Source organism: Amblyomma maculatum, chromosome 6 (genome assembly GCF_055883805.1).
Source record: "Amblyomma maculatum isolate TAMU_Amacu chromosome 6, ASM5588380v1, whole genome shotgun sequence".
Lineage (NCBI taxonomy): Eukaryota > Metazoa > Arthropoda > Arachnida > Ixodida > Ixodidae > Amblyomma > Amblyomma maculatum.
Window position 1 is genome coordinate 136,550,534 of NC_139349.1, and position 144,179 is coordinate 136,694,712.

The 144,179-nt window shown below is 47.8% G+C and overlaps 2 protein-coding genes across 3 annotated transcripts; one reads left to right on the forward strand and one right to left on the reverse strand.

Annotated features, from left to right (window-relative positions):
* Positions 1-10,675: 10,675 nt before the first annotated feature.
* LOC146186840 (sperm-specific sodium:proton exchanger-like) lies at positions 10,676-43,724 on the forward strand. Of its 2 annotated transcripts, XM_084605740.1 has the most exons (21): positions 10,676-10,724; positions 13,552-13,653; positions 13,978-14,248; positions 14,904-15,047; positions 16,034-16,205; positions 16,845-16,926; positions 16,986-17,179; positions 17,454-17,537; positions 18,114-18,208; positions 23,126-23,186; positions 23,301-23,570; positions 23,886-24,089; positions 30,074-30,286; positions 33,232-33,369; positions 34,134-34,259; positions 34,963-35,058; positions 36,140-36,319; positions 36,716-36,853; positions 38,445-38,642; positions 43,315-43,488; positions 43,569-43,724. In XM_084605740.1, the coding sequence occupies exons 1-21, from the start codon at positions 10,676-10,678 to the stop codon at positions 43,629-43,631; spliced, it is 3,054 nt and encodes a 1,017-aa protein (XP_084461866.1). In that variant the 3' UTR covers positions 43,632-43,724. The 2 variants fall into 2 exon arrangements, with proteins under 2 accessions (XP_084461866.1, XP_084461867.1); XM_084605741.1 differs by lacking the exons at positions 10,676-10,724; positions 13,552-13,653; positions 23,886-24,089 and having other exon boundaries at positions 13,990-14,248; positions 43,336-43,488.
* A 19,526-nt stretch (positions 43,725-63,250) lies between these two features.
* Positions 63,251-113,761, reverse strand: LOC146186841 (uncharacterized). Its single transcript, XM_084608123.1, has 7 exons — positions 113,533-113,761; positions 108,795-109,085; positions 107,927-108,160; positions 106,487-106,548; positions 100,688-100,766; positions 83,196-83,450; positions 63,251-63,717 (listed from the first exon to the last, which is right to left on the reverse strand). Exons 1-7 carry the CDS (start codon positions 113,759-113,761, stop codon positions 63,251-63,253), a joined length of 1,617 nt encoding a protein of 538 aa, XP_084464249.1.
* Positions 113,762-144,179: the final 30,418 nt, after the last annotated feature.

Genomic DNA, 144,179 nt, shown 5'->3' on the forward strand with positions numbered 1-144,179 from the left:
ATGCTTGACTTTGGGAAGGCCGAAGATTCCGTAGGACCCACTCAATACGTACTAACTGCGGGATGCGCGCCGCAAGCTGGTGAATCTCGACATAATTTTGGGCAACGGCTTATACGTCGGAGCAAACGTACCGCTTGAAGTGCGTCAGTGCGGATGACAACGTGGGCCGTAGGGAGCACAGTAATGGTGGCCATGGAGCAGAGTGCCTTCATGAGCTCAGCGTAAAAAGATGTAGATTGTTCCGAAAGTTGAAACGCGCAGAGTTCTTATTCAGGTTAGGTCTCCACAGATAGTAGATTGCTGCTTTTGCTTCGCAGTCTTGTATTCTTGCATCCACGTACAGTATACTGTAATGGACGCTTGAAACAGGTGATCATCTTGGTCTTCAAATCTCTGGATAAACGACGATGCTGAATTGGCAGGCGGTGGTCTATTTTGAAGAGACTTTATATGTGAAACAATACCCGCAGAGTTTTGCGCACTCCTGCACAGAAGTTCCACATTATTCCTATAATCTAGCGCTATTTTACTCACAAATTCTCCACGTAAGCTCAGTGAATTTACTTTTACAAAGAACGGAGCGACATCCGAAGTATGGCTCGCACTGCGCTATTTTCACTGAGTACATGCACAAACGCCCGCAAGCTCAACGCGAATGATTATTAACGATGCGCACCGTTAAGGGCGCATCGTTAATAAGCCTCATAATTATTAACGGTTGACACTTGGACTCACTCCAACACCACACGTTATAGCTCCCGTTGCGAGACCATGATTTCTATATGTTTTGACGGCTGACGATAACTAGTGCACTGTTTGGCTTGACTGTTGTATTGCGAAAGCAATACTACGCCAGGTTTCTAGCTTTCAGCGTAGCGTGGTCCGGTAGTTACGCTTTACACCACGTGACTACTGACGGCATACCAGCGCGAGAGCTGGGCTACCAAGTCGGCTCCAGCGTAGCGTGGCTCATTCATTCATTCATTCATAAACCTTTATTGATGAGGATGACCTGAGGCCTAGAGGGGGAGGGGGTGGGTTAGGTGAGGTTGAGGGCGCCAGACTCCGACATGAAGTCTAGCAGGGCACTAAGCTTGCGCTTGGCGTTGGTATTGGGGGCTGTCCAGTCTTCGTAGCTCTGAATGTGGTGGGCAGATGTGTAGCGTGCGCGGAGGCCAGCCGTGCCAGGACAGGTCCAGACCAAGTGCTGCAGGTCAACGGAGTCAGCAGGGCAGTTGGGGCAGCTGATCTTGGTTCGGCGCCATTGACTCAGGATGTCCGGTGTGTACGCTGCACCGGCTCGCGCCTTGTGAGTTAGAACTTGGGCTGGACGAGAGAGGCCGGAAGGGATCGGAGGATTAATACCGGGGACAAGGTCCCGCAACAAACCCCTCCGCTCATGTTTAAGCCGCGTGATGACAGAGTCCGGTATGATGAAGGAGACGGGAGAACAGTAAGGGTGGTCCGAGTTGGACGGGCCCACATCAAGGCTATGCCGGCGGTCTTCCTCTAGCTGCGCGCCAGCGGCCTCGTGGACCATTCTGTTCCCGGTTCCTTGTGCGTGATGTCCAGGTGTCCAATGTATTCGTACCGAGACTTGTGAGGTCTCTCGCAGGTATCGGCAGCGCTCTTTGATGCTGTGTTGTACCGAGGTCTTGTAAGAACGGGCTTTCAGGGTTTTTATAGCCTCTTGACTGTCGGTGTAGATGTGGATGAAACGATCTGTTCCTTTGGTGCAGTGTTGAAGGGCCTCGTCGATGGCTGTTAATTCGAGTTCAGTTGCGGACCAGTACCTGCGACCACTGTGGCTAGTGGCGTGCAGCTGTGAACCCTCTTGGTAGTAAGCAGTGGTTGCAAACGTGATGCCGATGTCATCGTCATGATATAGGGCGGCGTCGGTATAAATGCGGAGACCGATGTGCTGGTCTTGTGTATCAATTATGTGGCGTTGTCGGTGATCTCTTCCTGGTCCTTTGGTGTTGGTTGGAATTGGTTTTGGATCTGTTACCAATGTTTCTGTCCATGGTGCTGTAAGGTGGTCCAATATGGGCAAGTGTAGGTTAGCTTCGTCAAAGATTCGAGTGAGGAGGCGATGCCCGTTGGGTGTGTGACGCAGGCGAGTTTCATGATTGGCTCGGTGCGTAGCAATAAGTGCATCCACTGGTGGGAGCTGAGCGAATCTGTGGAGCTCCGTAATGCGCGTGTGTACGGGTAGACCAGTTATAACCCTCAAGGCAGAGTTATAAAGTAAGCCAAGTGTCTTGTAATTGGCTGCGGTCAAGTCAAAGTAAGGGGCACCGTAGCGGAGCTTAGCGAGCAGAATAGCGACGGTGAGGCGACGCGCTACCTCCGTCCCTGCGCCCCCGCTCTTGCTGCTGAGCCGTTTGATTAAGTGGAGCGTTGGCCTCCATTGAGATTTTAGCTGAAGGATCCAATCCTTAGCAGTACCATACTGATTAATGGGAACGCCAAGTATCCGGAGATAACCTTCGGGGGGTTGTGCGATGTTTTGACCGCCGAAGTGAAGGTTGACGTCCACGCCGCCAGGCGGTGGATGTATGACCAGAAATTTAGTTTTTTCTGGGGATGGACGCATGCCTGTAGAATGAAGTTCAATCTCGATTGTATCTAGTGCTCGTTGCAGCGTCTCCGTTTGTTCTCGAGCCGTATTACGGTACGTGGTCCAGAGCGTGATGTCGTCCGCATATATTGTGAACCATAGGCCATCGATTTTGTCTAGTTGCCATGCGATTTTCGCCATGACGATGTTAAATAAGGTGGGGGAAATGACTGAGCCCTGAGGCACACCCGTGCGGTTTGTAAAATGTTGTGCCGTGTGATTGGTATCGATTTGAATTTCATAGGTTCTATTACTCAGGAAGGACTTCACAAAGTTGATGACGCGGGCTCCAACTCCAGTGTGGATTAGCGCGTCGACAATGGCTTGATGGCTGATGGTATCGAACGCCTTGTGTAAATCGACAGCTACGAGTATGTCAGGACGGCCTTTGCACCATCGGCGTGCTCTGTTCAGGTTGGTGTGTAGAAGATAAAGGCTGTCCTGTGTTCCTAGCTGAGGGCGGAAGCCAGTCTGGAACGGGTGAAAGTAATTTGAGGTCTCAAGGTAATGTGTAAGTCGATTGGTGACCATGCGTTCCATTAGCTTACAGACGGTTGATGTTAGAGAGATCGGTCGCAAGTTGGCAAGTTGCGTGGGGTGTTTCCCAGGCTTGGGAATGGGGACGACTACCGAGTGTTTCCAATGTGGTGGTAGGCAGCCCGTATCCCAGTGCTGGTTGATGAGGTCAAGCAATTTTTCCTTAGTAGGTGTGCTGGATTTCCGGAGCATGCTCCAAGTGATGCCATCTTTGCCGGGAGCGCTGTTCTTTTTAACTTGTGAAAGAGCATATTCGAATTCAAATGTGTTAAAGGGGGCGTTAATGCCAGTAGAGTCTGTGGATGGAACAGGTGCATAGATGTCAGGTCGGGGTGGTGAGGCGGGTTGCGGAAAGAAAGTGCGGGCTGCCTCCTGTTCAAGCTCGGTAGCAGTCTGACTAGTGCGGAGGAGAAGGGTTTCTCCGGTATTTGCGGATTTGCTCTTGCCGTTCATGGCCCGGAATACTCTCCACAGCTTGCTGGTGTTGGTCCTATAGGATAAAGTGCTACAAAAGTCAAGCCATCGACTTCTGCTAAGGCGTTTGCTATAGCGGCGTGCCTCAGCAGTGAGGCGACGAAGTTTTAGAAGCTTTTTGTATTCTCTTCCAGATTGGAGATAATCGAGTTCGGCTTGTTTTCTGCTTTCCCATAGATTAAGCAGGTGAGGGTCGGGCACAGGAACGTCTTCTGTTACTTGTGTGATTGCAGTGGCTGAATCACGGGCGCGTTGAAGGAGTGTTTCGACTGGCAGTTCGGCGAGATGATCGTCTAAAGCCTGTCGGAAGTGTTTCCAATTCATGGTACGAGTATTTCGTTTGCGGCGGCGTAGATTGGACTGGAGCTGTATCCATATAGGGTAATGATCACTGCCCATTGTTTCAGGGCCACATCGCCAATCTTGGATAATGTTGTTGGAGTGCCAGGTCAGATCCGGAGACGTATCATGTTGACCAGGATGCATGCCTCGTCGTGTCGGATAATCGGTGTCATTGCCAAGGTATAGTCCCGCTACCTCTGTGGATGCGATGTGCAGACGCGTTCCGAGAAGACTGGAGCGTCTGTAACCCCATGTTTGATGCTGCGCGTTGAAGTCCCCGCCAATGAGCATCTCGTCTTTAGGATGAGCGTCGCGAAGTTTCCGTATCCAGTCAAAACTGACTTCGTGAGGCTTTGCGTGGGGTCTGACGTATGCGCTGACAACTACAAGATGTTTGCGGTTGTATCGCACTCGCGCTGCTACGATTTCTTGGTGCGGTGAGCAGAACGCGGATGTGTCAAGTTGGGCATGGGGAGTATTTTTATGAATAAATATAGCAGCCTGAGCGCGGATTACAGGGGCATTTTGATAACGAGGCGTATGCATAATACTTGGAGAATAAAGTGCCTTGTAGTGACGGATTCCAGGGGATGTTCCGTTTGTTTCTTGAAGAAGGAGAATTGGGGGGCAGCCTATGCGCTCAAACAAGAGATTGAGTTCGTGCGCACAGGTTGCTAGGCTTCGGCAGTTCCACTGAAGGACATAAGGTACGGTTTCGATTGAGGCGGTAGCCATGTTAATCGGTGGGGCGAGGCGGATGTTTATCGACCGCAGCTATGTTGGGACGCTTTGGAGCGGGAGGGCCGTTTTCTAGAGCGTCTAGGCGTTGTGCGAGGTGAGCCTGGTCATTCCGTATAAGCTGTTGTGCGGCTGTGAGTTGCGTTTGAGCGTTATTCAGTTGCTTAAGTTGGCTGCTAATAGTGTCGAGGACGGTAAGCTGCGTCATGACAGTTGCAAGTTGTGCTAAAATCTTTTCTTGTGCGGCTTGCTGTGCTTCGTAAGCATCAACTCGCTTCGTGAGAGCGGCCAGTGCTGCAGATACTGTGTCGACTGATGTGGTGGTGGGCGAATCACAATTGATCTGCGTTGCGGAAAGAGGTGCTGCCTGGTTTTGCGGTGCGCTAGGAGGCGCTGTCTGATTTTTTGGGGCGTCTGGCACTGGAGAGGCTGTTGAAGAAAACTGAGAAGGTGGGGATGTGCCAGTCAAAGGGGCAGATTTTTTAAACCATACTGAGGCTTGACGAAGTTTCGCCTCATTGTCTTTGACCTGTTTGGCCTCGAGGAGCTGTTGGAACGCTAACTGCTTGTCCAGCATGAGGGAACGCGCGCGTTCGAGATCAGCTTGTGCTTTGGCGAGTGCCTTGTCTAGATCAGACGCGACCTGTAGATCCAATGGTTGTAATTTCTGTTGCGATTTGCTTGAGGCGGATTCTTCGCTGTTTTTTTTGACTGTTATGTGACTCTTTGAGAGTTTTTTGGGTGAGTTGTAGTTGTGATGTAGAACAGGTAATCTCAGATGAGCCGGTGTCATTGCCGAGGTTATTGCTGTGTGACCGGGCCTGCGTCGGCGGCGGGACTGACGATTTCTTAGAGGGGCATGTTGTGCTGGTAGCAAGATGACCCTGTACTTTACACCTAACACAGTATGGCAAGGTGCAGGCCGCGTCTCCAGTATGTGCAGTTCCACAACGGCCGCATACAGCGGCGTTCGGACAGAACGCTTGCATGTGTCCTGCTTCGTGACAATGAAGGCACACAACAGGTCGATGTTCGAACGGGTATGCCTTTACAGGACAGTTGTAATAATAAACACGTTTCGGTATGCTCGGGGCTTCCATTGTAATTAGGGCGGTGTTCGATTTCCCAAGCATGCGTGCGGCAAGTATGGTTCCATGCGGCGAAAAAATATTGGCAATCAAATCTTTGCTTGAGCTGCCTGGCTCGATGGAATGCAACACAAAGCGTACAGTGTTTTTAGGCGGTGCCATGTAGCTGGTAACTCCAACTGAGCCCCATGTGGGGTCGCAAAGCGTCCGAAGATGGCGGGTTATGTTTACAGCATGCTCCGATTCTTTCACGATTGCCGTTATTGTATTGTTGCGACTGTCAGGTCGGTACACTGCAAGTTTGGCAAGGCTGGGGTCTATGGCGTGCTGGTTGAGTAATGCTGCTAGTCGGGCACGTGGGAACGATGAGATGTCTCGGCGTTCCGCGGGTTTAATAACTACCACATGGTAAGGCATGTCTCTCAACATTTGAAAATTGGCTTGCTTACGTTGCTGCAGAAGACGTTTCTTGCCGGGCACAGTCTGCCATGGTGCGGGTTGTTGGCCTGTGTGTCGTCATCCACGTAGGAGCTCCATTTCGCCTGTAGATCGGTGCGGTAGGTGGTAACTGTTTGCAGGTTCTCGGGCGTCAAGTAGCTGGCGTTCGTACTGGCACAGGGGGGTTGCTGGGCGTCAGTGTCCATCGGGTCAGTGAACTCGGCATCAGCCGAGACATCCGGCATAGCGTTGTAGCGAGGGCTGCTAGGCCTAACAGGCCTAGCGTCGTATTTTTCGAGCGTGTGGCTGTATATTTAAAAAGCCGTCTAAAACATACCCGGGATTGCTGCCGATGTCAGTTGAGCACAAGAACTCTGTTATAAGTTCCGGGTTAAGAATTAGAGATAGCGGGCGGCTAAAGAAGCATCCGTCAGCTATGAGGGCCAAGCGGGTAGCGTGGCTCGTAGCCACACCGGGCGTTTCGCGCTTCTCTCACTAGGTGCGCTGTAGTCTAGCAGGTGGTGTGACGTCATAAGCGAGGCGAAGATGGGCTACCGAGTCGGCTCTTCAGCGTTGCGTGGCTCGTAGCCACGCCGGGCATTTTGCGCTTCTCCCACTAATGGCGCTGTTGTCTAACAGGTGGTGTCGTCTTCCATTGGAGACACTTCGCCTCTCTTATCTCTTCGGTAAGTAGAGGGGAGGCTGCGCTGTATAAAGCATGCCATTTCAGCGCTTGTAAGACAGTTCGTCATGCTGTCTGAGAAGCAGAGGGAGAAGGCGGCTCGACAATGGGAAGCCAGGAAGCGACAGCGAGTTACGGAGACGAACAAACAACGCGAAGAGCGTCGAGCCAGACGTCGTGCTCAAGATGCGGCTCAGCGAATGCGTGCTTCTCAAGCCACCGAAGCAGAACAAGGCTTACCGGGGCGGGACTTAATGTCTGCTCTGAATGGTGAGGACTGTATCTACATGCTTATCAAGGTCCTCTCTAACCAGTGTAGAGCGCAAGAATGCAACTAGACGTTACAACGTGCTCAAGAAAGTGAAGAGGAACGGCAAAAGCGACTTGAAAAGGCGTGTGCGTCTAGGGTGAAAAGTAACGAGGCCAAGATAAAACGGCGTGCGGAAGAATCGCCTCAAGAGAAAGCTGAAAGTCGTAAGAAGAGGCGGGAAGGGATATTGCTTTTGCAACCTCCTACGCTTAACTACAGCTAAGCCACTGTGAATTTTTTGTGCCTGTGATATAGCCACGACTAATGCAGTGTGCATTCTTCTGCCTTTTGCTAGCAGTTGCAGCCTCACGCGTCCAGGCTACACATTCCAGCTCGTCTTATAGTGAAAAAGACGCAACTTTCAAGAGCGCTTTGTCTTCGTGGCGACCAGGCATAGAAAAAAAAAAGCAGTAAAATTAAACTGGGCATGCAACAACTTTGGTCTACCGCCGCAAATAATGAAAGCATCGTCTTGCACCCGGCGTTCAAAGTTTCGTGGCGCTGGCGCTAGTCGAATCCAGGCCAGAGGCAGGCATCTCTCGCTAGTTTCGATTTTAAGTACTCAGCGCACCTGGCGACTGAAGGAAACTAATGCTTATAAAGGAATGCGCACTGTGCACGCATGTGGCCCGATAAGATGCTGAGGTGGCGTTGTTGTCGCAACGGGAAGTACTCTTTTCGCTGGGGTTGGCTCGATTCGCTCGCGACAAGAAAATTCTTTTCACAGCGATTCACTAGACCTCCTTTCAGCCGCTTAGAAAGGAACGGGCGCTAGCGTCTTAAATGGAGGACAATGGACTTCTATGGAGAGGTTTACTTCCCTTGGTCGCGCTCTGAATCGTTCAGGCGGCTGTACTCTTTAATTTAAATATCTATGTCTAAAATCCAGTATAGCAAGTAGCCAAAATGTACGCCTTTGTGTTTCTGCATGAGTGGGATGAGCACTCGTTCATCAATGCATGCCGAATTTTTCTTCAATATTAAAATAAGAGTACGAGCAAAGTTACATTGTGCTTACGTCTCCTCCTTTATTCATTTAAAGAAGCGTAGCTGCATTTTGCGTACGCTTTGCGTACAAAGAGCCTGCGTGAAAACAATAGTAAAAGATTAGGTTCACAGTACGCCTAACAAAACTAATAAATCCAATTGTTTCGGAAGACGACTTCGAATCCTTATTATTTATGTCAGGCTACATTACCGGCAGTCTTGTCGCCCGTAAATGGTACAGTTTGCTCAGTGCACGAGTTTGAGCTCCTAATAATGTCGATAAAATTTATTTGAATTGGAAGCAATGCGGTAGAAGAAAAGCAAACTCTCGGCCTAGAACACCCAAGAAGCGTTCCAATGTTCCTTGCAAAGTTGTTACTCACACCTCTCTTTGAGCAAATCTTCATCAAACATAACCAATCTGTGGTACCTTGCTTTTCAATAATTTACACATGTAGCCCTAAAGACGAGACCAGAATAATCATTACCAGACAGAAATTCTATAAGATTCTGTTAGCGAGGATGGCAGTCGACGTCCATCGTCAACCGTTGTTGCGTATGGGAGAAATCTTATATCACTGCGTTTTTGAAGCCCAGGATAGGTGTGAAAAATGCTCCTACTCATACGAGTCTTGCTGGCGCCGCCCCCTTGACAGCGGTGGTGAAGACCATGCAGAGGCACATCCGCATACCGTACACGCTCGTGGTATTCCTGACAGCGACGGTCAGCATCATGGCCTTTTTGTCGACCGAGACTACGAAGCCGACGGACTTCTTCTTCGGCTCCCTGGGTCTGCATGCCATAGCAGTCTTCATGCCGGCCTTCGTAGTTCACACCACGCAGGGCATCAACAGCTACATCTTTCGGAGATGCCAAATCGAGATCATGATCTTCTGCCTTGGAGTATTTGGTACGACGCCCTCAATGAGCAGGCATAGTACAAAAAGAACTAACCTAATTAATATGGCAGTTCGGCTTGTTGGCACATGTTTTGAACAGATTTCAGCGCAAAAGAGGCAGGTAGTATTTAGACGAGGCAAGGAAGATGCTGAACTTCCAACTTTTATTTGGAATGGCTCAGGTATACATTATACACTCTGCACTATTCGGTGTTATTGTCAATACAAGCGCAGAAAGGTCAGCTTTTTTTTTTTCGAATGTAGTGATAGATGTGGAACTGACGCATCCTTTCCCTAGATTACATGTCAGTACTGATTGCACGATTTTTCGGGTTACACGTTCTTTGTTCTTTTTTTTTTCTAATAAAAGTGGTCCCAAGGTCAGGGTAACGGTCCTTACAAGTCAGGCATTCAGTGGCCAGACAACATCCAAATTCTTTTCCTTCACGGCCATTTATTTTTTGCGTTCTTGAGGTTTTCTCTTAATCTGTCATTCACGCATCTCCTAGTTTGGCCGAGATATGCTTTTCCTCGGCTTAATAAAGTTTTTTAATGATATACTCCGCCTTCTGCAAATTTAGCGAAAGGCCATATTGTGTAGAGTGTTTTTATGTATGCATGAATTATTCGCCATAAAAGTTGTTGGTAGTTCAGAGTCATCCTTGTCGCCGAAGTCCCTGCCGTTTCTGCTCTGCCATCCGTTTAGGTACCTAACCTGAGGTTTTGGTGCAACCGAGTCATGTGCATAATTCAATAATTAACTAATAGAACGTAACATTGACCGGAAGTGAAGTGAATAAGCTTCACTTAACAAAATAGAACATCAAGGACGAAAATCTAATGGTATGACTTGATTACTGCAATGCGGAATGTATTTCGCAAGAAAAGCAAATCAACATGCAATGTTCGAGTGCGGCCCTTATCCTCTCTTTATATTTCATTCGGGAAATGAGGGCGGTTCTTCAACGTGTTCATACGGTATTTACGTCCAATAGTACGCCTTTAATTGTAAGTGGAGGTGTCATCACAGAAGTAAGACAGATGCTGCGTTTTTTCATTTCCCCCAAAACCAAATCAACTTGAGGTGTTCAGCACTTTGCCAAATTCTGTGCAGGCTTTCTATGGCTTAGCCGTCAAGTAAAACCATGCCAAACCATACCTAACATTGTTTTGCGCATCTTAATTAGTTAAAGACGAAGTTCACTGCGGCTATGTTTACCTTTGCGGCACAGCGCAAAAGCATCTCATTTCGTTCGTGATGCAGTCACGCTGTCTGGTCAAAGCGCCTGCAAGATGTGTGACCCTCGCACTACTCAGTATAGCTTCACACCATCTCTAAATCGGCTGATATAACACTATACGAAACCTTTCTGCCCAAGGACAACAGACCTGAGCTGTGTTGATCGCTAAGTGACAAAGCCGAAGGGTGTATCTTGAGGGTCGAGTATGTGCTTTTTTTTTGCGCAGGCATCACGCTGGCCGTTTCCCTCATGTACGTAACGAACAAAGTCGCCGACGACACGTGGTCATTCCGCGAGACCTTGCTGTTCAGTCTATACATGGCCTGCGTCGAGCGACTGCCCATGACCGATGAACTCTTCGAAGAAGGTTAGCAGTCACCAACACCCACTCTCTCCTCTCACGAAATAGATATTTCTTTAATCACGACTACACTCTTTAAAAAGTTAAAGCACGACTATGTAGACGCGCTAAATGGGAGAATTAGCTCAGGATCTCTGAGGACCGTCCAATCAAATCTTTGTTCTCATTAAAATTTCCCTGCCACTTCCTATGTACACTCTTTTCCTGTAGCAAAAGACGCATTGGTGTTTGGTTGGTTTGGTTTGTGGGGTTTAACGTCCCAAAGCGACTCGGGCTATAAGAGACGCCGTAGTGGAGGACACCGGAAACTTCGACCATCTGGGGTTCTTTATCGTGCACTGACATCGTGGCTAATAAAAAAGATTTCAATATTTTCTTCGCCACTCGGTTTAAACTCATGTCGTTTAAAATGCCGACGCCATATTGAACTGAATGGTGTTGTTACATGGCCTCCGAGATCCGTCTGAGAGGCTCGGCGTCGACCATATCATTTACTTTAGAAATCCCCACGTCTGGCGACACGCGTATTTCGAAATGTTTTCCTTCTCTAGCTTAGAGAAACATCGTTTTCAATTGGAGAGCTTAACTTCACTTCGTCTTCAAAGTCCTTCTATGTCCGTCTACGCCAATGCGTGAGGTTTCTCAGAACACAAACAATGCAAGAATAATGTGGTCAATGCGTTTGAACCCTGAACCAAAATATGTGGGTTCGATCCCCACCGCGGCGGCCAGTTTTACATGGAGGCAAAACATTAGGCGTCCACGTACTGTGCGATGCAAGTGCAAGCTATTGAACTCCCTGGTGGTCTAAATTACCCTGAGCCCTCCAATGCGGCCACTCTCATAGCCTTAGTTGCTATGGTCCGCTATACCCTATAAACAAAACCAAAACGCGTAACGATTACAGATAAGGCAAAAGTTGCAAGGGTTCACTGCATGACACGTATTCTAAACGTCACTGAGCAAGTTTTCAGAACGTTTAGGGGTGGTTTGAAATCCTTCCGGAAAAAGTGGGAAGAAACGTGAAGGGGTGTACAGGTATGGCAGAGGCAAGGTTCTGGGGGGAAAAGCTGCCATGCAGCCTAATTGTGGCCACCTAAGGCAAAACATCAACTATTGAAATGGGGCAAGATTATGACTCTATGTAGACAGTGAAGCCTAATTTCTACGTTATCACTGACGAGGAACAGCAGAAGTTAGAGGAGGAACTAGGACTTTTCGTACACAGGTAAAATCTGAGCCAAAATACAAAGACCTCGAATTAATAATCTCCTGATAAACAAGCAAATGAAGCTCAAAGCGCGCAGCTTGAAGCAATTAATTGAACGATAGGAAAATTATACGCAGTTACTGGGTGGATTGTAGCAAAAGTCTGCTCTACAGTAAGCAAGACGAGAGGTCGTACAATCTTTTAGATGCCTTTAGTAGTCACCTAAGGTTTCTGTCGATAGATATGCAAGCTATGAAGAACATACGGCGAGGTTGTGAGGAGTAGCCTGAAGTACTAGGGAACTGGCATCTACGTGAAATTAAGTAATAGGTTAAAGTTTCTCCTACTTGTTTTCAGTCATAGCTGAAATCGTTAGGGAGGAGAGGGTGCATTTGTAGACAATAAAAGGGATGTGACAACGCTAAAAGCTCACTGCAATGCCAAATTTTGGTTGGTTGGTTCACAGGAAGGGAAAGGCGCAGTGTCTGTCACACTTGTTTCTGTGGACACCTGAACCGCGCCGTAAGGGAAGGGAGGAGGGTGGGAGCGAAAGTGGATAGAAAGAAAGAGGAGTCGTAGTGGAGGGCTACGGAGTAATTTCGACCACCTGGGGATCTTTAACGTGCGCTGACATCGCACAGCACACGAAATTTTCCCAGAAAGCATTCATGCGTTTCGCGGCGTCGGCGTAGTCTCTCGTAACTAGGTTCTGCACTGCGCATGCGTGCTCGCTTTCTGCTGCGGAGGGCGACCGAGTGGAGCAGGAAAGAGAGACAGACAAGCGTCGCAACTATAGTGTACTAGAATTCTAGTGCACTGTAGTCGCAACAGCCGTCGTCCGCCACCGCAGTTGTGGCAGGTCCAAAGACAGCCTACAACAGGTACAAGTGCCGAGAGAAGGCGACCCCCCCCCCCCCCCCCCCCCCGCCCTGTTGGGACAGGAGCCGGAATAAAAGTGGATTCAGCCTAGAACGCGGGTGAACTTGGATTCGTTCAACTGAACGCTAGTTTTGTTCGATGCAACAATCGGTAGCACGCACCGCCCGAGCAAAATGCGTAGTTGCCGCCGTTCGCCACAGCGAACAGCCTGCGTATATAGTTTATTTTCTGTCTGTTTTTTGTAAGCCATGAGCGAGGCAGCCGGTGGAAGTCCTTCATCTGTCACGGCGTGCACTGTTACTTCGCCTAGTGCCATCGCCGCCTTTCCTGTTGTAGCGTAGGCCACACAAGCGTTTAGATCAAGAATTTTTAGTGGAGTGATTCTTGCAGAACGAATACGTGTGAAAAATAAAAACTTATCTGTAATTGTACATACATGTATTGCTCGAATTCTTTGCTTCAATATATCGAAAAGCTGAAAAAGGTCATGAGCTGCGCTCAAATTTCGCATTATAAAGTAACGTAATCGTGGGCAATTTGTTTACGCGTTACGACTAGATATTTGATCAAAACAGAATGTCGCTACGGACAGTGTTCTGTAATTCTGTAAAGACATCACTTGAATAAATGAATGTATAACTTCTCGGGGATGCAGTTCGGAACTTTTTCTTTTGTGAATTTTATGACGAATAAGGTGTAATCTGCAGTTGGCTGCTCCTCCAACAGCTGATGGTATGCTCGCAGGTCGATACCCCGTGATGACCACCATGGTGCAATCCGAGTCGCTTATCAACGCGGTCTTGACATGGGGCATATTCGGCTACTACCGCTGTCACGAAGGTGCGGGTAAAGTATAGGATTACTTTATTCAAGAAGCGCTAACCATGTAAAGATCGATCGCCTGCGCTATGGCTTGCTCGTAACGAGGAAATAATGGTGTTTGATAATGGAGTGCAATTCGTTGATCTTTAACGCTCGTTTTGTTGCCGCTTTCTCGAAGCGTCGAAGTGCGTGAATTCTATTCGTGTGCATCAGATTGTTTGGGGGTAATGCAGTCGGCATTGTAAAGAACTATATTTTGTTATATCTGTCGGTAGAGTGTCAGAAGATATAACAAGAAAACTGTCCGCGGTGTTCAAATTGTGCCTTGCGTTTTTCTGACTTCAGGAGGTGATATCGACCTGATGTTTCCCTTGCACAACCAATGCTCGGCGATAGCCGTGGGTTTCTTCACGGGCGCGGTCACCATCTTCCTCCTGAACAACATGTCGGTCATCGGTGGAAACTCTGCTGTCACCGTAGTCGTAGCAGGCACCTACCTTACCTACTACATGCTGGAGAACATGAGCAGCTCTGGTGTTACCGGCGTTGTCGTCTACACCATGGCGGTCAACTTACACCGTTCCGTCGCCTGTACCGAACTTGCCCGTGCCCTGGAGGAGTGAGCATCCGTGTTCTTTCCGCTTAAACTTGCATTTCAGTTGTCCTCTGTTCAGCTCAGAACTGGCCGCGAATATTCGCTTGAAAAATACTTACATCGCAAAATCTTCTGATATGTTGGGGTCATGATTGCGGATGCAGCTCACGCGCCCTTACCTGCTTACCGAAGGGAGACGCACTATGACGTGGAATAAACTCTGCATGCTTGAGGGCACTAGATAAAAGGCACACTGTTGTGTTGGTCAAAAATATATTGTCCTCTCTTGCTGTCATTACCAGAATCCACGCACCGATAGATTAATATTGGACAGAAGGGAGTGCGGGGTTAGCTACATGGTCGCACCGATAAACTAAGCTTCTGATAGGGGCAGCAGAACCAATAAATATTTTTTATCAAGCACAGTCATTGAAGCAACGAAACTTTATCAAGACCATGAACGAATGGTCTCTTGTAGAACGTCGTGAACAGCGCGACATTTGCCAGCGTAATTTATCTTCAAACAACAAATGCTTCCTGGTATCTTTCTCTGTCTTTCGCTGCTTGGAACTATTAATATGTCATCTTAATATTACAAACCACAGTAGGCTATCCCGATAAAGCACTGTCCTTGCAGCTGACCGCCCTATTGGGTTTCTTATTTCCCTTCGTTTCGCAGGTACTGGGACTTGATGTACGACGTGACGGAAACCTTGGCTTCTTGCCTGTCGGCCGCGTACACTGCTTTCCTCCTCATCCAGTACGCTTCCACCCTTGACTGGAATCTCTTGTGGAACTGCTTCGTCGTCGAATGCGCCATAAGGTAAATGCATTTTGTTTGCTGTCGCGCCGCTGAAACGCGTTTGCAATTTCGTATCGCTCATGCTGTGTCACTGCCAAAACAAACGACAAACTCCTTACCTGTATAAGAACGTAGCTAATGCTTCAAGGTATCTTACTAAATTGGGGTTCATTTTCCCTATATACGGGCCTGCTGCAAACATAACTATGCTTAAAACCCTCTCTGTGCGGGATGCGAGTGCTCCTTGTTAAGTACACATTTCGAAGACGCATTCCACGGCGTTATTCATATGGCATCATAAACCATCGGTCCAGTAACTGTATTTTGTTGGCAATCTCTGGCCCTATATAGGTCAAAACACTTCAAATTACATAAAATGTCTACAACTTAGCTTGGCTAAGACCAGTTATGCTTGGTAATGCTGCATTAAGCGAGGTTAGGCTCATATAGAAATGAACCTAGTTTACAGAGTGAAAGCCCTATTAAGCATGGTCAGGTACTGTTTGGTGAGGTTTATACTGCTCCACGATGGTTTGCGAAGCTGAAGGGCACCACAGCGGGATCCAGATGACACAAAGCTGTCGAGGGCATTTCGAAGGGTTAGGTCACAGGAGGTGAGCCAGATGGGCAGCGGTGACGGTGGAGCGTAAGGGTAGGCAGAAGACTGGAAGGCTGTTGGCCACTGCGTCAGTCATGGTTCTGTAATTGTGAAGATATGTGCCGGTACGAAAAGCGTTGGCCAGGTGTGTGAAGAATTACCAGCGTGCCTGCGATGTAGAAGGGACGCAGAAGAAAAAGACGCCAAAACCGCCAATGACCTTGACTCGACGAAACTATAGTCAAGATTTCGGTTTTGATTGGGATGGTGTTTTCTTATGTCAGGGTAACTTTTCGTTCAGGCGCCTATTAAAAAGCGGTAGCTTCAAAGCTCTGTACGAAGTGCTGTATTGATTTTTAGTTTTTCAGCTTGGTCACTTTTGAACTTCTTCTCTGTTCTCCGACCACAGGTGTATGGCTGTGGTGCTTCTATACCCGGCGATTGGGCATTTCGGCTACCAGGTCACTGTGCGCCAGGCAATGGTGCTCTCTTGGGCGGGCATTAAGGGAACCTACCTGAGTTCTCTCGCCACTGCTCAGTTCCTGAGGAACGAGAACGTCTACACGGAGAGCATAACGAAGGTGTCCTTCTCGACTACTGAAGTGCTTAAAAAATTCATGGGTTCCGAATTACTTTTTTTTTGCTACTGAAGCCTGTATTGAATCGCTTCCTCTAAGAACTCGTAGATATTACGTGGGCAACTTTTGTATTAAGATACAACTTAAAAAAAGAAACAGCAGTTGGTAACGAGACGCTCTTGCCCCCATAGTGTTGTATTGGTTGAACAAAGCAGTGGCAATGTTTCATCCTCGTAAACAAGTTAAAATAACTCTTATCTTGAGCCTAATAATTTGTGCTTGTGTCGAGCACATTCGATAACAAGCTTTTCGATAAAGAGAAAGGCTTTGAAGGTATGATTTTTCTTGGTCGGCTAAAAGTAAGCGGCAGTCATGAATGTAGTCAGAGCTTCAAGGGAACGGAAGTTGTATTCGACAAATAATTTGTAGTGCGGCTTGCAGAATATAATTCCCAAGACAACGCTCATTTCACGTAACGAAGACGAAGCTCGAAATACACATACGCATCGCATACAGGGAAGCCGAAGGCTTGTCTAAATGTGTAATAATGGTGTCGATCACGTATGTATAAACACCAGTCATCCTATAATATCAGCCTATAATACCGAAAAATTGACGCTTATTTTTTTTTTTTTATTTCAGTCGTACCTGTACGTTGTCGGCGACATGGTTCTCACGCAGCTCATCAACGTCACCCTCTTGCAGGTGGTCCTTGGCAGCCTAGGTGCGCCCAGCAGAAGGCCTTCCCTTGTTAGCTCCTCCTAACCCTCACCCTGTGCGCAGGCATGCTCGAGGTGTCGGACGTGGAGCTACGCGCCATGCGTGACGCGGTGCATCACCTCAAGGAGGCTGCGGACTCGGCTCGTGCCCTCTACATGAGGGATGACTCATTCTTGCTGGCAGACTGGCACTGGGTGGCGCGGAACACGCTCATTCGGAACCCGCTCGAGGCCAACTTCCGACTACAGACAGCCTTCGTGAGCCCCTTCCTTTCCCGCCAGACAATTCTGGTTTTGAATTTGCTGCCATAAATGTAAATCATTCCGTTTCTAGACGCCTTTTGTGGTTCAGGTTATACCGAAAACGCGCAAACGTACTATCGTAAATGCCGTTCTGCTTCCTACAGTAGCCTTTTCACAGCATTGAAAGGAGCTATAATCACGTATTCGCGCTTTTACCTGGTTTGGTATGTTATTACGCGCTTCAGCTTACGCCAGCGCCACCTTGATGGTAGCTTCTTTCTTTCTGCAGAGAGCTGGATGTATTGTGCGACTACGAAAGGTTCCGAAGCATATCGGCACATTGGCAGTCGAAAACGTCCTCAGAATTGAGCAGGTACGTTACCGGGTCACAAGCCAATTGACTGCCGGTTTACAGGAACACAGTCATGAAAAGTAGCTTTCCTACTTACAATTACGAAAGAAATCAAGATCTATAAAGAGACAATAGTGAATTGTATTAGCACTGAATATTGACTATTTTCTGACTGTTATAACTAAAGTGGCAGTTTCGTTCATGTTCTCGGCCTTACTGCTGACTCAGTAGGACGCAGAAAAGTCACTTTGTCTCTCAGTCACGAAGTCCCTCTGATAAAAAACCTAATATCCTGATAATTATGGTTATACACGAGAACTATATCCCTCGTGTGCTCTCCCGTACGATCGGTGGTCCTTAAAAAGCAAATTATGTCACGATATAATAGAACGAGTAAATACACATCTCGGAGTTATGCTAAACACGCCATAACAATATCAGTAATAGACTACGCTGAGAGCTACGTCTCCCCCACACTTTTTCTTTACTATTACTCTATGGAGGGAGCTTTTAGTCCTTTGTAAAACCACGATAGAGCTCTTTGTTAATATCACAAGAACCCTATAAGAATCTTTCAAAAATCTTCTTTTTTTGAAGGTCAGCTATGCTCGTCAGTACCGCCAAGGAATAATTCAGCAAAGGACCAAAATGACGTTAATTGCTGCTCTTCAGTACCCATTTGACAAGAAAGTGTAAGTGGAACTTTGCCCTCCTTCACATGCACGCTGTATATGTTTAAAAGACACTAAAGGGGAATGCGAAGTCTAGCTAGAAAATCACATTTATGCCCAAATGTTGTAAATGCGGCATTTCGTCTGACAACGCTGCTTTTGGGAGCCAAAACTATATGCACATGTTTAAGGCACACAGCTACGCCCCCGCGTATTTCGAGTAACTGACTTTGACACAACTTGCTATCGGTAAAATACCGGTTAAAGGTAAATGAAAAAAGGAATAATTGCTATTATACAGCTTGAGCTTAAGCATGCTTAGGGTACCCGTAATCCTCAGGAGAAAGCGCCTGTTTCGTGTGAGGAACCGATTTTGGAAGTTCGAGGTGCTTCTTCGTTCTTTCAATTAACTTGCGCTGAAGTGGCTCACCCGGTTGGATAAAAGCCAGCTCCTTTGTCAGTGCTTCTATGCCGTAGATTGTTCCTTCCGGTCCACCGGGAGAGTCTTGTTTGGTACTCTCTCATGTTTCGGAAGCTCGTGGATACAGGCCAAAGCTCTGCAACACAATGCGTTTTACTGATTCGCCAGCGCCTCCGTAAAGTTTGCACTTCATGTCGTATTAGGTTATCTCCATCTTCTGCAATTCTATTTCGCCTGGCAGCTACCGCCTATATTGACGAAGGCTGCGCGGCCAATCCCGACTGTTTGCGAAGCAATGCTCCCTCCGCATGCAATCCGCTTTGTCTGTTCAAAGGCGACATGAGCAGCAATTCAGGTGCATTACAAAGCGTCAACTGTCAGTTCAGGCCGAAAAATATGTGAAAAACAAAAATACACGAACTATTAAACAGTAGCTCCATCTTTCCGAAATAGACGCACCTGACATAGTGCCATTTGATCAGCGGTCAGGGGCGGTTTCTTTCCCTCACGACCCGCCTAATCTGCCTCGACCTTCCTGTAAGAGCAGTAAAGACCATGCTGTAAAACCCATACGCAAATGGGAAAACAAAGACATCTATTCCGCTTTTTCAGAAGCGCGGTCATGATTTCAGCGTTGAAACAGACAAAATTGTTAACAGTCCCTGGAGGTGTAATTTTCCTCTCAGATAGCCTTGCATTACAGTTTCTCTTTAGATCATTGTGTAATCACTTGACAATATCAGGTTCTAGATCCCAACCTCATCATAAGATATTCCTTAATCTTCAAAGTCACATTCCAGCCTGCACAGCGGAACATCAGGAGCTAATTCGTTTATTATTTTTTTCATACCACGCAACTTGTGTTTCATATGTAGGCAAGAAATTGCAGACAGACGTACTCAGACCGCTGACGAGGTTCGTTTTAGAACATAATTACCACCTAAGGGCTGCTTCGGTGGTACCAAAAAAAAATACACCAGGCCGGCCAAGCTAGAAGCACATATTTTATGTGCACGTATTTTTCAGACGATAGTGAGACTAAAAAATAAGATGAAGATAAATTGTGAGCAGTGCCCATGTGCTAGAGGATGAGAGAGGAGTCGGTGCAGACGCTCGCGGTCTGGTGGACAAGATCGGCGAGGTAAGCCCATGTCGATGTGAACCTGGATAAGTCCAGCATGCGGCTAAAGCGCTGGAGGGGGCCCGGTTCAGGCGAGAGGCCTCAAGCTGCCGTCCAACGGCAGAAGAGCTAGGCTTCCTGGGCGTCTCAGTCCAGCACGGCGCCGAATGCGTGCGTTGACTACATGCCCCAGTCAAGGAGCAATGCACGAGTCGGCCACTCGCAGGCCTGGTCACCCGGGTCTGCAACAGGTCCAGGGCTGGAGAGAGCAGGCAGGCCCCAGATCTGGTCACTCGGGTCTGGTGGAACACAATTTGCCGGAGCTATGTGGCCGTCCGTCCTCCAGCTACGCTGCTCCCTCGTTCTGATTTCCTCGTTTCTCGCTCCTAGCGCAGTTCGAGCAGCCGGCCTGCACGTTCTCTTGCAATTCTTCTTTTAGAGCGCAGCTCTTTGGCATCCGTTCCTGGGTTTCGCGTCGGCGTCGGCCTCGTAACCAGCTCCGCCACCCTTTCATCCCCCCCAGCGCTAGCAGCGACCGACTGATACCGCTGGATGCCGCTGACGCCGCTAGAGAGTCAAGATAACGTGACTGCATAAACACCGTCGTCGCCATGCAGAAAGAGGAGGGGAGGGTCCCCCCCCCCTGTTCCTGTGTGGCGGATAGGGTGCTCTTCAGTTGCCGACGCGCCGGTTATTTCACGTAGGCCCCGGCACGTCGACGAATACGTGACCACCTTCCCACGGCTAGACCTGGTTCTTGGCGCTGCGGAAGCGAGGGTATCATATTGTTTGCGTCGGCATCGGCGGCGTTGTCCCTGAAACCAACTCCGCAGCTGGGGTTGACTAACTATCGGAGTCAGCAGCATCACTTCCCTCCTCCCTTTATCGCGTTGTCCGCTTGCTGCGCGCGCTTCTGCCCCCATCGTTTGCCGCTGGGTGTACACGCCGCCCCCCTCCCCCCTCTTCCTGCGAGTCTCCGGTTGTCAAAGCGCCGGCTCGAACTTAATTCCTTTCTTCGCGCGCTCTAAAAAATTCTGTGATAGCGCATACATGTGTTGCTCGATTTCTTTGCCTCAATCTATCGAAAAGGTGAAACAGCTTATTTGCTGCGCTCAAATTTCGCATTAGGAAATAACGTAATCGTCGGTAATTTTTTTCAAACGTTTTTTCTTTCTGGTTTCTTGGATAGTGGTTCTTGCACGCACTGGGTTTTCAATCACGCCTTTGAACTGTGTTTTCGAGAGGCACCTTGCTGAAGATGATCCCAAATGGAAACGTATTTCGAGTTTCAACTGGTCACCTAGAGCAAGGGATTTTGATCAACAAACCGAGGAGCTGTTTCAATGCGTGATTTGAATTCGTATCTTGAATTCTGATTGGAGCACGCCGGTATGGTCCTTATACTTCCAAGGCTATTGCTGATACGTGGATGTGGAGAGCCCTCAGTATCGCCGACAGAAGTAAGCATGATTACGTTAGGTAGGTGCAAGCAATCTCAACCAGTTCAATCGGCGACCCAGAGCGCTCTCCCAATACGCAATAGTGCGAAATATTGAGGAATTCTAGGGATCGACTCGGAGGAGAGAAATAGCTCACGATGCGATACAACTCATACATTGAAGTAGTTCTCCGGTGTCGTGAAAGAACTAAGGTTGGTACAAGCCACCGATTGTGGTCGCCCTTTAGTAGTATAATAGTGCTACCGAGCAAAGCAGGAAGCCGCCACCATTACCACCGTTCACCACGTGAATGGTCTTCAGAACAGATGAGAGTACGTGGAGTCAAAGTGAGAAGCAAAGAGCATAAACTTTGCACTAGTATTGGCTGCATGGATTTTGGCTGCTAAAAGACATCTCGGTACCTGTTGCCCATGGCCAGTCATCTAAGAGACGCGACTTTTGTTTTTATACCCCAAGAGAAGAAAGACTTCTTTTCAAAATTTTGGTTATAGGACTGAGGTTTCCCTTCAACCCCTACTTGTTTTGCTGTTTGAAATAGCTGAAATCGGTTCTATGCCACCCAATACTTGAAAAGGAAGAAAATTTAATTTTATCTCTCCGAAGCAGTCGTGCTAGATTGACGCCATCTGTGCAATAATTGTTTTCTACAAATGTTTATTCTTGAAAAAGCAGCGGACTATAAATGACCTTGGATGAAAAGCTACCATTCGCCCAATATTTACTCAACACTAATCGTAGTGCAGTTAAAAATAAATCAAATGACAAAATAAAACGCAAAAGTAGACTGTGGAGTGCCTCTAAAACATTGGTCTAAATAAGCCACAGAATACATCTGAAGGGAATTCAACGTGTGCCTTGTAAAACACACACACAAAAAAAATAGGTAGAGACATTTAAGACTTCTTATATGTGAAAACGCGTAAGCACGATTAATACCGTAAAAGCCACAGGAGTCTCATCGCAGTGAAAGGCACTGCGCCGCTGCCGCTACTCTCGTATTCATGCAAGCGCTCATGCTCTGGAATCCATTCAAACCCGTCGCGGTCGCGCAGATGTTAGAGCGCTCGACTACTGTGCCCAAGGATGCGGGATTGAATTCTGACCAAAGCGGCCGCTTTTCCATGGATGTGATAAGCAAGGTATCAGTAGGCTGTGTGTGCGATTGGTGGAAGTTAAAGAACCTCAGGTGGTCGAAATTCCGGTGGTCGAATTTCCGAAGCTCTCCACTACTGCGTATCTCATAGTCTGAGTCGCTTTGGGACCAAACCAATCCACTCACAAAGCTTGTTCGCCGGTGCGTAACTCTGGCGTCACGTACTGCGAGCTGCCTCTAACTGAACACCCGCGGTTGCTGTCGCGTTGCCGACGGAATTCAGACTTCCTCTAAGAACGGACACGTTTCTTTAAAACATCACACGTGTCGACCCGGCGTTGAGGCCTTAGAGGACGCGTGCTCCGCTCTTGAAGAAACGCCACGACCTGCAGAGAACGCGAGGGAAAGACGTCCGTCCGCAAGCCAAGCAAATATGAGTGTACCATTATCCATTTATGTGCTGAAGGGTGAATGCGAGGGAAAACTAGTAAGCGCGTAAAGGGTTCCTTGGCGCAAACTCTGAACAATGACCTTACAAGGCGCTAGTCCCCTTGCACGCATGTTTTGCATGGCCGCATTTCTCCCTTTCTGCCTGCTTCTGCTCTGTTCATACTGATGCCGACAAACATGTGGGTATTGGTGCCGATCAATATGGCTGGTAATAACAATTTAGAATTATATTCCAGCCCTCCTTATCTGTACTTGGCGTGTAATACTCGCCTGCATTCTGTCCGTTCTAGTCAACTTAATTTGATTCTACGCAGCGCCTGTAGGGAGGTGCAGCGGCGAAGTAAACGCGTGTCCCTACGTTATCATTACTAACGCCCACATTTGACATTTTCAGATACTTGGACATGGACACCATTGGGTCGATACTGGCAATACCACAGTGGGTAATTTGGCTGGTGAGTTATACCTTTTGACCCTTTAACACACTCTAAAATACAAGCGGTGTATATAAAACGGCCGATTCGGAACCAGTGAAGAAGTTAGTAACTCTGCTTCCACGTCCTCTCCAGAAGGAGAACATAAGCAGCGCTCACGCGGAAGGCCTCACGGAGGACAGCGCCATGGACGTGATCCAGAGGCCTTTACGCGAGCGTGTGGTCGAGCTGTTCGAGCACTCCTACTACGAGGCGGTCGTCACAAGCTCTACTCTAGCCATAGTATTCGTGCTGGCCGGGCTCTTGCGCATCTTGTTGGTAACGGCTCGCAGCAGCGCCTTCGTTGCCGCAATCAGCGTCGAAGCCATCTACCTCACCATGTTCACCATAGAAGTTACCGTCATGGTAAGTCAAGTTTCTTTGATTTACCTCAGCTGTCGCAGGTAGGCGTTCTTCAACGTAATACTGTGAACTTTAATCAATGTTCAACGGTACACTACAGTGCCGCTTTTTTCTAAATAAAACATACTATACGAATTCGCGCATACATTAGCCTGATAGAATGCATTTGTACATATGCGCATACATAACCAAATATACGTCTACTAAACTTCATATTCTGTTCTGAAAATTGGTGCTGTTCACTAAACCTTCCATACACCCAAGCGGCTGTCTGAATTTCTTACAGAACGAACACCGCCGTTTTCATTTCAATTTCAGATATCGGCGTACGGCCAGCGCATCGTGAATATGGACAACTACAACCGCCTAGACCTGGTGCTAGTGGCCGTGTGTATGCTAATATTCACCCTGCAGTGCGGCCTCTTCCTTATGCAGCAGAACGACCTGGCCAACAGCGCGCTCATCGTGTGCTTCATCGCCGCCATCTCGCTGCGCTTCCTGCACGCCGCAAAGTACGCCGAGGTGGGCTTCCCCTTTCTTTATTCGCAGCCATGTCGTGTGCATAGTACGATCAACACCAGATGTAGGATAGGTAGCATCCTTGGTTACTATTAAGGTACAGGAGGTATCCTGAACCGCATTTGAAAAGCAATTTAACTGGTGACAGCCTGCCCTAGGTACATTGGTTGAAGGAGAATATATCGTCACTGTCATCATAGTCGTAAGTACGCCGGAGCACACTCATGGGCACGACCACCGCATGGTGAGATTTTTGCCCGTGCAGAAATTAGAGCATAGAGTGAGGCATAAAGAGAAAATCCCACACCACTGATGTATGTCTACCAGAGGTGCAGGCAAACCCGATTTGTTTTAACGAACATTTTAGCGGCTTTGTGTAAATATTGACATTCTCCATAAAGGTTAGCGAGCTTCGCTGCTATGTTGGAATCCACTATCCCAATTTTCGGATGCACGCTGACTGCTCAAGATAGCCCAGTGATACTAAATGCCGAAGTGGCGTGACAATGCGTAGCACTCCGAAGTAATACGGTGGACAAGTACTGCATGCAGACTGCCAAAGTGTCTTAGTGTGAAACTGAGCAAGCTGCGAATGGGCGCTTTAATTGCCCAGACACCACTAAAAATCTAGGATTTTATCTAAACTGAACAGCCTCGTAAAACTTATCAGAACGGTTTCCACTTTTGCAGCTATAAAGTTATTTCTATGTATACATCTGGCATTAACTTCTGTTAGTCGTCGTCACTACATATTGTTGTGGGACGCTGTGCTCGCCTAGAAATAGACACAGAAGAACGGAGGGCACCAGGCAAACACCACTTGCCCCGGCGCGCGCCGTAACATCATTCCACCGGGGGGGGGGGGGGGGGGGGGGGGGAGAGTCGGTGATCTGCTGCAGGCGCTCCACTTATGGGGCGGCATTTCGTGGGGAAGGCAATGAGGCAGCAGGCGACGACAGTAGTGGTGATGACTCGGTATCTAAGTCGGAGTCAATGCTGGCGCCGTTGACATATCACTTCATGTTTGACACATGCTCCGGGAAAATCTAGTGCACACCGCATGGTCGATGCTCGGGGAGGTCTTCGAGGCGGTATGTCACGGGGCCGAGCCGTTCAACGACACGGTATGGGGCACGGTATCTGAGCTTCGTGGCACGGCCAGTCGCGCGGTTAGTGCTGCGAACGAGGACCGAGTCACCGGACCGGAAGGAGGGAAGTGGTGGTGCTGCCGCATTGGCCACTTGCACACGTGCATGAGCCGTGAGAAGGTTGCGCTGAGCGTCGAGGCGGGCGTAACGAAGTCGTTGGGCGGAGTCAGTTGGTGACGGAGTCTGATGGGGAAGGCCCAACTGCGCGTCGATAGGGATGAAGGGTGTTCTGCCATAGACGACTGAGAACGGCGTGAGATATGCGTTGTATCTTGCCTCGCAGTGTTGAGTGCAAAAGCTGCCGCAGAAACAAAACGATCCTAGTTTCTGTGGGACGGAGCCACGTAGGAAGCGAGTATATCCGTGAGGGTGCGGTTAACACGCTCCACGAGGCCATTACACTGGGGATGATTGGCGGATGTAGTGGAATGCGCAATGCCGAAGGAGCGGAGGGCTCGCTCAAATTCATGGGACATAAAGCAGCTCCCAAGGTCCGTGATGAGGCGTCGGGGCTCACCATGCCGAAGAACGAGACGTTGTTCCACAAACAAGACGGCATGAGCGGAAGAGGTGTCTGGAACGAGCAGTGCTTCGACCCACTTGGGAAAGTAGTCGCTCGCAACCATAATATACCTGTTTCCGGCGGGCGTCTTCGGGAATGGGCCCAAATGGTCCAGTCCAGCCAGTTCGAAAGGTGAACTCGGCGGCGAAAAAGCCTGCGGGGGTGGCTTTGTTATTCGTGTGGAAGATGTCCGGTATTGATATGTCTGGTAGGACGCAACGTGTTCCTTGACGTCTCTGGACATATTAGGCCACCAAAAGCGCTCCGCCACTCGTGCGTAGGTCTTGCCGTGACCAATGTGACCAGCTGTGGGAGCATCGTGTAGGCCGCACGAGACTTGCGACCGCAGTGTTGCTCGCACCACTGGCAACCACACGGGTGGTCGACCACGGAGCCGCCTAACATGACACAAGAGATTATCTTTAATTCGATAGACCCGGTGCAGTTTACAGAGACCTGCGCCGGCGGCGGTGCCAAAGGATTGGACTATGTCTGCAATGTCGGGATCTTGCGTTTGTGCAGTCCTGAAATCCGTCTAAGCCGTCACGGGACAAGGGTGGCGAAAAAGGAAATTGGCATCTTGATGGACAGAACCTCGCCGATGCACTATGATGAAATCGTACTCTTGAAGTTGCAGTGACCAGCGTGCGATCTTGGCATCTAAGTGTTTGGCAGACTGCAGCCAAGTTAGAGCGCTATTGTCCATGACTCTGGTAAAATGACGGCTGTACAGGTAGGGATGGAACTTCTCGACGGCCCAGACAACGGCGAGGCACTCGAGTTCCGAAGGGTGGTGGCGGCGCTCTACGTCGGAAAGCTGGCGGCTGGCATAAGCTAGAACTTTGTGGTCACCAGCCTCGTCTTCCTGCAGAATTGGACAGCTGGCATCCGTGTGGAGGACGATGGGGGCCGATTCGTCGTAGTGCGCCAATGTGAGAGGCTTGAGGAGGGCGTGCTTGTCGTCAAAGAACGCTAGCTGTTGGACCGGCCTCCAACTCCACGCTGCATTCTTCTTCAGCAGGGCGGCCAACGGAGCGCTTCGCGTGGCAAAGTCCGGAATGAAACGACAGAAATACGAAGCAAATCCAAGGAAACTTTTCAGCTCCTTGGCGGTGGTGGCAGCTTCGTAAGCCGTAAGCGCTTTTAGCTTTTCAGGGTCGGGACGGATGCCATGCCGGCTCACAACCAAGTACGTCACCTCTGCAAAACCGAAGAAACATTTCTTTGGTTTTAAGCGAAGCCCAGAAGAGGTAAGGGTTTCAAGGTCCAGCTTCAGTCGCGTTTGGTGTTCTTCAAACGTAGCCGCGTAGACAATTACGTCGTCCAGGTAGACCAACGCCATAGTCCACTTCATATTGCCTAAGACGCGGTCCATGAGGCGCTGAAAGGTAGCTGGAGCATTCGAGAGACCGAAGGGCATACGGTTGAACTGGTAAAGGCCGTCGGGAGTCACGAAAGCCGTCTTTTCCTCATCATCGGGGTGAACAGGCACCTGCCAGTAGCCCGAGAGCAGATCTAGGGGGGAACAATAACGGGCCCCCTTCAGGCGATCAAGTGCATCGTCGAGGCGGGGAAGAGGGTACATGTCGAGGTGAGTAATAGCATTTAACTTGCGATAATCAACGCAGAAGCGGAGTGTTCCATCCTTCTTGCGCAGGACTACAGGGGAGGACCAAGGGCTACAAGACGGGGCAATTATTCCCTGGTCAAGCATGTCGCACACGTGCTGCTGGATGACTCTCCGTTCGGCTGGCGCTACACGGCCAGGTTGGTGATGAATGGGCCCGCGGTTTTCGGTGTTGATCCGGTGTGGGGCCAGGAAGTGCACCCGAGTTCACCGGCGCTTAGGGCAAAGCAACGGCGATGTTCGAGCAGCAAGGCCTTTAGAGAGGCAAGCTCCGCGTCGGTGAGGGTGGGGCCAAAGTTAAATGTTTCCCATGGTAGGACCACCGGCGCTGGAGGGTGCTGAGGCGGTGCTTCAGGTTGCAGAGACGCAACTGGTGATCCGGAGTTAAGGATTGAGACTGTACCCAATTGAGTGCGAAGAGTCAGTACGAGAGGTGCGCGGCTGATGTTAAGCATAAATACGTGGGCCTCTCCTTTGAGCACAGGCAGAAACCTTCGAGGGGAGGTCATCTCACAGGCTGGAGCTGAACTACGGATGGGTTCGAAAAGCACGTCCGCTGTGATCGGACTGTCAAGCTTGGCACACACCCACATTGCCGCACCCGGTGGCAGAGTCACGGCGGACGCTACAGTCACGGTAGTGACGTCGATCGGCTTGACTCGACGTGGCCACTTCGTTGCGAGGTAACGCGCAGATTCTGAGGCACGCTTAGTCGCCGACACCAGGGACTGCCACAGGGCGACACCGAGACTGGAAATCCGGCTATGCCAACCCGGCCCACGCAGAGTTCGGCTCGCCCGTGGTTCTGTTGTGGTAAAATTAAGGACGACTTCGGCTTGCTGGCACCCCCCGCACCCGAGGACTCACTGGCCAAATAGGGCTGGTCTGCTACAACAAACTCGGTGGAGAAGGTCTTTCCGAGCGCTGTCAGATTGACGATGACACGTCCGACTTGCTCTACCGGGGCGCCGTTAAAAGCTAAGAGCCGGGTTTTGGCGGCTGGAAGAAGCCGGTGGGGCTCGGTAACAATAAACGATTTGTCCAGCACATTGACAGCCACTCCGGTGTCGACCGAGACCTCTACGTGCCGGTCAAGCAGAGTGACGTCGACAAGTACGTAGAGAGCTTCAGTTGTTATCGAAGCCGACGAAAGGAGGGGACAAGGAGAACGGAGTGTGGGGACGGACTTTATTCGGCGCAACGGTGCCCCCTGAGTTCCGCCAAATCGTTTTCCGACGTCGGAAGGCTAGAACAGTCCCTCGCGTAGTGCCCCCGCAGGCCGCAGCGGAAGCAGGTCGTGCGGGTGTCGCTACGCCCGCGTCGGTTAGATGCCAGTGTAGGGACTGCCAATCGAGGAGTCTGCACCGAGACGGTGCGCGCGGCAGACGGTGGCGACCACCGCGTGGCCAACAAACTCAATTCCGCCTCGATGGCGAGCGCCATGGCGGCGCGGACGGACTCAGGAAGCCCAAAACGGACCAAGCGCTGCACCTCAGGGAGTCGGATGGCGTCGACAAACGCCTCGGGGCCGACCAGGGCCACGACGTTCTGAGGTGCCCCCGGCAGTGACTGCAGAACAAGGCGATCAATGGCGGCGGCGAGGTCCTGGTATGTGTCCCCGGGCTCGCAGGCGGTGGCACTGCGTACGGGGTTGACCTGAAGCACTGTAGTGGTCGGACAGGTAGCCCACCAGGTCGGTGTAAGAGCCCAGCTGGTCAGGCGGCACGTTCTGCAGCAGCTCAGTCGCGCGGCCTGTCAGTTTGGAGACGAGCATCTATGTCTTCATTTGCTCGTCCCAGCCTCTCGACGTCGCAATACCTTCCAGTTGGATGCGGTAAGCATCCCACGAGATAGTACCATCAAACGTGGGTAATTCCACTACGTCCAATGATGTACCCGCGCCGAGCACGTTATTGGCAGCTACGACAGCAGGCCCAGCGACGGCAGGGCTGGAGGCAGCGGTGGCGGTGACGCCTAAAGACTCATGATCTGTGTTCGGCTCGGCTGGCACAAGGCGACGGAAGTCGCGCCGGAGAGCTTCCATCTCCACAGCCTGGGCAGTCAGACGGGCCTCCCATGCGTCCCACCGCTGAGTAACTATATCCAGGAGGCGCTCAATACCGCCATCCAGCTGCTGCGAAGGACCGAGCCCCTCCGAGCATCTAGGTCTAGCTGCACCAACCGTTGCGTCGTCGGCGTTATCGCCTGGTGGAAGAGTCCTGTCGTTTGGCACATCGGGTCCTTGACTTTGGGAGCGGGTGAGCGGCATGATCCCACCGCTGCCACCAAAATGTTGTGGGACGCTGTGCCCGTCTAGAGATATAACACAGAAAAACGGAGGACACCAGGCAAACACCACTTGCCCCGGCGCTCTTCTTTTTTTCCCCTCGGCGCGCCGTAACAATATGTGCTGTATATTTGCGTTTTCTCCTCCAGTAATCATTTCTGCGACTGTGATAACTGTTACAAATAACTACCTCTTTTCCCATTCTGTCTCCTGGTTTATGTTGTCACAGGCCATCAGAACGAACTCCATTGCGAATTAAAAATTTTAGTGAAGGAAAACATTCAACTTAGCCAGAAACCGTCTTTTCTAAGATTCTCCTCTGATCGTAGCCTCACGCTCTTCATACTTCTCGCATTTTTACAGCATGTACTGGAACGGGTGGCCGCATACGTGCATCGCTACCTGGACGCTAAGATTTACGACGCTTACCAGATCGGCCATGCCATCGTTACCGGCGAGGAAGAAGTTCAGCAGAATGTCTGGAAGTTCGTCAGCAACAGCAACACCATTGCAGAGATCCGTGGTCGAGCCACGCTGAACCGCCTGCTCGTGTTGCGACGACTCGTCGAGATTCAGGTGTGCCTGGGCTGCCTCCTTGAAACGCGGCATTACGTTATCTTCCCAGAAGGGCAGATGAGTGGCGGGTCGGGCTGGTTGGTGCTGGTCTGATATTTTTCGAAAGCGCTAAAACAACATGAACGGAGAATAAACAGACAAGGATGAGCGCTCGTCCCTGTATGGTTCTTCTCCGTCACTGCTGTTTTAGCGAATTAGAAAAATGTCAACCCAGAAGTGCATGTCGGTGACAGCAGTAATTTTCCTACACACGCCCTAGGGAGGGAGGGGGAGTTTACACATCACCTTGTTTTTCCTGAGTGCACTTCATTTATAACGAACATTTCATTTGTTGCTCATTGCCAGGAGTTTTGCTTAATAGCGCAGGAAGACAGGCATGTACGCGAAGGGACACATTGTCCATAGCTTGCTTGTGGTTTGAACATGACCCTGAAATCCACTTCAATGTACCAATTCTTGTGTGGCAGCCGTAAGTACACATCGAGATGTGTCAGTGTCATGCAAATCGTATGGCTGATATCAAGGCTTTAATATACACGTTCCAAGGGCGTACACACTGTTGAACGTGGATTCGAATTTCTCTCTTTATCTCTGTGTATGTGTTTCCAATTAGTTTGTTTTATTATGCCATTGTGCAAAGGCGCACGTGTTTTACAGCGTTTTTGTTTCAACTCTACGTAGACATGGGGTGTTCAACAGCAACTTTTTGCTAGTAGTCTGTTATTGCTGTTGGGTTATTGCAAGTAGTCTGAAGTGTCATGTAGTTTGCCGACATTTTATATATCCTAGTTGTTTTTTGCTCATAATTGCGCATTTTGCCCTTGTGAAAAGTGAAGAACTGTTCACAATATTTCTCATGAGTGCTAGTCCTAGGCATCACTTGCATATTACTTGCTCTCATTATCATTATCAACTAAATGCACCATCAATACCATTATTACTGTCATCATTGTCATCTTCACTAACTGCAGAGTCATTGTCATCGCTACTATCATTCGCGACGTAGACAAGGGGTATTGTGATGTCCATTTCACAATCCCGGGCGTGGCGCAGTAGGCTAAAGGTATACGGAACAAATATCTAAGAATATTACGAAAGTACCACAATTTCATTCTTAAGACACAATTACACTAGTACAGACACATATTTCGGCTTAGTTTTCAGCGGATGGCTGTATTTTTGACGTTTTCTGAGCGGCCGCCGGGTCACAGACAGCGCGCTCCCGACTGTTAACCGCCGGGTGTGACGTCACAACTTCACTCAGCAATGTCTGGCCCCGCGATCAAGCCGCCGCCGCCGCCCCCGCCGCCCTTGCACCTGAAGTTGGTTGACGACCGTCTACACGCAGTGTCGGTTCCCCTGCGTCGCGCCGTGAACAATGATGCAAAGTGTGGAATGCTTAACATGAGGGAGATCGAAGGGGGCGTGTACGGAGGGCGCGTATTGCGGACAATTGTTTGCGCGCAGGGAGGGAACGATGAATTGTGCGCAGGGACACCATCAGGCAAAAAAGAGCACGTCCGTCCCTGAGCTTTGTGAGTGCCACGGGGGAAAGGAAAAATAAACAGGTGCCACTGGCCGCGATGGGGATGTTGTGACGTGATATCCGGTTTTGTCAGAGCTTTCATAGAAGCCCACTAGGTGCGGCGATTTGAGAAATATACATTAAAATACTTACTTTCCGCTCATTTCTGTTCATAAAGTGGATTGTTTTGGTCACTTCCCATGCGATAGCTACCATCTGCGCTGGAAATCTCGGCAGCAATTTTTTTATATAGTATACCTTTAAAGCGGTCGCCTGGTGATCCGAGGGATGGAGATTCGATTCCCGATGGAGAGAGGATTTTTATTTTTGTGCTGACGTCATCGGGATAATTGATAAGTGACACATCAGCGCAACGATCCGATGCACAGATTTAACGCACAGATGCCGCACATGGCATTTCGTTCTGTGAGCCTAGAAAGCTTTCCACGCTAAAAAAATATGGATGACAACCACTTCTCGTCTACTGTCCATGCCTCACCCCCCCGCGTCCCCTAAAAATTAAGGCATCCCATGCTAATTTGATTTCCCGAGGAAACCCCTTTTGGGTCGCATTTCGTGAAATTGTCCACGTATACGGTTATAGCAGTTTTATATGAAAGTCACATCGGCTTTCTTCCTAAACCGCACGGGCCTAAGTAGCAGAGTGTTCGATTCATGATGTTTTCAAGGGAAGCAATTTTTGTCCTGAGGGCGCATAAAGCTTGGTTTAGCTATGTTCGTCTTAAACGGAGAGTGCAGACTTCATAATAAAAGGACAAGTCTTCAAACAACCTCAAATTTGCTATAGCAAGTTGTAATCATGCCGCACGGGGTTATACTCTGCATTTGTTATATCCTGCCGCCATTCTGGGCTGGGCATAGAGGCAAACGCCCCCAGATTACAAGTAATATGGCTGCATACTTGTATTGTGCACGAAAAAACAGTGTGCAACGTTTCTTTTTTTTTTTTTTGACAAGCCAAGCTAAAAAGCAATAGATATTTGTAGCTAAATAAGCGAGCAATATTTGGACGCCTTTCTGCTGCTTGGTCTTATGAGCGAGGCAAATTTGAAAACACTGCTGCCATTGGAGCTAACGAAATTCAGCACGGTCAATGAGATGAAAGCAGCGGTACCTATGTTGCTCCAAGGTCAGCATGAAAAATTTATTTTCCGCATGCGGGCTCAGTTGAAAAGTTTGAGCTTCCACGTCAGACGTATTTCTTATGCTGAATAATACAAAATTACATTTTTATTTGCCTTAAATTTTTGTCAAACATTATAAAGTCAATTGTCTCACTAATATTACATATGACTTTCATCTTACGGAGATTGCTGACATGGCATTTAACGCTCGATATCTTGATGCTTGAAAATTGCTCCATCTTGATTTCATTGCGACGCAACTCTGTTTATTTCAGTCTCGGTTCCCGGGAGTGATGGTAGCCTTTCGTAGTCGCCAGGCCAGCACTACTATCTTGGACGACGTCGCCAGGAACATCGGCGACCACCAGTCCGAAGGACTACTGGACGCGGAATCTGCTCAGGAGCTCTGCGTGGTGAGACCACGGTTGGAGGCGATAACATTTAAAGGCGCGTTATCCGCACTGCCGCTGTTTGCTCTGAAAGAACCCAGAGTTCAAAACCTATTCATTATTCTGGGAAAAAAGTGTGCCATAGACGCATGCAATGGGGTAGAGGAAGATTTGCTATGGACAGGATTGTCTAGTTTGCCAAAACATGGAGAGCACTACAGACATCTGCATAGGAGAAACGAGAAAGCATGTCCGTTGGCTGTTCATTGGTATCTCCTAGAGTGTCATGACTCAGCACCTTTAGCGCTCTTCAGTGTCATTAATCAGCAGTTCTGAGTGTCATGACTGACCACGTGAGGTCATGCGCATGACCTTTATTGACTTACACAAGTCATGGACTTCACTGGATCTCCGATCTAACAGAATCATGACAACTATGATTGATGACTGAACTATGACTCACAAGACACAGCTAGGCATGAGATGACACTTATAAAACACTGGTCACTGCATACATGTTCATGGCTACCAGTTTCATCCTAATGCGACATCATATCACATGTTGCATTTTGCTTCCATGTTTTGTTTTCATGTTTTGCGGGAACCTTTTCGCAAACGTAGTCAAATAAGGCTTTCGCCTTAATAAATATGCATAGGGACGGGTAAGTATAAATCCCTGGGCGTCATTTGTCCGAAGGGCAACTAGCAACTACGCTTAACATGAGACGCGACCATAGCGCCTAGCCTACTAGCAGGGAGTTTACATTGTTCACTTCCGTGACTCGCAGACGCTGAAGGCTCGCCGCATGCGTGTCATCGGCGGACCCTGCAGCCTTCCGACGAGCTACAAGCCCATCGCCATGCTGCGCGTCATCCCCTGGATCGACTCCGACAGTGTGCGGCAGTTCCTCGCTGTACGTTAGCTTCTGTTTATACTCGGACAAACGAAAAGCACGACAAACGCACCATACAAACGTCTTAGCGATTTAGGTATCCTGGTAAGCGCAGGTTGGTGAAGAGAATGTTGTGTACTAAATCTGTAGAGAGTCCGGTGGGCTCTGCCTGCAATCTGTATGCCAAGTTGATTTAGACAGCGGTCTACTCTTTTCATTCGGTACCAAATGGTAATCATCGGTGTACTGCATATCTCTTGCACCCAGAAAAACAGCTTTAATGTATATTGCTCTAGATATCCACATGAACAGTCCTATTAGCCTACTGCCTAAATATAAGTGTTGCAAGAATGATTTGGCTCAGTTATTCCTATTATGCAACCGCACTAGGCTAATTCAGCGTAGTTTTCTTTCACATACAGTGCTGATCCGCCGCACGTTTGTGCTGTTAGCACCATGAGAACAAAACATACGTATTTATAATAGCAACAGTACTTCGAATTCTCGAAGTCACTATAGGCCACGACGTGTACAGGCACGCATGCGTGTCCCGAACAGCCACACGTGTTCATTGTTAGGCGACGAGCATAACCACGATGTCAGGTTTCAAAGGCATATTTGCGATGCTTGTACCCACTTCACGTCCTGAATGACTGAGGATATTCTCAGACGCTCTAGGCAGTCTCGACCAGAGGACTAATCACAGAACTCGTCTTTTTATTAGATACAAATCCGTCCCATCGTCTTCTCGCCCGAGGACGTCATCGTGGAGCGAGGGCAAGAAAATCCGATCTTGCTCACATACTCCGGAATTTTGAAGGTAGGTGCCATGTTAGCGTGGGTCGCTGACGTCAGCAGCCTTGATACCCTGAGCCCAAGTTGCGAGAACACACTGCACTGCATGGAACGAAGGGTAGGGCTCCGCATTACTGATTTGGTTCTTTATGTTAAAGCAGCGCTAGAAACGCGGACAGGCTGGAAAACAGAGCAATTATCAAGCTATGTTTTCAAAACGCTCTGGAAAAATCGTCCCCAAAAATGGTCTATGATAGCTTTAAGCAGCAAGTGGATAGGCTCATGAACGCACGGTACTTATATAAGGTATCGATCTCGGTGGCAAAAGGCCTGCTCAGAAACCTTCGCGCCATAAGAATAGTAAGCAGCCAGGCAGCTAGCAGAAGAAAGCGAAAGACAGTCATGATTTCATACATCCACAAGCTTCCGCATAACTTGAAGAGAATTGGCACTCGGGTGAAAACAAATGTAGTTTTTCCGCTTGAGGCAAGTTGCAAACGTTGTGCAAAATAATAACTTTCAAAGGAAGGAACGTCAGTGGGTGTAAAAAGAAACAAAGCCCCTGCTGTGGCATGCGAAAAAGCAGTTGTGTATATGATTCCGTTGACATGTGGAAGGACATACGTTGGTCAAATGGGGCGCTTTTTAAATGATAGGATCCGTGAGCAGAAGAACAGTTTAGAGCAGAAAGGGGACAGGAAGCTTGTTAACAATTGCCAGGACTGCAAGTGAGAACCATGCTTCCAAAGGAAGGAGTAATAGACCGAAACCGCGACCAAACAGCAAGAGAAATTATTGAGGCAGTAAACATCGCAGATCGTAACGAAACATGTGTAAGCAGCACTTCCCTAACACTTCATGCGAAAGAAGGGCCTTTTTGGAAAGAGGGTGACATTTTGTGTCACGCAACGAATCTGTTGTCCACTTTCTATCACTCTCTCTGTAAATAAAGACATGATTCATGAATTACGCTTCAGTTGTCAGTTCAGCACAATGTGTGTTTGTCTTTCTGTCTGTCCCTGTTTCTAGCGCTGTTTTAACACAATGTCCAACCAACTCGCCCAACAAGCTACTTTGCTTGAATTTGGTCTATTGGCTTCGTGCAGATCGAAGGCGAGTTTGAGAATCCTGGCGACGGATCACTTCCCAACTCTGCCTCTCATCTGTTCTTCTACAACGAGGGCTATTTCCTGGACTACGTGAGCGCACCCGCCTGCCTTGGAGTGTTGGGACTCGTCACCGACGAGCCTTCCATCACTCGAGTGGTCGCCGAGACGCAGATAAATGTAAGACCTGCACGTAGCGCTTCGGTCGCGTTCACCTCAAGGTTGTTTTTTTTTAGAGTGAAAACAAGAAAAGGGGGGGGGGGGGGGGAGGCGTCAGAAGCACAGCCTAGCATGTTCATGCCTTGGGACTAATCCTTGTGGAGAGCTCGTGCAAATTATTGGCTCTCGGGGTCTTTGTCGAAATAGTGTCAGATGGTAGGCTATAGTCGTTAATCATTCTTTCCGTGGACTGCGCAGGCGTACGTGGTTCCGTCAGAAGCACAGCCTAGCATGTTCATGCCTTGGGACCAATCCTTGTGGAGAGCTCGTGCAAATTATTGGCTCTCGGAGTCTTTGTCGAAATAGTGTCAGATGGTAGGATATAGTCGTTAATCATTCTTTCCGTGGACTGCGCAGGCGTACGTGGTTCCAAGGGAACGCGTCATGGACGCCATTCAAATATTCACTCGGCCGCCAAGCCTTCTTTACCAGATTTGGTCCTACATCGCCAAGATCATTGGCTTCATGGTACTACAGACCCACCCGAAATATCAGGTGAGAGGTTATACGGTATAGCTAATCAGGAAAAGGCACTTCGCGGACCTGCAAATTGATTTGCAGTTGCATTGAAATACCACATAAAAATTTCAAGACGCTTCAAGAAATGTGTTCTTACTTGAAAGGTCGCTCTATATAGATTGGCATGCACCCACTGAAGTTAATGAACTGGGGCAAATTTCAAGCGTCCGAATGGTTCAATAAAGAAATCGCTTTGAAACATTGAAATCTTCGAGCCATATTAGTCTAAGCATATTCCAGAACACTGCACATTCCACAAAGATCCGTAAATTTGGGCTGAAAGCTTGGGCTGAAATTTTTGGCTCACTTTTGTCAACATTTTAAACCAGAAGTTTAATTCGTTTGTAATTTATGTCATATTTTGATGTAAATATCTGATTGGAGGCAAAATGTCAAAAGAATTAAACAGTTATAGAAACATGACCACCCACGTTGTGGAAGCGATTTTGTTCATTTATTCCCAAGACATTCTTCTTAAATTAGAAGTGATCTAGACAATATTTTCGATTAGTGCAAAAGAGAGAAGCCGGCAGCACAGTCATTCAAATATCAGACTAAAGCAGATATAGAATTTCGAAATTTCGAGACTGATAGCACGGCTCTTTCGATGGAGGCGAAACGAAGAGGCGTCCGTGTGCTGTGCGATGTAAGCGCACGTTAACGATCCCCAGGTGGTCAAAATTACTCAGTAGCCCTCCGCTACGGCACCTATTTCTCTCTTTCCACTTTCACTCCCACCTTTCTCCCTTCCCTTACGGTGCGGCCCATGTGTCCACAGAAACAAGTGTGGGAGATACTGCGCCTTTCCCTTCATGTGAACCAATAAAAATAGCACTTCTCCAAAACCTACAGAACTTGAAACAGAAACTTCGGGGCCAAAATATCTGTTTATCTCAAATTTACTTCAAATTAAATTCCCTTTCACTGCCTTCAAAAATGTTTCGGTCAGGGATCTGCCTAAAAGCTGGTTAACAAAACGCACCTCCGAAGTAACGTTTGTGGCCGATTCCTCTGCCCAAGGTAGACGCAAGACACACGCACACAGCGGGCCGTGGACGAAACACCTTTATCTCACTGTCCGTCCATGCAGATACGGGGGGTCAGGGGTCGTCATCGGGAGAGCAGCGAGCGAGGGGGAAGCTAGAACCAGAAGAGAACGAAGAGCGAGACGCCCGCGCGCCTCGCTTTATGGGGTCCGAGCGGGGACCGGCTTCCCTCATCGGCGGGAGACGAGGGGCAGTGGGCAGTGCTGGGAAGGGGCGCTTCCTTCAAATGTGGCTGGCGAGCTGCGCTGCCTCGTGCGCGGAGTAGGGCCCCACACGTTTTATTTGAAGATATTTAAGATTTAAGAAGAAGATTTAAGTGTGTTTCATGTGATGTGAGTGTTCACGAATGCACGTGTCTGTCTTAAAAACTACTGAGCAGTTTATTATACCTGCCATTCAAAGTTCATACGTCCCATTCTCACGTTGCTAGCCGTACCGAGGATCAGCAGCTGCAAAAGTGAAACTGTACTTTCTACAACTGAGCCGAATTGTATTTCCTATTTGCTTGCATTGCTCATCAGACGTGGCCGCTGGATAAAATCAACCGACGGCTTGAATCCTTCCTACTTCCCGACTTATCGCGCTGCTCGAAATTCAACCTGACAGCGGACATAGAAGACGCCATTCTGATACATGGCACCGCCTTGGATCCGGAAACTCAAGAATACTTCGTCGCTCCAGCCTACCTGCCGCCAAAGACGATGAAGATCGCCTTTCCGGTAAAATAATTCCTCCACATCTTCAGACATATATCTATTCTCTAAGTTTGGCTTACAACAGAAGATCTATAGATCTATACGACGTGTTTTAACGAGAAAACCTACAAAGCGGGAAGAGGAAACGGCAAATTTACACTACGGTGAGCAACTGTGAGGTCGTGGAGAAACTGTAAAGGTACGCCATGAGCAACCGTGGTAAGATCGGAAAAGCCTCCTGGTAGTTGTGCTTCGCCGGGAGCAATGGTAGTCTCCAGCGTCCATTCCGTATGTGCTTCGAATGTAGCGCCACATTTAGTGTGTCATCGTTGACAGCGCGGAACTTCAGAACAGACCAGATTTATTTAAAAAAGAACACGCACAGCACAAGACGGCGAAAGCGAGAGGAAGAGAAGGGACTTCTCAGAAACATAACCCATGAACCCGAAAGCTAAATAGGGTCTGCGCCGGTCGCAACGCTTTAAGGATGAGAGGCGCTTACTGGAATCCGTGTTGAATCGCACAAAAATGCGGTGCGCACGTGGAGTGTCCGTTCGGTTCTATGCCCTGAGAATTTCTCGCTACAAGTATGCAGTACCAAATAGGTTCTTTCCTGGCTTTAAAATAACTAGGTCTTGAGGTTGTCGACAGGGCATCATTGTCAAGTCGTTATAACAGGAAACTTTATTAGAGAAATTCTTGCTGGTGGTAATTCGCTTGTTTCCTTCTGTTGGTGCCAGAGAAAAGCAGCATAATCTTACCATACTTTCTTCGTCGAGAACGACCAGAAAAGTTGCGTGAGAATGGGATATCGATCGATGCATGCGGTACACGTTCACCCCGACTCCCATTTCCGTCTCTTGTTCTTTTGTTTTCGAACACACGGTTGGTCTTCGTAGGCCTGGCTATTTATGCGCTCATTGCTCTTATCTTTTTTGTTTTTTTAAAGCTCGACTGCATCAAATTTCGGAGTTGCACCGTTTCTACAATTTTCTCGGCATTTGTGATGCGTGTGTTGCTGTATTATATGTGTACCGCAGTCAGCACGGGCTTTAAAGGAACACTCACCAACGTGACTCGGACTTACGCTAGTGCCCATCAGCCTCGTCCGCTGGAGTTCTGGCAGTGTCGCAGCGTGTTTTGTGTTTTGAGTGCAGTTCAATTTCATTCGTTCCGTCTGCGTCTATTCGGTTGGGGGAGCGCGTGCCTTGGGCGGCCTTGTTTCCCCGCATTTCGATCGTGTGTGCGATCTCATACGCGCACAGAAAGCACATTCCAGTTTGCTTTTCGGGGGGACCCGACATGACTTGCGCCCGATTAGAAAATGCAGCGCGTACGCCGGCTTGGGATTTTCGCATGGCAAAAAAAATTAGTCCCGGTTCTTGGTTTCGGCAATGACTGACAGTGCGCATTTGAGTGTCCTCCAGAGTTGTGTACAATGTCTTGCTTAGTCCGCGCTGCTCTAAATTTCATGCACTTTGGCGGGCCCAGGACGAAAAGCTGCGCTTGTGTTAAACAAGAAACGCGCGTGGATTCGATTTGAAATTCCAACCAAGTTTTTAATATCTTGTTAACATGTAGAAGCGCTATATATGTGTTTTGTAGAATAAGAAACTGGCTTCTGGAGTCTGGCCTTTCATCCAAACTATGAGGAGTTAGCTGCTGAAGAGGCCATAGGTTAACTACTCGACACTTCCTTAGACTCTTGGTGACTTAAGCATCGAGTTGCTGATTTCATTCTCAATAGAATATTTGAGACTTGAGAGCGGCAAGGCGAAGAGGGCGAAGATACATGCGCACACTGCAAAAATGTTGTCCGATATGCAAGTGTACATTGAGAATACAATGCATACATCGCGAGTACAGCGCGGACCGTCTTCAGTCTAGAAGAATGTGTCTCCACGATGAAACGTGTGAAAAATTGGGCGCGAAAACTTCGAACACCAACTCGCTTTAGCGTTTAAAATTATTCAAAATATCAAGAAATTCGCACAGCTCCTTGTAGCCTATACAGATTCTGTTTCTTTCCAGCTTTCTTGCAATTTGTTCTGTTTCGTTATCATTTATACAGTTACTTTTCAGTGTTTGTAACTGACCATTGTAACATGCAGCATTTTGTATAGGAGAATTAAAATTGTTGTCCGGTACTTATATTCCGTAACGTGTAAAAGGCTGCCAAGAAACAGGCGAATGACAAGTCAAGTGGAACTGCGATACAGCTATACATGCCGCGGTAATTATCTCGGTTCCAGAGGCAAACGCTTCACTGGCGTCAGTCCAATAGAGGCTGACCAGCGTTGGCACTAAGCGCGCACGGTGAATGCCAGGCTTACGGTCGCCATGTGACTTCTGTCAGTTTTCCTGTAACGCCATGTGGAATTCACAGTGCTGAACGCTGATAAGAGAACTACATTAAGAGCAGCTCAACTTTGGTGATACGCTAGGTTTTAACACACGTTTTTAAGAAGCAGCGCACCAAGAAAACACACAGACAGTAAGAAACAGTAAGGTATGTATATTGGTTCGTGTTTAGCGCCTGTATTGATTTATTTGTGTTTGGGAGAGTATGATAATTGGTTGTCTACACGTCAGGAGGGTCGCAATGTTATAAGGGTCGTAAGATGTGTAGAGTTTCTGATCATACTTGAAAGGACAACGCGACCATGTGGCGAAACTATCGGTTCTGTTCTAGAAAGTTTTGAGGAATGCTTGGGCCCTTTTATTATGACTCATTAAGTGCTTCTCGGTAATAGTACACGGTTCCTTGACTTAAGCCTCAGCTTCTTTCATAAACACACGTGCTGCGCACTAAAGAACCAAGGAGGAAAAAACACTTTTTTCGTTCTATTTGGCACATGCTAAAATTAGGGCAAATAGGCGTTGTCAGGCTTTGTTTTCGTAATGCATTAAATAAGTCCTGCTGTCACATAATTAAAAAGAGACTCATAAAACAGCCAGACAGTCTATGTGCTGCCGGCAGCCCTATTTGTTAGTTTCAGTGGTGGCAGGCATTCTAAAGGACAAAAAGGCGCAGTGTACTGTATTGGGCACCTATGAGGAAAGGGGAGGCAGACACACTTGAAAGCAAAATGTGGCAATACCCTACTTTCATAAGTATCGCCAAAAGGCCAAAGTCAAGGCGGTCTTTTCAACCCCGGCAAAACTATGAAGTTGTGTCAAGTGAGTAATACAATGAGAAAGCCGATCGAGCGCCGGATGCAAAATAAAACATTAAAACTCATATGTAGCATGCGAGCATTCCGTTGTGTACGCGATAAAGTTGCCCTGTGGAAAACCAGCGGATGTCTCAATCAAAGACTGTACGACCACATTTATTATGCGTGTTACGCCACGTACATCAGGCTTTCTGGCGAAGCAGTGCCACGAATGCAAACACAAACCTGCCTGGAAATCCGACTTTTCCGGTTAAATAATACTCTCCAAACATGAATGAAAAATAACAAGAGAGGTTACCGAGGCGAAGGTAATGCGGGGACATGTGTGAGCGTACCATCCATTCGCTATCTGTAAAGGAGTCGCAATTCCTTGATGTGCGACGGTAAGCGTGACTTAGGATGGCTGGAGGTCTACACCTTATCTAACCTTGTTTGTGTTTGTTATGTTGAATTGTTTCGTATTTATTTATGTAAGCTCTTCACTTGTCTCTTCTTCCTATCTGTGTTTTCCTGGTGCGCTGCTTATTTCATGGCAAGCCAACTAGTCCAAATATCCGCTTTACTTTAACATACGTAGTGAAACAGCGCCTAGCCATGGGCCCGTCACGCAGGGATACGCTACTTGAACCTAAAGAAGCTGAACCTCTTGTGAACAGCGAAACTGCTGGACGGACAGTTGTCTCGTTTCATCTTTATTTTGATTGCTGTTTTAGGCTCATGAATTGCCCTGCACAACATTACCTGTATGCAGTCGGCGATTTCTGAAATTAAAGCATTATAGTGTCAAGATCTCCTCTGTGATGCTGCGGGCTGAAATTGTCCCAGTTTTGCTTCATAGCGGCAGCGAAAGAAGGAAGCTGCCGTCATGAATCAACAGTGTGACCAACGTAGCCAAAAAACTTGTTTTGCTCAAAGATGTCCCACTTCCTTCAAGAAACAACGTACAACATGCACCTACGTACCATATCTTTACATGTTCAATACTACAGCACTATCGAACAGACCGTTCTATTTTTTTCATGTTTCACTGCTGGAACTTTCACACGATGTGGGGTCGCCTTTACATACATTGGGGCGCAGTGTGACGAGATTCATTTCGGCCCGAAAAATTGGTTTTAACTATTGAGCTTGTGAAATTTTTCAGCAACGTAGCTGCCTCTTAATACTTCTCAAAGTAATATAATTCCAATTCAAATTTTAGATCACATACAAGTCACTGATTATGCATTTTACCAAGAAGTTGGCCCAAATCTGTAAACCTTTTTCTACAAATTCATACACCTAAATGACTCAAAAATGTTACATTCAGCTTTTAGAGGCAGTCTGAGTGCAATTCTACATTTTTACGCATGTACACACACAGTGAGAGAGAGATGCGCCTCATAAAGGTAAGAAGTGTTGGTAAACGACGCACCTCACTACAATACGCTGCGTCCGCTGCAATATGTAGGGGACGTTCGTCTCATTCTCTCATTAAAATATTTTCTCTAAATATCAACGCTAGGCATTGAGTCAACCAGATACGTTTTCCATCCGTGCAGTTTCACCAGAACCGACTCCGTCCGGTCATGGTGATAATCGCCAGCAAGACGTACAGGCTTCCACCGGATGTCGACTGGCTACAGACAAGTGTGGACGACGAGAAACAGGCCGAATACGAGGATAATTTCAAAATGGTGGGCAGCCGCGGCCTTGCCAGCAACAGAATTCTAGATTGGCAGTTTCTAGCTCGCATTGTGTGCTCAGTAGTTCCGTTGTTTTTTTTTTTTTTCAGGAACGAGTTGACGATTTAACCGAGAGGGTCATGTCGCATCGTCAGAGTGTGGATCTGTACTGAGAGCGGCCTTGGTCCGTACAAGCTAGCGCTCCGTTCTCTTCGCTGTGAGCGCCAAATACCGTCCGCTCATGGACTTTAAATAAACCAGATTGTTTCGCCATCGGCGTGGGTTTTTGTTTTATATGGCAGCATCGCGCGCTCTTGATGGAGCGGTGCACCCTAACAACGTCATGCCATTGTCGCTCGCACGTCGGATGACACTAAGAAAAAGTTGATACGCGGCACCAATGGGGCGTATGGACTGAAGCAAACAACCCGGGAGGACGTGTATTAGGAGTCTCAGCTTTAGCGTTCTCTGCAAACTTCACTGCTGGAACTTTCTCTGCGATTTTCTGCATGGCTTTATGCTAATTGCATCTTTTGGCTACAAGGCGATGCCGTGAGGCACTATTACTTTCCAGTCTAACAGCATGCTCACTGACAACAAAGCTGACAACAATGAACTGCTGCGAACGAATACAAACTGAACAATACGTGAAAAATGTCACCATTCCTTTTTAAATTAGCACTCTATTGGACCAGCTAATAGATGTTGCCCCGAAGTGTCGACACGAATGTGACGCGTGTCGCATCACAGTCTACTACTGAACGCAAGGACTCTGCTAAGGTTTTTGTAATCTTTGCAACAAGAGCACCAAAGTGTTGTTTGCCGAAGCACGATCTTGTGTTCTGCGTATGGGTAATGCTACAGCGCACACCTTTCAGTTTCGGCTCCCAGCTCACCTGAAAACTTTTATGTTCACGAAGCTTCCTCAAAGGTATGTGAAAACGAAACCTAAAAACTAGTTTACACCACGAGGAGAATGATAACTATTTGTGTAGAAGCAATCCTTGCATTTCAGCTAAGTCAGTGCAGATACATTTTCACACCTACTTATTCACGGATGAAGTAACACCCACGGTAATGTCATAATTCGTGACAACAGAGCAGTTACCGCTTGCTACTGCTACAAACGAGGCATTACTAAATGGAGTAGAATACATCACAAAGGGTGGACTCGGGTAAAGACCTTGCCACCTGAAGTACTTCCCTACTGCAACACGCGCGAGAAACTCTCCGATGCTTATGTCTGCTACGCCATCATTCGCACCTTTGCAGCCCATGACATTTTCAGAAGAACCATGGCAAAATTTCGCAGTGGGCATTGCATGCATAGGACGTCTTGAATGGGCACCTTCCAACTACAAATACATAATACCCTTTATTGACTGCCATTTGAGTGGCCTAAAGTTTCCTTTTCATTATCAGTCGCGCCGCATACTGTCGTCGATTTTCTGCAACTGGTATTGAACCGCGAAGTTTTTCCGGACGATATTGTAAAGAGACGGACCGTAATTAAGGTCCCAAATGTAATTAATGTCCCAAAAGGAATTCTTGCGTGCGTGTACTCCTATACTGTTTTGTGTCTTCAGTACACTACCCGCATAGAATCGGTGTAATCAAATATTCAAAAGCATACACAAATATAAGCGAAATTGTAAAAATGCCCCTTAGAGACTTCCTTGGTTGTCGACCTCGGCACGTATATATCGACGCCATAAGCAACAAGTGGCCTACCTACTGCAAGACTCCTACTCTCTCGTTATCCCACAGCAAAACTCGGTATTACTTGAATCCTTCTGAGGACAACGTACACTTTACGGCAATGCAGAAACCAGTTCGCGAGCGGGTCTAGGCCAAGTAGTCATACACCGAAGGGTACGTGAATAATAGGCAAGGTGCTATGTCGCCAATATTTCGAAAAGGTGACCTCGTTCGGGTAAGAATTCTCACAGCTAGATAAAATTGTCTTCGTACATAGGCCGTTTAAAAATAGTCAGAAAGAGAGACTGGAACTCCTTAGTTCGAAGTGAAGGCCACTGATGAAATTCTTTCAAATTATTTCGCTTACCAGAAAAGAGGTCCTACAACGCTCCGCTCTTGGCACTGCCTCCAAGCAATAGGCCATAACCAGCTGAACTCCACCTCAGTGCAAGACGCGGGTTAAACGCTGCATCGATGTGCCAGAGAACGTGACCCCCCTGACAGACGTCGATACTGACCGTTCTATGTCCGTTCGTGTGGATAATACTGTGCCCATACGCAAGTTTCGTTTGTTTTTTAACGAACACTAATTTTATCAGCTAAAATTTCAATTTTGCTTTCCTGGTGGCCGCACATCAGCAGCTGTTCTCTCTATACCCTTCAGCACACACCATTGCATACACCATTGCAAATTAGCAGTCCACCCTGGGCTGCTGTCTGCGCCTGTTCTTCCCTCCGTCCCGGTACCGGACAGTAGGATCCCCTGAGGTGAATGATAATTTGCGTGCCATTAATGCTGCGATAATAAAAGAAAAATTGAGTAGTGGGGTTGAAAAGCCCACACTAATCCATTGGTACATGGGAACAGCGCAAAAGCCTCTTTAATTGTTGCATCTAAACCGTTCACATAAATATGCATGTATTTTCGCGCGGAGATGTTTGCTTCAAAAACATGTCCATATACAACATAAAAGGTAACGCACATTGAGATGGAAATCGTAATGGTTTCAAAGTGTGGAAACAATGTCCGGCAAAACGATTTTGAATTCGCGGTTTAAACATCATTTGCAGCTCCAAAGCGTCACCGAATGAACACAAACGAAATTCGCCTCCACCCGACCCCCATCAAATCATAAACAATTGTCTTGCTGCTAATGCTTATTTAAAAGACGAGAAATAATTAGGCGATAAGCATTTACGAGCCATTGTTTTCGTCGTTCAAAAACAGCGGGCTAATTCATCATCCTAATCCTTACAAAAATTATCTCTAGACCCTCTAGAAGCTCTTTATATACTCTAAAGCCATCCTATAGATACATTGCTGTATGTTATAGCCTATCTGTAAATATATGCTCTATGAAACACTCTTCCGTATAGACAAATTAGAGATTATTCATAGATTAAAGTTAAAATAGCTTTAATTTCCTTTCGTGTATAGACAGTTTATAATCTTTCTATAGTAATATAGTTTTAAATGTGATAAGAAGCAGTCTATAAAGAAAAGTCTAAAAGTGGTGTAGGTCTATAAATCCATAAAGACGGTATCTCATTGACAGAAGTCATTAGAGAGTCCATAAACCGTCCAAAAATTCAAGGCATGGGATATTTACTATTACTACTCTTGCGCAGAATCGTTGTCTTCTCAAATCTGGTCCTACAAATGCTGTCAAACGAAACAAGACGCCGCACGAGAATTCCAGTGCTGTCATTGTTTTCTACATTTTTGGCATGCCCCCGTAGCCGGAAATGAATGAAGCGCATCCCTGATCCCTCTCATCCCCGCAAATAATATACCAGCGTATCACATCTTTCGCCCTCGCGACGCCAAAGCAGTTTACCTGCCTCACGCACGTACAACTGTGCACTGCATTCTTTTCTACTCAAGCAGCAATCGAATGGAATGGCCTGCCTGCTGAACCCGCACTTCACACCAGTAACATTTATTTTAAAAACCTAATTGAAAATATTGTTCCTTAAACCAAAGTGCCATTTATTGTACTAATATCTTTCATTTCTTTGTATTTCCCCTCATGTAATACCCCTATTTGAAGCATTTGAGGTGTAGAATAAACAAACAAATAAATAAATAAAAGCAGCCAGGTTGGCCAATATCACTACGCCTTGGTTTACTGTGATGTAGAAATAACATACTGCATCCAGGTCTCATGTGGGGCTTCATATGTTGGCCAAACTGGTCACGACATTAATGACCGGCTATAGGAGCATGCCAATAATGTAGAAAATAATCACACCACTGGCAATCTCGTGCAGCGTCTAGTTTCCTTTGACGGCACGTGTAGGACAGGATTTGAGAAGACGACGATTCTGCTATTTTTTTAAGATTTCCAGTGGTGTCATTATTTTCTACATTTTTAGCATGCTCTCATAGCCGGTCAATAATGTCGTGACCAGTTTGGCCAACATATTGTGACATATATGCCCTGCATCGCTGGAAGTTGAAGATGAAAACGATCAGAAACAGTGACACAGACGAAGACAAAGTGGTAGCAACGATTGATGCTAGAATAAGGTCGACGCTGCTGTGTTTCTGTGTTCTGTGTGCGGTGCCAGCCTGGACTAACCTTCGTGGACTAGCCTTGCCACGTATCATCTTGGTGGAGGTCAATCAAGATCCCCGTACGCGCCGATTAGTCCATTTACGCTGCCAAAAGCTGGATTTATGAAGCGGCCGCCACCTACCTGAGATCACAACCACGTCTCAAACAGCCACGATGACCTCCGAAACAGCTCCTACCACCGCGGGAACATTGGCTCAGCCAGTTGTTCTAACGAAAATACGCCACCCTCCCGTCTTCAATGGCGACGACAATCCAGACGTTGACGATTGGCTTGATGAGTATGAGCGCTGCAGCCGCAACAGCCACTGGGACGCCACCATCATGCTCACTAACATTATATTTTATTTGGAGGGAACAGCTCGAACATGGTTTCAAAACCACGAACAAGAGCTCGTTACCTGGGATACCTGCAAGCGCAAGCTTAAGGACTTGTTCGGGAAACCAATTGGACGCGCTCTGGCTGCAAAAACGGAACTTTCTTCTCATGTTCAATCCCCCACGGAGTCCTACCTCGCCTACATTCAGGATGTGCTTGCGTTGTGTCGCAAGATTAACACCTCCATGCCGGAAAGTGACAAGGTAGGGCATATCCTCAAGGGTATCGCGGATAATGCATTCCACATCCTGTTCTGCATGGATTGCTCTACCGTCGACTCGGTGCTCCAAGTCTGCCGAAAATTCGAGCAGGCTAAACAAAGACGTCTCGTACATCGCTTTGACCGCCTTCCGAACACGGCGGCTACCTCATCCTGCGATGACCTGGCCCCTTTGCACCAACCCTCCCATCCCACGACAGTGACTCGGATCGTCCGCAGAGAACTTGAGGCCCTAACTCCTGCACCACTCTCGTCTCCGCTGCCCGACACCGTTGCCATGATACAGGCCGTTGTCCGCCAGGAACTTGCAAACGTCGGCCTCTCCTCTAGCTCCGCGCCACCCCCGCCACCATCGCACCCTGTTCCTTTAGTGGCTGCTACAACCGCCAGCACAGCCTCCCCACGTCGCTACCTTGGTCACAACCCTGCAGAGTGGCGCACCTCAGACGACAGGCCAATCTGCTTCATTTGCTGTCGAGCCGGCCACACTTCGCGGTATTGCCGTAGCCGTACTTTCCCCACCCCTCGCTTTTATTCCAACGCTGACTGTCGGTATTACTATCGACCTCGACGCTTTGTCGCCCCACCAGAGGAGCCCCGCTCCGCCTATGATCGACCTACACACTCTTCTCCTCAACCAGATGAACCTCACACTGAAACCGTCCCAACTGCTCGTCGCTACAGCCGATATCCATCTCCCCGGGCTCATCGATCCCGTTCACCGCTACCTGGTCGCGGCTCCTCTCAATCATACGCCGGCATCTACTCGGGAAACTAGCGAATGCAGCGCCCGGAAGTGACGCTGCATTACCGACCCGGACTGTCAACTCGGAACTGACCCTCGCACCCAGACGTAATCTCATTGACATTCTTGTGGACGGAGTCTCAGTTTGTGCCCTTATTGACACTGGCGCCCACATTTCCGTCCTCAGTTCCTCACTCCGTCAACGCCTCAACAAAGTCCTCACACCCGCTCCCTCATCTACCGTTCGTGTTGCTGATGGCAACACAGCTACTGTGATTGGTATGTGTACTGCGAGAATCACCACTGCCGACCGCCATATCCCTCTGCTATTTACAGTCCTCACCAGTTGCCCTCACAACGTTATATTAGGACTCGACTTTTTAACTGCACATTCCGCGCTCATTGACTGTTCTTCTGGACTGCTTCATCTGGACCTGCCACTCTGTCCTGACAAACAGGCCTCTGATACTTCAACGCTCCGTCTCCGCTCCTCTACATTTACTCGTCTGCCACCAGAAGCTGCAGTGTATGTGCTCATGACGCCTTTCTCCTCCGTTCCTGATGGCGACTACGTTGTTTGCCCCATAACCGACGTGACACTGCAGCATAGAATCGCTCTCCCTCATAACATCGTGCACGTAGAAAATAACAACGCTTATGTTCCAGTCTTGAACTTCGGCCTTTTTGTGCACGTTCTTCCTGAGGGCATTACTCTCGCCGAACTGACCCCACTGTCTGATGTCACAGTTGCCGCTCTTTTGCCTGACCATACTGCTAAAGTGTCGACACGACCTGCACCGTCCCCATCTCCGGAGGCTCGCATATCAGGAATGGTTGCACCTAATTTGCGCCCTGACCGTGCTACAGCACTTACGAGACTTCTGAATTCGTACAGCGATATTTTTTATTTTGGTGACCGCCCCTTAGGACAAACGTCCCTCGTTACACATCGTATCGACACCGGAGACGCCCGCCCAATTCACAGAAGACCTTATCGAGTCGCCATTTCAGAACGATGCGTCATACAAGATGAAGTGGACAAGATGTTAGCAAAAAACATTATAGAGCCTTCGAGCAGTCCCTGGGCGTCGCCTGTCGTGCTTGTCAAAAAGAAGGACAATACCTGGAGATTCTGCGTTGATTACCGACACCTCAACAAAATTACAAAGACGTTTACCCGCTCCCCAGGATACATGATGCCCTCGACTGCTTGCACGGTGCCAGCTATTTCTCTTCCATTGTTCTTCGTTCCGGTTATTGGCAGATCGCAGTCGACGAACGGGACCGGGAGAAGACCGCCTTCGTCACTCCGGATGGCCTGTATCAATTCAAGGTGATGCCTTTCGGCTTGTGTAATGCGCCCGCAACATTCGAGCGCATGATGGACTCTCTCCTGAGCGGCTTGAAATGGACGACGTGCTTGTGCTATCCGATGACGTCATTGTATTTTCCTCTACATTCGAGAGCCATCTCCATCGCCTTGATGCCATTCTTGGCGTCTTCCGAAGAGCTGGCCTTCAGCTGAACTCGAAGAAATGTAGCTTCGGCCGACGTGAACTCAAGGTGCTCGGTCACGTGGTCGACGCCCGTGGCGTTCAACCCGACCCAGACAAAATACGTGCTGCAAGTGCATTTCCTACACCCCGTTGTACCAGTGACGTACGTAGTTTTCTTGGGCTTTGCTCCAATTTTCGGCGGTTTGTACCCAACTTCGCGGAGACGGCTCGACCACTCACCAATCTTTTGAAGAACGACACTCCATTTTGCTGGGACCAAGAACAATCTCAAGCCTTTTCTGCGCTCATTGCAGCCCTCACCAACCCGCCAGTAAAGTTTTTCTGTTTGGAGGTGGTGGGTGACTGAATGGTGGAGCAAGCCAGTAAGTTGGTGGAGCAACTTAATAAACAACCGGAGAACTTTATACAAAAGAATAAGAGGTACAAGAGTTATATTCACAAAGGAAAACTAGCCGTGGTCGGCCGCGCCGACCGCTAAACAGAGCGACAAGGGACTCCGCGTCCCCGCAGTCGAGCTGGCGCCTCTTGCCCCAGCTCCAAAGCAACTCTTAGCTACTCCCGGCGCTCGCCAGCGCGAGCGTCCTAACGCAAGGAGTAGCTCCAGCCAAAAGACACTCGGGGCCCGTCCCGCGCTCCAGAGGTGAGCCGAGAGCGCGCCCCTTTCCACACGTAAAAATATAAAAACACAGTAACTGTAGCTCTTCCCCGCGTATGTGGGCCACTCGTCGCAGCCTGTCCGACCGTTTCGCTTACTGACAGTCGTGTACTAGCAAGCTACACGTTATGCAGCGGGACGAAAGCCAGACCCCTCTCGCGGGATTTATGGCCCCCGGCCGTTCTCACTCGGGCGACGGGACCACGGGGGGCCGCGTTAATGAGGTCCGGCTCGAGGGAAGCGGAGGGTCTCTCCCGTCTCCCGTAACAAAGGGACACGTGTGGCGGGGGTCCGAACGAGGAGCCTGCGCTCTTGATTCTTGAACTAATGGTCTCCTTCTAGGAAGTGTTTGAAAACAGACCAGACGCGCAGTTCGCACCACGGCACCCCGCCGAGACATTCCTTCCAAGTCAAGGATGCCCAAAAATACAAACGGCAACGCGCCGGACCTTACACCTTCCCCCCAAGACTTGGGTTATCTATTGAAAGATAAGCCGAGACAAAACAACAAAAAAAAGGTTCGGCAAGTGGCGGTTGAGTCCTGCAGCTCACGCCAGCTATGGAAGCCGGTGAGCATGGCTGCGCGACCCTTCATCACATACATCCACAAACACATGATGCGAAAAAAAATACACACACACAGATGGTCCACAGGATTACTGAGTTTGGCTTTGGCGTGCACAATTCGAATCCAATGATTCCAGTTTGTTGCTCGCGCACCATTCCCTGGCCCACTGTCCCCAGCGGTCACTGCGGGATGTCAGCCGGTGGCCTGTTCCAACAAGCGTTGGGGGTTTCAGACAAGGCATCTGCGAGTAAGCTTCGCGCTTTGGGGCATACTACTAGCAAGGAATGAGAGAGGATGCTATCGGTGACAACGGTTACGGTGGTAGCAAACACCCACGTCTCAAATTTCTTTACCGCCCATATTACGGCGTAAACCTCCCTTTTGATTGCAGCCCATCGCATTAGAACTGACGTGTGTCTGGCGAAGGCTATGGGCGCCTCCGTGTCGTCGTCAGAAAGCTGCGCCAAACAGGCACCGGCAGCCACTGCCGACGCGTCCGTTAAAAGCAGATACGGCTTTCGCGGTTCCGGAGTAGTCAACAAAACAGCCTCGCATAGGGCCCTCTTTAAGGCGCTGAAGCCTTTGTCCGCATCATCTAGCCACGGTATCTTATTCGGTGAGCCTTTCCCCGTTAGGCGTGTCAGGGCAGAGCGATATCTGCAAAATTGAGAACATACCCCTGCGGAGTATACTCGACTTCACCAAAGTCGCTGTCATCCTGAAATATGACTCTCAATGAGTCTACCCTGCCGATGTAGGGACATAACTTATTTGCCTGCACTAGCATGCGGCGACCGTCACTCATTTGTACATAGTACGAGTGCTCGCGGTATCTCTTTTTCAATACCGCCGACTCGAGCCACTTCGGGTACAATTTCCTTGGTCTCTTGTCATCAAAGACGAGAACCGCCTCACCTTCACGAAAGGTTTTCACCATCGCGTGCCTGTTGTAGTGAAACGCGTGCGCCTCTTGCTGTTTGCTGCTCCTTAGCTCCGCGATGTCGGCCGTGATCTCGAGCTGCGGTTTAAGGTTTTTCAAGTAGTCATAGGGGGCCTCCGCTAGCTCCCCAGGTTCCCCAATATCTCCTGTCCAGGTCTGTTTGCGTGGGGGAGGCGCTATCGGTACCCTGTCGGTTTGCCGGCCGTCGGACCGAACTTTACAACTGTGGCAGCTGTCGCAGTGTTTGCGGATGTCCGCCTCCATGCCCGGCCAATAAAAACTTAACTTTAGGCGAGCTTCAGTTTTCCGAAAGCCAATGTGTCCGTCCCAATAGGAATCAACTGCCAGGCTCAGTGCGGCCTCGCGTCGTGATTTTGGCAGTACTAACTGCTGCACCCCCTGGCCTAACACCTGGTCTCTATGATACAAGACTCCCTCTACAATTGACATGCCAGCCTTCTCTTGCCTAGCATCCTGCCAGGCCTGATGCAGAGTCTCATCCTCGTGCTGCTCCTCCCGAAACCTCTGCACACCGCTACGCTCAGTAATCACGTTGTCATCTTGTGATTTCTCCACCGCATTAATGACGACTGTCTGATCCGGCAGCATTTCATTCTCTGACACCAAGACGGGCTCCACGCCAGCATCTAGCCCAGATTCATCTGGTATTTCATCCGGTGTCGGCACCGTTACCACTGCCTGCACGCGACTCTCGCTGCCAATTTCGCCCGAGTCCTGCAGCTGTTCCCAGGCATCTGCGGAGATTAGGCAATCTGTATGCTTGAGCTTGTCGGTGAGCGCGCACTTCACCGGTGTCGAATATTCCCCGGCTTCGATTAACGAATTACCACGATACAAACTCAACGGGACGATGGCCAGCTTCGCCTCTACCTTCTCTCCGAAAGCAGAAATGAGATCGATTGTCCCCTGTGCGGTTACAAACTCCTCAGGCACCATGCTCTCACGCAAGACAGTGATGTCAGCGCCAGTGTCTACCATGGCGCTGATAACAGCTTCCCGACAGCTGAATTTATTGTCCCTGAGTGCAGGACGCGTGGTTTGCTTATCGTGGGTCGACACGCGTGCCGTTAACTTATCCTCGCGTGGCGGATCATCTCGCTTGTCGGCTGGGTTCTCGCCACTGTATGGACAATTCGCAACAAAATGTCTCCTGCTCCCGCATCGGAAACAGCCACTCGATCGCGATGGCCTTTTCCTTTCTCCTACTGTCCTGCCTCCAGTTCTCTCTGCTCGCTCCGACCCTGAATTCTGCAAAGGTGCGGAATCGGTTCTGGCCCTTGGACGCGTGTCAGGGGCTTTAAAGCTGTCGTCTTTCCTCTGAGCGCTGCCCTTTCCAGCGGCTTCCTCATATGTTTGTAGCAGCGCGGCTATCTCGTCCGCCTTCAGCCACTTCTCTCCTTCGCGCAGCTTAACATATTTGTTGGCTCCCTCTGACAGCCCCGCCTTCAGCTGATCGGCTACCAATAGCCTTACAAGCTCATCGAATGATGACATGCATCGAGACTTTAAATAAAAATTTAGATAACTCTGGAGGCGGGTGACAAATGCCTTCTAGGTTTCTTCGCGGCGCTTGGTGGCCCCAGAAAACCGCCTTTTGTACTCTGCGGCTGAAAGTTTTAGCTCCTCTAGGACCACCGCCTTCAGCTTGTCGTAGTCCCGGTGCTGCTCGGCGATGAACCGAGTTGACAAGTAGGTCACTCGCTCGGCCAGCATCGGGAACACGAGCTGCGCCCAGTGTTCCTTCGGAACGCTGTAAGCCTCGAGCGAGCATTCCACCGACTCAAACCAGACCGGCACTTCACCATCCGCTGGTAATTTGGGGAACGCGCCGGCGAGTAGCTTAGCGTACTGCCTCAGACGATCGTTCTCCGAAGGCGCCGCACTTTGCCCGTTAGCCAGCATGAGTTGCATCTGGAGCTCTAAAGCCCTTATCTTCTTTTCATACAACTCTAGCTCCTTTTCAATGTTTCGGCCACACTGAGGTCTCGGCGCCTCAGTGCTGCCCTTGTCGCCACCATCCCCCCCGTCACCGTCACTATCCATTGTCAGTGCCTTGTCGGGGTTAAGATGCCTAAATCTGGTCAGCATTAACTACACCAGCCACATCAAACAGTGAACGCCAAGAAAAACAAAGGGACCAGGGAACTCACTCTGTGCTGCCCGTCGGGTCCTCTTTTCGGACTGGATTGGCGTCGATCGTCAGAGCGGCGCCGCTTGAAGTCGTCCGCTGTTGTCGCTACTCGAGGGCTCCGCTCGCGTCCGTCGACGGACGCGTCCACTTGCGCTTGCAAACTTCTGTGTCGCTCGTATCGCTGCTCGTTGACGTCCTCGTCTTCGGCGCCTTGACGCCCGATGCTTGACGCACGCTCTTGTACCTGCTCGTTGTCTTCGGCGTATCGACGCCCGATGCTTCACGCACCTTGTCTCTCGGTTGAGTTGCAGCACACCAATCCTGTCGCGACTGCGCCAGTAAAGTTTTTCTGTTCGAAGGTGATGGGTGACTGAATGGAGGAGCAAGCCAGTAAGTTGGTGGAGCAACTTAATAAACAACCGGAGAACTTTATACAAAAGAATAAGAGGTACAAGAGTTATATTCACAAAGGAAAACTAGCCGTGGTCGGCCGCGCCGACCGCTAAACAGAGCGACAAGGGACTCCGCGTCCCCGCAGTCGAGCTGGCGCCTCTTGCCCCAGCTCCAAAGCAACTCTTAGCTACTCCCGGCGCTCGCCAGCGCGAGCGTCCTAACGCTAGGAGTAGCTCCAGCCAAAAGACACTCGGGGCCCGTCCCGCGCTCCAGAGGTGAGCCGAGAGCGCGCCCCTTTCCACACGTAAAAATATAAAAACACAGTAACTGTAGCTCTTCCCCGCGTATGTGGGCCACTCGTCGCAGCCTGTCCGACCGTTTCGCTTACTGACAGTCGTGTACTAGCAAGCTACACGTTATGCAGCGGGACGAAAGCCGGACCCCTCTCGCGGGATTTATGGCCCCCGGCCGTTCTCACTCGGGCGACGGGACCACGGGGGGCCGCGTTAATGAGGTCCGGCTCGAGGGAAGCGGAGGGTCTCTCCCGTCTCCCGTAACAAAGGGACACGTGTGGCGGGAGTCCGAACGAGGAGCCTGCGCTCTTGATTCTTGAACTAATGGTCTCCTTCTAGGAAGTGTTTGAAAACAGACCAGACTCGCAGTTCGCACCACGGCACCCCGCCGAGACATTCCTTCCCAGTCAAGGATGCTCAAAAATACAAACGGCAACGCGCCGGACCTTACACCGCTCGTCCTGGCACACTTCAATCCCTCGGCCCCAACGGAGGTACGCACCGATGCCAGTGGTCACGGTATTGGTGCCATACTCGCCCAACAGCAGATGGGTCGCACTCGCGTCATTGCTTATGCTAGTCGCCTCCTTTCTGCAGCTGAACGGAATTACTCGATCACAGAACGTGAGTGCTTAGCCCTCGTGTGGGCCATTACAAAGTTTCGCCCCTACTTGTTTGGCCGCCCGTTCTCCGTCATCACAGACCACCATGCCTTATGCTGGCTTTCTATGCTGAAGGACCCTACTGGTCGCCTGGGCCGTTGGGCCCTCCGCCTTCAGGAATACACTTTTTCTGTCATCCACAAGTCTCGCCGGCTGCACGCTGACGCCGATTGCCTGTCCCGCAACCCGGTAGATCCACCACCTGCGAGCGAGTGTGACGATGACACATATGTGTTGGCCATCTCTGACCTTTCAAACATTCGCCATGAGCAGCGGCTGTTTGGAGGTGGATAATCCCAAATTTTACTTGGATTATCCAATTTTACTTGGATAATCCCCGTCCGCCGCTATGGTTGAGGGCGGCGCTGGTGAACACTCTCAAGGTTCGAACACAGACAACATTAATACCCGAGAAAGTAGCAGGGGGGACAGCGGCCGATGTAGCTCAGTTGGCAGAGCACCGGACGCGATATTCGGGGGTCGTGGGTTCGGTCCCCACCATCGGCAAGTTGTTTTTTCATCTATTTTGTGTTTAATTATCTTTCCCCTAAGCAGATTGCATTACTCATTTCTTTGATTATCCAAGTAAAAAAAATAAAAAAAAGGCAAAACATAATCCCCAATGCTTTCCTTGGCCTCGCCGACTGTTGGCTTCTTTCCTTCATGCATTATAACGAGAACCCTCATTTCCCCTTCATTTATCTGCTTGTAGCTTACGGGGGTCTCGGGTCTGGCAGGCTTGAAGCCATAGGTAGCGCAAGAGGGTTTTAGCACAGCTTTCGCCCTCGCTCTTGATCAGGTTCTACGTGACGCTGGCGGTAACACAGGACGTTCCACGTCCGCCGCTATGGTTGAGGGCGGCGCTGGTGAACACTCTCAAGGTTCGTACACAGACAACATTAATACCCGAGAAAGTAGCAGGGGGGACAGCGGCCGATGTAGCTCAGTTGGAAGAGCACCGGACGCGATATTCGGAGGTCGTGGGTTCGGTCCCCACCATCGGCACGTTGTTTTTTCTTCTACTTTGTGTTTATTTATCTTTCCCCTAAGCAGATTGCATTACTCATTTCTTTGATTATCCAAGTAAAAAAAAATTAAAAAAAGACAAAACATCCCCAATGCTTTCCTTGGCCTCGCCGACTGTTGGCTTCTTTCCTTCATGCATTATGACGAGAACCCTCATTTCCCCTTCATTTATCTGCTTGTAGCTTACGGGGGTCTCGGGTCTGGCAGTCTTGAAGCCATAGGTAGCGCAAGAGGGTTCTAGCACAGCTTTCGCCCTCGCTCTTGATCACGTTCTACGTGACGCTGGCGGTAACACAGGACGTTCCACGTCCGCCGCTATGGTTGAGGGCGGCGCTGGTGAACACTCTCAAGGTTCGTACACAGACAACATTAATACCCGAGAAAGTAGCAAGGGGGACAGCGGCCGATGTAGCTCAGTTGGAAGAGCACCGGACGCGATATTCGGAGGTCGTGGGTTCGGTCCCCACCATCGGCACGTTGTTTTTTCTTCTACTTTGTGTTTAATTATCTGTCCCCTAGGCAGATTGCATTACTCATTTCTTTGATTATCCAGGTAAAAAAAATTAAAAAAAAGACAAAACATAATCCCCAATGCTTTCCTTGGCCTCGCCGACTGTTGGCTTCTTTCCTTCATGCATTATAACGAGAACCCTCATTTCCCCTTCATTTATCTGCTTGTAGCTTACGGGGGTCTCGGGTCTGGCAGTCTTGAAGCCATAGGTAGCGCAAGAGGGTTCTAGCACAGCTTTCGCCCTCGCTCTTGATCACGTTCTACGTGACGCTGGCGGTAACACAGGACGTTCCACGTCCGCCGCTATGGTTGAGGGCGGCGCTGGTGAACACTCTCAAGGTTCGTACACAGACAACATTAATACCCGAGAAAGTAGCTGGGGGGACAGCGGCCGATGTAGCTCAGTTGGAAGAGCACCGGACGCGATATTCGGAGGTCGTGGGTTCGGTCCCCACCATCGGCTCGTTGTTTTTTCTTCTACTTTGTGTTTAATTATCTTTCCCCTAAGCAGATTGCATTACTCATTTCTTTGATTATCCAAGTAAAAAAAAAATTAAAAAAAAAGACAAAACATAATCCCCAATGCTTTCCTTGGCCTCGCCGACTGTTGGCTTCTTTCCTTCATACCCCTGTAGTAGTTCGTCCTAGTGCGCACCGGGACTGTGCTTTTCGTGGGGGGGGGGGGGGGGGGGTAATGTGACATATATGCCCTGCATCGCTGGAAGTTGAAGATGACAACGATCATCAACAGTGACACAGAAGAAGACAAAGTGGTAGCAACGATTGATGCTAGAATACGGTCGACGCTGCTGTGTTTCTGTGTTCTGTGTGCGGTGCCAGCCTGGACTACCCTTCGTGGACTAGCCTTGCCACGTATCAATATGAAGCCCCACATGGGAGCAGGATGCAGCATTTCATTCCTATATCAGTGTAAACTAAGGCGTAGTGATGTTAGACAACCTGACTGCTTCATTACCAGCTACGGGAGCATGCCAAAAATGAAGAAATATTTTCACTACATTTTAAATATGGTGTGGTACTTTGCTTCGTTAACGGCGCCTGTGGGGCGTAGGGCAAGGTTTGAGAATAAAATTCTGTTCGAGAGGGTAACAGTAAGACTATGCTTCTATTAGAGACTTATCGTATCAAAGTTGTCTGATCGCTGTGTGAGTTATACATTTCTACATGTATATTCTGCTGAGTGTGATTTTTAGATTCGTTTTTGAAGCGGAAGCTTTTCTAAAACATTTTTCCCGCATACTTTGCTGATATTCTCATGCAGATGACGGCACAACACATTGCAATTGTTGTAAAAATAAAAGCTAGAAGGACGAATCGACAAACTGCAAAGCGCGAAATGCAAACTGCGATCCAAATGCCATGACAGCCAATTTCGCGCACTGTCAAAGGCTGACGTCTGGGACAAGGCCGCTTATTTCCATTGACTTCATTTTCAGGTGTTCGATGTGGTATGCAGTCTACTAAAGGAGATACTTGGAACCTTTACGACTAAAATAAGAGAGCATGACGAGGGTCACAGGGGCCCAGGATGCAAAAATATCAAGAGGAAAAACTAATACAGTCACGTTTGCAAATTCTGGATACAGCTACCACAGCAATACTTTCTCCCTTTATTCTTTTCATAGCACAACCTGGAACGGTATTGACAATTTTCACAACCATGGGCGACACTGCAATCAAACCATGCCGGCGCCCGTATAAGAAGTTCGTCTATCACGCGCCTGGTCGTAGAAATATATTTTCGATTGTACATTCGAATCACGTTGCTTCATTGAATGTGAGCGCCTAAATTTATCAAAACACATTTTATTAATAAAAGTAAAACAAACAACCCACAAAGAACTGGAGATTGGTCGCCCGTGTCTGCAAATGTCCGCCAAGCTAGTGGAACTGCAAACAATAGTCGCTCGCCAACAGGGCGTTTTTAGCGATATCATAATCGCTATATCGTTGAGTGAACCTGGGTGGCTGGCAAGTCATACAAATCCAATTCAGGTTTAATGCTGCATTGATAGCAGTAAGCAAGGCTTCGAAAAATTCTTGCATGATGCTGAAAGCTAAAATCGTTCGCGATGGCTTATCTTCGTTAAACTGCGGCGAGATTTAACAGTGGAATCCGGCGGTGTCTGGCGGAATCTCGCGAAGAAGTGACGTTCTCGCAGAAGCACAGACAGAGCCGCTGGCGAATCATGAGCCATTAAAATTGGCTGTTGTTTGACCTATGGACATCCCGAGTAGAATTGCGGAATCCAACGAATTACGAAGATTTGGTCGCCTAAGGCGATCATAGTAGAGGGAATTTATGGTCTTCCACACACATAGGTACTTGTATACACACACACACGCACTGTAGTACGTACATGGGAGGACAACGAAAGGTGCGATACTAGCAACAATCACATATTAATAGTTATTCCGTGTTCATCAGTACCTACAGAACACAAGCTCAAAAGAAATTACAATGAAAAACCTAATGACAGATGATGAAATCTTATATGTCAGTACACTTCCTCATGTTTTGAGGTACGTAACAAAAAGGGGGGGGGGGGGAGGGGTTAGTATGGCAAAGCTGGCATAACAAGCCTGCCGTCCCGAACGACGAAGAAACTGGTGAGCCAGCGCTGCAGAAACCGCGCCTCTCCATCTCTGTCCAGTTGATCAGAGAGATACTTCCACAATAGAAGACGCAGTCGCTGCAGCGCTGGGTACATGGCCCTGGCTGGTTGTCTACAGACTTCAGCAAGGCAACGCCTCTTCCACAGCACAAAATATACACCGGCGACTACTAGCCGCGCAAAACATCCGCGTGGTGGCCTGGCGCCAGGGCCACCGTGCACGGAGAACCTCCTTCTCACCAAGCGCCACATGACCAGCGCGACTGTGCATTCAAAGAACGCGTGCCTCATGGTTTCCATGCAGCCGCAGTTTGGGCATTGGTCATTCGGCACGATATGCCACATGGCGAGGCGTTCTCGCGTGGGTAACACGCCCCATCGCCGGCGCCACTCGAAATCGCGGACCTCGGAAGGCACACGGCTCACCGCCCACCGACTCCACTTGTTTACGGCCGTGCGGAGCTGGTCGTCGCGGTTTAGACGCGAGGAGGCAACCATCTCGCTGACTTGCATTGCGGGCACCTCAAAAATATTGAGGTCAGGCAGGTCGCTGTCGACCGCTGTCTTAGAGCCTGCTACCGTTTGGTAGAACCTGTGAGGCCTTTCGGCCTGTGGGCCCAGGTGCCAGTCTGCAGTAAAGGCCCGGCGAGCTGTGCTCAGCCAGTACTGTAACAGGGAGCGCCCGGGGTACAGCGGATCATTGAGCAGCGTGGCGACCAGTTTCGACGCGAGCACTCGGCCCACCGTGTTGGCGTATGGCAGCCCGATGCCTCCCCTTTCTTGCGGTAGGTGAAGGAAACGGCGCGCGACAAGAGCTGTCCCGCCATCCCAGACAAACACCCCAGCCAGGAAGGCGAGGCGACCTGCCGTTCGACGCGGAATCACCGCAACGCGCGAAACGTACAGCGCGTAGGCGTGCGCCTTAGTCGTTACGACCCCGACTTTTGTACAGCCTCTTCTCGGCTCAACTTCTCCGTGGCTGACTGCGCCGGTACCGGTGCGGTGCCACATATATAAATCACGCGCATGCGCAGCAACTCCAGCGTATCGAAGGAGCAGTGACATCACTGCGCATGAGCGGCGCAGCGAACGCGGCGGCGGCACCTCTAAGACACCTCGCCGCGGAGGGATTGGTGGTGGCCCCGGCGCGCCAGCTATGCCCTGTGTGACGTCACTCGCTCCTCGCGCATGCGCAGTTTGGCTCATCGGGGGCTCCGCGAAATGGCTCACTAACTACCGTAGCGTTGCTTCCGCAAAAAAAAAAAGGCTTTTGCGTTAATACCTCAGTGTAGCAAATAATGCCCTTATACGTGCAGGCTAATGCTTAAGGGGAAATCGGGTGCGTTTGACAGCTAGCTGTACTTTTAGAAGTGCCACCGCCGACAGCAGGGGAGAATCGACTGCGAATGCACATGCCGGTTTCCGTGATGACCGGTTTCTCTTTGCGCGTATGCACTGGTTAGCTCGTCCTCGTCAGAAATCTGCGCTGTCCGTTTTTTTATAGCACGACGCTCACGCGCTTCCAGATTTCCTCTAAGCGTGTAAGAGCCTGTACCTTGGTCAGGAGGCTTGCTTAGAGCGCTGGAGTGGCGCACTGAGGTACAAATCACAGCTCAGAACGGCAGTGTTAGTGGAACTGTGCGTGTTGCTTTCTTTTATTTCTGTGCAGCTTCACTACAAACACTAACCGCGAAGCGCAGTACCTGTAAAAAATTCGTTGGAGGCACATATATCTCTCTTAAGTGCGGTAAGGCGAACGCCTTTCTTGCGACTCTGCACTCATCTGCCACTTTTTCACTCATTTGCTTGTCTCTTCTCTCTTTGGTCTTTTTCCTCTTTTTCCCATTTTTTACACAATTTTGACGAATGTTGCACAATTTCAGCGTCTGTGACTGTTTTGACGCCTGACTGATTTTTTCGCTCTCTATCACGTACAACCATTTCTTTACTCATCAATCAGTTCATTTCTCGGTAATGACAGCATGAAATCCTCCGCGGACGCACCATTCCTGTCCGCACTCATGAGCCTATGCATACAAAGTACTGTCACACCAGAAAGTTCTTTAGCAGACCACCTCGGTTTAAAACCAACCACTGCTATGTTAGCAGTAGTAGCAGAGTACTTTAGTCAATGAATAGTGAGCAATGAGGGATCTGTTCTACCATTTCGATTATTTTTTGAACGTCCTAAAGTCTCCAGATAATTTCGATCGCCTGGAGTTCTTTACCATACAATGATATCATGCAGTGTATGGGCACCTTGCATTTCTTCTTTTTTGTTTCAACTTGGGGCAGACTCGCAGCTCATGCGAAATGTAAAAGCAGAAAATAATAAACTATGCACGGAAGCAATTAAGAGCGGAAACAAGGGATATATGATGTGGTAATCATTTTTCTAATGCTCGCTTAAAGGGCACAGTTGCATTTTAGCCGTCAGCGAGTTGTGTTAACACCAATCGCTGGTTAAAAATCCGCTCTTATAGGATGAAATGCTCGGAAAGGGGTCATGGCCCAAATAGTTGCGCCGATGGGACAGTGATTCGCTCTGCCATCGGACAACCATAAGCCTGCATCGCTCGACAGAAGCCCCTATATGGCCCTTTTTTGCATGAAGGGTAGGGATGAGCACATGAAAAAAACGGGTGTGGCCAATCACATCGCGGCAAGCCAACGGCGGCGTTACCATAGACCAAGAACCCATATCTGACTAAACTTTATGGAAACGTCAGACAATTCAAAATTCACCAATCGTACACAATACGGCACAAAACGTCAATAGGCGTCCCAAATCTCTTCAGGGTAGGCACCGAAAGTTGACATCCTATTTCCCAGAACCTTCCACTATGGAGCCGCTTTCACCACTCATCGGCAGCGAATGCATTTCTTCCTGAAGCGTTCCCTGGACAACGTCCTCAGCCTCCGTTGTGGTGGCAGGTGGCGTCTCTATACTCAGTGTCCACACATGCAGCGCGTCCTCGGTGCCGTATGAGCCGAGGAAGTGCACTTCCACCGCGTACGCAGTGGAAGGGCGGAGGCCCCGCAACGTGAACTCGGTTCCAGAGGTGGTCTCCGCTTGATGGACATCACCGTAGCCCTCGGAGACCTCCGACGCCCAGGACACCCGATAGAGCCGATTGCCGTCACTGCCACTCTCGTTGCCCGAGGCGGCTGAGGACGCCATGGCACAGTCCTCGCCGGAGCCCCACGACACGAGCACCGAGCCGTCTCTCAAGAAGGTGGACGTCACGTTGGGTGTCAGCAGGTCCGCCTTCTCTGCAGTTGAACGACCTGCATAAAGGAGCCGTAGAATTTGCGCGTTGAACCTTCAAACGTGACTTAAAAACATTTAGGCGTCAGGACGAAGGGCTCTGTCATACCCTCCTGTGCCAGCTGCACTCTTGATTTTCGGAACCCTCCTTATCTCATCCACCCACCTAACTTTCTGCCGCCCCCTGCTACGCGTTTCTTCCCTTGGAATCCAATTTCCTTCCCATTGCGACAATCGGTTGCCCTCTCTTCGCACCACGTCTTGCGCATGCGAGTTTCTTCTTGATTTCGAATAGAATGTCAATAAATTTAGTTATTCCTGAGACTCATTCTGCTCGCTCCCTACCTCTTAACGTTACACCTACCATATTTCGTTTCACAGTTGCGTGGTCCTCAGTTTAAGTTGCTTTTTTCGCTAGCCTCCGCATCCCGTTTCTGCCCCATAGTTGAGTGCCGATATGATACAGCCGTTATATACTTCCCTTCTGAGGAGTACGCGCAGAATAGAGGTTGTCCGAGGCGGCTGAGCATGCCGTGGTACAGTCCTCACCGGGGCATGGCCGTGCGCGGCTGACGTAGCCTGGCTATGTCCCTAACCAGAACTCTGTTCTGCATCGTGCCGCTCACCGCATCTACGGCAACAAGCGACTACACGTGTTTGCAAATTGAGGGCATGATCGATACCCGCCACCTTCGCCTGATTACTCCACAGAGGAGATTTCAAGATGGGAATTTCTTGATAACGTGACTTTGCTAGCACCCCCACCTGGCACCCATGATCTGACGTCACCTGACCGCATCGCTGACTTCGTCTTTTGTGGGCACGGCGGATGCAGCTGGCTATGTCGCCAACAAGAACTCTGTTCTGCACCCTGCAGGTCAGTCCGCACGATAGTTCACTGCGCAGCCATTATCGCATCATTATTGTCTGCCGTTGCCACAGAAGTGTCCCGACGTGGCACACGAATGTGTTCATGTTTACAAGTTGCTTCTTTGCGGGTACATCGAAGTCAATCCTGGTCTAGCACAGAAATCGCTGTTTGAACAGTTTCTTGAATGTCAAACTGGTATTTGTAATGGCATTTTTGAAATGAAAAACTCACCTAACTAACGCAGAAAACTAACCCCGAAAAAATGATAAGCAACCTCCAACACATGTTAGCTAAATTGAAAAAAAAACACGCCTAGAAGCTTTTCCTGCTCGTGATGAGCAGTTTAAAATGGTCCTTAAATCGTTAGAACACATCATTGGCTTCCAGACAAAAAGCTATCAAATCTGGAGGACCAAAACGGGAGATCAAATACAGTTATTAATGGCATAACTAGCATTCTCGATGTAACAGAACCGCTGCTCCGCGTTTGTCTGTTCTTGCTCTTGTGTCCCGCCCATGTTTATTGCACTGTTATCTGAAGATGAAAAACCAAGAAGCCCAAGCTGCTGTTTTGGTCAAAGGAGAGGTAATGACCAAAGTAATGTGAAGATAAGTTGAATGTAGAGTGCAATTCTATCGGCTGTATGACAGGCCTAGAAGTGAAGGCACTAACCATCCAGTCATCATTTGTCTGGATGTTTCAATAAAAAGAAACTGATATTTGATCAATGCAAAAAGCACAAAGGATCGAGTACAAGTATTAGGAACGACTACTCGCAAGCTACTCTGAAAAAGGTAGCTTCTACGGGACAGCGCAAGTCGGGAAACTTAAGGGCAAAAAATAGACCTGGAGGGGTTCACGACAAACTCAAGATAGACCATCATCAACACCATCAGCCTGACTATACTCACTGCAGGACGAATGCCTCCTCACATTCCTCCAATTACCACAGTTCTGTGCTAACTGCATACACCTGACCCCTGTGAACTTAAGTTTCTGCCACCCTCCGCTACGCTTTCCTTCCCTTTGAATCCACTTTCTTGGCCGGTAGATACTGTATATGTAACAGAGTAAGCTGACTGCTCGAATTTTTCAGGTCCTTAGCGTCCCCTTTCTTATGAATTATGATAAGGTTAGCGTTCTTCCATGGCTCCGGTACAGTCGATGACACCAGGCACTGCGTATACAGGGTGCGCAGTTTTCCTAGCACGCCATACCCCACCCTTTAACTAATCTGCGGTTACGGATCCTCTACAGCTGATTTAACCTTTTCATAGTTCCTAACGCTTTCTTACCCTCGTCCTTCGTCGCTGAGGGAACGCCTGACTGCTTTTTCCTACTGCCAATCTCAGTATTGTACTGACTACTTTGGCTACTGTAGAGATTAGGGGCATTCCCGACAGGTAAGAGCCTCAGTTCAACATCAGGAGCACCTCCGAAACACCAGAGCACGCCAGCACAACAGCTTCAGCTTCAGTGTCGTCGTCGTTCGGCCGGCTCTAAAAACATGCTGTTCGTCCTCCGACATATCGGATACACACCGTAACACTTATTTGCCGGAAGAGATGGAGAAGCCCTATACAAGCAGTAAAAACAAGGCCTGGGGCTGATTGTGGCACCGATCATCAGCTTGTTGCCAAATTTAAGCTTCAATTGAGGAATACGCAGAAAGCTAGAATGCCTTTCAGGTATGATTTGGATCAAATTCCATCAGAATATGCTGTGGAAGTGAGGAATCCATTTCGAGAATTAGATCTAGAAGGCAGACAGCCTGAAGAGATACGGACTGGTGTTCGTGATATAATACACGAAGTTGCTACTAAGGTAGTTCCAAAGCAAAATAAATGCAAGAAAGCAAACTGGTCATCTGAAGAGGCTCTGCAAATAGCCGAGGAAAGGAGGATGTCAAAAGTTATGGGGTAAAGAAAAAGGTACAAGGTTCTCAATGCGGATTTTCAGAAAATAGCAAGGAGAGATAAGAATGCCTTCCTGAACATACAGTACCAATAAGTTGAGGACAACAGCCAATTGAGGAACACAATTGCTCTGTATACAACAATCAAAGATATCAAAGGAAGCTTTTGTGCTAAGCTGGACGTGATAAAGGACAAACGAGGCAGGGACCTCACTGAAGCCTCAGAGATAAAGAAGAGGTGGCAGGAATACACAGAAGAACCATACAAGAAGGACCCGGAAGTGCAAACCCAACATAAGACAGTTGTGATTACTGAACTCGAGCCAGGCATCCTGAAGAGTGAAGTTGAATGGGCCTTAGCCAGCCTTGCAAAGAACAAAGCTAGCGGAACTGATGGCATTACAGCTGAGTTGCTTCAAAACCTCAACAATGACGCTGTTAACGTTCTGTATACATTTGTCAGCAAATTTGGACATGCAGTGGAGACAGAATTGGAGGAGGTCAGTTTATATCCCCATTCCAAAGAAAGGCAGTGCCAAAGATTGTTCCAACTACCGCACGATCGCGCTTATTTCACATGCTAGCAAGGTGATGTTAAAAAACTTCCAAGGTAGGCTGCAGTAGTATGTGGATCGGGAGCTTCCGGACGTTTCAGCTGGGTTTCGCAAGGGCAGGTGAACTAGAGACCAGATTGTCAACCTTCGCTGGATCATGGAAAAAGCAAGAGAGTTCCAGAAACCCATCTACTCTCTGCTTTATTGATTATGCAAAAGCGTTTGGCTGCGTAGATCACAGCAGATTGTGGCAAGCTCTCCAAGAGATGGGAGTTCCAATTCACCTCATCTGTCCCCTCAGGAACCTGTATGAAGGACAAGAGGCCACAGTCAGAACTGGGCATGGTTTTGCTGATTGGTTTCCGATTGAGAAAGGACTGAACCAAAACTGGGTACTGTCGCCCTGTCTATTTCACCTATATGATGAGTGCATCAAATAGGAAGGCCGGTCTGGACGAGTCTTCAGCTGGAGTCAACATTGCTGGAAAACGTATCAACAACCTTATATATGCGGCAGATACCACTTTAATGACAGAAAGTAAAGTGGAACTCAAGAGACTTCTGATGCGCGTACACGAAGAGAGTGAGAAGTTTGGGCTAAACTGAACATTAAAAAGACAAAGATCATGGCGTCTTGCCCTATCAAGTCCTGGAGCATCAAAGGACAAGAAGTGGAAGCTGTGGCAGATTTTCTCATTTTGGGCTCCAAGATTACCCTGGAAGGAAACTGCAGTCAGGAAATTAGGAGACGCCTGCTTCTGGGAAAGCGAGCCATGGCTAGCCTTGTCCGCCTAGTGAAGAGCAGAGGCATTAGACTGCCAACCAAGATCCGTATAACTTGTACTATGGTCTTTCCAGTTGTGATGTATGGATGCGAGAGTTGGTCTGTGAAGAAGGCTGACCGCCGAAGAATTGACGCGTTTGAATTGTGGTGCTGGCGGAGACTCTTGAGAGTTCTTTGGACTGCCAGAAGATCAAATCAGTCGATATTGTCGGCCATAAACCCTGACTGCTCATTGGAGGGTCAGTTATAAAGTTAAAGCTCAGCTACTTTGGTCATCTGATGAGAAGAGAGGAGTCGCTGGAGAGAGATTTGATGTTGGGAAAGGTTGAGGGTCAACGGAGAAGGGGTAGGCAGCGAACGCCCGTGATATGGTCCATAGGGTCACGAAGAGTCGGACACGACTTAACGAATTAACTGAACTGAACTGAATAAACATGAAAGCTCCAACTGCTGTGTTTCTTTGTCCCTACGACGACAGGTGATGGCCACAGACTGCTGGAGGGCTCGATGATGTTCGCTAGCGTCTTGTTGACTTCAGTGTGTATGATTTGGTGTTCATAAAGAGATACACAGTACGGTCGCCGGTGGACAGGCCGTTGTTAATGCGGTGTATCACAACGAAATTTCGACCGAGAGGACAGTTGCCGAAATTGAAGATGTCCTTGTACGAATCCAAGAGTTGCGAGCGGGCGCGGGCGTTGTCTGGTGGCAGATCCGTAGCAATTATTGCACAAGTAAGGTCGGAATGGGAAGTGGCCGAGTGCTTGGGTGCACATTGATCAGGTTGGCGTTCAGGGGTGACAGCCGAAAGTTTGCACTCGCCGAGGGGAAATACATCCGTAAGTGCGATGCCTTAGGGCAAGACTTGGGCAGAGACGCTGAAGTTAGGAATCGAAAGGTAGGCAGTTGGCGGTGACATTGACAACGGTGTGAGGAAGGATGAAATTGCTCTGAAGAACCACATCAGTGATAGGGCAAGTAAGGTTGGCGCCATCAGGAACAGAGGAATACGGAGACATGAGCACATATATGGCAGCGTCAGGAGGCAAGCGAACAAATTGAGCAGCGCGGAGACGGAGCGTCTAGAGGCTCTGTCGGAGCAGAGCGAAAGGTCGAAGCGTCGAGTAGCGCAGTTTATTAGGGCAGCATGTGCGTTTAAAAATCTATGCCGAGGATCGCTTGGTGAGGACAGCGGTCTACAACGGTGAACATCAGAGGAGTAGTACGGTCGGCAATACTAACACGAGCTGTGCACATTCCAAAGACAGCGGCTGTGTTTCGATAGGCGACACGAACAGCAGAGGTAATGGCGGGGGTCAAAAATTTCTTCAGAAGGGTACGGAGTGATGAACTCGGGAGAGAAACTTCGGCGCCAGTATCAATTAAGCTGTTAAAGGAACACGGTCCACACAAATGTCGAGAAGGTTTCGTCGATCAGCCATGGTCAACAGAGAATTTTCGGACCAAGTCATCAATGCAGCGTCACCTCCAGGGGCTGTACTGGTTAGGTTTCAGGAAAGGAGCCAGAATGGTGGGGAGAGGGCGGGTAGCGAGATTGCGGCGATCGGGACTGGAGCGGCCGAGGAGATAAGGAGCGGCTAAACTTGAGCGGAGCTGTAGCGTTAAAGGCGACGGGAGGGTCATCAAGCCGCGATGGCTGGTGGGGTCAACAGTCGTCGCGTAGATCGTAAGAGCGAGGTGAAGGAGACAAAAACCAGCGGCTGCGGCAATGCGAGAAATGTGGCCTACTCGTGAGCAGTGGAAGCAGATGGGCGTCCGTCCGTGGTGCGCTATTCTGAAGTATTCCAGTAGTGGTAGTGTACATGGAAAGGCCGAGTGCGAGTGGGAGCAGCAGCATCAACTATTGGCGTACGGCATGCGCGAAACAAGGCTCTAGCTGAGTTCAGGCCCCAGTTCGCCACCTCCTGGCGAACGACTGATTTCATGACGGCAGTGGCGCCTTCGGTGGGCTCAGGAGTGAAGGCAACGGGTGTCACAGCCTCTGGTTCCCTGCGCACTATTCGGGTTACATTTCGCGAATGTGAAGGCTGGCGCCTCTTAGGTAAGTCCTCGTACGATAACCTAGCAGCCGGTTTGGGAAGGCGGTCAAAAACGGGGAGTAATTCGGTATTTTTTAGCATGTTTAAACTTTTTGCAAACATGGAGAACGGAATCAAATGCGGTACAATCTTTGCAGAACGAAATATGAAGTGAGTAGTCTGCAGTCCCCTTCATAATGTGACCCGCCTTATCGATCTCTTACATGACGCTGTCCACTTTAAGGCACAGGGCTAGAACATCTTCAATATACGATACGTAAAACTCGGTGATTGACTGTACTCGGCAAGCAAGGTCTTTTTCTGCACTGAGTTTGCGTTCAACTGGTGTTTCAAATAGTTCTTTCAACTTCTGCTTAAAAATATATCACGAGACGTTATATCTTCCTCATGTGTTTCGAACCAGAAGCGCGCCATTCCCGCCAGGTAGAATGAATGCATGCAAACTTTTATTTTCCACCGAAGGCACAAAGGCCAGGGGAGGTGGGTCGGGAGAAGCCCCGCAGACTAACGACTAGTGAAGGTTCAGGAGTTCTTCACGGCCTCAGCCGCCAAGCGGATGGCCTGCTGCTGAACGGTGGGGTCTCCGCTCCGCAGCCAAACCTCCCAGGCTTCTCTACTATTAATGTTCATGTCGGAGCCTGGGGAGTCGGCGTATTCACAAATAATGTGATCTAGTGTGCCTTTTTGGCCGCAATGTTTGCGTTTCGAATCTTCTTCCTCCTCGGTCGGTGTCAGGAATATCCAGAGTAGGCATGATGTGCAATACGGCGTTACTCCAGCTACAATTCTTTTCTGATCTTCAATTCTAGCGCGGGTGAAGCGCAGAACTGCGATTCAAGTTCGCACATAGCGGCTAAAACGAATCTCCGGCTTGTAATCGCCTCCAAATACGCGCCTCATTGTTAGAGAGAGACCGACCCAGGGGTGGATAGCTCTTTCGATTTAATTTGTAGTATTCAGGGATTTCATTGTATGTTATGGCAAAATCTTTTATTCCCCTGCAGTCGGGCTGTTCAATTGCTGCTCGGTGGTAGAGATCTAAGGCTAGCAAGTGTGCAGCTTCGTTGTCAGGGACAGATTAATGTGCAGGTACTCATATGATGAAGATTGTTCGATTAATGTTGTTAGCAAGAAGGATCCCATTGGCCTCCTCCGAAACCCTTCATTTTCCAAAATTCCAGACAGCCGCTTTGCTGTCACTAATGACTACTTTTGCCTGCATCCCAGCGCAAGCGATCGCTATTGCAACCTCTTCAGCTGTGTTCGCGTATTGAGTGCGTATCGAGGCCGCAATTTTGTTTACGCCATTCTCATCTACTACCGCCTAGACTGCCTCTCCATGCCTTCCGCACGATGCGTCGACATACGCTACGCCTTCGGCTACCTTGTGTTTCATTATTTTTGCAATAGCTTTTGCTCTATGTTCTCTACGTTCTTTATTATGTTCCAGGTGCATGTTTTTTGGCAAAGGTGGTACCAGCAGGTGTCTACTTCTGTCGGGTGGAATACATGTTTTCTCTTGTGTACCTCTGTCTGATTGGAGGCCAATGCATTCAAAGATGGTCCTCCCTGTCTTCGTTTGACTTTCTAGCTGTGCGATGCGGACCACCTCAGTTAGCTTTTGCCATTTGTTGTGTCCCCATTCTTTGCAGCTTCTCCGTCGAGGTGGATATGGGGAAACCTAGTGCTCTCTTGACGCATTTCCTAATTATAGTGTCGATTCTGTCACGTTCAGCTTTCTTCGTGTTGAGGAAAGGTGTGGCCGGACTGTGAGCTCGTCCCGGATCGCGAACTCGACCTTGACCTCAAATGGGTCCCCGTTTCTCCATGGCTCCAACCGCGGGGTTCACGTCCGCGGGGTTCCCGTTCCGAGGGGGTGAAGGGGGCTCCCTTGCCATCTTGAGGTGACTGTTGTTGCTGTTGCTCTAGTTTCTTCTCCCACATCTTCTTTTTGGAGAGGTATGGCATTTTGTAGATTTCGCTGCATTTGGTGACGCCCAGGATGTGGTCCTTGCCGCAAAGTTGGCACTTGGGGTCACATTTGTGGTCGTTTCCTGAATTTTCTAAGCAGCAGCCGCGACACTTTTCGTTAGTTGGGTCAGGACAGACGTCCGCCCTATGTCCTAGTCTTCCGCACGTTCTGCATACTTCGTATTTTTTCTTGTATAGGTAGCACCTCATGTTGATGCCTTGAAAGTTGAGCCACTTCCGCGCGTAACAATTTTTAAATAGGATCAGGATGGTCTTGGATTCCACCCCGAGCCTTCTTATTCCTGAGATTTGCGGGTTGGCTCCACTCCACTCCACCATTTCTTTAAAATCTTCCGTTGAGTACTCGAGCGGTACGTTTTGGAATACTCCCTTGCCTCCGTCTTCCGGCATGGCGATATAGGATTTAGATTCGATCTTGTTAGTTCCAACATTTAAGGCTTGGATAGCCGAGCATTTGTAGATTTTGTCGGTGTCCATCGTAGCGACTAAAATTTATTGCTGGGTGGAGTTCGGGGAGATGATGTCACCTCTCGTGGCGTTGAGATCTAGGCCTGCGGCTTGGGTGCATGATCCGAGACAGGTTCATTCTTCCGACAGTGTTTATGACATTGTTGATTCCACCCCTAGGACGGATTATTATATGATTGGCAACGATGGGGATCCTGTCCTGTTGCCTTTCGACTGATTTTTCAGCCAGCCGCTTCCCGAGGAGGGGCTTGGGCTTCGTTCGTACTAGCGTTCCCACGTGGTCGACTTGGACGTCGTCGAGGGCCGCGTTTCGGTTTTTTTTTTTTCCTTATGAACCATTGTCCATTCAAAATTAATCACGTTGGCGAGCATAACAGTAGCGTTACAGTGGTTATGTGAATGGGGATCTGTCGAGTAGCATAGTTAGATGATTAAGCTGGCGGCAACTTGGGAGCTCCAGGTTGTAGTTCCGGGAGAGTTTTCACCCAGCACATCCACCAAATGTTACGGGGCGTTCCCGACCGGTAAGAGTCTCAGTTCAACGCTAAGAACACCTCTGGAACACCAGAGCAAACTAGCACTCAGCTTCAGCTTCGTCGTCGCCATTCGACCAGCTCCCAAAACACCCTCTTCGTCTTCCGACATCTCGGATACACACTGTAACAAAATCTCTGATATTATTGTTCATTGCTTCTAGACTAATGCCATCATCCTTGTTAGAGCTGAATATCTATTCTGTAGTGAGATGCTAAACTCTTCTGCACTCCCCTTCGACGATATTTCATTAATGTACTTCTTTCTTACTAATCTGTTTCGTCCCCTCTTCAGATTTAGACTTATTCGAGGCCTTACCATCCTGTGGTCACTGCATCTCATTTCCTCGATTACCTCTACGTCCTGCATAATCGCGGGGTTAGAACACAGTATGCAGTCAATTTCATTTTTAGCCTCCCCGTTGGGACTCCACTTCCAGTTCTGTTTGCTGAAGAAGGTATTGAACAAGGTAGGAGTAATTATCTCTGACATCAGCGATCCCTTGCCGATACTAATATGCGTTAAAAATATTTATAAAAATGAACGCAGTCATGCACACTCCTTTCAACTTGTCTCTGAAAAAACTCTGTCCACATTTATAACTACGATCGAAAGATGCAACTGGACGCCTGTCCTCTTAGAAAATGATGCCAATAATGCGTAGGAGGCATCCTTAAACATCCTAAAGCCAATTTACAAGTCCTGCTTTCCGATTGTAACTAGAAAACAAAGACGTCACAATCGCAAGCCATGGATCACACAAGAATTAAGGGCAAAGATAAATGCAAAGAACAGACTATATCATAAGTTTATTAAAACCAAAGCTGAATGCGATTTAGCAGCATTTAAAAAATATCGCAATCGTTTGAATGCCGAACTTAAAAATTGGAGGCTTATCAAGGTTAAGCCCAGTGGATGCGAAGCATGTTAAGCAGCTGCCTCAGTGTGGATGGGGCTAAGTAACGGAGACGTGGTTTTAGGTTAATCGTTGTAGGCATCTTGACCACATACACGCCCGGCGCAAAGACGCTGGCGCGGTTGCGGGCACGGAGACTGACGCGACGGCGGGCGCGCGCCGCTTCATCCCTGGCGTGACGTCACATATCACGTGATGCAGTGATGGTGGCGCCGCCGCGCCGTCGCGCGCGACGGCGCGAACCGAACCGTGGAGGCCTCCGCCGGGCGACGTCCGACGGCGCGATATGAGGCCCCATCTGATGCCAGTGTGACGTCATCACGTGACGTCACATCATGTGATCTCACTTCAAGGTCAATGGTGGCCACCGCCGGGAGGCGACCGACGGCGCGATATATATGAGGCCCCATCTGCAGCCGGTGTGACGTCATCACGTGACGTCATGTCACGTGACCCCACTTCAGGGTCAATGGTGGCCACCACCGGGCGTCGCGTGAAGGCCCGAAACCTACGTTAATATGCTTCGAATAAAAAGCCAGAAACACCTATTACAAAAATCAATTTGCGTCTACTCGAGGTCGTGCCGACATTACGTGGAAGCGACTAAACGCTATATTAGGGCGAAGTAGTGAAGGTGGTGACTTAAATACGCTAAATATTAACGGCCTGAACATATCCGGAAAAGAACTTGCAGACATGTTTAAAGCACACTTTGCTAGGGTCTCCCGAAATATGGCTCCGCAAACTGATACCAGTGAAGTTGTCCACATTCGTGACACTATATTTCTCGAGCCGGTTGATGAAGAAGATGTAACGTCAGCTTTCCAAGAACTGAACAGTAGCACATCAACTGATATTGATGGCATCCAGGTAAAGCCCATTAGGTATGTTTTTAATCTCATTTTACCATATGTTACGTACATCCTAAACCTTTGTATCATCACTGCTGTATTTCCTTGTAAAATGCAAATCGCGCGTGTATGTGTTATCTTTAAAAAAGGTGATAAAAATGAACTCGGGAATTATAGGCCAATATCTATCTTACCATATTCTCTAAACTACTCGAAAAAGTAATACTCAGGAATTTTTTACGCTTTGAAGAAAAGCACCAAATCATAACAGCGGCTCAGTATGGCTTCCGTAGGCACCGATCTACTGAACTTGCATTATTAGAGCAAAAGGAATATATATTGAACGAACTTGAAAAAAATAGGGTAGTTATTGGCATATTTCTTGACTTTTCTAAGTCGTTCGACTTACTTAACCACGAAATACTTCTTTGTAAGCTTCAGCGCTATGGTTTCCGCCGACATGCACTATCGCTTGTGCAGTCCTATCTCATGCATCGAAAACAGGCAGTAGCAATAAATGGTTTTTTATCAGATATGCAATCTGTAGGCTGTGGCGTTCCACAGGGAAGTATTTTAGGTCCCTTTCTCTTTAATATATATATAAACGATATCGTCCACACAGCTCCACTCGTGAAATTCATTATCCATGCTGATGACACCAGCATTTTTTTTTTTTGCCGGAGATAGCATATCAGAACTGACAGATACTGCAAACAATACGCTTAAGCAAATAGAACACTGGAGTAGCAAGAACTCGTTACGAATTAACGCAACTAAGACAAAAGCCGTTGCTTTCAGAGGAAAAAACAAGCCAGTTTTTATTACCAAGAATATATACCTACAGCCTGTGCCCTTAGAACTCATGGCTTCATTTAAAACATTAGGCGTAATATTTAATGAAAAAATGTCATGAGATGAACATGTTACCTTCCTTGTAAATAAATGCTCAAATATTATTGGCCTTATATACAGGAACCGTGAGATATTACCACGAAACGCAATGTTGATGGTATACCATTCATTTTTCAGTTCTCGTCTGAACTATTGTCGTTTAACATGGGGTACAACAACAGCAGGAAATCTTCAGATGCTGCAAGTGTTACAAAAAAAATTCCTAAGGATTCTTGAGAATGTTCCGCCAACTTACCACACGACACCTCGTTTCTTCAAGTACAGTATACTTCCAATAACCAAGCTTTATGACTACTGCTTAAGCAAGGCTATAAAAAACGAGGTCTCAAAACAAAACAAAAAAAAAACACTTCTTTTCTTTGTAAATTAGCTAGGCTAGAAAAACGAGAGTCATCATACAATATAAGAAATGCTGAGCAGTGGAGTGTAAAAACTTACAGAACTTCGTTTGGTGAACAAACATTAGCTAATAGACTACCCCGACTGCTTAACAACTTAGCACAAAGCAATATCTTTCTTCCCAGGGCTGCACGTCGGAATTTGTTTCAGTACTTTTTGCATTCAATAGAACGGTTTTGTTCATGACTGATTTAACCTGTTTTTTTCTTTTTTTTTCTTTTTTACTCGCCGTAAGCGTGGGCTTCTATCTGCTTGTTTTCATTGTGTACCTTGCGTTGATAACTAAACTGACACGAGCTGTATTTATTATCTCAATGTTTCCTCACCCTTTTTTTTTCTCTCCATAAGCGTGGGCTTCTATCTGCTTGTTTTCATTGTGTACTTTGCGTTCATAACTGTACTCTAACAAGAGCTGTATTTATTATTTCAATGTTTCCTCACCTTGTGTTTAAATTCACATGACATGTGCTTTTCATATATGCCTGAATACTGTGGTGCTGCCAAAGTGGGGGTCCGTGGCTCTGTCAAGCTGTCAAATGGCAGCTCTTACCCCGGGCTCCCGCCATCATTTGTACCAGGATGGCAAATAAATTGAATTGAATTGAATTATTATTAGGTTATTGCGCTGTGAAAACTCCCCCCCCCCCCCTGTTTCCCTAGAACCAATGATATAATCACGCACTGCTTAGTCTCCTGCCTGCCTTTTTCATACCTTGGCTTTTTCCCTACCTTGGCATTGAAGTCGCACATTAGTACAGTATACTGCGTCTTTCCTTTCCGCATTGTCAATTGTGCATCTTCGCAGAAGCTTTCGACTGCCCGGTCATCATAACTACATGTAGGTGCGTATGCCTGTGTAACATTCAGTTTATACCGCTTATTAAGCTGAATTACGATGCCTGCCACCCTCTCATTATTGCTATAGACCCTTTACAGCGCGAGCGCATGGGCGCTGCCATATTTGTTCATGTGACCCTTCCGCCATCGCTGGCCTTTGGGCCTTCTGGTTTGACGGCTTTCGGCGCGCTAGTACTCGGCTGCACGGTGCGGCGTACCCGCTATCACTGTGGACAACGAGCTTGTAGACAGCCAAAAAACTTCCTGTGAATTCCCATAGTCTGTGTGTAGGTGCTAAAAAAGGTTTAATTTAACCACGTATTTCATTTATTGCATCCTTCTAACTATCTGCATTGGCTAGAACGTTTCGACAAACCGTCAGCCGTCGACTCATTTTTTTTTTACCATTTCCCTCTCTTGCGCTCTCAGTGGAAAACATTTTCTGTTAAACTGAATAGATTACAAACTGATTGTCCCCTCAAACGTTTTTCTTATTCTCTTGCGCAGAGGGCGAACGCATGTTCAGACCGTGCTGGCTGAGACGCATTATTAATGTTCACCATTTAACACTGTGCACAATATTTACTGCTCAATATGGACGCGCGTGTAATCCCCGACAATTGATAAGGTATAATTTTACCTCCTGTAAACGTCCCGGCTTCAAGACTATTACGCTGCTTGATGGCCGCATCAGGCGCTCAGCGGCAATCACCTGCGTTCGGGCGAAAGTGACTGGAAACTGCATCGGAATTCAGAACCCACTGTATAGGCAGCCCAAGCAAGTGGGGATATAAAAACTCTTATTATGGTAAATTTTATCATTGGTCCGTGCATTAGTTTCATAAAACCAGCAGTTATTACAATTGCAGCAGTGCTTGTCTAATTAAAGTTTGGCTTGGTTTTTGGGGTTTAACGTCCCAAAGCGACAGAAGCTATGAGTGGAGGATGCGGAAATTCCCACCCCCTGAGGATCTTTAACGTGTACTGATATCGCACAGCACATGGGCGCCTGGATTTTCGGCTCCATCGAAAAGCAGCCGCCGAGGCCGGGATTCGATACCGCATATATCTTGGGAACAGTACCTAATTAAAGTAAGCAAATTCACTGACATGCCCACACTGACTTTCCATCTCTGCACAATCAATTCTTATAAATGCATATACATTAATAGCCACGTCAAGGTACTCCTTAACGCCATGCGAAAATAACGCGGCATCAATGGCGCAATATACAACTCCTCAGAAAACGTCAGGGTCGTTCTCACATTCCCATGGCTACTGCCGGTACTAAAATGAGCTGGTGCGTGAGGTATAGCCTTTCTTCACAATGCACAAGCGCTTTATTTTCTCAGAACGGAACATGAACTCGTGATACACCTCCGAGAAAAGCGGCGGCCTATAGCTAGGCCATGATGTGCACCTTATGTAGAAAGCATCGTCTGTTCTTCCGCCAATAAAGAACAGGTTCATTAGCTCTACTTCCTTGCAGAATACTTTGACAATACAGATGACACCTGCATCCAAGCAGCGGTGTTTAAAAGTCAGCCGGCATTCTTACACAAGATGCACAACAGCTGTCCGCAGTGCGCGCCGATGCATTCCGAAGGCCAGCAATGACGGCCGTACTAGTGGCGCCACCTGTTGGGGAGAGTGGAACTACTCTCTGTAAACGATCTATAGAATTCGTTTATACTACCATCTATACACTTATTGACAAGGAAACCTACTCTTAGTTCTCGTCTTTCCGGTAAACTTCGATAACACAGTGCATGCCTGTCCATCAATACAGTATATGCCTCATTCGGCCTCCCAACCTCACTAAAACCTATGGGATCCCATTTCATGCCCTCTAGTTCCTCTAACAGCACCACTAAACTAGCTTCACTAGCCAGCGTTCTAGCGTTAAACGCTACCAGGGTCAGTTTCCATTGGCAGCCTGTCCAGCGGAGACAGAGATTCCTAGCAGCCTCCACTGCATCACAGGTGTGGCCGTCACCATGGTCAGTTGCTCCGCAGCTGCTCGTGGCTGAGGGCCGGGGTTTTATAGGACTAATCATGGGAGGTTGCGGCCAATTACTGCACCAGGGTGGCCAACTCCTCGTCTGGTGAGGGACTGCGTCGCCGTAAGTGTTCACCGGCATCAGGTCGCACCTTATACATATTTATGCAATTCCATCGACACGCGGAGTTTTTTTTGATCCGGTGGAGAATTGTGCGGCACCGGGATTCGAACTATGGCCCTCTTGCATTTGAGGCGGATGTTCTACCTCTACTCCATCGCTGCAACTTTAAAGTAGATAAATAACATTATTTTTTGGGATGAGGCGAGGAACACGCTCGTAAAGATAATGAGAAACCCCTCCTCGCATACAGAAGTTTACCGCTCCTCCCAGGACTGCGACAAGTGCTTGCGTATTATTAACCTGAGCGCTCGCAGCGTGCTAAACAAATCAGTAAAAGTTTAATTAATTTATTGAATATGCCCCACATAATTTAGTCATTGAGAAGACATGGCTGAGATATGAAATAAGTGACAGAGGATGTTTTCCCACAGTGCTATCATATTTCCCGCAAAGATAAGAATTCTAAAGTAGCCAGCATTTAAATGCTTTATTGCTGTCATTTTTTATTGGTGAGAAATGGCGTGAATGCAGCTCAACACTGAAAAGTCTGTCTTTCTTCTCTCCTGTCAAAACAGCCTCACTATGCTTTAGGCACACGTTATGTTCGTCGTCTTTACAGGAAGGAACTCAATGTAAATACTTCGGTGTCACAGTTGCTAACAATGTTTGATGGAACTTACAAACTGAAAATATCTGTTCTTCGGCTTTGCGTAAATTATATATTCCGACATAAGCCTAAATATTCTCCAAATAACATAAAACTGCCTGCTTATTATTCATTAATTGCGCCTAAACTCAAATATGCAAGTGTTGTTTCAGACCCACTTACTGAACAAAATATTAAATGCCTTGAAATAGTAAAGAGGAAAGCTGTGCGATTTATCGGATCGATATTCTCCGTGCATCAATTCACAAATAATGCACTGCATTCATTGCATTCACGAACCAAAAGCTCGTGAATGCGGTTTCTTTTCAAGCTCAGTAAAGTATATTTAGCAATTGACCCCTTATCCCATCTATGTCGTTCAACATCTAGGCTTATTCGACATCATCATCAGAATTCGCTATAACGACCTAATTTGCACGGACGGATGTATTCAAGTTTTCATTCCCCCCCCCCCACCATAACAGATTGGAATGATTAGTTCTTGCCTGTTTTTATTGACTTTTTATTGATTTACACATTTCTTTATTTCTATTATTTTATTTCACCTCTCTGTATGAAATGTGCAATATCTGCCGTATAGAATAAAGGAGAAACTAAATACTGGTAAGTTGCCATTAATGACCTGAGAGTACTCGCCGAATGGGCTTCGGTCGAGTCTAGTTCTAGTTATTTCCCTTTCGTGGTCAGGATTTGCTGCCCCTACCTGTGCTAACTAGAAGTATTCCCTCAGTACCTTCAGTGTCTCGCTAGTTCTCGCAAACTGCTCTTCTTTCCGTACTGTTGAATATTATTTTAGCAGTCTGCATATTACTTCTTCGGTCCACTGCTCTGCTGTGCCTGCCTGTCATTAATCATTTACAGTTTATCCCCTAACTGCCCAGGAATGTAATGACATCACCTATGTCATTTAAACGTATACGAATTACGGCATTACCAAGTAGCATAAGTATTAATCCTGCTACATCAGTGGGACCTTGCAACAGAAAACTCAGTATTACTGGCGAAGAAGTCCTTTGGGGGTTCACTGTGGTCAAGTAACTGGAAATATGTTGCACACAAAGATAGCTGATTGATAGACTTCATCATGATCACCATACAGACTGCAAAAAAATACCCTGGTATCGTTTAGGACACTTGTAAAGAAGATGACACTGCGCTGACACAAACGACGATGAAGGCTGCTGGGTTCTTCGCCAATAAGCTTCCTCGGGCACTGGAAGCTTACCGAGATTGTGCTTCGCAACCCAATCGCCTTGCGTCACCGGTAGCAAGTCCTTCGAATAACCCCGATAAAACCCTCTTCATTTGGCGGAGGTGCTGGGCGCGACTCGTAAACGATCACTGTAGAGCTCCGCAGTCGTATGATACTCATGGCGACAAACGAGGTAGGCATCCTCGTAGTGACATCCTCGTCGCAGTCCATCTCATGCTCCGGTGTGATTCGTCAGCGAGACCCCGCCGTTTTCAGCGGGCAGAGCGACGTTGAAGATCGGTTTGCCTCGTACAAGCGGGTGAGTTGTCATAACAACTGGGATGACCGCATGAAGATCAACAACGTCATCTTCTACTTCAGCGACGTGGCTAACCTGTGGTATCGGATTTATCAGGCCAACATACCAACTTGCGTCACCTTCAAGGCAACGTTCACGGACGTTTTCGGTCGTCCCACAGTTCGGAAACTAGGGGCTAAATAATCCTTGCGCGTGCGAGCTCACCATGAAGGTGAAACCCTCACAAGCTACATTGAAGCTGTTGCAGATTTATGCAGATGTGTCGACCCGTGTATGGATGAGGCTTACAAGATAAAGACCATAATGACGAGGATCGACGACGATGCATTCCACATGCTGTTGGCAAAGAGCCCCACCACGATGGCATCAGTCTATAACCTTTGTCAAGAGTTTCGACGAGTTGCGCAGTGAACGCCTCTGCCCTCGTCGCCCTCCCTAACCTGCCGCGTCCATCCCTGGCCTAACTGTGAGCACCGACATTTTGGCTCACACCAAAGATTTTGTCCCATATGAGGTAGCCCGGCAGCTTGGGCTCCTGTCTAGCCCACCCCCATTGTCTACAGCTCAGCTGCTGACCTCCATGGTCCGTCACGCCATCACGCAGGAGGTTGCAGAAGCATTTCGTAGTTTTAGCCAACCGGTGCCTATGGCGCCTCGTGTCGACCCTGTTCCACTGCAGCCCACACCTGTTCCTGTAGCTTTACGTTACGGCCCCCTGTTGTGGCGCCGTCCCTACCCGTGCCAGTGCACATGTCTCCTACGTATGCCGAAGTTACTACCCGACTTTCGCAGCAGCAGCCATTTGCATACGTGCCGATTATGGCGCCACCGTCTGTCGTTCCATGGTTCCGGTCAACGACGGCTTTCTACAATCCTTAATGCACAAAGGACAATCGGCCTATCTGCTGTGACTGCGGTAATCCAGGACACGTCGCTCGCCTGTGTCGCCGTACTCTGCGTTCTGTTCCTGCACGCACTATGCCTCAAAAATTTATCCGTACGACACCTTGCGCCCACCATCGGTGACATCTCCAAGGCAGCCCAACAACTCGTCGGAGCACAAGCACATTCAGTTCCACCGCTCACCGTCCCTTCACCGTCGTTCCTTGTCGCCAATACAGCGTCGCAGCGTGACACAAGACGCAGAAAACTAGCAGCCGCAGTTCCTGAGGCACGAACTGCGCACATTTCGCCAGCAAGTTCTCGTTTGTCTCCGCCGAACGTTCGTTCTTGAAGTTTCTGTAGACAGTTTTCGTGCACTTGCGCTTGTTGATAATTGTGCAACGCTCTACGTCATTAGCGAAAGTTTTTGCCATTCGCTTCATGAACTCACCCCTCCCCCCGCCTTCAGGACTCTCTTCGCACTGCCAGCGCCGATCCCGTCCGTCCGTCTGCTGGTTGCGCAGTGCGCGTCGTCAGTGCGGACGTCTTATACACCGTCTAGTTTGTAGTGCTTGCCTAATTCGGAAGACCTAATTTTTGCTCTGCGATTTTCTTTTCCTTCACTATGACTGCGCCCGTGCCTAAGTCGCCTACTGTGCGCTGTGATGCGGTTCTCGACGACGCGCCGTGTATTTCTTGCACCAAACTTGTCGCTGCCGACACTGACATTCCGCCCAACTGTGTTGTGATTGTTCCCATTTGTGTAACGTCTTCTTTCGACGCGACTGTTCTCTTTGCGCCTTCTCCCGTGTTTGCTTCTCGCTGCCGCCTTGTTTCATTTGCTGCCATCGGCATTAACCGCGATGTAGCCGAAATTGTTGTTGCGAATACCTCATCCACTGCAGTTCCGTTACTTCATGCCTCAGAGAGGCAAATGCCTTGGCCATGTTGAAGCTGCTGACCTCATCTCGCCATTTGATGTTGATGCATACTCCCTATAACGGGCCCACACAGCCTCCTTCATGCTGATTACCGCTTCTTTCGATCTACTGAGTTTGGACCTCCAATAGTAGCACTTATACAACGGCAGTCCTTGAACCTTGATTGAATGTGGCCTTGTGAATTGACACGGCGAGGACATGTTGCGAGCGCACATTAAACTCTATACAGGACATGCCTTTTCTTTGCATGACACACGATTGTGGCTTGAACAGTGCTCACCGGTGCTGATGCGCTTTCGCAGCAGCAGAGCCATGCCGCGGATGCGGAAGAAGCGCACGTCGTACGACCTAGCGGGCTCCAGGGGGCGCAGCAGGTGTCGGCGCGCGCTAGTGTTGAGGCGCGCCTCGTGCGCGCACGTGTCCTGCTGGTCCTGCTCGCAGCATGTGAGCAGCAGCTCCTCCTCCGGCACGTCGCGACGCAGCGTCCATCGCAGCTCGGCCCACGTCGCACCGCTGCTCACGTTTACGTGCATGCCTGCGAAAGGAACCCCTCCATAAGGAAAATTCATTTACCAGTTGGCTCGCATGCCGACGACATTATCATCATAGTTCCGGATGCGCGATCGGCTGAATGGATTCTGCAAATTACAGGCGACTACTGCAATGCAAGTTGGGCGCGCCAAAATAAACGGAAGAGCTCTGTTATGCACCTCAACAACAGCACTCCCATGGTGGCAGACATCCCAGCAGTCTGTGAAACCAGGATGCTGGGCTTCTACTTTGAACCCAGTGGCGCCTCCATGCGCAACTGGGAAAAAACGGGAGAGAAGGTGATCAGGAGGATACAACATCTGAGAGCTTTAAAATGCCCCTCACCGCGCAAACAACCATAATTCGTACCCTCCTCATCACCTTGATAAGCTTCACGGCAAGCATCATGGACATACCTACTGACACCAGGAATACTCTGGGCACGCACATATTCCGCTTCCTATGGCAGTGTGCTCCAGATAAAGTCCGAAGATGGGTCATAAAACAGCCAAGATACAGAGGGGGCCTCGGCATTCCTGACCTCTCTGCTCTGACTAGGGCACTGCATGTCCGCAGTGGAATGAGACATGCCTTTAACAAGGATGCTCACCAACTTCTTTCTTTCAACCAGGCTCACTGCCTTCACACAAAGGCCTCTATCAGCTGCCCTCATGCAGGAACGCCGCTAGATTTCTACCGCATGGCGGCAGAAGACCTGATGCTCCTAAAAGAAAAGTCTGCCGAAGACCCAGTCGGTATTGAACTTAAAAGTGCACGTGACCTACTGACACTGGCACTTCCGAAACACCTATAGTTTCATCACTGCTCATTTCCTCGATGCCCGTCGCGCGTCGTTCATGTGGCGATTCGCGCGAGGCATACTTCCAATCAGCCGACGAGCATTCGTGCCAAAACTATCGGGCCAAGTCGACACTTGCCCATTCTGTGGAGTACGAGAAACCGCAGAGCACATTTTTTGTGATTGCATACTGCCAACCGCGCTCCTCGATCGACTGAGAGATTTTTTCAAGCTCCCAGGCATCCCGTACTGCACGCTGAGGTACCTCGATCCGCTGCCTAGTGAAGCACGGAAACAATTCGTTTTGGCACTCGCAGAAATCAACTACCAAATATGGGTAGCGAGATGCCTCGCTGCCTTCCGCCCCAAGACGAAGTGAAGAATAAGAATAAGAATACGTCTACTCGAAGTGAAGAATAAGATCAGAAAGTAGCTTTGGTTCCACCTTCCGCGAGAAGTACGGCACCTTGGCGCAAATAAATTTTATGAAGAATGAGGACAACCAATGATCATATTCAAGTAAGAAAATCGAAGGATAGATGTGTGCTATTAGGAGTCTTGCTCGCGTCAGGCTTCGATCCGCCGGGGCATTGCGTGGGCGGTGCACTGGCACTGCGAACCCGCATCCAGATTGCATCAGCCCCTTGGCTGGGAAAAAGCGCCCGCTCCCCGAAACAAAAACCTCCCCACCCCTATGGTGTGGGGGCCTTGCCCGGGGTTGCCGTAGGATGGTGATGGTTGTTGGTTGAGGTCTCTACCCTCACACCCTCACAGGAGGGCTGCACCCAGTGCACCCTCCCCTCCATCTGACATGGCAAGGAGCAGCCAAGCTACACTCCAAAGAGCTATAACTCGTCTATCACTTCTCTAGGTTTGGAACAGCGGCAAGCACCAAATACAAAAACAAAATGCCATCGTCGTCAGGCTTATTAATTAAATATTTTAGGCGCTTACTATGCTAGAAATTATAATGTCTGTCATTGTTGGCACGTTCCCCATTCTCGTGTCATTTAGTGAATAAAGGTGGTTAAGTTTGTACAGTGAATTTGGTGGAGTGAACGCTCACATAGATAGAAGTTAGCACCCGTGCCTTTTCGTTTCGACCTAGAGTGCGGTGTCCGTTCCTTATGTTCTCTTCTATCATGAGTGTATCCAGTTCCTTGGCAAGCTCCAAGGACTGCTGTATATCTGTAGCTTACGAAGTTGATATCCTGGCGCCAATCCTGACTTAACATCCCACTGACCTCAAGCATGCAGGTCAAAATCATGCAGCCAATGCGCTAACGATTAGCCAACTACCTGTTTCGCAAGCTGCTTGGAGCACTACAAAAGGTATAGCCGACCTGGGCCAATTGCCACACCATTAGCTGGCAATTGTTGCACCATGGTTGGCAGGAGCATAGGACCACAATCATGGTTGACCCTATCTCGCAGTGCTACACACTGCTTATGAAACGGAGTATAGATGAGCCAAATCCCGGTAATTGGACGGGGTACTGTAACAGTATATTTATTTTGTTCTGTCCTAAATCTGGGGACATTGGTCCAGTCGACACCAGAGTCCCACGACTACTAAGCATTGCCCTTGCCTGGGCAGTGACGAAGGCCCAAGACCAAAAAAAGCACAAAATGTATACAGCAGCGTTGTCGATCCGCACTGGTAGCAATACATTTCTGCCACATTGACCGCGAACGCTTGGAAGTAATTGCAGCGGAGAGCTACCGTGTGAAGCGATGTTGCACTAACTTCAATGCACTAACCCTGCCAACCCGATTATTGTACCTGACATGCAGGCTGTTAATGAAGCAATCTAGATTAGGAGTGACCAAGTAGCCAGTATATTGAAGCACTGTATTCACTTAGTTCCGACAGAAGCCTGTAGCAGTCTGCTTGTTCACCTGCCCCTCCTCAAGTGCGTACATAATGCGATTGTTTTTCTGAACTACAAAGGCAATATCACTTCTCGATTGTGACTTAACTGAAGATAAAGCGCACGGGAAGACACACACAAGAGAAGAAGTGTCTTCCCGTGCGCTTTATCTTAGTTAAGTCACAATGCACCATCTAGCCCAACTTCAAGTTTTGTTAAACTCGATTGTGACCCCAACCACATCGTGATGAAACAAACAAATGATGGAAGCAGCAAAATGCTGCAACAGAAAAGGAGGCGCTGTAATGCAGTGGCCCGTAATATATCAAACACATAAAATAGATTCATGCTCAAATACAAAATGCACTCAAAAAATAGGCCTTGAGAGCGCAGTGAAAACACAGCAGTGTGTTTCTCGTCTCCTCTGATATCGGTATTTCTCCCACTGATTTTATTTGAGCACGGAATCATTTCCAGCAATACAGCATTCAGTGCCCAAACCAGAAAGGGACATTGGGGGCAAATGAAGGTGGTTTCTATAAAAATGCTGTCGCTTTCTAGTAAAAAAAAGCTGCTCTCACCGATGGCGGATTTTTCTTAAGCTAGACAGGACCAGAGAGTGAAATGCAGGTGCCATTTTGCCGCCCGGACAGGCAAGTCAATGCGTTTGTCAGCACCGATATTTTGATCGTGGATCTCGGAGGCTAAGCAGAACCGCCACTCACCTCTAAACAGCGGCAACCGCCGATTTGATGTAAGGATGCCGCCAATTTGAATCCAGTGCGAGCAATATATTTGCGGACAATACCCCTCATGTAATGTCCTGGCAAGAGACCTTTGAAGTATAATAAATAAATAAATAAATAAATAAATAAATAAATAAATAAATAAATAAATAAATAAATAAATAAATAAATAAATAAAATTAATTAATCCAATTACCTCGGCCCCAGAGACACGGTTGGGGCGAACACAAGTCAACATCACCAGAAAGAATCAGATAACGAATCTTTGCCGAGAACAATTACTGCATGGATTTACCCACCAGGTTCGTTTAACGTGCTCTGACCCCTAAATGGGTGTTTTTGAATATCGCTTTCATCAAAATACGTCCGCTGGATCCCATAGAACGCCGTTAATAGTGAATCATCGTGGCGGGCCCACCCTCCTAGCCGCCCGTCTTTCTGACCTCGGCTTCCTGCTGGCCCCTACATTTCCTTTTGTATCAAAGCATCCAGCAGATTACTCTCTGAGAGGGGAGTAATATTAAGAGAACACATTCTAGGGCTATATAGTTGGTTACACTGTATTCCTAATATTTATTGGTTAGTGGTTAGCGTAGTCTTAATAATACATAAACATTGCGGTGATTTTTAATCACAAAGCCGCTATAGCATGACGAGTTAACTTTTTCTGGCGAGAAAATTATTAAAGCAAAGCTTTCATGGCCCATAAGTAGTGTGAGCGGATCACGCTGGCAGAGAGCGTCGAGAGAGTGTTTGTGGACAGAGCCTGCCCAGAGCGAGTTCGCACGTACAGTCAGTCCTCTACTACATGGGTTGTCAATGTAACGCTCCGAAATTTGGTATCCAATCTAATTACACTGTGGCCAAATCGATAGTGACCTACAAATCTAAATGGGCCGCCCTCAATACTTTTTCTCTAGATGGCAATAAAGTTTGACCTCATCAGAATTCACCAAAATCGACCTTTAACCTAATTCTTTTATGGGACATTCAGTGGTCCCTATCAAATTGTGATGGGCCCTCGACCTCCAAATTTTCACCGTGTTCGCGTTTGAGGACAATTTTTCCCTAACGTAAACTGAATATGGCCATCTCAGTGGTGACATTAAAATGGGGGTAGGCCATCACTAAAATGTTCTTTGACCCCTAAAATTTCACTTCTCCCGCGTTTAACAATTAGAAATGGCAACTAAATAACACTAGTGAGAAATGAAGTGCCCAACTCAGAAAGGAACTACCGTTAAGCACGGAATCGCAAAGTTTTCACCTTTCTATACGCAAGTCGACTGAAGAGCAACCCTGTAATTTTGAAGCGCAAAAGCTTCACTACGAGGGTCAGAGCCAAGCTTCCCGTATGGAGTATGCCGCATGCCGTGTGCCGTGGCGTCGCAGCCAAGGCCATCTGCGCAACACGTGTCCAACTCCTCCTCATTAAAAAAAAGTGTTCATCAGGGAATCGAACTTCCATCCATTGGGTCCCCAGCCGAGCTCTTTACCGATGTGCTACGCCCAGGGTTTTCTTTTTTATTTCTGGTCAACAAAGTACACACAGGCATAGAAATCACTACCCTACATTTGCTTAAAGGGACACTGCAGCACGTTTTGCAAAATTTGGGCTTGCAGCAGAAAGCCGTAGTGTTTCATGTTGCGAACTCGAATATCTGATTAAAATTAGGCAGAAGAAAGCAGAAATAGCCTTTTTTCAGCAGAAATTCGCAGCCCGCGAGACGGGGCTCACCGCGGGTCGCGCCGCGGGTCGCGCCGCGGGTCGCGCCGCGGGTCGCGCCGCCGCCCGTGATGGCCAAGACGTTGCGTGACGACATTCTGAGGAACGAGGAAGCTGCCGATGCGGCTCCATCGCTGCGCTGTGTTGATCGCAGCTTTCTGTGGCTTTGTGAATGTCATTATGGCATGCCATTTCCACACGAATGACCATCGGGATTTTTACCGCATGTATCCGTACCAGATACGCCCAAAACGATGCAGCACTTCCGTTGTGGGGAGCGTAGATTTAGCGTGAAAACTTGCTTTGGTTACAGTGAGGCATTTTGAAAAGTAGTGTGCGTCATTATTAGCAGAAACTACATGGCCCTCAGCGAAACATCGGCTCGCATATTCCTGGGAAAGAACAATGCCCTAGCCGACTACCTCCGCCCAAGCCTCTCTCCCCGCCAGAAAGGTCATTGTTGTGAAAAGTGAACCCAGAGCATGGTGTACCAAATCCTGCTTTGAATGCCAATCATGGTACCTTGGGGAAACGAAGAATTTTATAGAAAGGGCGAAGCAGTACACAGCTGCCACCAGACAAATAAACAATAAGCGAAGCGCGGTTGCGGAGCTCTGCAGTGCATACCAGGCATTGACGGCGCCAACGTGCTGGAGACCAAGTCATATGCGCGCAGAATGCTGCTTGAGTCATACGACATTTAGCAGACGTTGAAAGCCTTTCCTTTTTATCGTACTGTCACAATACACGTTTAGTCAATTGACGGATAACGTATGTTGGAAGCCAAGCTGCGCTCCTCCGCACCCACACCTTCATGAGAAAACCGTATTCCGAAATGTGTTTTCTTACAAGAGCTTCGTCGTTTTCATTTGCAACTTAATATGCATCCCCAAACAAGACAGGACTATGTAAAATGACGAGGCAGTAACGGGTGCAAAATCATAAGGTAATGTACGAACAACTTCGATGACTGATTGCTTGGACGCACCGAAAAAAACCTCGCTTTTTGCGCTCCTTACGTGAATGCGCCTATACCCAGCTGAGCGGTACACTCCTTACCTTCTAATGATGCTCCTGTAAGGGTTCCACGCACGTGCCGTGCTGGAAAAGATTTCGCAGTCTTCACAACCTAGCTTCGACACAGCAGTGGGCTCTTTTTAATCATCTTCTAGTTCGCGAAAATCATCAGCTCGTGCGTTGCCCATGTTTAGTACAGAAGCTGAACAAAAAAAAAAAAACGAGACACGCGAATACAACCATGCGCCGATGCTGTCTGACCATCCCATCATGAAATTGCAGTCCATGAACGGATCGCAGATGACTGTCCCAACTGTTTTGTACAAGGAAACAGAAGGAACCGCGTCATCGTTCAGCCATGCCTTTTTGTCAAAGCCCTATAAAAATCGCATTAGGAACAAACTGCAAACTGCATGTAGTGTCAATTACGAAAATGCTCCGAGTAGAATGTTTCCTTTGGTCGGCTTGAATTCATTTCTCTTCTCAGCAACGCCGCATTGCGCCCCGAGCTTTTAATACAATGGAAGATTACATCGTGGCGTCCACAGCTGTTCGTGCATCCGAACACATGCAAAGCTATGTTGTATCAGGTGCACAACACTACGTTGATGTGTTTGTACGTCCGCAACGCACGCAAAACGAGGAACAGCGCACGCCGAAAACACCCTCCGTTGGCTCTGAATGCCTCCGGCTCCTCACTGTGACGTCACGATGGCCAGAGAAGCGAGGTTTCTCCCTCCGCTTTCCTCCTCTGTAGCAGTCACGCGGGGCGCGGGAAATTTGAATTGCGCGCTTTCAGTCGATGATTGCGCAGGTGTTCTATGCAAAATCGGAAAAATAACTTTACAGGCATGGTCAACAAATAATCTACTTCAAACTCCTATAGTACTGGTACATTTGAAAACCGCCGTAGTGTCCCTTTAGGCGTTGTATTAAATCGTTTTCGTTGTGATAAATGCATCAATCACATCCATTCACTGAGGCTGCTCAGGCTCACTGCGGAGAACATCTCTGAGAAATTTGACTTTCAATGAAGTTGTCCCTGACTGATCGCACGTTTTCTTCGGCGTGCCTAAATACCATCCGCGTTTTCCAAATGCTGTGGAGGCCCAGCACTATATTCATGTCGTATGGGACCTCGTCACTTTGTACGGGTAAAAACCAGATGCCGTAAGGATTGATGGGTAGTTTTTGTTTTAAAGCTCTTTGGTACTATATCCCAGTGAAAAAATTTGCTGTGGCTTAGCCCTAGGTAAACCTGATTGCGAGAGCAATACCTCCCTGGCTGCGCTTGGCTCTGCTGGTGGTTTGGCATGGCTTCGCCTTTTGTGCAACTAAAGGATTTACTCTGGACACAATATGGTTTCTACTGTTTGTTTATTCCAATAAACACGCTCTTCTACACGGCGCTTTCTTCTTTGGTAATTATATCGCTCTGCACTACTCAAAGACGGTTCTTCGGCATTCAGAGAGTCCATGAAACTACTCTCGCTCACTGAACTTGCAGAACGCCGCCGGGCTCGCCATTCTGCGACATAGGCGCGTTGCTTAGCCAACCGCTCTTGCCTTTCTTCATCTGTCTCCTCGGCCCGGCGCCGGCGCTTGCGCTATCTATACTTGCGCGCAGCACGTCACTCCAGCGACGCCATGGAGGGAGGAAACGACTAGCGACGCCTTGTAGAACACAAGCGTTTAGGGGTAGCTCGGCTGGAAACGCTGATTGGCCCAAAATTTGTGACGTCATATATGACGTCACCAACAACGTCATGGTTCACGTGATATTTTACGATGTCATGTCCGGATGTAGGGCGCACGTGTTTTCCCTGGACTGTCCCTGGATTCCCCATGCTTTTCAGAGCGCCCGGGCGCGACCAACGCGCGACCCGGCGGCATGGCCGGCGGTGTTGGCGGCGCGCCGCAAGCAAACGGCAGCTGCCCAGCCGATGGCCGTCGGCGGAGAGGCACGAGGCCTAGCTTGCATGCAGTGCGGACACCGTGGAAACGGCAGCGACGTCAAATAACATATGCACGCTTCGAGCCGCGAAGAGGTTTCCGAACCAGCTTGTCACACCACACGAATTGCCGGGGAAATCACAGTTTAATTGCTTTTCCTTTATCGAGATCTGTGTGAGACCTTTCGGCGACAAAAACAATCGAGGTTCGCCAAAGCAGTGTGGCCGGCCGGGCGAATTTTCCAGCGACAACTGCACATTTCGTATATATTTGCAAAACGTTACCTTGCAAAATAGCTTTCTCGGTGCGACGTCTTTCAGGTGCGCAGGCTGTCGGCAACGGTCGTCCGTCCCGTTGCCACGCGTCCCGATATAATTCGGTCTTTTTCTAAGCGAAATAGTTCATTATGAATTGTTTTAACCAGAAATGCGCTCGGTGACTGCTCTTATTGGCTAAAAAGGGCCTAATTTCCTCACTCCAAACTAATGCGCCGGCGAATGCATATGATGCCGGCAGGCAACACCGCGGCGCCGGCGCTATTATAAGCACATCCTAGCTGCAATAGCTAGCTTGTCCATGTCTGTAGGGGGCAAAAAAAAAAGTTTTGAGGACAAAGGGAATAGAGATACGTACTAGGTCATTCGACTCTACAAATTTTTTAGGTCAGAATTGTGATGCTGGGAGTGATATGTTGATTAGGGAAAAAAAAACAACTAAATAAGCCGTAGTATTAAAGGATGACCTCTCCCTGTTTTGGTTACCCTGTTGTTAAAAACAATTAGGTGCCTAATGAATATCCTATTCTAATTTGGGCTATGATTATTATAAAACTATGTAAGTCATTTCACATTGATCAGGGCTTGTTTTAGATTAAGTTTAATAAAGCAAATCCCTATCTTGCACTTGGAGCATAATGCCTTCATACCTCAAATAAAGTTGATGGAGCATATCATAAAGTCGCAATTAATACAACCGGATTTCAGAACATTCCGCCTCAGGATTTCAGGCTAACAAGAAGAAATGTTGTACATTGTTACTAAGGTCATGTTATATATGGGTAACTATAGGAGCATTATAAGATGCGTACTTTTTAAGTAGTACAGAACTGTGCGTAGCCTTTAGAAAACATGAAAATATTGCAGCGTATATCACATGAAGAGTAATGGCATTGTATGTTTTGTAAGTGTCAGCATATGTTTGCTGTCAAATTGAGAGCCATGTGATGCATGCATCTTTTAATGACAGTGCTTGTTCTAATGCAGCGCATGGACCATTTCAGCTTGTCATGCCTTCGCATGTCTAATATGTAATAAACAGCGTCTTACGTCTTCTGCATTTCTTTCACGGCAACAAGTTTTGCATCCGTCATATGTGTCAATTGTGATTTTTAACGGCACCTGCAGCCTGAAACAGACTGCTGACTGCCATCACAAATTTGTTTGTTATATATTCAAACACTGCCTTTATTTTAGTTCATAAAAACATTGAAATGCTTTAATAACTTTCATTGCCTTGAGTAAATGTTTGTCATTCGTTACATTGATTTCTTGCAGTCCAGAAATTCTTTACATTCTTATTTAGCTATACCTTACACTTACAAACACATATAAAGTTACATAAGTGCTACACTATTTTCCTTCCATTTAGTATCTCTTTCACGCAACCTCAGAGTTTAAAAACAATTATTTATCAAATAGCACTTGTGAATATATCTAAGTGGACACTTTTTTAATTGCACAATGATGGCATAATGCAATGAAGAATAAGTTAATGTGGTCCACCACTTCAGTTTGCAAAAGACTTATGAAAGAGAAAGGTAGCATGCACTATAGCCAATTTTTAACAAAATTTTCTGGGTATATGCCACCTTTTATGCAACTAATATGTCAACAGCAAAAAAAAAATTCTGATACATTACTAAGGTGCAAAGATGAGTAAAACGAGTATTTGCTGAATTTCGGGCTATCCAGACATTGTGGGATTGCTTTTCAAGATATAAAAAGGCATTTTTTTAGCATAAAGGAGGGGTTAGAAACCTTGCTGTCCCTATAGGGGTGTGAGGACTGCACTGGGTGCAGTGCTCAGGAAAGTGTGGCTGGGAATGGGGGGGGGAGGGTGGTAATGCAAAGAGTGCAGTTAGAGAATTATATGCAAGGCAATTCACATGCTGCAATACTGTGGGCCTTAAGTTCTTTTCCTCAAGAGAATGCTTTCTCTCTTTTGTTGCTGTAAGAGAAGGTTATTGTTAAAGTGAGAGATACAAGTCAGTCCATCATGAAATCAAACCTGACAACCCCCACTATCACTCTGCTGCTGAAGACCACTTTGAGACTAAATGTATTCTGTTAGCAAGGCATCACTGCTCATTGGTACCTTTTTTATTTGCATGGAGGCTACAGTAGTCTGCGCCATTGCTTTTCTATGTTGCTTGCACCTATAGCATGCAGTACCTGAAGCAGTAAATGCTGCACAATTTCATTTGCAGACAAAGCACCTATACCTTGACAAAGTGGTGGCAAAGATGGATGATTTAAAGCTCTTTCTCAAAGATGATGTGTGGCCACAGTGTGCAAGGCTAATGAGCAGAAATTCATAAAGTCAAATGAGCTCAGAATATCAGTGGACAGGCACCAGAAGTTCAAAAAGAGTATGGTAGGAGAATGTGTCTGAGGTTCAGGGTTTTCATTGAGGAAGAAAATAAAAGGGGTGATGCTTGACTGCACTGATAGATTTTATGCCGAGCTCTGCATTAAATCAAAAGCGATTTTAGAAGCCGCAGAACATATCTGGTCCTCTTGAAGTGAAGGTATTTTTTTATTCTACTGAGGGACCTCTCAAGCCTTAAAGTATGTATTCCGAAGCTTACATCCTTCTACAACAAGCTGTCTGATAGAACACATTTCATCGAAATGCCTTGGCTGAGGAGACACCTCAAATTAAAGTGGCAAGCATTGGACTCGAAGAGGGGCAACAGTTGGGCAGCATTGGAGTTCCCCAGATTGAGATTTTCTAGAGCCTCTCCCCAGCCTGCAACTATTCCTAATATATGAGTGTCTGTTGTATCCTGTGAGAGGAGGAGGTTGTGTCCTGTGAGGAAGAGGACCTATGATGGGTCAGTGGACGCTTTCAGATCTTGTATTATCATCTCTCGTAGGTGAGCTGGCAAAAAACATTGATTTTGACAAATCGAGTAGCAGCTTTGAAGCCTTAAAGACCGGCAAATGAAAATGTTGGCATGTCGGTTTTTCTTTTTGCTTTATGCTCTTTAGATCAATACCAGCTTTCAAAACAAGATTTATAATATCTGAAATTAGTTGCTCAGAGCAAGATGACTTCGGTGTTTTCCACTTTTTGTACACAATCGATTTCTATAATTGATCGAGGGGTATGCTTATTTCATTTGTGCGGCAGGATTAATTATGCACTTGTCCCTCTGCAAAATTTGTCTTTTACAGCGTAGTTGTTGAAGGCCTCAATTATGACTGCTTGTTTGTTTTTGTAACTTCAGTTCTCTTCTGTGTGTTCGAGTTGTCCTTTCACTATTAGCATACTTACTTCTCAAATGACATTTCTACGCCCATATTTGCATGTGAACGCTCAGTCTAACATTCTAGCTGGTTCGTATTTACTTTATTCTTTGTCACTGTGGCCGATGTAATTGCAGTTGTCTTGTGCATGTTCAAAGCTTTCAACAGTCCTTATGAAGAGTTTGTGGAAGCATAAAAAATATGAACTACAATACAGCACATTGGCCAGTTCTCAAGGCTTTTGCCGGCACTGCGCGCTATGCCTGATGTAAACGAAATTGTTCACAATGGCACCGTGTTATAATCCTGGTCGCATCTGCCAGTTTGCCACTTTTTAGTTACTGTGCGTGTTACCAAGTATTTCTACATGCTCAAAGTTTGCAATTCTTGTGGTTTTTATATGCCCTTTTATTTGAGTGGTCCCAATCTAGAAATTCATCTGTCAAAAACCTCTACTTAATTCTTCACAAATGCACCTTTTTTAAGAAAAGAAAAAATATGACGTATGCCCCTCGTAATATAGCTATTATCAGTTGTGGGGTATGCTTGTTACGTTGAAGTCTTAAGAAATGAAGGAAAAAAATGCCTCGGCTTGCACCATGTTGTGTGATACGAAAAACGAACTTCCCCAATCGAAGAAAGCCTTGACGACAAAGTAGTTGATGGTATTGCGCTTAGGTGTGTTTATGAAGAGGGGGGGGGGGGGGGGGGGGGGGGGGGGGGGTTGCCCCGCGTTATTGCACCGGATGTCGCAGACCTACGCCATTGGGGGTTAGAAATGGAGTGCTTTCATTGGATACAGAGGAACGAATACAACCGGTCATGGAGACTGCAAACATGCGCCTTATCTGCACTTGTGCCCTCGTTTTTGTGTTCTTTCTGAGTTGTAAACCATCAACAGGTAGCAAGGCTCGCATGTAACGGGTACCTTATACGCATGAACGTTGATCCCAGTTGAATTCCAGTTAGGGATCCATTGTTATCCAACTGGTATGAACTGGAAGTTTGTTCCTTAAACCATTTACATCAGTTAGGATTTTTGCCTGGGTTGTTTCAAAGTAAATTAAATGTTTCAGAGAGCAACTCATGCACTTAGGTCCTGGACCTATTTACAAAGGAGCAGCAGACGCTAGCTGCAGAGTAGGATAAAAAAATTTACACATTATTTAAAAAAAAGTGCAAGTATTCGAGACCCTATGTCTAGAAGATCTATTAATGCGAAAGTATTACTTCGCTATGTTTATTTATTTATTTATTTATTTATTTATTTATTTATTTATTTATTTATTTATTTATTTATTTATTTATTGTAAGTACCTACAGCGCCCATGAGGCATTATTGTAGGCATTATACATACAATAACACATGCAAAGAAGATATAAGGAAACTTGTAAGCTAGGTAACACAACACACTGATAGAACACTTAATGAATTCTCAAGTAGTATAAGTGATAACATAAAATAAATTAACACAGCGCTGGCAAACGCACAGATTTCACGGATTTCTGTCCACAGACCGCGTCCGCACACCGCATCCGCAGAACGTGTCTGCAAAATCATGTCCGCAGCAGTTGTGAGTAATTGAGAAGTGGTGTAGGTTAATGAGTGGTGTCAATCGTTGGAGGGTGATGTAATGTTGCAGTAGCATTCGTTCTTTTGCATTGCTCCAATGCAGATTATGCAGTGCTCTTTAACTTTGCAACATTTCTGATAAAGTGTATTCATAGCTGTTTTCACAATTTCGGGAATACCTGTTTAAGTTCATTCAGTGAGACCATTAGATTGTGTTTTATTGATTGCAGGTTGCACCAAGTGTGAAAGTGCGGGAGAAACCAGAGGTTGGAGTTTTGAGTTAAAAACGGGGTGGCTCTAAATTGCAGCAGTGCCATCGAGCAAAGAAAGCTTTTATTGTCCTGCAAAGAAAAATAGGAAACATGCAACAAGTGGCATTCATAGTTAAATATAATTATACTGTGTTCTGCACGGAGGTGTCATGTCGTAAACCGGCAGTCAATATCTGTTATGTAAGAAACACACATTTAATTTACTGAGAATTATCATTTTATTGATATTTGCTCTAGTGGTGCTTGCCCATATAAAACTGCAATACCTTATCTGTGGGGACTTGCATAATTAAAGGCAAGGACAGTACCACATCACGGTAAAGCTCACTCATTGAAGAAATCTTTTTTTTTATTTGCAGTGTTGTTTATATGAATTTCCTATCTCAAATGAAAAAAATTCACACTAAGACTTATGCGAGTTTCTACAAGGTCAATATGTTTATTATAGATCGGTAGCCATCTCTTATATCATTTTCTATTTCAGACTCAAAACAAAATAGTTTTTCTGTGTTTATTTCTTCATAAAATTGGACCAGGCAAACGATTTTTCAAGTAAATAATTTCAATGTAAAACAGTCTCATTGAGATCAAAGCCAGTAATAAACACACTATTATCAGCATACATGATGAGCTGAGCACTGTTGTCAATATGAATTATGTCATTTATGTACAAATTCAGCAAAAGTGTGCCTAATACTCTTTATTGAGGTACTAAACAAAATATATAAAGGATGATTTGTTTTTGTTACTGTTCATCTGATTCCTTGAATGGGACTTGATTCAATTCTTTCCAATACCTTTGCGAGTGCTGGTAATTAAAAAAAAAATATCTCTACGAACGTGTGCTCCATGCTCTAGCAGATTTCATAGAGTTCCCCGATAGAATTGAGCTTTTATATTAGCATTGCATGACATGTTAATTGGATGTGAAGCATGTTTGCTGTTCACAAATGCATGCCATTTCCATAATTTCGACTCCCTTAATTGTACGAAATGTTGGCACAGAGCTGAACTGTTGCCATTGAATTGGACTCCAAATTGTTGACTGCGGGCCAATATCCAGTTGGAAATGGTCATTTCCGATTTTGATTTGGCCTCAACTGTTTTGTTAAACTTGGAACAAAGCCATACTGCCGCGGTGCAATCCATCGCTACGTACGTGGTTCGGCTAGAGCAGCTCTTTAGACACAGAGACCAATGACAATTTTTATTTAAGAAACAGCCAACAAAAGTGAACTGAAAACATGGCAACTGCTCACCCCATACATGGTTACTATACAAAGGCGCACTGCACTTGAACCTTGTCTAGGACGCCTAGCGCGTAGGATGCTTTCGTGAAAAAAAAAAAAAAAAAAGACACGGCGTTGTACATGGCATCGAATCCAGGTGCGTACACTTCTGCCTTTTCCCGTGCTCTCGAGTTAAGTGATCCTTGGATGGCGACTATCACCTTCGAAATTGAGCTTTTATACACACACAAATACACAAATACAAAAAATACACAGCGGCACAAAGCTGCGGTGTATATTGTAGCCTATCGCGAGGCCTAGTTTGTCGTCACTGCAGCACTGGAGAGAACGACGCTGGCCAAGTGCTAGCTGCAGCAGCTGTGGAATGCACGAGGTAAGTGAGAATTAAGCAGTACAGTACTTTATGAAGCAATATTCAAGACGAATATGCAGTTGTTATATAAAATGTCGATACTTCCATTAACATCGCTGAACAAAGCCGCACCACACTGAGAATACTCTAGCTGTTAAGCCTGTTGTATGGGCTTAGCGTTCGTCGCGGCAGCAGAGTGACGCTTGCCACGTATTCTGCAGCTGCTGCACGAAGACTCGGAAGAATGCGTGAGGGAAGCAGGTAATAAGCACTGTAGCACTTTATTAAATCAAATTTGACACGATTATGCATGCGTGTATTTAGGTACAGCCTGGTAAAGAGTCCTAGCGCGCAAGTTATTTTGGTGGCCGCGGCGATTGATACGAAGCCACGTGCAACGTTGGTTGGTTGGTTTGTGGGGTTTAACGTCCCAAAGCAACTCAGGCTATGAGAGACGCCGTAGTGGAGGACTCCGGTAATTTCGACCACCTGGGGTTCTTTAACGTGCACTGACATCGCACAGCACACGGGCGCCTTGCCTTTCGCCTCCATCGAAAAGCTGTCGCCGAGGCCGGGATTCGATCCCGCGTCTTTGGGAACAGTGGTCGAGCGCCGTAACCACTGCGCCACCCCGGCGGGGTCCACGTGCAACGTAGAGAGGGAAGAGGAGTACGGGAGGTGCAGGTCTGCGGTCTGCCAGGAAACATTGGGGCGGCCCTGAAAAGGGCCGTTTGGATGCGCAGCGACGAGACGGCGTGGCGAACACAATGCCCTGCACTCGTCCGTGGCCCTTTGCCGTGCACCGTCAACAGTAGTGCACTACGTCGTACACAGTGCCTGGTTATATGCTGCCCTGGATGCTGTAGCGATGCTTCTACTGTAGACATTTACGAGGATTGCGGCGATGATCATGGAGAGTTGATCGATGCCGCGATCCCTGACATGGGCTGCTGCGTACAAAGAAAATCCTCGGCCTCTTCGCAGCATACAGGAAACGGTGCTGTAAAAGAGTAGAAAAAAGTTGCATTATGAACATAGCGATTTGATGAATGCGCAACATATTACAAAACCTTCGACAAAGAAATCTGCGTTCTTGTACCTCAATCAGGGATGAGAATGCGCACGGCAGACGTGCGCCTGAGCATAGCAGTCAGGCAGCGGGCCGACGGCGGATGTTTTCGTGGAGGTCTCCATAGCCGTGGCCGATTTTTTTTTTTTTAACACGAGGAGCGTCTATGCCACGAGCTGCTGCTGCACGAGGTCCTGGATGCACGTGGGGAGAGCTACTACGACCTCCGTCTCTCACAGTTTTACACAGAGATGGCAGCCGCTTCGAAAGCGGCGCCATCTGTTGTAGCACGCTCCGTTGAACTCATCAGAGTTCACCGGCGGTTTATTTGGTAGTGGAAAAGGCATTTATTGCATCTAAATATGGGGATACTTAAGCTCGGCCTTTAAGTGTGTGACACGATAGCGTAGGCTACCAGCCCACGTATAAAGCCCTGCTTTAACCAAGCCGTATGATGGTGTCTTAGGGGCCTATAGGGGTAACTTGAATAGCCAGAGTCCTGGCAGGCTGATTCTGACGTAATCATCCCAAGTGAATCGAGAGACCCAGGTTGGCAGCTCCTGCCACGGTTTCGTACCGCCTGCCATTTGTGGCTGCAACATACGAGCACACGCGACGAGTCGAGCTTGCTGGCGTAGTGTTACAATTAGAGAAGAGGGAGAGAGAAAGACGCGCGTCGCAACGGCCGTCGTCCACCACCGAAGCGGTGGCGGGTTCAATGACGGCCTAAAACAGGTTTAACCTCCGCTGGCAGGCTAGCCCCCCCCCCCCCCCCCCGCAAACGGCGGTGACCTATCAGTCCCAGCCCCGTAGGGCCAAGAGCAGCCCCCCTCTTGCTGGCTAACGACTTTCGCTTCATCGCACTTCAGTGGTCCAAAGTGCCCCCGCAAATTTTAGTGCTCAATTTTAATAATACACATTAATCCAACTTGTCCCTGCTCAGCCGAAGCATCCCTCACAATTCTTGCTGGCTACGCATAGTATGACTTGCTTATTGCTGCAACGACTCAGTGCGCGTACGAAGAAGGTTTCACGAGCAGGCTACTGTAGGCAGTGATGAAAAAGTAAAATTCCGACACGACATACCGGAGGAGTAGGAGATTCCGTAGGCGATAGCCTCGTCTCCTGACAGGAAGCTGCCGGACCAGAGGTTGTACGCGGCCACCTGCAGTTTCGGGAGGGGAGCAATAAGATTTATTGCCGCGAAGGCCGCTACCAGTATGCTATCTACCAGTATGCAAATACTTTTAGAAGTACTAAATTGCCCTCACTAACATAGGAAGTCTTCCTAATATGTACTCAGTAGATCAAATCTAGCAACAGCCAGTTTACAGTTGACACGACCAAAGCCCAAGGTACTTATCGACAAAGTTTATGACACCCAGAAATGTGGCGCAACAAACACAAAAAAAGATGCAAACAGACACAACATACGCGCACACTACCAACTGTAATATGGATCTGAACACACACTTCCTCGTCACCACTCCTCTTCTTTGCCAAGGAGAAAGTACTTTCTTCCACGCAGAACATAAATATCGTCCAAGCATGACAGTCACCAATTCTACACTCACGTACATCTCCACACACCTCTGCTTTGTCCGAGGGAATTTCATTAGCTGCGCTGTCCCCGATTACCGGTTGTGCCATTTCAGCTCTGTCTACAGATCATACAACTGCCGTCCCTGCCAACAACCCCTCGTCGTCCACATCGCGCCCTGATCCGCTTAACAGCATGATTGCAGCTGATCTGCAACCTGAATTCGCCGCTGTGTTACACAAGCTTTTGTTTACCTACAGTGACCTTTTCGACTTCGGTACCCGCCCATTGGGTCAAACGACAGTTGTCACCCACCGCATTGACACCGGTGACGCCAGTCCTATTCACAGGCGGCCCTATCGCGTTTCGCTTGCCGAGCGACGCGTCATTCAAACGGAGGTCGAAAAGATGTTAGCGAACGACATAATCGAGCCTTCCAGTAGCCCCTGGGCATCCCCTGCCGTGTTGGTCAAGAAGAAGGATAACAGTTGGAGATTCTGCGTTGACTACCGTCATTTGAATAAGATAACCAAAAAAGATGTATATCCTCTTCCGCGCATCGACGACGCGCTTGATAGTTTGCATCCATCGACCTTCCTTCCGGCTACTGGCAGATTTCTGTCGACGAGAGAGACCGTGAAAAAACAGCGTTCATCACCACTGACGGCCTTTATCAATTCAAAGTCATGCCTTTTGGCCTATGTAACGCCCCTGCAACTTTCGAACGGATGATGGACTCATTGCTGCGCGGCTTCAAGTGGACGACTTGTCTTTGTTACTTAGACGACGTCATTGTTTTCTCGTCCACTTTTGACAGCCACCTCTCTCGCCTTTCTACCATTCTCGAGCTATTCCGCCGCGCCGAACTTCAACTCAACTCAAAGAAATGCAGTTTCCGCCATCGGGAAATCAAAGTGCTTGGTCACTTGGTTAATGCTTCCGGTGTTCAGCCTGACCCTGACAAGATACGTGCCGTCAGAGCTTTTCCCACTCCGCGTTCATCCAGCGATGTCCGAAGCTTTATTGGCCTATGTTCTTATTTCCGACGATTCGTCCCGAACTTCGAGTGTCCTTGCTCGTCCGCTCACCCAACTCCTCAAGAAAGACGTTTCATTCTATTGGGGGCCTGAAAAAGTTCCAGCTTTCTCGGAGCTTATTGCTGCTCTAACTACGCCACCAGTCTTGGCCCACTTCAACCCTTCCGCCAATACTGAACTCTGTACCGACGCAAGTGGCCATGGAATGGGAGCTATACTCGCTCAGCGACAACACGGCCGTACAAGGGTGATTGCGTATGCCAGCTGCCTCCTCTCAACACCCGCACAAAATTATTCTATTACAGAGAGAGAGTGCCTGGCGCTTGTCTGGGCTATTACGAAATTCCGCCCTTATTTGTTTGGCCACCATTTTACTGTGATAACAGACCATCATGCCTTGTGCTGGCTTTCCTCTCTCAAAGATCCTAATGGCCGTTTGGGGCGCTGGGCGCTACGATTACAAGAATACACCTTTTCCGTCGTCTACAAGTCCGGCCGGCTTCACCAAGATGCAGACTGTTTGTCACGTCATCCCGTCGACTCCCTTAGTCCTACAGACTCTGACGATGATGCATATGTCTTGCCTGTCTCCGCCTTTGCCAACATTGCCAAGGAACAGCACTTAGATCATTCTCTGCATTCCATTATCCTCCGTCTTACCTCCGACCGCCCTGACCCATCTCTCGCCTTATTTGTGCTCCACGAGAACACCCTATACCGACGTAATATGCGGCCAGATGGCACAGACCTTTTGCTCGTCGTTCCCCAACACCTGCGTTCCACCATCCTTGAACAGTTCCATGATGCTCCCACGGCTGGCCACTTGGGTGTCTCTCGCACATACGACAGCCTGCGCCGACGTTTCTACTGGCCGGGGCTCTACCGCTCTGTCCAGCAGTACATTGCCGCATGTGAACTGTGTCAGCGTCGAAAGAAGCCCACAATTTTGCCTTCAGGTCATATGCAGCCGATACCCATACCAACTGACCCGTTTTCCCGTATAGGCGTTGACCTCCTTGGCCCCTTTCCAGTTTCCACCTCGGGGAACAAATGGATCGCCGTCGCCACCGATTACGCTACTCGGTACGCTATTACCCGAGCCATCCCGACCAGCTGCGCCACAGAAGTCGCTGACTTCTTTCTAGAAAACGTAATTCTTCATCATGGTGCTCCTCGTGAACTACTAACTGACCGTGGCTGCTGTTTCCTGTCGCGAGTGGTTGACGAAATTCTCCGTTCGTGCTCCGTCCGCCACACATTCACCACCGCATATCACCCCCAGACCAACGGCCTCACGGAACGTCTAAACCGTACCCTCACAGACATGCTGGCCATGTATGTGTCTGACGACCATCGAGATTGGGACGTTCATCTCCCCTTTGTCACATTCGCCTACAATTCGTCTGTCCATTCTACCGCTGGATACGTTCCATTTTATTTATTATTTGGCCGACACCCGCTACTACCCTTCGACACCTCTCTACCCGCGGCAGACGCCACCAGTACTTACACCAGTGATGCCGTCACCCGCGCTCATGATGCACGCCGGATAGCTCATGCCAGGCTCTCTGCATCCCAAGACTCTCAAAAGATCCGGTACGACAGCCGCCACCGTGATGTCCACTACACTCCTGGATCTCTCGTTTTGCTGTGGCTCCCGTGCCGTTGAGTGGGCTTGTGTGAAAAACTTTTGCCCCGTTACACTGGCCCTTACCGTGTTTTGCGCCCCGTGACCGACGTCACCTACGAAGTTGAATCTGTGGTTCCGAAGTCCCCGTCCACAGCTCCAACCTCCGAAATAGTGCATATGTCCCGTCTAAAGCCCTATCATCAACGTTCTATTTCGCTAACATAGACCGCACCGGGACTGTGCTTTTCCCGCGGGGGGGGGGGGGGGGGGGGGGTAGTGTTACTTAGCTGTATTCGCTGTTCGTGATGAGGATGAAGAAGTGCAACAGACTCGAAGAAGACGACGACGCTGAGTGTTGTGAAATCGGTGCCCTCATCAACGTTAGTTGTGCGGACAGCTTTGGGACTGTAAATCTTCCACGTAACAATATATTCGCAATACAAAATTCGCTACAGTACAGGACTATAATAACGCTCATTGCTACGAGACAATATTTTTCCATTCATCATACCATTTCGCACTGGTAGGGCTGAAAGCATCCCTTCTGGCTCTTGTGTGGATACCAATGAATGTTGGAAGCAATTCCTATTAAATTTTGATAGACCACTTCATCGAACGCTGTAATTATTCTGGCTTACTAAACCTTTTCCTGTACTGCAAACGGCTGTCTAATGTTAAAAGCAGTGGAGCATTCGATTATATGAAAAGGACCATGGCATCAAATCGACGTAATGTGATGGGAGAAATTCAGTTGGCAATTTCTGCTCCAGTAACGTGCAAAAGACTCGTGACAGAAGTTGAAGTACTCAAATGCTGCACGGACGGAATCCAAGACGCACAGCCTCCACTTGGTCATGCAACAGTTTGAGGGGTCTTGTTTCGGTTCAAATACGTGGCGTTTGTTTCGTGCACTTATAGACCCCTCTCAAACACGTCAAACACGTGCAGAAACGATGCAGCATCTCCACCGTGCCATTCATAACTTTACCAGTACTGTAACATAGTTGGCCCGAACACTGCGTGACATATATCTTTGTACCACAGTGGGCCCTCGTATCTCCCATTGCTCATACGCAGGCCAAGCAAATCTGCAGCTGGATGCCTCGTTCCAGCTCCATGATTTGAAGGAGGCCCTAGCCAAATGAAGCGCGGTACTGCACCGGGCTGAGACAAGGTTCCGTCAAACTTCTCGCGAACCTTCCGGATGCAGCGTACCATACCCTCCTTGGATTTACCAACCAAATCTGGCTAGGAGAGCTTCCTCTCCCCCAGGATTGAAAGACAGCCCTAGTGACATTTATCTCTAAGGCAGGCAAGCCAATTGATGTGGAAAACCTGCGCCCTATCTCCCTCTATCCTTGTATCCGCAAATTGATGGAGACTATGGTGAGAGACAGGTTGTCCACTTATCTCGAAACACATCACACTTTTGTAGACACTATGTTTGGTTTCCGACCACTGAAATCCGCACAAAATATCCTTCTTCAAATTCATCATGACATATTCGAGCCTAAAGAACTCCCTTACAATGACAATGTAGTCCTGGCCTTATATTTGAAAGGAGCCTTTGATAACGTCAAACATGAAATGATACTATATCATCTCCAAGATACCAACTGTGGTCAGAACACGTATCTATACATGTCGCAATTTCTCACGGTTCGACACGCCTAAATACGAATTCAAGACACGGAACATGAACCCTATACCATCGGATCCCGGGGTACCCCACAAGGCGCAGTGTTGTCTCCTCTCCTCTTCAACCTTGCAATGAAAAACCTTTCCGCAAAATTACACTCTATGCCTGGCATCCGATATGCCATATATGCGGATGATATCTCTATCTGGGCAACCGAAGGTAATCTTGGACACATAAAAACATGCCTACAGCAGGCAGAGGAGGTGGCGGAAGCTTACGCTGCGTACTGTGGTCTGCAATGTGCCCCCACCAAATCAGAATTTGTCCACATCCGTCCCTCCCCTCGGGACGACACATCAATTCACCTTACACTTCCATCGGGTCCGATTAGAGAGGCCAAGGAGATCCGCATTTTCGGTCTCTTTATTCACCAAAACGCAGACCGGACACAACACTAACAAAACTTCGCATGTATGACGACCAGGTTGGCCGTATGGTCCGCCGGATCTCTAATAAGCGTGGGGGGTTACGAAGTAAAGATGCCTTGCGGCTGGCACATGCATTCGTTACGAGTAGAATTCTCTACTCAACCCCCTACCTTCACATGCGCAAACATGACGATGACCAACTCGAGGTTATACACCGCAAAGTTATCAAACGAGCTCTTGACCTCCCCATTGACACATCCAAACCAGCGTTTGTTGGACCTTCGGATGGTCAGCACCTATCAGGAACTCCGAGAGGCTCATCTTTTCAGCCAATACACGCGCCTATCACAAACGCCATCCGGGCGCCACATTCTTGACGGACTATACATCCAATGCATCACCACAATGGTGTGCCCTGCAGTCTTGAAGCACTTCAATACAGACTTTGATGGGGGCTGCAGCCTGTGTGGAGCGACCTTCTCGGACGTTTTCCACGTGGTCTGGGCCTGTCCATCCAAACCCCACCGTTCCCAATACTTTATTACCCACCCTTCTAGGGAGGCCTGGGAGGCGGCGCTGCTCAGCTGCCATGACCTACAGTCCCAGCGGACCTTGGTCGCCAGGGCGCGAGTGGTGTTAGACGCCATTTTAGGCTCCGGAATAGGAGCTCCACCTAGATTTGTGAGGGCCTGGATCAATAGGGCCTCGGTCCAAACACCTCCTTGAACAAATAAATGTTTGTCACCAAGCACACAAGAAAAAAAATTATAGGGATGCTTATAAACTCCTCCTTTAAAGGTCTGAAGCGATGACGTGGGCTACAGCCCGACATATAAAGCCCCGCTTTCGCAAATCGGTATGAACCTACCTCCGTCGCCTAGATATGGCGTGGCTAACTAGGCATTCAGGAAGAGGACTGGAAGATTGATACTCATTCCACATTGCCACTTCAAATGTACAATCAGAGCTGGCAGCTCGTCCGAACCTTCTCATATGTTGTCTTGTTAAGTCACACAAACCATCGAAAAATCAATTCCCATCTATGCCAGCTGCCAGTTACCGACTGCCAGCGCCATGCCCGTTATTTTTGCTTACAGCGCCGACGCCGGATTTTATAAAAGGACCTTTACAGATATGGCGTTTAAATCGGTAACGAATTCAAAGCAGCGGATGATCAAATAGAATGCGGTGACTGTTTCTTACGTAAAATAGATTTGGGCATTAGAATACATGTCTTGAAAAAAAAAACAGTTGGTTCATGCATTACCCTGTCTCGAGGTGTAAACGCAACGAGCCCTGAGTTCAAACCGTGCTATCAAAGCTCCTAAATTTATGGGTGATCGCGATGAATATGACTACAGGTGACTACAGGACTCCGGAGATCAAACACTGTGGTACAAGGGCTCCTAAGAGGCCCCAGAAAGAATGTTCCTGGAAGAAACGTAAGGTTTGACGAAATCTCGTCTGATCGTGTAGTAGACTCATATGTCGGAAGAAGAACGCCGACCATAAGGTAGTTGGTAAAAGATGATAATGACATTTCGGTACGATTGACATCTTTTAACAACTACCTTTCGACAATGTTTTTGAAGTGAGGTTTCAGAGAGCGCCTTACGGAGCAGGTACGTGTGTCATAAAACCTCATGTGCCTAAGGATCGCAGTTCGACGTATGTATTAAAACCTTAAAATATTACATGACTAAATAAGCGGATAGCGAAAATTGTGCTCACAGCTCGTGCAACAAAACATCCACGCGCTCCGTGCTACGAACTCAGCGCGTGTTGGGTAAGGGTAATCGTGACGGCGACCTGTTTTTGACAATGTTTTCTAAGTGAGGTTTTAGAGAGGGACTGACGGAGCAAGTACCAGCGTAATAGAAACCTCGCTAAAGTGTTTCTAAATAATCGCGGTTCAACGCATGTATTAGAAACTTAAGAAATTATTGCATTGAATAAATGAGTGGATAGGAAAAGAGCAGCCATAGCTCGCGCAACAAAATACTCCACGCGTGCTGTGCTTCGAAGCCAGCGCGTGCTGGGTAAGGGATCACGTCCTGGCGGCGACCTGTAGACGGTGTAAAAGAGGAGCGCGTCCGACGTGTCAGTCACTTCGAGGCTGGCCAGCGTCCAGGGTTGGCTGTTGGCTATCTCCTTGCGGCCGCCCTGTACGAACGACTTTTCGCAGCTGCCGATCATAAGGCAGTGCTTAACCGTGGAGACGCCGGCGCCCGTCCAGGACAGCGACACCACCATCCAAGCCGACATCTCTAATCGGAAGACCAGCCCTGGGCACAGGTCCAGGCCGCAATCTTGGGATCTAAGTCACAGGTCTTGTGGTAATGCAGAATTTATTGAACGCAATGCAAGTTCTTAATTGAAGTCCTCGAAATGTTCACAGAATCTGAAGACCTCGAATTTGGCGCACATGTTTTAGAGATAGTCAATAAAACGGACACGCACGTTCACTGCACAGAGTTGTTCTAGTTAGCAAGCCAGGTGTCAGAATCATACAATCTTTGTATCTAGCGTGGACAGGTTACAAACTGCAAGAGTCGATGTCGTTAGGACATTTTTTTCTGCAGACGGCTCGGTAAAAGTGTGATATATATAGAACCTCTCAGGAATTTTCCTCTACGAGCATTTGCAATGAACACCTCAGAGCAGATGCGTGTATGTATTCAGTAATCTGTTTCTATCTTAATATTGAGTCAATGTTCTATGAATCAGCCGCTGACAATGTTCTCGGATGTTATAGGCTCCAAGCATGAAATATTCATAGCTCTGTGTCTGAACGATCCTAGAGGCGCCATGGCTACACTTGAAGCAGTCTAAGCGGGCCGAAAAATAATCACATTATTTCACTGCGCTACTCTCGGGTTAACCGATGAGGGGCGGCACTCATTGACGACAACCCCTCACCCTCGGGTGGCGTGAAGACGGTGACCTCGGCGTGCGGTCCCTCCAGCGGTACGTCCTCGAGTACGTTCTTGGCGCGCACGCGAAACGTGTAGTTGGTGGTGGGCCGCACGCTGCCCAGTACCGCGTGCCGCGTCTCTCGAGGCGTCTCCAGTGATTCGCATAACTGGCCCGAACACCAGGACACGTCGTAGGCCTGAAGGGGACCACGGGGAGATTCGGGAGCCGACCAGGAGAGGAGAACCTCGCCCGCACCCACCTGCTCCGCGTGCCGCAGAACTGAGGCGCTGGGCGCTGCGTAGCAGTGCGGCGACAATGTGGCTACGCGACCACTGGATACCTATACGCGCTACACAAACGCTACGATGTCGTCATGGGTGAAATGTTTTATTCTACAATCATAACTAATGAAACAACACTGCAGATCTATCAGGTCTCACAGCAAAGGCGACAGACATTATGCCAAGCACTTAAATAAGCTAAGACTAAAGCAAACCACATTAATTAAACATCCTAGTTATGCTATGAAGCGAGGGTACAGACCATATAACAGTACTTTTTCAAGCACGAAATCGTAAAAAAACGTAACACATTAATCGGGAAGCGTTTGCAAGCTCATCCCGGAAACGATGACTGCTGGCGATCGGTGAAATAATACGGCACAAAGATTGTTTAAGCCATGGGGCGACTCTCCAAAACAAAACAATGAAATTTGAAAGGCGTGTTCATCATATACGATGACTTCAGAAAGATGACAATGAACCCGTAAATAGAAAACTAGGACCGATGCAACCTCATAATAGACTGGCAGATGGCTTTTTCGGGCAGAGACATCCGATGACATCAAGCATCCGCTTGATATCACTGTCTACTAGGGCGCCCACCGCTGATGGACTAAGAATGCTGCTTGCCGCTGCTGCTAACATTTTCAATCACCCCGTCCAGGTTTTCAATGAATCTCACGCCTATGTACATAGGAAGCACAGACTTCGAGAAATATTTTCTCATTTTATCCGCAGATTGCCATATTTTCTTTGTATGCTAACCTGAAAAGGACAAGGATGTAGTTTTCAACGCGGCGTGTCCTGACGACAAATGCATTTCATGGAGGTTACAAGCATTATCAAGAATAATTTTGTTATCTAAGTAATAATGAACGGAAATAGTAACAGAAGCAAGAACTTGCGCTACACTGACATGCCAAGGGTCCCGATTAAATGTGTAACGAAGCTGTTAAAAGAGCCCATTGAAACCATTTGAGGGCTGCTTGCTGGCCAAAGTTAAGGAATTAATTTATTGGCTTCGGTAATGAGGTGCGGGTTCTAATGTTGTTCAAGGTCTTCAAAAACAAGTGACCGAAAGGTTTTATCAAGCTACTAATTACGCAGGTCTACCTACGGACCTTAAAAGGAAGCAACCCTATGACCAGCTGCTAGCGCATCTCTCTCTCTCTCTTAATGCACACACGATGCCCCATCGGGGAGAGCGCTTTAGGAAAACGTGGATCTTGCTCTCTGCGCAGAAGCCTTGTCATTCTGCAGCACCACCACAGCATTATTAGAACACACTTGGCACTAACATATCAGCCAGCTGTTTTTCCAAGACAGTCTAGAACTCCTGCACTGGTATTTTGCTGCTGGAGCTATTAAGTGAAAATCAAACGATTACTCTTTCCCATTTATTTTTTCAATACCATAAAAATACTCCAGATTAGGCCACGTGACTCACTACAGCCAGTAGTTGTTTAAGGGGCTAGAAAATTTTGTGCTTTCAAAGCTTAGTTACCTTTAGCTGGCACATTCTGTAAATTACGCTCTGACAATATAGTGCTATTTGTGCAAAAAAACAAGCTGTACCTATCACTCGGAAAGCAGTAGTCGCAGGCAATTCCTCTCTTTCTAAAATGAATATGAAATCGGAGGGGTGTAATTCATTTTCATCACATATAACCCCCCATTCCGTGTCGAATCAGCGACAAAGATTGTAAGCAAAATCGCCGGACCGGCGAGCGGCCTACCGCTTTGTTACAATATTTAGTAACAAGCCGGGTTACTCTGTATAACTTCGTTTACAATTTTTCAAGATGTGAAGACGCCTTCTCAAGGCACAATGACCTGACCGCTCACACAACACGCGAACAAGTCTTTTTATAGGCTACTTGGACTAAGAGGCCCTGAAACCAGCCTTGCTTGGTCAAGGGCTAATTCATACAGAATCGCATTAACGCGCGTTGAAATTTCGAGCAAAACAGGCCTAAGAGCGGTAAACGTTTAGGCACACAAAAGACATTGAACATCTACTCCGTACCGCATTTTAACGCGGTAGCGTTAAGGAGCCCGTGTCGCAGAAAAGCCGGTGTCGTCGGCGGCGTTGGCCGTGAGCGATAAATCCTGGCATGCATTTCATAAATAAACATGCACTTCATAAATAAAAAGCAACTTCCAAGACGGGCTGGGTGGGAGTCGAACCAGGGTCTCCGGTGTGTGAGACGGATACGCTACCACTCAACCACGAGTTCTTTGATGCTTGAAAGCGGTACAAAAGCGCTTCTAGTGAATGCGGTGTTGCCTTAGAAACGTGCCGTAGAACGTTATACTGCGGTGTATATCGGTAATTATGAGCATGTTACTTACAGAAGTCGCAGTTACACGAGTAGCGAAGTACGTTTTGCGCTACATTTCTTCTGCGCTCTGCGCACATGCAGAGCCATCTTGCGGCAAACACAGAAGAGCCCCTCCTCGCAATGTGCGGCGCTGCCCCGACACATGGCGCGCCACTCGCCCCTGACGTAAAGCCCCTTTACCCTGACGTTTCGCCGTGCACCCTCACGGGTTGTAGATTCAAGCGTCTTTCCTTTCTTTAGATCACTATCTTCGCTCACCCGCTTCTCCCCTTCGGGCCGCGCGGGTACCGGTGCGAGGATGCCTCAATACCCTTGCGTTTAATAAGTTTCTCGACGAGGTGCAATAACGCTATCGCGTTCCACTCTTGAAGGCGAAGCTTAAGCGTCCTCCAAATTTTATTTGTCGAATGTCACTAGGCTAGTTGAGCTTGCGTGTTGCTTCTGATTCTGAAGATGCCACTCACAATGCAGGCTCAATTACTTTTTGTTTGTCACTGCTGCTGCTACGTTGACCTGCACTACTTGTGTGTGGTACAATGGCTAAGGAAATGGCGAAATTGAAAGAGGAATTCCGTAATGGAGATCCATTGAGGAAGAAGATTGACGGGACTGCAAACTGCACTTCGAGAACTGTTCATTGACTAGATTAATGTGTTGAAATGTTTTTGATTTCATTTCTCTTTTTTTTTTTCTTTCTTTTTAACAATGTGCAATGATTCTTCTGCATAAATGTCTCTACTAATGCTGCTGACGTCTACGGGTGATGAAACATGTCAAGCAGTCATTGCGAACCGCTTTTTGTTCGCCGCCCACGGTTTTTGTTTAAGGAAAACTGAATTAAGCTTCACTTGACATTTTATCAGTGAATTTAATATAGGTGCAAGAAAGAGGGCGTCGACGTGACACGGCAGCGCAGCTTGGTGCCACCGTCGTTCGCTGGGTCGTAGACGGGAAAATTGAGGCTAGGAACGGCGACATACGCGGCATTCTTCAGCGGAAAAGTGCCTGAGTTTCTGTGCCTGCACTCCAGCTTAAAGAAAGTCCGTAATTTGGCTCTTCGATCTGCCTTTAATGCAAGGGCGCATATGCGTCACGAGTGATTCTTCCAGAGCTTCGATGCACAACAACCTATGAAGTACGCCCATCTTCAACTTTGCCCGTGTTGTTAGCCCTCCCTTACCAACATAGCTGATCGTTCTCTTCTCACAGCCGCGGTACAAGTAATATTTTCTTTACGTCATCGGTGGAGTACGAGTGGCGACGGCAAACTTGGTGCGCGTGTTGATACGAAGGGAGAACACCGGGAATGAGCAATGAGTAAACCGGACACGGCCAGCCAGGATCTCGTGGGGGGAATGTCAGTGGCTTCAAAGCGATGAGTGAAATCTTTCGGGGAGACATAACTGAGTGACGACGCTAACTGCACGGACAAAACGCCTCCCGACATATCGCCGCTCGCGACTTCGCGCCAAGTGTCGGTATACGGAGCTCATCCTTAACTCGAATCGTGTGCACAGCACCTGGCACATGCCAAACTTTGCGTTCTCTCACCACAACAGCCCTCCCCACTCTGTTTTATCGTGGTGGCACTTCTCTCTGAAATAAGGTAATGAAAATAGGAGCGATAAGATCCTCATTTTTGGAATGGAAATTTCATCACTACCTGGAGATACCAGAATCATCGAGAGGCTTCGGTAAGCCTGTTGTTTTTGCGTAACTATAAAACTTGCCCGACGTCTCAGTCCGGCTCAGATTTCATATTTTTAATCTTGGTGCACTAGTACCTCAATCTAGTTGGTTTTAGCTGCGTTTAATGTTCACAATCTCTGTCAGCTTTCTGATTGGTACACCTTCAGTAACAAGTTAGTGAAACAACTCTGTATGGGATCAGAGAAATCTGTAAACAAATAACGGCATAAGAAAGCCCACCGAAAAGAAACCTCATTGCAGGGTTAGCGTGTAGTTTAATGTGTTTTGGTTTTCTTAGGGGGAAATAAGGTGATAATGGTATTTTCAAATTTTCAAATACCAAATAAATGGTATTTCCAAATCTTGCTGCCAAGGTGGAACGACTCAAGAAAAAGTATACTTCTTCCGAGGTGTGGATATATATCTCACTGTCTGGCCTGGTCCTGAAGTGTGCCGCGAAGAGAGGCTCTGAGTCCCGCGTTGAGCCACCACCCACGGACACGTCGTAGGTGCGCCAGGCGTCCAGGTCGGTGATGACGACACCGTCGGTGCCCGAGCTCTTGTTCTGGAAGACGCTCAGGGCACCCACCCAGCGGCACCAGGTGACCTCGTGCGAGCCGCTGCCCGTCCACAGCAAAAGCGCCCGACGGGGCTCCATCAGGTCCACAGTGAACTTCCAGCCTACAGCAGAGATGGGGGTTTGTAGGCATCCGCACGTGCGCGGTCCAGCTTACAGATACAAAATTGGATTATTCTGTCGCGAGGCAGCAGTAATTGGGATCTGCGGCTATAAGCTTCTGCTGAGAAGCAACTGAGCGTGAAGGGGATTTCATTTTTCATAACAGCCGCCATAATAGTATGTTTCGTGTACGCCCCTCATATCGAGTGTGTAGAGGGAAGCTCATCAACAGAGACTTTGGGGCCAGTTTGCCATCAACCTCAAGACAGGCGGTACCATCTTTGCGCAAAGTTGAAGAATGGCACACCTCTAAAACGTGCTTGGAAAACAATGGGCCTAGCTTCCCCACAGCACCACATTAAAGTTGCCTGTAAAATGGGCTTTTTTAAGCATTGCATTAGAGTTGTTAGGAGAATGGGTACGCCTAAATAACTAACTACTAAGACATTAGGGCTAAAATAGAATCTTGGTTGGGGGTACTACTGTATTTGGTGGCGGATGTCGGGAAACAATAAAGACTCCCGTGTTAATAAAATGTTTATTGAAAATATAGTAGGCCCTCCTAGTCGTTAAATAGTGGAACAACCCTTCGCGTTTAATGGTTGGTGGTTAGTATTTGTCGGTATTAATACCCACACTGACTTTTAGATTTTCGAAAAGGCTGTTTTACTCGAGTTTACAGCGCATAAGGTTCTGCCATTGCCGACACAAAAAACATAAATCAAAGGGTCCATTACAGAATGCAAGCTGATGCTACCTGGCGGCTTACCCACCAAGTAAGGTTCAAGGTGGGAGAAAAAACAGGACTATCATACCCTATCACAATTTCACTACTCTACTGCATCTCAACTACATGCCTACAGCCAGGAAAAAGGCACCCTGAACAGTACGTAAGTATGTATGTACCTTCCCGCTGTGCGGAGCGCACCCTGGTGCACTCGGCGAGCGGGTTGTATCCGCCCCCGGGGCACCGGCGTCGCGCGCAGAACACATGCTCGGTGGCAGGCTCCAGTGGCGCGGCGCTAATGGCGGCCGGGGTCCTGGGTTCGCTGTGGTGACAATGCTAGCGGGGACCGCCGTCACAGCCCTCGAAGTCGGCCGTGAACCCCGCGTGGACCACGCTGCCGTGGCAAAGGCAGTAGGCGGACGCCAGGCGCGCCTTCTTCCACAGCAGCTCGATGCGCGAGTGGCTCGCGTTGATCAAGTACGGACTGATCCTATTCTCGCACCTGTGCTGCTCCTCCTCCTTTCCCGAGGAGCCCTGTGTGTTCCACGATGTTATGTGCCTTCTCATCGCAAAGAGGTCCTTCATTACCAATCAGATTGCTTTCTCTTACTCCTTCATAATGTTCAGCCACGTTGGACAGTAATTTGTCAGCTGTCAGATTGGTGGTTGCAATTTTGAAGATCACTTTGCTTATAGTAAATTTCGATTTAACTGTTTTGACGACAACGTGCTGGTCGATTTAAACATGCCAAGAATAGCAGCGATAGATGTTCGCGTCGGTAAGTCAACTGTTAATACACAATTACTATTCAACAGGAAGACTGCCAAGCTCAGCAGAACGCAGACCGGCAAAACAATCTTCACAGAAACAATAAATAGCCATATACAGCAATGATGCCTGCATTGTTTAAGGTTGAAGTAGCATTCCCATTTTCCCTCCGCCGCCGTAACTACCACTCCTAAGTTGCGATGTTCAGAAAAATAATGATTGCAAAAATTAAATGTGTACGTCTACATTAAATTTACCTTCATAACCAAGACACTCATGCAGAAGGAAATTAAATTTGAACTATTTTATTCCGTCTCAAACAATGTAATGTTTCTTTTTTTTAACTGCCGCGCCGCAGTGGCTCAGTGGTTGGGGCTCTCGACTGCCGAGTAGAGAAATCCGCAGGTTTCATACCAATCGTGGCTGCCGAGTTTTGACGAGGGCGAAGCACAAGGCTTCCGCGAGTTGTCCGATGTCGGTGCATATTATGAAGAATCCCTGGTGGTCGAATTACTACGGAGTGCCCATAGACGACGCTCCTAATATATACCCAGAGTCGCACTGGGACGTTACACCTTACAATGAAAAGCAAACCGCATGACGGAAAGACTAAATTTGATCTTCCTTCGTACAATTCATAGATTTCGAAGCAAGAGGCCCTTCGATCCTTACAGGCGAAACAAGTATCAATGCAGCTTTTGCATTCGTGCGAAATAATAACAATAATAATTGCTTCACAAGAAATGAAACGCGCACTACCTGTCACACGTTCTGTGGATACCTGAACCGCGCCATATGGGAAGGGAAGAAGGTAGGAGGGAAAGCTGAAAGAGAAAGGTGGTGCCATAGTGGAGGGGTCCGGAGTGATTTCGATCACTTGAGGATCTTTAACGTGTACTGACATCGCGAAGCACACGGACGCCACTTCATTTCGCCTCCATCGAAACGCAGCTGCCGGCGTTCGGGATCGAACCGGGGTACTCCGGCGTACTAGTCGGGTATCTAATCACTGCACCACCGCGGCGAGGCATTCGTGCGAAGTAGAAAATACATTCTTACGCTCCGTGGTAAAAAAAAAACGCGTTTACAAAAAGCCTCTCATTTCACGCCCAAGTTGTTTACAACTAGATCATTTGTTTTGTTTCAATAACGCAGTGTTAACCGAAAAGGTTTATATAAAAACGATTAACGAAACCAAGCCCAAAGTCACCAAGGATATTATCTTTTTGTTCACAAGCGCAATATGCCAGTAATCTAATGCGGGTTTCTTTTCCGCATAATCGTTGTTTCTTTTTCGGCACAGGAAGGTTTCTCATTGCGCATAACTTGCCAATAAGCGTACAAAGATGCTACTGCAGAAACGGAGGAGCGGTAACATAAATGCTCCTGCCGCCCATCGTCATTTAATTTTAGCTATATCCGAAGCTTGGCAAGAACTCACCCTCTTTTCCCGTCCTCGAACGTCTAGCCTGCATAGACAGCTGGCCAATCTGGCGCGAGTGTCGTGAGTAAGGAGACCCCAAGCGCGCAAAATATATATCGAACCATCGGAGCTTTCTGAATCGCGGGATGGTGAAGGACAATTTCCCTAAGAAAGCACCTCATCTAAGTCTGTCACACAAGTGACAATCACAGTGGGCTCTATATTAGGTATTTTAGGCCACTACAGACAGATGTGCCGTGTAATGACACTCTAATCTGTCTATTTCGATACTATTTGTATGTTAAAGAAACTATAAATACCAACCCACTTTATCATCACGTATACTGGACTTCGGTCTCATAAAGCCATCTATCCATCTTCAATTACCGCACTCTTTTCTAGCCCTTCGTCCATCTTTATTCCGATCCCCCCCCCCCCCCCTGCCATGCGCACTAACATGTCACCTAACATTAAAACCGGCTAAAATATGTTTCATTAAAGAATTTTAACTTTCTCTCTTTATCTCTCTCTCTCTCAAGTTCCAGTGCCCGAAGCACAAGTGAACAGCGCATGGCTACTTTCCCCATCGACTACCGCACGCTCTCTCATCTAAAAAATGAGAACTAGCGAGGGTGTATCGCCTAACTCGTTGCGCAGGAAAGCGTTCAAGAGCCTATGAAGTTGATCCTCTCTTTAGCCACGAAGAGGTACCTCATTCCCGCATTAGAGCTCAATAAAAAAAATTCAGTGCGACCACTCACCCAAACCGAGTCCCATGCGTGACCCTTGCCATGAAAGAGTAAGCAGCTACAACATGTGGGATGACTCATACAAGCTCAGTAACGTCATATTCTATCTGACGGACGTGGCGAACCTCTGGTTTCGCAACCATGAGGCTGACCTGTCATCTTGGTCGACATTTAAAAAGAATTTCGCGGAAGTGTTCGGCCGCCCGGCAGTGCGTAAGCTTCGTGCCGAACAACGTTTACACGATCGTGTTCAGCGCGCTGATGAGACCTTTACCAGCTACATAGAAGACGTCGTTGATCTCTGCAAACGAGTCGACCCGGCCATGCCGGAAGCAAACAAAATCCGCTACATCCTCGAGGGCATTTCTGAGGACGCCTTCCAGATGCTGGTAGCGAAAGATCCCACCAGCGTTAGTGAACTCGTGAAGCTTTGCCAGAGCTACGACGAGCTCCGCAAGCGGCGCGCTTCTAGGCGCCGCTCCAGTGTGTGCGACTAAGGCGTATCCGCATTAGCCCTGGGTGGTTCGCCAACTTCTGAAGGGAGCCCGCTGAATCAAAAGATCAAAGATTTTATTCGTGAAGAGGTCGCACGTCAAATCTCACTCCTTCCCCATTTTCAAGACTCGGGCCGCCTCGTTCCTGAACTGGCTCCATCTTTGGCCCCTGCTATACGCCGTGTCGTGCAAGAACACGTCGCTGATGCCTTGCCGTCCAACCCCGTGGTGCCGCCTGTGACGGCACCTCTCACGTATGCCCAAGTAACGGCTAGGCCACCACCTTCGCCCACGTCTGGCTCCTATGTGCAGGTCCCTGCCTACCGTTCACCGCCGCATGCTGAGCCTTCGTTTCAAGCCCCACCCTCAAGGTTCCGCCCACATCCTATGAAACCTTGGCGTACTACGGACAACCTTCCGATTTGCTATGCCTGCGGTCGGCCGGGCCATGTTGCGCGCCTTTGTCGCCAGCGCCTCCAACCTTCACAGCCTGACATTCGATTTTACCCGTACAATACCGACTCACGCTCGCAAATGATTCCGCCCGGTTCTCAATTTGTCCCACAAGATCGCCAAACCTACACCACTCGTCGATCACATTCTCCTCGGCGCCGATCGCTTTCTCCAATGCTGCGACGTTCTACCAGCACCGTTGAGGGAAACTAACAGTCGCAGTTCCGGGGGCAAGAACTGCGCTTGTTTCGAATTCCTCAAGTCCTCCATGTCGTCCCGCTAATGTTATCAAAGTTTCTGTAGAAGACGCCACAGTTCTCGCTCTCGTCGATACCGGTGCAGCCGTCTCCGTCATCAGTGAAGCGCTCTGCCGTCGAATTCGCAAAGTGACCACTCCGATTTCCGACTTTTCGCTCCGCACCGCCTCATCACAGCACATTCACCCCTCCGCATCTTGCACAGCCCGTGTGCTCATTCAAGACGTCTTGTACCCCATCGAGTTTATTGTTCTGCCGAACTGCTCGCATGATATCATCCTCGGATACGATTTTCTATCGACTCATCAAGCCGTTATTGACTGTGCTCGTGCACAAATTGCCTTCGCCCCCCTCTGTGATGCCCCCTTCTGTGATACCCCTCCCCGCACTGCAAAACTTCTCGTCGCCCATGACACCGACATTCCTCCGTTCTCTGCTGCCCTCGTACCACTGTCTTGTGAGTGGGTAACTCCTTTGACTGCGATTTTTACACCTTCCGAAGCCACCTCCCGTCATCCCTGCCTCCTTTTTCCGTTCGCAGTTCTCGAAATTCAAGACGGCAAGAGTGCACTTTACGCCTCGAACCCATTTTCTTGCCCAGCAGTCCTGCTTCGTGGCGAATGCATTGGACGTCTTGAAGAGCTTGATCCCAGTCATATCACCACTCTTGCTGACTCAACCCCCTCCTTCGATGTTAGTCAGTGCTCTTGCGATGTTGCGACCGCTTCGACGCCCTCCGACGTTTTCCAACATGCTATTGATTCTGATCTTCCACTTGCGCAACGTGATCAACTTGTCGCCCTCTTGCAGAACTTCGCTTCTTCATTCGACTTTCCTCAAACTGACTTGGGCCGCACGTCTGTCGTAGAGCACACCATCGACACCGGTAAAACTGCACCTTTGCGCCAGCGCCCCTATCGCGTGTCGGCTTCGGAGCGCCAAGTAATTGCTGATCATGTGGACGACATGCTCCGTCGGGGTGTCATTCGGCCATCCCACAGTCCCTGGGCGTCTCCAGTTGTGTTGGTACCTAGGAAAGATGGCTCCTTCCGGTTTTGTGTCGACTACCGCCGGCTCAACAAGATCACGCGCAAGGACGTCTATCCTCTGCCACGCATCGATGACGCACTAGACTGCTTGCAGGGCGCCGAGTTTTTCTCCTCGTTGGATTTACGATCTGGCTACTGGCAGGTGCCAATGGCTGACGCTGACCGCTCTAAAACTGCCTTCATCACACCAGATGGATTATATGAATTCAACGTCATGCCCTTTGGGCTTTGCAACGCCCCGGCCACATTTGAACGCCTCATGGACACTGTGCTTCGTGGATTCAAGTGGCGAACCTGTCTTTGCTATCTCGATGATATCGTAGTCTTTTCTACCGATTTTCAATCCCACCTGCTCCGACTGAAGGACGTTCTCACTTGTCTCGCTACCGCCGGCCTCCAACTGAATCTGAAAAAGTGCCGCTTTGCTGCTCGCCGACTAACAATTCTAGGTCATGTCGTTTCTAAGGATGGCATTCTTCCCGATCCCACCAAACTTCGTGCAGTTGCCGAATTCCCACGCCCAAAATCACTGAAGCAGCTACGAAGTTTCATTGGCCTATGCTCCTACTTTCGCCGCTTCATCTTAAATTTCGCCTCTATTATTGCTCCTCTCATCCAGCTCCTCTCCGGCAGCTCCGACCTCTGCGCATGGACACCTGCTTGTGATGACGCCTTCAACACTTTACGCCGTCTTTTAGTTTCGCCTCCCATCCTCCGCCACTTCGACCCGAATGCGCCAACTGAGATTCACACTGACGCTAGCGGTATTGGGATAGGCGCCGTTCTCAACGCAAACCTGGTATCCGAGACTATGTGGTGGCGTACGCAAGCCGCACCTTGACCAAGGCAGAGTCCAATTATTCTGTTACGGAAAGAGAATGCTTGGCCATTATTTGGGCCATCGGCAAATTCCGTCCGTATGTCTATGGCCGACCATTTTATGTGGTCACTGATCATCACGTTCTGTGCTGGCTGGCGTCCCTCAAGGACCCGTCCGGCCGCCTTGCTCGCTGGGCTCTTCGCCTCCAAGAGTATGACATTCGTGTCATATATCGCTCAGGCCTCAAGCATACTGACGCGGACGCTCTTTCGCGCTCACCGCTACCTCCCTCTTCGTTGCCTGATGAGATCTGCGCCTACGATTTGTCTTCGCTTGCCACTATTGACATGGCCACGGAACAGCGGCGCGACCCGTGGATATCTACACTTCTGGACTTTCTTTCAAGTCACTTTCTAGGTCGTCTGTCTCGGGCGCTTGCCCGCCAAGCTCACCATTTTTCAATTCGTGACGGGCTGCTCTATCGCCGCAATTATCTTCACGACGGAAGGAAGTGGCTTTTAGTCATCCCCCGTCATCTCCGCGCCGACATTTGTGCTGCTTTCCATACTGATCCCCAGTGCGCCCACGGCGGAGTGTTGAAAACCTACACGCGCTTGCGTCTACGCTTCTTCTGGCGTGGAATGTACCGCTTTGTCCGCCATTTTGTCCGCTCCTGCCAGTCTTGCCAAAGCCGAAAAACTCCTCTCAAGTCCTCTGCTTCGTTGCAGCCGTTGCCCTGTCCTGCCCGTCCGTTTGATCGTGTCGGCATAGATCTATACGGTCCCCTTCCTACAACTTCAGCTGGCAACCGCTAGATTATCGTGGCAGTGGATCATCTAACCCGCTACACTGAGACATCATCATTGCCCTCTGCTTCGGCACGCGACGTGGCTGCCTTTATTCTGAAAAACCTGGTTCTTCGCCATGGTCCCCCTCGCGAACTGCTCAGTGACCGCGGACGCGTTTTCTTATCAGACGCTCTTGAGGCTCTCCTGAAAGAATGCCGCATCATACACCGCACCGCTACCTCGTACCACCCTCAGACGAATGGACTGACAGAACGTTTTAACCGCACTCTCGGTGACATGCTGGCTATGTACGTGAACACCGACCATTCCAATTGGGACCAAGTTCTACCGTTTGTTACTTACGCATATAACACCCCGACACAGGCCACTACTGGATTCTCTCCATTCTTTCTCCTTTACGGGCGCGAGCCACCCTGTACTATGGACACACTTTTTCCCTACCGCCCTGACGTTTCCGAATCTTCCCCGCTATCCGATGCCGTCACGTACGCAGAAGAATGCCGTCAGCTCGCCCGCTCTCTCACAACAGAAAATCAGTGGCAACAAAAATACATCCGTGATACCGGCGAAGCTTCGTCATATCTCCCGGACACACTGGTGTGGCTCTGGGTGCCCTCCACAACCCCTGGCCTTTCAAAGAAGTTTCTTGCTCGCTACCACGGGCCATATAGGGTCCTCCAGCTATCTGCAGTCAACTACGTAGTTGAGCCCGTCACGCCCTCTATATATGAAGGAAAGAAGCCAACAGTCGGCGAGGCAAAGGAAAGCGTTGGGGATGGTACTTTGTCTTTTTTTTTAATGTTTACTTGGATAATCACAGAAATTGGTAATGTATTCTGTTTAGGGGAAAGATAATTAGAACACAAAGTAGAAGAAAAAACAACGTGCCGATGGTGGGATCCGAACCCACGACCTCCGGGTAACGCGTCCGGTGCTCTTCCAACTGAGCTACATCGGCCGCTGTCCCCCCTGCCACTTTCTTGGGTATTTATGTTGTCTCTATACGAACCTTGAGAGTGTTCACCAGCGCCACCCTCAGCCATAGCGGCGGACGTGGGACGTCCTTTGTTACCGCCAGCGTCACGTAGAACGTGATCAAGAGCGAGGGCGAAAGCTGTGCTAGAACCCTCTTACGCTACCTATGGCTTCAAGACTGCCAGAACCGAGACCCCCGTAAGCTACAAGCAGATCAATCAAGGGGAAATGAGGGTGCTCGTTATAATACATGAAGGAAAGAAGCCAACAGTCGGCGAGGCCAAGGAAAGCACTTCCCGCGGTCCTTATTGAAGGGAGATGAGGTTTGGCGGAATAAGCAGAAGAGGACGAGGAAGCTGAGACTGTCCGCTGTGGTGTGGTACCAATCTACAGCGCATCGAACATCTGTGTAAATAAACCATCTTGTACCTGTTATGCTCCCTCTGTTACGTCTCCTTCGGACACCCGATGCTCTGCTGCTCATCGCCCGAACATCCAACCTCTCACCATCAACGCCTACAACAGCGAGCACTCTCGTCCTCCTCGTCAACCACATCCAGAGCATGAAGCGTTTAATCCAAGCGACGATGAGCCTTATTCATCGAATGAACGTGAGCCGCCAGTGTGTTATGCCTGTGGAATGATCGGCCACATTTCGCGTTTTTGCCGCAACCGTCATCCGTACCAGCAGTATCGCCGACAGTGGGTGAACTCCCGTACAAGGATTCCTGCTGACAATGATGATTCATATAGAAGAACACCTGGCCGGAATGAGTACAGAGCAACAGCTAGCCGACAAGAACGCAGAATGGTGCTGAACCGAAACGAATCACCGGCCTCTGACCGTAGCCTGACACCACCATCTCGGCGCCTACGACGCTCCCCTTCTGCCCGACGACGATCGCCACCTCCGGGAAACTAGTGAGTGCGGCCGATGGAGGTGAGGTCGCAAATGATTCTAGCTTACCCATGCCTCTGCCCATTTCGATGTTAAAGAACCGAATTGAAGTGTTCGTGGACGATGTACGTGCTATGGTGTTGTTGGACACAGGTGCAACCATTTCAATTATAAGTCTCGCTTTTAAAAACAGCCTTGGTCGTAAAATTATGTTTGCTTGGGATAGTGCGACAACATTTTGTGGTGTTGGTGGCGAACCGCTTAACCCACTTGGAGTCTGTTCCGTGAATCTTATCGCCGGCCACACAATCCGAACTGAATTCGCTGTACTTGCTCGATCAACGCATGACGTTATTCTTGGACTCGATTTTCTGGATCAATGTGGGGCCACTCTCGACTATCGCAAAGGAGACATTTCTGTGAGCACTCGAATTGATTCTGCTTTGCGTGAAAATTCGCGGATCAATCCTAGCACGCTTTCGGTTTCGGTTGAACCAATCACCCTCAACTGCGCGAAGAAAAGTATTCTGATTCCCCGCTGCATCACCTCAGTCATGAATGGCCATTCTTCTTTGTGAACGACTAACTGCTCTAACGAACCTGTTGTATTACCACGTGGTCTAAAACTTGCCAACTTTGACGAAGACACTTTTAAATCAGTGGCCGTGCTCAGCACAGACAATTCCCAGCCTACCGCATGCTCAGAAGAAGATGAGACAAAATTTCTTGCCATGATTAACAAATCCCTGCCAACAAGTGACCGTCACAGTTTAGTGGAAGTTCTGGCGAAACCAACTGCGGCTTTCGATTTCTCTCGGGAATCGCCACCACGGATTCCCATTTCCCGTACTCAGCACCAAGTCAATACTGGGACTGCAGATCCAATCAGTCAGAAGCCTTATCGTGTATCCCCATCAGAGCGGCAAACAATCGAAGAACAAGTTCGTGATATGCTGCATAAGGGCATCATTCAGGAATTGTCTAGTCCGTGGGCTGCCCCTGTGATTCTAGTCAAAAAGAAAGATGGCACATGGCGATTTTGTGCTAATTATCGACGGCTGAATACTGTTACCAAGAAGGACGTGTATCCCCTGCCACGTATTGATGACGCCATTGATTGCTTACATTCCGCTTCCTATTTTTCCTCAGTTGACCTGCGATCAGGCTATTGGCAGATCCCCATGCACCCGGAAGATAACGAAAATACGGAATTCATCACCCCAGACGGGCTGTATGAATTTAATGTGATGCCGTTTGGATCATGTAACGCTCCAGCCACGTTCGCGGACTGAAGTGGCACATTTGTATGTGTTATTTGGACGATGTAGTGTTAATCGGGACTACTTTTCATGAACACAACGGTCGATTAGAGATTGTCTTGGAGTGTATTGAGAAAGCTGGTCTGGTACTCAATTCCAAGAAATGTCGTTTTGGAGTACGCCAGACTGTGGTACTTGGACATCTCATAGACAAGGATGTAATCAGGCCTGATGCGAAAAAGATCGAAGCTGTCACTTGTTTTAAACCGCCGAAATCGTTAAAACAGCTCAGGTGTTTTTTGGGGTTTTGCTCCTATTTTCGGCGTTTTGTTCCGAAGTTTGCTGATCTAGCATATCCCCTTACTTGTCTTCTGCAGAACTATGTGCCTTTCAAGTGGACTGCCGATTGTGACTTCGTCTTTCGTCAGTTAAAATTTATTTTGACATCAGGACCAGTACTACGCGACTTCTGTCCATCAGCTCCAACAGAACTTCACACTGACGCCAGCGCAGTTGGAGTTGGTGCTGTGCTCATACAGCGCCACAATGGCGATGAACATGTCGTTGCATATGCAAGCTGTTCTTTGAGCAAGGCTGAGCGTAATTACACAGTAACTGAACAGGAATGCTTCGCTGTTGTATTCGGTGTGCAACGGTTTAGGTCATATCTTTATAGATGTGCATTTAAAATTGTGACGGACCATCATTCCTTATGTTGGCTTGTAAACCTTCGTGACCCCTGTGGACGCCTTGCGCGGTGGGCTTTGCGCCTTCAAGAATTCAATTTTACTGTGTCTTTTAAGAGTGGTCGTAAGCACGGTGATGCTGACTGCTGGTAACGGTTGCCACTTGAAACTACTGATTGCGACAATGAGGTCTTGGATGAATATATAGCTGCTATCTCTACAAGTTTCCCTGATGTTGGTGAATTCAAGATTGCGCAGCGGAACGACAACGAGTTGGCGCCGCTTTTTGATGCAGCAAGTTCCCGGAACCCTACGACCTCATTCTGCATTCGTGACAGTGTACTATAAAGGAAGAACTACTCGTCAGTACGTGCGCGGTTTCTTCTGGTAGTTCCTACAAGTCTTAGGTGTCAGGCTCTTCGGGTAATGCACGACGATGCCACAGCTGAACACTTGGGTTTCGCGAGGACATTGCACAGGACTAAGGAACGTTTTTATTGGCCGAAGATGCGTCAAACTACTCAACGGTATGTGGCCAGCTGCCTCCAGTACTCCAGACCTGCTCACCGCCGGGTCATCTTCAGCCTATAACGCCACCACGAACACCATTCGAACAGGCGGTAATTGATCTTCTAGCACCGTTTCCCCGTTCCTCCAACGGAAAACGCTGGATCATATTGTGCGTAGACTACCTTACGCGGTACTGTGAAACTGCTCCTATACCGTCAGCTACTGCTTTTGATGTCTCGGCGTTCCTCCTACGGTCCATCATTCTTCTACATGGGCCTCCTCGTGTGTTAATAAGCGATCGTGGCCGACAGTTTACGGCAGAAGTTGTAGAAAAACTTTTTCGCCTCTGTTCATCCCATTTTCGCCATTCAACTCCTTACCACCCACAAACAAACGGTCTTACCGAACGCACCAATCGGACGCTTAACAATATGCTCGCAATGTATGTCTACTCCCGCCACAAAAACTGGGATCAAGTCCTTCCGTTTATAACATACGCATTTAACACTGCTAAGCACAAAACGACAGGCTACAGTCCGTTTTTTCTTCTATATGCACGACCTCCACGAAGCACTTTGGACACGTTTCTGCCTTTCTCACTCCCTGCTGAAACTTCACTAGCACATACTCTCTCTTTGGCTGAAGAAGCTCGTCGACTCGCTAGACTTCGCACTCTAGCCTCCCAGGAATGCTACAAGCAACGCTACGACAAGCGTCATCAAGATGTTAATTATGTCCCTGGTGACTTGGTGTGGCTTTGGAAGCCGTTGCGTAAGCGCGGCTTGTGCCAGAAACTGTTGCACCACTATACTGGCCCTTTTGTTGTACTGGAACGCCTCAGCGCAGTAACTTTGTAGTCTCTCGCGTGACCACCCAAGGGCGTCGTTCTCGGAAGACTCAAGTAGTCCACGTGAACCGCATGAAGCCCTTATATCAACGTGACGAACCTTGACTCGCCCGGCGGGCATCGTATGCGAAGGGGGCAGTGTCACGCACTTCCCGCGGTCCTTATTGAAGGAAGATGAGGTTTGGCGGAATAAGCAGAAGAGGACGAGGAAGCTGGGTCTGTCCGCTGTGGTGTGCTAATCTCCAGCGTATCCTAACATCTGTGTGAATAAACGTCGTAATATATATATATATATATATATATATATATATATATATATATATATATATATATATATATATATATATATAAAAAAGAAGATACTGTGGCATGTCATCGTCTTCTCGGCGAAGAAGAAGACGACAGCCTCAGCACGCCTGCCAAGCACGCGCCGCTAGTTCTACGTGGCAGTCAGTACTTACATAACTACATCACAGCTACGGACAGATTCCCTTGCTAATTGTATTCCAAATTTACAAACTTCCAATTTTCGCTTCGTATTTTTTTCCTTTTATTCAATTTTGTGATCTTAAATCTTATGTGTTTGTTTAGTTGACAATTACTTTAATGCATTATTAAGTTTTTGGAGGACCTTTGACAGTCTACACTGAACCCTGGCCAATAACCCTTCGTGGGTATGGGCCATATATCAAGGCAGAAGAAGAAGAAGCAGGATTGAATGTCGGCGGTTCGCTGTCCCGTTGCCGCCTGGCACAACGAGTCCTACCAAAATATATTTGTGAAGACCCGATGACGAGTGTCTAGTTCATCTCCACAAATTTGACGACTCCGGACTTCGCGTCTTCGTTCTCTGCTCCGGCCCTGCGCTTGCATCGCCGCTTCGCTACGCCTACCAGCGCCCAGAGCTCGTTCTGTTCTGCACCCTGCGCGTACTGAACCTCTTAATCCAAAACAACTGACCTAACACACAAGCACAAAACAGTAAACGTGTGACCAAAGGCATTGTCAAACAACACCAACAAGTTTAAGGAAAATTTATTCGCCTGCATCCAAGCCTGCAATTTTATATAATAGCCATTCACAATAGATTCTAAATCTGGCAGAGTTCAGGCTGTGAAAGAAATATAACACAATTTTAGTTTCAATACCTGGAGTCCGCCATGGATGGATGGATGGATGGATGGATGGATGGATGGATGGATGGATGGATGGATGGATGGATGGATGGATGGATGGATGGATGGATGGATGGATGGATGGATGGATGGATGGATGGATGGATGGATGGATGGATGGATGGATGGATGGATGGATGGATGGATGGATGGATGGATGGATGGATGGATGGATGGATGGATGGATGGATGGATGGATGGATGGATGGATGGATGGATGGATGGATGGATGGATGGATGGATGGATGGATGGATGGATGGATGGATGGATGGATGGATGGATGGATGGATGGATGGATGGATGGATGGATGGATGGATGGATGGATGGATCATCTTGTGGAAGTATCTCTTAAGCATAAAGGCAACGTGGTCACGAATGCCGAGTTTGATTTCCTGCGAAAACCAAAGCATCGCATGAACACGACGACATATTCTGCTGTGTCTGTCTTTTGTTAATAGAAAGCCTTACTTCTTTCTTTTCCTGTGCGCTTCGTGCTTTCCCTTATGGCTCCAAGACCTGCGTAAAGTTGGCCTCTCTTGAGTGGTTCTAAGCCTGCTGGAAAAGTTTTTTAAAAATAACACTTTGTGTTACCTTCTTCTTTTTAGTAATCGCCTCACGATTCTAGGTAGCGCGGATGGATGGATGGATGGATGGATGGATGGATGGATGGATGGATGGATGGATGGATGGATGGATGGATGGATGGATGGATGGATGGATGGATGGATGGATGGATGGACGGACGGACGGACGGACGGACGGACGGACGGACGGACGGACGGACGGACGGACGGACGGACGGATGGATGGATGGATGGATGGATGGATGGATGGATGGATGGATGGATGGATGGATGGATGGATGGATGGATGGATGGATGGACGGACGGACGGATGGACGGACGAACGGACCTTCGGACTGACGGACGGACTGATGGACGGACGGACGGAATGACGGACGGATGGATGGATGGATGGATGGATGGATGGATGGATGGATGGATGGATGGATGGATGGATGGATGGATGGATGGATGGATGGATGGATGGATGGATGGATGGATGGATGGATGGATGGATGGATGGATGGATGGATGGATGGATGGATAAAATTTGGGAGCGTCCCCTTTGAAACGGGGTGGTAGCAGTAGTTATGATGCTCATTTTTCTCCCTAAATCTTAATTATTGATTTAGATTGGTTAACTAAACCATTATGCTATTTATTAAATTTTTGTTTCTGCATTACTAACATTATGTTACTTCTCTGCTTTTAAGCCACCAATCTTCCAGTCGTTTTTTGCTAGTTTCCACCGTCGGTTTATTCACCCGGCCACTGTTATCTCTAAACCCCACAGCTTCAGGAACAGTGACTGCGCCTGCAACAACTTCTGGATTCTCAATTAGGACACAATTTTGAGGACACGTTCTGCGGACGCAGTCTAAGGACGCGGTCTGCGGACAGAAATCTGTGAACACAGCGAAGTAATGCTTTCGCACTAAAAAGACTGAACTCGCGACAACCGTTTCAAACCCCATGGATGGATGGAATGGATGGAATATTGCTTGATTCCAGCGCCGCCTAGCGTCGCCGCCATTACGGGCTGTTACTGGGGCTGCGTATGTATGTGGGGCTGTATCGGTGATGCTGTGATACCTCTGAAACCGTGGCCGGCGCGAAACGCGCGAACCTGCAAGCATCTACTGGCAAACCAAATACAAAAACATAGCAGCAGTTAGCTAAAAACCGCAACCGTTTGCGTGCTCTATGGCGCAAGCGGCCGCAAGCGGCGGTGGGCCAAGCAGCCAGCCGTCCGCTACTGTATCGACGGAGCAAATGATCATAATCGGTGAGTGCCACTGCTGCTTACTATTAAAATACTGAAAGTAAGCACTTTTTGTTAGCGGTTAGCTGACGTGCGGCGGGTTGTGTTTGCTGCGGGTCACCTGACATTGAATGAAAAAAAAAAAAGACGATGGCGTCGTCGGAGCTTACTGCGCTTTCCTGAGCGACATTGATGAGTTAGCGTTCCAGACTTCCGACAGCCCACGCACAGTTTATCTTTGGCCGCATTTCATATGTACTATGCTACTACGCGTAATTCTTTCCTAATAGCTTATCCGAGATAGCTTGGTCACTACGCGGGCTCTTGTGGTAACCTTCGTCTTGCATAGCCGTGCCTTTGCATTGTGAAAATACTCGCCGTACCACGAAATGTGAAATTGAAAAGGACTAGATGGGATGACTGCACGCTTTCTTGCGCTGACTACACTACCGTGTCTGGTTGTAAGATCAGTTGTTTGATTATGTGTGAAAGTAAATGCTGGTTGATAGTCTGCCTAGTGATCTAAATGTGCGTACGATTGGCAGCTCCTGTCGCCTCATAACTACTTTGCGCGACTAAACTGACTTTGCGATTAGGTTTGCGTGCCCTGGATTCAGGCAAGAAACCGGTATTGTTTCTTTTTTTTGTAACAGTTGCAGTTTTGAGGAGGCAGAAACAACTCCAAGATATGTCGAACTCATGACCGCACGTATCTTCAATTGAGCTGCGGCTCTGGTTGCATATCTGCAGGCCTTTGCAGGTGTCTGTATATTAATAACCTTTACATGTTTTTTTTTTTTTTTTTTCAGATGGTGGCACCCATATTCATCCGCTGTTTGTTCAGCAATGGACTGATGACACCAAATTATGGCCGGACATAACAAGTTACTTTGTTGGGCGAGTTGGTAAACATCCATTATTAATTTAAACAGCGCGAACAAGAAGACACAGGACAAGATAAAAGGAAGCCACGGTACAAGCGCTGACTCACAACTATGCCTAAGCTTTTACTCCAAGGCCCAAATAAAAACAAATATGACAAAAACAAAACAATCACGTGAAACAACCCCTGTATTCACCTGCCGCACAAAAAGTCCATCAAAAAAGACATCTCTTTGCTTGAAAGAGCAAGAGAAGTCTTGCTGACACACTTATTGTCCGTTGAAATAAAATATGATTCAGCTGTCTCCCTTGTCATCGTTTCTTTGTGGCGATACAAAATCCTAACTTGGTCAAACATAGGAGTACCCTTCTTCTTCTCCTTCTTCATTGTTTCACGTAAATGGCAATGTGAGACCAGATATGTTTTGTCCTTGCCACTTTCCAAGTTGTTCCGGTGTACCAGTAGTCTCTTGTTAATACAGCGTCCTGTTTGTCCTACACGTATAACAGGCTCCACAAGAGAGTGAAAGCCTGTACAAAGCACCAGTCTTTCATCCAACAAATGGGTCTCCCTGTTTCACCCCACATCCTTGCTTCTTCGATTCTATTTCCCTTTGAATAGCCAGGCAAATCCTCATATTGAGCGGGGCGGTCAATGCGATGTCAAAACCATACCTCTTGCCTACATTTTGAGGCCATGTGAAATTCTGTGCCCATACGGTACCACCGCAACCTTCCTCTTTTTCTCACCCATGCTGGGCAGGGATTTCTGTCTGAGCGCTCCTTTAAGGCTCTTCAGTACCCGGCAACTGGCCTCATTAATAACCGACTCCCGATTACCGGCCTTTGCAATTCTTGTCAATTGTCTTTCAAAACTCTTGCCCATGTCATGGTAGCAAGATTTCTTCAACGCATTTAACAAGCATGTGTTGATAATCTCATTCTTCACTAATTTGGAATGCCCCGAATTCGAGCTTAGCAAGGGCTTCACCGATCTCAGATTGTATTCCAAACAAACATGATCCTCACCGAACTGAATCAATAAATCTAAAAACTAACCGATTGTCAACTGGTTCTTCAACAGTAAATTCCAGCCCAGATCCACACTCAGTAAAAACATCAATAATGTCCCTCATGCGTTGATTGAATCCTTCACAGTCTGTGAACACTAAAAAGCCGTCCACATACCTGAAAGTGGAATGATGTAGGCCCTTCAAGTTATCCTTCAGGTGTCTGTCCACGTACATTAAGAAGATGTCATTCAAGACCGGTGCAACACTCGACCCAATGCATACTCCGGCCTTCTGCGTATACAGGTTGTCCTTCCAGCCTATGAAGGTGGACTCCAGGTGGAACCTCAAAAGTTCGATGCGACTTCCAACACTTACACCTGAGGCGTCAATGAAGTCACATTCATTATTGTCTTCAGTAATGCACATGTGAACATGCTTAAGGAGGCAGCCATGGGGGAGGCTATAATATAAATCCTTCACATCCATGCTGAAGCCAACACATTTTCTTGGGTTGTGGTCTTTGAGGAATTCAACAAGGGCTTCAGAGTTGGGTAGCCTTAGGGGGTCTGATAAAGTCAACGAGAAAAGGTGTTTCTGCAAATATCTGGAGACCAGGTGCTGCCACGTGCTCTTCATAGATACGATGGCTCTGAACGAAACATCTCGTTTATGGGTTTTTGCCGGGAAGAATACTTCCAAATGTAATCGCTTGCATTGTTTCACCTGTTCACGTATCCTTTCAAGCCCAAGATCACCAAGTAGAGCCATAGCCCTCTATTTTACCATTGTCGCTTTCATAGAAAACCTTTTGAAATGCTTCTCAACAGCAGCCTCCACTTTTTCTTGAAACTGATACTCAGAAAACATAGTAAAATACCCTTTATTATGTGATAGTATAACTCTGAGGTCTCTTGAGGCCATCCATTTTGCCATATAATTAATAGGGCACTGTTTCCTCTTTAATCCTTCTTTTGTGTGCTCTAACACTTCCAAGCACTCCTGTGTCCCTTGTCCTGTGTTTTCTTGTTCGTGCTGTTTAAATTAATAATGGACATAACAAGTGCTCATATTGTATGCCATTTAATTAGAACGAAGGCCTGTAACCTAAAAGAGGCAGAGGCGTACAAAATCCTCGAGTCCTACAATCAGCTGCAGTGTGGCAAGGTGGGCCAGGTGCTGAGCCATGAAGCAGCTCTTAATATTGTGTATGTGAAGGCAGACATACGTCCTTCACAGGCAGTCAACAAAAGGCCATGGTTGTCATGGGCCTGTATACGAAAAGAGGGACAAGTGGTCACAGCTGGCTGCTCGTTCATGCTGAAAGGGCGCGAGTTTGTAGTCATGTTGGCGCCTTTTGTGGAAGCTGGAGATGGGCGTCCAGCTAGGAATCACCGGCAGCTCCTGCACCGATAAGGCAGCGGCATGGAATTGAGGTATTAAACGAAATGTTGAGCCGGCTCTCCTCAATTCCATGACTTTTAAACTTAAGAGATCAATGTGGACCCTGCAAACACACACGACCCAAGACCGACACGAAAGATTAAACATTTTTCAAACAAAGAACTCATGAGCCATGTTGAGAACTCACCATATGGTGAGCTTTTAAATGTTCCTGGTAAGTACTGTTGGGACGACACATATCCATGTTAAATAAGCTGACTACTGGTGTTATAACTGTGCCTTATTTCTCGTCAATATCAGGTAACATTGTTAATTGTCGCATTAGGATGAGTAAGGCTTTGCAACAATGAAGGGGCAAAATGGTCAATATCACTAGCATTCATTCCTAGAAATTCAACAGCACAATGAGTACTACAGACAATGCACAGACAAGTGCAGTGCCGACTCAAGTAAACACCGATTGAAAAAATAGAGCATTTGTACAGAATGGAATGCGTTTGCCTCTCAGTTTGTAATGGGTGGTCATCATTTTCAGAAATGGAGCAAATGTTAATCTTCTCACCATGAAGAATCAGTTTGCGAGCATACATTCAGCGTAAAATCTTTTTCTGAATCTGAGCATATTCCTCTGAATGGGTGTCTGGCCAATAATTTTTTTTTATCATCAGAGATACAGGACACCAGTAGCAAAATGTTAATTCCTTTTTAAGGGAAAGAAAACCACTCTTGAGTACTCTGGCTAGCTCGTAAGATTTTATTTGTTTGTCTACTCCCAGAAAAGAAGGAATGCTGCTTTTCATGCAAAAAAAAAGGTAACCGCTGGGCATATTGCGGTGGGCCTAAAAACTGGTGATTGCATTTTATATGGAAGCTATAGAGTAGTGAAGCTATGTGCTGTACAGATAAACTAAAATGAAACACTGTTAACAAATAGTTCCGTAAGAGTAAAAGGGATCAATATTTTTGAATGTATCATGTGGGGGTTTATTGGCCAAATTTAGTTTACAAACCCTGAAATGTGCTAGTTACACACTTCAGTCAAATTTGATTAATTTGGAGATATATTAGCGTTTGTGTCATCAGAACCTAATTTTCACTCCTTTGACCACTACAGTTACAAGTGAACACTGCTCATCCATTCTCTTTCTCGTCCTTGTTGCACCTTTTCATTTTTTGGAAATGAAGGCAGTACAGTGACTATAATATATGCAGGCAGGTGCAAGTTCATGAGCATGCCTCTCACGGAATGAAACTGGCTACTAAGCATTGTATGGTTTCATGTGCAGGCACCATCCTTCGCCAGACACTGACAGCTACCAGGAAGAGCAAGCAGCCCACTATGGCACCAGCAACTGTCCAGAGGGTACAGGTTCCAGGTAATTCAGAAAAGGTAATGAAACAAAAGTGCATGAGCCTTAGCCACGTATGGACATAACTTAAGTTCTTGTTACTTTATCATAATCGGAGTGCAATTTTAGTAATGATCTCAAGCCCACTGCTGAATTCAGTCTGGCAGGCTTGGTACTCCTTATTTACAGTAAAATAATGCAGCTTTCCCTCAGTCTGCAAACCGACAAATAATGTTATGACCCTTTTACTGCCGCTTTAACAGTCAAAATCAGCCTTTCACTTACATTATTCACACTTATTAATAAAAATTATCACTAGACTACCCAAGACATTGTTTTCAGGTTGCCTGCCAGCCGTCAAAGAACAGTGAAGAGCCACTGAACAACGAGGAGCTGAAACAGTCGCTGGGAGACTTTGAAATTACTTTTGAAAGACCGCTCTGCAGCCTCCAGTCCAGTTTGGAACTCCAATCGAAAGTGAACAAGTGGCTAAAAGGATTAGTATTGCGGTGACCACAGCAGAAAAAATTGATGCTGCCACAAGACATCAAAGACACTGCGCTGCATGGTTTTTGCATCGAAAGGGGAGAATAACTGTTTGAGTATTTAAAGATGTTTGTCGCTCGAAGCGCTTAAACTGCACTGCTCGGTTAAAGAGAATACTTAATGCTGACAGCATAACCAGCCCTGCCATGCAGTATGGAATTAACTGTGAGCCCGTTGCAAAAGAGCGTGCTCTGGCTGGTTTCAAGGCAAAACATACAAATGGCAGGCTCGAGGATTGTGGCCTTATGATACATCCTGACTATCCCTATCTTGGCTGCAGTCCAGATGGTTTGTTGTACTGCGATTGCCACCCCACCGCACTTTTGGAAGTGAAATGCCTGTACAGCTTGCGGAACATGCATCCAAGTGAAATAATTAAGGGGGGGGGGGGGGGGGGGGGGAACCCGCCGGGGTGGCGCAGTGGTTACGGCGCTCGACTACTGTTCCCAAGGACGCGGGATCGAATCCCGGCCTCGGCGGCAGCTTTTCGGTGGAGGCGAAAAGCAAGGCGCCCGTGTGCTGTGCGATGTCAGTGCACGTTAAAGAACCCCAGGTGGTCGAAATTTCCGGAGTCCTCCACTACGGCGTCTCTCATAGCCTGAGTTGCTTTGGGACGATAAACCCCACAACCAACCAAACTAACCAAAGCAAAACAGATTTTGTTTGGATGCAGCAGGTAGACTGAAGACATCACATAAATACTACTACCAAGTTCAAGCGCAGCTGCACCTAAACCTGGTAGGAAGCCCTGTTTGCTACCAATACTTGCATGTGGATCAAGGTGGAGTTTTGATTCCAATTCTGAAATATGAAGGGTTCCTGGAGACCCACGTTGATACCCTTGAAAGATTTTTTCAGAGCATAATAGTGCCTAGGCTGTGAAAGCAGGTAGTAGAGCAGTCATTTGAAGGCAGCTTTGACTATCTACCATTAGTCTGGTCGTAGAAATATGTGCTGTAAAAATTCAAGGGGCACTAATTCCACCTTTAAGGGCATGACGGGACGGCATTAATGGCTCCTAATTGCAGCTCCTCGATTATGTACATACAATTTGATACTCGCTTAACCGCTACTCTGTTATTTTATGCCTGTGTTATCTCTCATATACTTATAAAAACACAGTCGTAAGCAATCCCATTACTTGAAAGACCAGTTGGCACACATGTAAAGCTCCACTTTGACCAAGCCGCACAGATGTACCTGCGTGGCCTATGAGTAGCATGGCTTACGAGATATAAGTATCTGTGAGGCTGATTCCCCCCCCCCCCCCCCATCACAAAGGACTGCCCGAGCTCCTGCTACTTTGTACATGCTGTGGTCTCGTAATGTCGCGCAACGCAACGACCAAGTAGAGCCTGGCCATGTCACCTCCCAAGTACCACCTGCCAGAGGCATCAATGTGAAGGACATATGGGTTAACCCAGCTAAAACAGGTCCGGGCTCATTGACAAGACTGCTCTGGCACAGTAGATATAACCAAGTTGATAAGCTGCCTTTCTTTCAAGAAACACACACAGTAGAAACTTCTTCCTCATTGCAAAGTGATGTCTGCGATCCTCAGCAGTTTATTGTACTGTGCAATGTTTATCATATCTTTTTTAGTGCATTTTCTACTTCATGTGCATGATTTCCAATAAATGTGTCAAAGCCTAACAATGTAGGGATCACAGTTCACCCTTTATTCTTGTCTTTTATCAGAGGGCCCTTCAGCCCAGCACACACGAAAACCGTCATGTTATTGTGCTTCCTCGACTTGATAGCTAAAGGTTGCTTAAAAATTCGGTATGTATTTATCCGATTAATCGCACGTTCTACGTGAATGCGCAGTGAGGCAATTCGCCTGGTTTTGGTCACTTCTTGTTCGGAAAGTTGTCTCTTTCCTGCAAACAAAGATAAAAACTATGAGAATTACTAGAAAACCAGAGGTGAAATATAGAAAACATAGTCTACATACCTTTGGTGAAGGCCAGCACATTCATGCGAATTCCTTGTGCTTCGAGATGTGGCTCAAGCTTGAATCCGCAATCGCTCATAATTTAATCACCTAGCAGTAAATAGTCCTCCACACCACACTTCCGAACAATGTACTTATCGGAGGCCCTACCGCCAAATACATCTGATAAAAACATGATGAGACCATTGGGAGCAATGACGGTAAAAAACTTTACAGTATTTGCTCCTTCGTATGCGCGGTAGCTCTGTGCCCTAGCCGCTAATTTTCTTGGCCTTTGCAGCCACGCCTCCGTGCAGGCAAATATCTGGCATACTATCATACACTACTGACCGAGGCAGCCACACCACTACGTCTTCCATTACTTTAGCCAAGTTCGACAGCATACTTGAGAATATTGTTGACACTGTTGAGACAGAAATGTTGAACCGTCTTGTAAGGTCCTCTCAAAGGAGTCCAAGTCTGAGCCTTATAAGTGTGAGCAAAAGCTGTTGTTCTAAGCTCAAGACTCCCGTTGCTTTTGTGCCATTGGCCCTCAACCACAGAACACGTTTGTTGAAAGCATACACATGGAGACCAGTATAGAAGTGCACATCTTGTGGTGTTAAGTATTGAAAGAGAATGCTTCTCATGGTAAGAGGGATACTTGCACCGTGTTCTGTGTAAGCATACGTGTGGTCTGGTTCCACTCATTCCCACTGTGTGGAGTTGTCTTTCATCTCCACCTGCAATAATAAACAAACTTGTATCTTGTTTCAAGAATACATTTACCTGCAAATTGCCTTTGCTCTTTCCTCTTGTGGCATACCGCTGTTTCCTTGTTCAACAGCCACCTATTGCAAAAAAAAATAGGAAAAAATATCAAGCATTTCTCTGCTGCTGCGCTGTTCCCCCACAAATCAAGCCGCTGTAGATTGGCTGAGTTGTTGGAAAAGTGAAGTTTGTACGAGAATTGCTTCAAAGCTAGCGTCCGGGTGAGATGAGGCAGCATCACCTTTCGGAGACAGTTGCTAGAAGAAAGGTGGAACAGTAAGCATTGTGTCTGAAATAAGCGTTTGCAAGCTTAGACAGCATGCTACTTAATGTTCAGTTTACTGCTGCAGAGCAAGTTTATTTGATTCTTCAAGACATGCCAAGTAGTAAGTCTCTTTTTGCAATTTCAAGTAAATTGAGAACAGATTTATAACTGAAAAACAGGCTGCAAGAGGCGAAATACTTGCTTGCGGACAAGCACAAGAGTGGCAAAATAGGCTCCAGGCTTACAGCATATTGTGTACCTTTTATGTTTGCGTGCATGCTTACATCTGGTTCACTGCTGACAGAAGAGTCATCTTGAACATTGCAGGTGACCTGTGAAATAAAGTGCATTAGAGACTACAACTTGGCCACAAAGGAATCTTCAGATCACGCATACTTACACTCTCTTCATGGCTGGAAGGCAGGCTGCACGAGTCACGTTCAATACAAACAACCTGTTAACAAAGAAGTGCATTTGTTGTGAGTCTTTTTGCAACATGGTGCAAAGCATCAGAGAAAATGCGCACTAACATTGTGTTTGCTGGTTGAGGGGAGGGAGGCTTGCTATGGGATCATCTGTGTCAGATGAGACCTGTAATGATGCATTGAACAGCAACAACCTTGGATTAAAATAATGCAGCATGGGATGCTTAACAAGCTTCTCCGTAGACTTTTTCGTGCTTCATTAGAAAATAGCATGTTTGCTGAGGAAATTCTGGTGGGAATTGTTACGTACATTTTTGTGTACCATACATGTGTGTTCATTAAATGCACCAGACATCACTCTGCGTTAGACCTCTTCAACACTGAACTCTTTTAGGAAAATTTCTTTCCCTACAAATGCTACACTGTGAAGGGAACTAACTGCTCGATGGTCTAAAATCATGCTCAAAAGCCAGTGCATTGCACAAATTCCTTTTCCTGCTATATCATGTTATCAGCATAGATGCATGCCTAAAGCCTGCCAATTTATCGAATGTCTCACTTGATGCTTTTGTAACCAATGCCATGCTTTTTTTTAATCCTGTGAAGTTGTTTGAAGCTGTGCAATTACCTGAGCCAAATATGGGGGCTTACAGCATATTGTGTACCTCTTATGTTTGCATGCATGCTTACATCTGGTTCACTGCTGGCAGAAGAGTCATCTCGAACATTGCAGGTGACCTGTGAAATAAAGTGCATTAGAGACTACAAATTGGCCACAAAGGAATCTTCAGATCACGCATACTTACACTCTCTTTATGGCTGGAAGGCAGGCTGCACGAGTCATGTTCAATACAAACAACCTGTTAACAAAGAAGTGCATTTGTTGTGAGTCGATTTTTGCAACATGGTGCAAAGCATCAGAGAGAATACGCACTAAGATTGTGTTTGCTGGTTGAGGGGAGGGAGGCTTGCTATGGGATCCTCTGTGTCAGATGAGACCTGTAATGATACATTGAACAGCAACAACCTTGGATTAAAATAATGCAGCATGGTATGCTTAACAAGCTTCTCCGTAGACTTTTTCATGCTTCACTGGAAAATAGCATGTTTGCTGAGGAAATTCTGGTGGGAATTGTTACGTACATTTTTGTGTACCATACATGTGTGTTCATTACATGCACCAGACATTACTCTGCATTAGACCTCTTCAACCCTGAACTCTTTTAGGAAAATTTCTTTCCCTACAAATGCTACACTGTGAAGGGCACTAACTGCTCGATGGTCTAAAATCATGCTCAAAAGCCAGTGCATTGCACAAATTCCTTTTCCTGCTATACCATGTTATCAGCATAGATGCATACCTAAAGCCTGTCAATTTATCGAATGTCTCACTTGATGCTTTTGTAACCAATGCCATGCTTTTTTTTAATCCTGTGAAGTTGTTTGAAGCTGTGCAGTTATCTGAGCCAAATATGGGGGAGTGTATTGTTTTTATTTTTGTTTCTAAACATTGTGTTTGCTGTCTGTACTTCTGCTCACTCCTGTAGAGTGGCTCACAGTTGTTAAATGATAATAAAAATGCATTTCTTACATTCTGCTGTGGTGTCGGCTGCTCTGTGTCATATTAATCAGTTGAGGCATCACTGAAGACATCTTTTCTCTAAAATACAAAAAAAAAACAAAGTGAGTTTCAGTATTTCCTTGTACAATCTCAACAGTCTGACCTTGCGCTTGGCATGTGGTGGACCATGGTCATCGCGCATCAGGCGTCTGCGGCCGTACATCACCTGTAACGATTACAACGTAACACGTTCATGTAATTCGCATGCGGTGATAGCCAAGTTATGAAGCTATAATTTTGCGTTCTCGCCAGTGCGTTTCAGGTTCAATCTGTGACCAACCTGCACATTTCCCACCACTGCCGATAGCATGTCTGGTGATCGCGTAAAAAAAAACGTGTAAAAAAGTACTCGCTTTCATGTACATAAATGCATCAAACTAAACATCTCCGCCTTGCAATGAGCAAATTACATGCATTACTACACGCAAAACAAAGAGAACTGCAGCCTCGTGCTTGCCTTTCGCTCGTAGCCAAGATTTAGCATCGGTAGTGGGTTTTGCTCCGTTCGCTTGCCATCGAAGAAATGCAGGGAACAGGCGCGCGAGTTTGTGTTCGGGAAAAAATTATTTCTGTTGACCAGCGAAGTCCACTGACGACGCAAATCAGAGTCGACAGGAAAGTGGTGCAATATAAACATGTCGCTCCCGCGCTGAGACCTGGGCGCAGCATGCTTAGCGCAAGCGCTGTCGGTGATCATATACCCTTTTGCGCTGGTTGTTTCCACAACCCACAGCTACACAATGCTGACCAGATGAAGTTCGAGCCCGTGAACGGCACCGCAGCATTCGTTTTGCAAGGTCTGGAAAACTGCAAGAGGTGACACACACATGCTTCAAGCCACGAACAGAGAGCAAGACACGGTGACCGATGGCGATGTAACAGCCCACTGTCAGTCTGCAACCATGGGAAGCCGGAAAAGCACTCGCTTCGAGAGTACTCCCCCCCTTCCCCACCGCCCTCAGTAAAATCGTGTATATATATTCATACTGCCAGTTACATGGCCAAATCATGTGAATCAGGTATTTTACAAATATTGTTTATGTATACTACAAAAGCATGGGCCTAAACTACATCCCATGAGGCACACCTTCGGTACGATACAAGCTATTGTAAACCAAATTATTTCATTTCACATGCCGAGGTCTCTTGCTAACGTAATTGCTCCCCAGGTTCACAGGAATACCACGTATTACATGCCATCCAGTTTGCTCAGGAGGTTTCGAGCCATACGCAGGCAAATGCTTCTTGGAGGTCCAAGGGCTGACCAAGTGTGTAGGTTCTGGATTCGGGTTTGATTAACAACATTTTTTAACAGGAATGAAGCTTGCTTGAACAATTTATTTTGTAAAAAGCCATACTGGGATGAGGTATTATCATTATGAACGCGATAAGAGTTTGCACGCCAATCCTGTACGAGGGCTGAGGGAGTGAACTCGTCGCGTTAAATCTTGTTTGGTGCCTGGATGTCGTCGTTTCGGCAGCCGTGTGAGAGGAATTCGGTGCCCGGTTGTTAGCATTCTGTTCTATATCGACGTCACCTCAACACCGCCGACCAAGGTTGCTAAACGCATTTCATGCTCTAAAACGGCTGGTAGCATGCACCCATGGCAGGACTTCGGTGTTGCTTTTGGCATCATGGAAATACGCTTGCGCACAGTTTACAACGCACTATTTAGTTAAGAACTCCGAGCAGGTTAAACATACGACTCGCATAATTCTCCTAATATGGTTCACAGTAGTTGAAAGGCGCCGAAAACCACACGCGTATACACAAGCGAAGAAAACGGGACAACCTCCGCTCACTACAACATACTCCCATTTATAGCTTCACTCCAGTTTCTTCGCTTGTATGTATGTATGTATGTATGTATGTATGTATGTATGTATGTATGTATGTATGTATGTATGTATGTATGTATGTATGTATGTATGTATGTATGTATGTATGTATGTATGTATGTATGTATGTATGTATGTATGTATGTATGTATGTATGTATGTATGTATGTATGTATGTATGTATGTATGTATGTATGTATGTATGTATGTATGTATGTATGTATGTACAGTGTTTGCAACTTTATCGAACCTCCTTTTGAAAAACTATCCCGCCTCAACCAGAGGCTCATTTAGCGCTGAAACTGCGCAGAAAGCTTGCCAGTTGTTGTCCCCTTCTTTAAGAGGTAAGTTTGATAAAGGTTCTCACTTGGGTTGGCCGCGCATGATGAGAAACCAGAATCGTCTGCGACGAGACTGTGGAGCAAGAAACGCCAGCACAGTTTCTAGCAAATGGCAGCTGTTCCGCCATCTGGCGTCGCTGGAGGAAAGCGCTGTGGTTCAAAAGCGAAGAGGCAAGCATGGCACGTTCCTGTAACAGTGCTAGATGGCGCCGATGGCGCCCCTGCTGCCCATCGGCGGAAAATTTACGTTTGCGTATTTTGCTCCTCAGTCTCGTCGCAGACGGTTCTGGTTTCTCATCATGCGCGGCCAACCCAAGAAAGCACCATAGTCAAATTTACCTCGTATAAACGGGACAACAACTCGCAAGCTTTGTGCAAAGTTTCAGCGAAAATGCGTCTCCGGTTGAGGAGGAAGAATATTTCAAACGGGGGTTCGATAAAATTACAAAACACTGTGTGTGTGTGTGTGTGTGTGTGTGTGTGTGTGTGTGTGTGTGTGTGTGTGTGTGTGTGTGTGTGTGTGTGTGTGTGTGTGTGTGTGTGTGTGTGTGTGGGTGGGTGGGTGGGTGGGTGGGTGGGTGTGTGTGCGCGTGTGTGTGTGTGTGTGTGTGTGTGTGTGTGTGTGTGTGTGTGTGTGTGTGTGTGTGTGTGTGTGTGTGTGTGTGTGTGTGTGTGTGTGTGTGTGTGTGTGTGTGTGTGTGTGTGTGTGTGTGTGTGTGTGTGTGTGTGTGTGTGTGTGTGTGTGTGTGTGTGTGTGTGTGTGTGTGTGTGTGTGTGTGTGTGTGTGTGTGTGTGTGTGTGTGTGTGTGTGTGTGTGTGTGTGTGTGTGTGTGTGTGTGTGTGTGTGTGTGTGTGTGTGTGTGTGTGTGTGTGTGTGTGTGTGTGTGTGTGTGTGTGTGTGTGTGTGTGTGTGTTTTACCGCCTTCAAACACCTTGATCAGCTACCACCTAGCCCAACCAGAAGTTCTCTAATTCATAGTGTTATTTTTCATTCCTACGTTAATGGGTAATGACACCCATTCTAGACAAAAAACTGTTTATTGCGTCTTATACTCGCTGCGCCAAGCAGCCAAGCCTCAATGTTTCAGCTCCATCAGAGCTTAAGATATTTTTAAAAGTTATATTTTCGCTTCTTCGTGAACAGCTTGTTGATTCGGTAACCAGCGCAGCCGCTGATGACGTAACTCGATGCCGCGTCGTCTGCTGAATGTTCTGTGCACGAGCACCGTCAACAACGGTTACGCGAAGCCGCGGTAAGCCGATGTGACAGACCAAACCGCGGTCATGCCGCTAACCGCGCTTATAGCAAGTCGAGTTTTATGATCCATGTTTTCTCTTTTAACCTATAAAATAGCGGTGAACGGAATTCAGGTGCATGTCAGTGCCCGAGTACGAAAGGCGCACAAAAGGGACCGATCCAACAACGTACACATTTTAATGAAACACGTCTCAAAAGCAACACATAAAGCACGCAGTGTATAGAGTGCCTTCCTTTGGCGCTTTTGTGCAACCTTCGAGTACCGCCCGACGGCGTAGCACCAGCGTGCTCTGCATATGGGTTGCCGCACTACATCGAGGCACAACCCAATATTGCAGTCCCATCTCGTCTTAGCAGCATTGTTGGCGCTGCTTGTTGTCAAACAACCACAGGAGCGTCACGAAAGTAGACGATAAGCTCAAAAAGCTTAGAACACCGAATGCCGCAAGCTTACTGCAACGGTGCCACCCGCGTGCGCGGATGGATGGATGGATGGATGGATGGATGGATGGATGGATGGATGGATGGATGGATGGATGGATGGATGGATGGATGGATGGATGGATGGATGGATGGATGGATGGACGGACGGACGGACGGACGGACGGACGGACGGACGGACGGACGGACGGACGGACGGACGGACGGACGGATGGATGGACGGATGGACGGACGGACGGACGGACGGACGGACGGACGGATGGATGGATGGATGGATGGATGGATGGATGGATGGATGGATGGATGGATGGATGGATGGATGGATGGATGGATGGATGGATGGATGGATGGATGGATGGATGGATGGATGGATGGATGGATGGATGGATGGATGGATGGATGGATGGATGGAGTTGCAACAGTTGGATGGATGGATGGATGGATGGATGGATGGATGGATGGATGGATGGATGGATGGATGGATGGATGGATGGATGGATGGATGGATGGATGGAGTTGCAGCAGTTGGAGGAATTAGGGAGAGGCTTTCGACCTGCAGTGGGTATAGTCAGGCGGCTGCTGCTGC

Bases quoted from the DNA above. Each gene is read 5' to 3' on its own strand.
- LOC146186840 (XM_084605740.1), top strand. From the start codon at position 10,676: ATGGCCTGCGTCGAGCGACTGCCCATGACCGATGAACTCTTCGAAGAA. The intron at 10,725-13,551 runs GTTAGCAGTCAC...GTATGCTCGCAG, and splicing joins CGATGAACTCTTCGAAGAAG to GTCGATACCCCGTGATGACC. The intron at 17,180-17,453 runs GTGAGCCCCTTC...TTCTTTCTGCAG, and splicing joins TCCGACTACAGACAGCCTTC to AGAGCTGGATGTATTGTGCG.
- LOC146186841 (XM_084608123.1), bottom strand. From the start codon at position 113,761: ATGGAGCCCCGTCGGGCGCTTTTGCTGTGGACGGGCAGCGGCTCGCAC. The intron at 108,161-108,794 runs GTGAGGGGTTGT...ACCTGTGCCCAG, and splicing joins CGTCTTCACGCCACCCGAGG to GGCTGGTCTTCCGATTAGAG. The intron at 83,451-100,687 runs GTATGTCGTGTC...TTCCTTTCGCAG, and splicing joins CGGAATCTCCTACTCCTCCG to GCATGCACGTAAACGTGAGC.